The 144,179-nt window shown below is 40.1% G+C and overlaps 1 protein-coding gene across 1 annotated transcript; it reads left to right on the top strand.

Annotated features, from left to right (window-relative positions):
* Nucleotides 1-9,071: 9,071 nt before the first annotated feature.
* CASR (calcium sensing receptor) lies at nucleotides 9,072-118,449 on the top strand. Its single transcript, XM_028505254.2, has 7 exons — nucleotides 9,072-9,368; nucleotides 70,681-71,106; nucleotides 72,744-73,050; nucleotides 77,270-78,148; nucleotides 87,740-87,970; nucleotides 114,681-114,804; nucleotides 116,102-118,449. Exons 2-7 carry the CDS (start codon nucleotides 70,922-70,924, stop codon nucleotides 117,616-117,618), a joined length of 3,243 nt encoding a protein of 1,080 aa, XP_028361055.1. The 5' UTR covers nucleotides 9,072-9,368; nucleotides 70,681-70,921; the 3' UTR covers nucleotides 117,619-118,449.
* Nucleotides 118,450-144,179: the final 25,730 nt, after the last annotated feature.

The raw sequence follows: 144,179 nt of genomic DNA on the forward strand, positions 1-144,179 counted from the left end.
AAAGGCAAGGACCTACATCCCAGATTGCTCTCTCCAGCAAAGCTATCATTTAGAATGGGAGGACAGATAAAGTGCTTCTCAGAAAAGGTCAAGTTAAAGGAGTGCATCATCACCAAGCCCTTATTATATGAAATGTTAAAGGGACTTATCTAAGAAATAGAAGATGGTCAAAAGCATGAACAGTAAAATGGTAACAAACTCAACAACTACCAACAACCTAACCTAAAGAACAAAAACTAAGCAAACAACTAGAACAGGAACAGAATCGCAGAAATGGAGATCACATGGAGAGTTATCAGTGGGAAGGAGGAGAGAGAAAATGGGGGAAAAGGTACAGGGAATAAGAAGCATACATGGTAGGTACAAAATATACAGGAGGAAGTCAAGAATAATATAGGAAATGTAGAAGCCAAAGAACTTACATGTGCAATCCATGGACATGAACTAAGGGGTTGGGGAATGCTGGAGGGTGGGGAAGTGCAAGGAGGAGAGGGTATAAAGGGGAGAAAAATATTAGGAAAACTGTAATAGCATAATTAATAAAATATACTTAAAAAAGAGACTATCCAATTAGTAATTATATTAAAGGGGACTCAATTTCACTGATCATAAGAGAAATGCAAATTAAAACTGCAGTGAGATACCATTTTAACCTACAAGAGTAATAAATAATTTTTCAAAGATAATAACAAGTGTTGATAAGTAGATGAATAAATTAAAACTCTCATTGACTACTGGTAGAAATATAAATTGGTATGACCACTTTGGAAAATTCATGAGACTTCCAGTCAAGATGATAGTGTAGGCAGACACAGATTGTTTCTTCGCACAACCACACCAAAACTACAACTAAAATATAGAACAATCATCACTCAGAATCATCAGAAATTGAGTTGATTAGAAGTCTGACAACTACGGAATTAAAGAAACTACATCCATCTAGACAGATGGGGGGAGTACATGTGGGTCAGGCTGATCTCTCACCCTCATACGGTGGGAGGGATATCTCAGGAATGAGGAGTTGCAGCCCCACACCAGGGCCCCCAGCCCAGGGTTCCAGTGCCAGGAAGATAAATCCCTGGAATTTCTGGCTGCAAAAACCAGTAGGGATTGAGTTGGTGGGAGAAATTGCTGGAGCACCAAACAGTTCCTCTTAAAGAACCCACATATGGACTCACCTCTTCAGACTCACTCCCTCTGAGCTCTAGCACCAGGGTAGCATTTTGAAAGGCACCAGTGGCATAGAGGGAGAAACTGAAGTGTCTGATAGTGAGGCAAGCAGAAGACATTATCCCTTTTCTAAACCCTCCTCCCAAGAGTTGGCAAGCTAGTGCCATATCTGAGACTCTATCAACCTGGCTAACACTGTTTGGCCCACCTTGAAGATCCTCAGAGACTCTGCCCCACCCAATTTAAGGGCCCACCCAAGCTGCTTTTCCATATAAATGTCTGGTCTTGGTTCATACTGCACAACTTCCTAAATCCTCTCAAACAAGCAACAGCTGGCTTCAGTGCATGGCACCAGCAGCAGTCAGCCTAGATTCACAGCTTGGCTTTGCCTGGGAATCTCCAAGCCCATCACAAGTAGTTGCTATGTCAAATTGGTTTATTGCTCAAGCAGGGTGGCCCCAGGCAAAATATAGATGTGGGCTGACCTTGGCCTGCACCACCCTTGAAACCCCAGAGCCAGTGCACCTGGTGGACAGCTACAGACCACATCAGAGCACCATCACCCTACCCCTGCACAGGTGATCCTCCACAAAGGATGGAAGTCGATAGTAAGTAGTCACAACCAATCCTTGCAGCTGACTGGCCTGGGTAAATTCTTCCCATAGATCTGCCCATAGCAACCAAGGCTTAACTGGAAGAGGAAGGTGTTCTCAGCTCAAACGAAGGTACACCTGGAGGATCCAGCTTGGGTGAAGGAGGAGGCTGAGTCACTGGAGGCTACTCTATGAAGACAGGGAGTCATAGCAACTCTACTTGATACACAGGAACAAACACAAGGAGCTTTCCAAAATGAGGAGAAAAAGAAACATGGCCCAAATGAAAGAATAGATCAAAACTACAGAAAAAGAAATAAATGAAATGGAGATAAGCAATCGATCAGGTACAGAGTTGAAAACATTGTTTATAAGAATGCTCAAGGAACTTAGTGAGGAGCTCAACAGCATAGACAAGATCCAGTCAGAAATGAAGGATACATTAAGTGAAATAAAGAATAATTTACAGGGAAACAACAGTAGAGTGGATGAAGCCAACAATAAAATAAATGATTTGAAACATAAGGAAGCAAAAAAACAACCAATCAGAACACCAAGAAGAAAAAAGTAACAAAAAAAAAAAGGAAAGTATTAGCAACATTTGGGACAACTTCAAGAGGTTCAACATTCATATCATAAGGGTACAGAAGGAGAAGAGAAAGAGCAAGAAATTGGAAACCGATTTGAAAAAATAATGAAAGAAAACTTCCCTAATTTGGTGAAAAAAAATAGACATGCAAGTCCAGGAAGCGCAGAGAGTCCCAAACACAATGGATGCAAAGAGGCCCACTCCAAGACACATCATAATTAAAACACCAAAGATTAAAGATCAAGAGAGAATCTTTTAAAAAAACAAGAGAAAAGAAGTTAATTACCTACAGGGGAGTTCCCATAAGGCTGCCGGCTGATTTCTCAAAAGAAACTTTTTGGGCCAGAAGGGATTGGCATGAAACATTCAAAATCCTGAAAAGCAGGGACCTACAACCAAGACTGCCCTACCCAGCAACATTGTCATTTATAATTGAAGGGCAGATAAAGAGCTTCCCAGACATGAAAAAACTAAAAGAGTTCATCATTACCAAATCATTATTAGATGAAATATTAAAGGGACTTCTTTAAGAAAAAGAAGATCAAAACTATGAACAATAAAATGGCAATAAATACATATCTATTAACAATTGAATCTAAAAAACAAAGAAAACAAGAAGAACAGAGACAGAATCATGGATACAGAGAGCATTTTGATGGATGCCAATGGGAATGAGGTCTGGGAGACTGGGTGAAGAGGTGAGGGGATTAAGAAGCACAAATAGGTAGTTGCAGAGTAGCCATGGGATTTAAAATACAGTATAGGAAATGGACTCGCCAAAGAACTTACACACATGACTCATGGACATAGAAAATTGTGGGGTATTGCCTGAGGGAGTGGAGGCATGTTGGGTGGAGCTGGGAAAAGGGTTAGGGTTAGAAAAACTGTAATAGCATAATCGGTAAAATATAATTTAAAAAAAAAGAAAATTCCTTGGCAGTATTTTCTAGTGCTAATCATATGCATACCTTTTAACCTAGTAATTCTACTCTGTATATTACCCAACAGAAATGCAAGCACATGTACACCAAGAAACGCATAAAGAAACATTCATGGCCACATTATTCATAATAGCTCAAGACTGGAGGCAATGCGAATGCCAGTCAGCAGTAAAATGGATAAATAAACTGATTATTGTTACAAATGGAATGCTGTATAGCAGTGAAAAGGAATGAGCTGTTGCACAATAGGGTTGAACCTCACAAATTGTTGAATGAAAGAAGTTAGACATGAAAGTGTTTACTGAATGATTCCACTAATGTAAACATAAATAATCTGTGATGTTTAAGTCCGGATAGTGGTAACTCTGTGGGGTTTTTATAGAATGGAAATGGTATGAGTGGTGGTCAAACTGTACATATTTCTAAACATATATTATGCTTTAATAAAAGCAGTTAAATAAAAACAACCAAAGGTGATAGGCCCTATTTGAGTTTTTAGAGTGTCCTGAGAGGAGTTAGAATAAAAAAGATGACATGAGCCACAGGTCAGAGTGAGAGAGAACTCTACAGTAATAAAAAAGGAGACTGGGGACCCAGGCGGAAAGACAGCCAGTAAGAAATTCACAGTTGCTGAACTCCCTAAGTGTTTTAAAAATGGAGCATTTAATATTCATTTTATGTTGTTTTCTGTGCTGTGATTTGCTCTAAACTCTCTCTCATTAGCACCCCCACCCAATTTATTACTCCCAAACCATTAGTGAAGTTTATAACACCCTAAAATATGGTAAATCGAACTAAAGAAAGAGTGATGCAGTGGGTTGAAAAGGGGAATATGCTACTAGGGAATAGATATCCCTAAAGAATGCCTCTGTGAGGTATTCAAGTGAAGGTAACACTTGAATGGAGAGCAAAAAAAGTAAGTGAGAAGAGTGTTCCACATGGAAGAAAGTAAATGCAAAGACTCCTAGGCAGAATATGCTGGGCACATTTGAAGACCAGCAAGGAAACCAGTGTGTGTGGAACCAAGAAAGCTGGTAGGAGATGACATCAGAGAAAGAGCCAGGTACCCCAGCCTGGTAGCCCAGTTGGTTAGAGTGTCTTCTTGATATGCTGAGTTTGGAGGTTTGATTTCTGGTCAGGGCACATACAAGAATCAACCAATGAATGCATATATAAGTGGAACAACAGATTTCTCTCTCTCTCTCTCTCTCTCTCTCTCTCTCTCTCTCTCTCTCTCTCTCTCTCTCTCTCTCCTTCTCTCTGCCTCACACACACACACTAAATAAAAGTTTTTTAAAAAGTAATAGACAGGAACCAGATAATGCAGGCCATTAGGGCTAATGGATTTTACTCTAAGTGAAATAGAAAGTCATTACAGTCAGGGTTTTGAGGAGAGAAATTACACAATTCAAGTTGTTTGAAATGTATCCCTCCAGTTGCTGTGGAAAGAATATACTGTAGAAGGGCAGAAACAGGAAGTTTTCTAACAAAAAGATGGTGCTGGCTTAGATGAGGATGCTAGCAATAGTAGGGATGGGGAAAAGAGGTTAATTCTGTATGTATGTGGAAATTAGAGCCAGCAAGACTGGCAGGTGGGTTAGATGTGGAGTGTGAGAGAGAGGCATCAGAGATGCCTCAGGAAAGCCCTTTCTAACCCAAAGAGCTGTCTTATAATTCAATAAGCTTTCCCTAGATGCAATTATTCTAGTGGAGGTAGTTATCCTTCAGAAGGGTCTTCTCTCTCTAGTTTACCCACCAAATAAGCTCTAAAGAGCATAAGCTCTACCCTTAGAGACAATAGGCCCAGGTGAACTCTAAGATATCTCATGTACCAGAACAAGGCATAGTTCTATACTTCAGACATTTTTAGGCTAAATGGTTACAAAGTAAATTTCTTCCACCAAAGTAACTTTTTAACTGCTGGGTAGCTTTTCCACCACACATGCATTTTTATTCTGGTCAAAATGAGTTAACATGAACAGTAGAAGCAGCTGCTTTGGGGTAAGCAGTAACCACACAAAGAAACGTGGGAGTGGGAAATGCTGATGTGTGCAAAGAGGAGGGGGCAGCCTTATCCTCTTGGCCCTTGAGAATGGTTATGAATAGAAGTTACACTAGAAGGAGATGTAATTATAAAGCAAGTGATTGAATTGTAAGCAAACACCCTAACATTTTCAAATCCCCCCAAATATTGTCTCTTTCAAAGCAGTTACCTTGGGGATAATCTACTAGTGCTCCATAAACTATACAGTTGTCAGAGTGGTGCTGCCATTGCTCAAAACTCACTTGGAAATCTTCTTTGGGATTTTTCCTTGAAGGAAGTTAATGTAACCTACTCCAAAGCCCAGTCTCTCCAGTGGACAGGTCCCTGGGAAGTTCATCTGTCAAGAACCTCAGATTCTCCTGGCTGGCAAGAACTGTGAAGCTTCTAGCCTATCTGGTGTATGAACTCCCATGGCATCATTAGTGACAAGTTGGCATTGAACCTTTGAGTCAAACCCTGGAGTAAAGGCAATGTAATTAACACCCTCAAGGCAGCCTTTATACATCTTCCTAGACAGCTCTCATTGTCAGAAAGTTCTCATTCATTTCAAACTGAAACCCACCTCACTGTACCTTCCCTCCACTGGACATAATGGAGTGTGGGGCAAATGTCAGGCATCTGTGTGCCACCTCCACCATTTAGCCATTAAAAACAAGTTTCCTTTATTTTTTTTAGAAAGAGGGGAAGAGAGGGAGCTAGAGAGGGAGAGAAACATCGATGTGAGAGAGAAACATTGATAGGTTGCCACCTGGACCAGTACTGAATCTGCAAACTGAGCATGTACCCTGATGAGGAATTGAACCAGCCACATTTCACTTTGTGGGACAACGCCCAACCGAGCCACACCATTCAGGGCACCATTTTTATCATACTCAAATATCACTGGTGTTATTAGTCTCTAATATCAGTTTTTCAAATTACCCAATTTTCATAGATAAGTAATTTTACCTTAAATGGAATCTACATCACCTTGTAAGTGGAAAACCGGTGTCATTTGGAACCTACCAGCATAAGGAATAATAGCAAAAAGAAGAGAAAGTGATGATATTAAATTCTACCTAGGAAGTGTTGCCTAGCAAAGGGCTGCACCTGAGGCACCCTCTCTTTATTCTTTTGTTAAATATATTTTATTGATTATGCTACTACAGTTGTCCCATTTTTTCCTCCCCTTTACTCCCTTCAGCCCTGTACCCTCCTCCCACCATCATTCACCCACTTTAGTTCATGTCCATGAGTCATACATATAAGTTCGTTGGCTTCTATATTTCCCATACTATTCTTACCCTCCCATCTATTTTGTACCTACCATTTATTCCCTGTATCTTTTCCCCTATTCTTTCCCCTTCCACCCCCACCCCTGCTGATAACCCTCCCTGTAATCTCTATTTCTGTGAATCTATTCCTGTTCTAGTTGTTTACTTAGTTTGTTTTCGTTTTTGTTTGTGTTTTAGATTTGGTTGTTCATACTTGTGAATTTGTTGCTATTTTACTTTCATATTTTTAATTATCTTCTTTTTCTTCGATGAGTCCCTTTAACATTTCATATAATAAAGGCTTGGTGATGATGCACTCCTTGAACTTGACCTTATTTGGGAAGCACTTTTCTGCCTTCCCATTCTAAATGATAGCTTTGCTGGAGAGAGTAATCTTGGATGTAGATCCTTGGCTTTCATGACTTGGAATACTTCTTTTCAGCCCCTTCTTGCCTGCAAGGTCTCTTTTGAGAAATCAGCTGACAGTATGATGGGAACTCCTTTGTAGGTGACTATCTTCTTATCTCTTGCTGCTTCTAGGATTCTCTCCTTTATTTTTACCTCGGCTAATGTAATTATGATGTGCCTTGGTGTGTTCTTCCTTGGGTCCAACTTCTTTGGGACTCTCTGAGCTTCCTGGACTTCCTGGAAGTCTATTTCCTTTGCCAGATTGGGGAAGTTGTCCTTTATTATTTGTTCAAACAATTTTCCACTTATTGACCTTCCTCTTCCCCTTCTTCCACAGGTATTTTTAGTCAGAGATTTTGAGGCTTTATTTCCCCACACTGGAACCCTGGGTTGCATGGTCTGTCTCACTCCTCAATTGTTCCTCCTGGTTTATTCACACACAAATGTTCAACCACCTGGTCCGCCAGCTACCACCTTCCTGAGAATCCTCTCAGCCCTGGCTGCCCATCTCTGCCCCTCCTACCAGTTAAAGAAGAATGTTTCTTCTTTAACTCCTTGGTTGTCAGACTAAAATTGAACCAAAACAGTTCAATTTTCTGGCAATTCTGGTTATTTTTTGTTTTTAAATTTGTTGTTGTCCTTCTTTTGGTTGTACAAGGAGGCAAAGTGCCTCTACCTATGCCTCCATCTTGGCCAGAAGTTCAGCCTCTGTTTGTTAAAAAAGATTTAACAGATGTTGAGAGGTGTGGAGAAAAAGTACCACAAAATGATACTTCTTCCTTGACATAACCATAGGCTCAGGAGAACTGAGCATACCTTTTTCACCATGTGATGTTGTTTAACCTCACAGCCTGTGTACCACTCTAAATTAAAGCATCTCCTATTCCTCCAGTGGAAGGTGTAAACATTGAGAGCCACTAATGAAGTGGTCAAGCACCTTGGCTTATGGTCAAACTGATCAGATTGAGGTCATGGTTGTTCTGCCTCCCAGCTGCCCCATCCTATACACCTTAACCACTGTGAACTTTGGTTTCTTTACCTTTAAGATGGGAGTAATATTACTCTTCAATGTCATGCTTTCTTAAAGATATTTGAACGTTATGCCCAGGTTGTAAACTGAATATTAAAGAGTATAAGTTCAACCTAAGACTCCAGTAGCATTCAGCTTTGGGGCTGAATTAATTCAGCCTTTAGGCACTGATCACGCTGTGCTTGTAGCCAGCTAAAATCTCTAAGCTTTTTGACATGCACTGCTACTGAACCAAATCTCTCACAGTGAATTTGTGTTGCTGGGCATTTGGGTCTGAGGGAGGACTTGGCATTTATTCTTATTAACTAGATCCTCCCCTTCATCTTAATGTGGTGCTTGAACATTTTTCAACTCCTTCTCCCACCCACCGTTTGAGGGGAAGGAAATCAAGTGGGCAGGACTGGGCTATAATAAGGATGTATTTGAGACCCTGTCTATGAGTCTGCATTCCTTTGAAATAAGAAAATGGAACTTTTTTCTGAGTATCCTCTATGTTTCAGGGATGTTCCTTTAACATCTCATTTAATAATCCAAGAACTCCATAATATAGGTGTAATCCCCACTTTACAAAGAAGAAATCTGCATTTTTTATTTGAAGTTAAACATGGTAACTATGCAATTTTTTACTTTTTCAGCTTCATGTTATTTTGTAAATGTCTTATTCACTTTATTATATTGCTTCATGTTTTCTCTTTTTTCCTTTATAAATAAATGCTCACTCCTTATTCTAAAAATATTTGAGACACTCTTACCTTGATGTTTATCATTTTAATGGCTGTATAATGACCCTAAGTTATCCTACCTTAATTTATTCAACCAGTTACCTATTGTTTAGAGTTTGTTGTTTGCTTTTCTTTGTTTGTTTTTTTTAAATTATTATTTTCTGTAATAAATGATCCTGTTATGAACATCTGCACAAGAATTATTTGTTATGGAAAATTCCCCAAGAATGGAATTGCTCCATCAAAGGGGATTTGACTTTTTGTAGGGACTAGCAGATTGTTTACCCAAAGGAGTGTGTAGTATTTGAGGGTAAAAAGAAAAACCTGGTTTTCTACAAAAGAAACAAATTTTCCACTTATTCATAAAATATTTGAGCGCCTGATAGGCGACGGGCGCCATGCCAGGCTGGGGACGGAGATGAGCAAGGAAGTCGGGGCCCGTCTTCAAGCAGAGCAAGGTCGAGTTCGGTAAAGGCAACCACGCGCTCCAGGTGCCTGGCTCCGGCCAGTGAGGAAAGCGCACCCCTCCACGCAGAAGAGCGGAAAGAGGGAGCCGTTTGCGAATACAGAGAAGGTCTCACAGCATAGACAGCTTTCGCCCTGAGTCTTGCGGAATGAGTAAGAGTCTTGGCACGGATTTATATTTATTTTACTGTGACTTTCTGGCCTTCTATCATAAAATTTTTTTCTCACTCATGGCACAGAGAATGTTGGCGGAGTCGTAAGTCCCCAACGTCGTAAGCCTCTTTCCATCTCCCAGGAGGAGGAAGGAAGGGGTGACTTCTGCCGCCGGTGCAGGGTCAGGGGTCCGGGAACTCCTGGTGCTGCACGGCAGAGGACTGGAGAGGACCCAAGCGCGGGGCCAGCAGTCCCCAAGGACCAGACCCGACGCGTGGCCCTCGGGAGAGGGAAGTCCTGCTCTCGGCGCCAGGCTCGAGTGGAGCCAGCTCAGCTCGGACAGGACTGGGAAGACGGAGAGGGAAGCGGAGCTGCCCAAGGTGCAGGGTTAGAGAGGCTCCCGTGAGTGGGCTCCGAGGGGAGCTAGGCTCAGCAGGCGCGGACCCCGAGGGAGCAGGCGGGCGGGGAGCGAGAGAGGGGCGGAGCTCCGAGGCCAGGGCCGGGGCACACGCCCGGAGGGTCTGCGGGGGGGCTGTTGCGGCCGGGCTTTGACCTAGGAACCTGGAGCGAGGCCCGCGCACCGTCCTAGCTTAGCTGCGAGCCCATCCTCGTGGAGACCCACGGCTGACCGGCCGGCGCTACCCTTGGTGAGGGAGCTGGAGCCGGGGCGCCAGGTAGGACCGAGGGCCGCGAGGAGGGCGGGCAGAAAGCGTCCCAATGCGGCCGGGGCAGTGTCGGGTCTGGGGGCTGCGGGCTCTGGGCCAAACGAAGGGCGCAGGCGGAGCAGCTCAACCCTAGGAACACCGAAGGGCGCAGGCGGAGCAGCTCAGCCCTAGGAACACCGGGTGCCGGCCTTGAGGCGAGTCAAGTTGCAAGACCAAACGCTGCTCGGGCTCAGGACCGGACGGCTCAGTCGCCCTGAGAAGGAGCTGTGGGTCGCTCTCGCGGATGGACGCGAGTGCGCCCCAGGACTCGGGCTGTGGGTAGTGTCTTGTATCTGTGCCTTGTTTCTTCGGCCTGTATGTAGCACTGTCACAAAGAACACGCTCTCCATGTGTGTTAACGAGGGAACAGGCGGTTTCTGGCGTATACGGAACGGAGGGACGCGGCGTCCTTGCCCAAGCCTCCAGCTAGCTACTTTAGGGACCTTGCCTCGGTGGCACCATATTCCTTGGGGATTAAAAAAAAAAGTACCAGATTGATGGAGTATTTTATTATTCTCTAAATTATTTTAAAATTATACTTTCAATAAATAACACGTGCAACTTAGTTTTAAGTAGTCAAGCAATACAAAAGTTTGTCTTCTAGAGTAATGCCTATCTATACTAGCATTTGTTTATTTATACCTTCCTTGTTTTTCACCGTATTCTTTCTTACTTTTCTTGTTCTGTCCCCTCCTTTTAATTCTGTATCCCACCTCCTGCCCAGTGAAAGTACCAGGAGAAAATGACGTCACCCCCACTGCCTAGGGCATCCCTTAATCTCCGGTGCTCCCAGCTGCATCACCCCTGCTGTCTTCGCAGCCTTCCACTGCGGTGGCCCTTTGGGTAGGGAGCCCGCTACGGACAGGACATTTCGTTTATTTGCCTTCACTCTCCCAGCGATTCATAGAAAGCGGCATTGGAGAAGAGTCCGTCCTACCTATTCAGTTCTGTCTTACCTATTCTTTGCCTTAAACTGGACTTCGCAAGTACAGTTTAAGTAGAGCCTGGTAGTGAGGGGAATCAATAAAGGATATTTCCTAAAATGCTCTAAATTTCCAGAAATTAACACTTAACTAGTTCCAATTCCTGAAAGCAGTGCTCCCCCAGTCACACCTTTCCCCCATTGCCTCCCCCTTCCTCCAGGACCGAGCAGAATTGCATGGTTCTTTCCCTCTGTAAGAAGAACTCAGAGGCTGGAGGTTTTATACTTGTGAGGAGGGTGGGGAGGAGCCATAGAGGAAGTAGGAGCAGGCCAAGACCCCCGAGTGGAGAAGAATCCTGGAGCGCTGGGTCCCGTCATTCAGAAACAACCTCCAGACAATCTGGTAAGAGACCACATATGTGGCTTATTGCTTGCAAACAGCACAATCAGCTCTTTTCCAATGCTTTTTCTATGCAACGCCAAAACATATTGAAAAGTAGGAAAAAAATCAGCAAATAAATCCATTTTATCTACATGATAAAATAGAAATTCTTTAAATTATTTTTAGTGAATTAAAAGTTTTGTAGGAGTTGTGTAGACTGTCTAAAATACTCCAGTCACTACATTTTCCTTTATTTATTTATTTTTATTTTTTTCATGTTGCATAACCTTGACCTGGATCCGAAACATGTCAAAATATTCAGGCTGGCTAGAAGCTGCCACTTCTAGGAAGCCTTTGGATTGGGTGGTTGGAAGGGGAAAAGATTAGAAAATAAGGACTGATCCTTGTGGTAGGGTAGAGAAATAAGAAAAAGGAATGGATTGAGCATCAACTTGAGCCTGGTAAGAAATCAGGTATAATTAGGAGAACAGGGAAATGAGTAAGAGACAAAGGAATCACTCGCCATTCGTTCATTCAAAATGTTCATAGAGTGTCCGGCTATGTGCCAGTCGCTGGGCAGGAAATGGTGAATGGGACCAGGCAATGTCCCTAATCTCCTGAAGCTTACAGATGTTTGGGGACGCAACCCTTAGTAAAATAACTATTGAAAATACATCATCCCATACATCAAAAGGTTGCAGGTTTGTTCCCCAGTTGGAGCGCAAAGAGGAGGCACCGTTGGATGTTTCTCTTCTTTCTCTCTCCCCCTTTGTCTTCTCTAAAATCGATAAACATATCCTCGGGTAAGGATTAAAAAGAAAATGTAATTACAAACTAAAGTAATCTTTCTAAAGGAAAGAAATAAAATTCTTTGAGGGTGTACACAGACTGCACTACAAGACCAAGGAAGGCTTTCTCAAAGAGGATTCCCTTGAGCTGATATTCAAGGGTAAGTGAGAATATTGAGGATGTATATGGTTTTCAGATAGGATCAGAATGTATCAATTAGGAACTGCATTTGGCTGCTGAGAATCAAGAAGTCTGTTTTCTGTGTGGCATTTGCCATACTGCATGGGTACACACGTAAAGTTGGCATTTCTGGAATCTGGGAAAAGGATGCTTTATTATCACAGCATCATTTGTTCAGTCTTGAGTTGGTCCTGGTTTTTCATTACTGTTATTCTTGCTTTAAAATTAAATGTTTAAATTAGTTTTATTCTTATCAGTTTGTTATTGTGCACAACAAAATATGTGCATTGCAGTTCAAATGTGAATCATTCATATTCTCATTGCTAAGGAAGATATGTATGTAATTGCAATACCCAATTCAATTTGTACAGTGACAGTTTATTGTTGTCACTGAGTACTTTCCCAGGTGAAAACAGGTGTGGCAGGAAGACTACAATATCTTTTTTCCACCTCTAAAGCTTTACATACCTCTTCAGAGTTTCATATACAGTCCTTAAGCAAAGAAAAAAAAAAAAAAAAAAACCTAATTGCATTGATGCTGTAAGTAGAAGTAACCTAAAGTTTGCAATGGGGTGCTCTGGCAAGCAACATATTCTATGTGCAAATAAGTATTTTCATGTATTCAATATTATTTATAGTAAATCTTCTAATGCCCAGCACTGTGTTAGATGTTATGGATAAAATGGGTTAGTAAGACACAGTCCCAGCATTTAAGGAATTCATAGAAGGCTAAGAGAGGGGAGTCATACTTATCCATGTGAGGTAGGAGTGTTGTGGTGCTATAATTAGGATACACTGATGCACAGGTAAGGGAGTGGTTGATTCTACCAAGGAAAGGAGGGGATGAGGAAAGTTTCATGGAAGAGTTAACATTTAAGTTGAATCTTGAAATACAAGACATTCCACAAGATAAGTAAAGTGGAGAGGGCATTATAGAAGAGGGATTAGTGTGAAAAACCAAACAAAATAAACAGAAAAGCAGAGGCACAATGTCCAGGACCTTCAAGTAGCTCAAAGAGCTCAAGTATAAGGAACAAAGAGGGACTTGTTGAGAGATAAGGCTGAAGCAGTGGGCAGGCCAGGTCACAGAACCTGCACACCTCCATCTAGATACCCTGGTGGTTAAACTGTGTACTCAAAGATGTGATGGACCCAGGTTTGAGTCGTGGCTTGGCCATTTTCTAGTTGTGGAACCTTGGTCAAGTAACTTGGCCTCAACATGTAACGGTGATGAAGGTTGTACCTCCCTCATTGGGTTGCTGCAAGAATTGAGATAAGCCATGTAGTACCTGATATAGATTGTGCACCCAGTTATTGTTGGCTATTATATCCATTATTCATCCTAGGACAAAGGAAACCACTGGAAGGTTTTAAATGAAGGAGTGAGTTAGTGAGTGTTTTGTTTAGAGCACAATCATTCTGGCTGCCTGGGAATTCCTGGTTCCCAGTTTGCAGCAGAGAAACCTCTTAGAGAGAATATAACCATTCAAATGACAGTGAAGATGGCATGAACGATGGTGGCCATGACAGTGGCCATGGAGAAAAGGAGACAAATGCTTGAGATGTTTGTAAGGTAGACTCCACAGCACTCAGTTACTCATTAGATGTGGGGAGTGGGATTCTGTTCTGTCATCCTTTGGTCTATCATCCAGATGATCTCCAGGTAAACAAAAGGAAGCTGGGCACCAAGCAGGACTAGGGATCAGGTATCTAGGAAGTACTTGTCTCTCTCATCTCTGGGAGGCCTTTAGTTCAAGGTAAATGAACATGAAACTTCATCCATTTTCCATTGTCATAAAGCAGCACATATAACCCTCACTTGTGCCTAGGAGTTTTGGTTCAACTTTGCCATCAGTCTGATTGAAGTTGTTCTCCTTTTCTGAAGTGTCCTCTCACAATAAGCACTGGCTGAGGGGCCTTTATTAAAGTCAGTGATAATTAGAGAATTTAGGTGGGCCTATTTTATAATGCAGTGTAATCTTGGTAACCATATCATCCATTCATAAAACAGAAAATAACTCACACGTGTGTGATAATGTTTGCTGAAAAGCTGCCAGTAGCTTTATGCCTATTTCCCCCAAATGTGGATCCTGGGAAACACTGATTGATTGCAGTACAGCTTGAACAGCTGTATCATTACTCAAAGTCACAGAAATGAAAAGACATTATAATAAGGCAGGGCCAAGAAGTGAAGTGGCAAAAGTGAAGTGAGGAAAAATAAGATCTAGAGTTTGTATAAAAGTAGACTTTCCATGTCTGTGACCTTGGACAACATATCTAACCTCTCTGAGCCTCAGTTTTTACTGGTGGATTTTCTTTTGATATCTGTAAAACCAAGGTAATATCTCCTTCAAAAGGCAGTTGTTAGGGTTAAATGAGCTGTATATGGAAAGTGGTTAACACAATGCCTGGCATAGGGTACGTGCTTAACTGGCCGATATCCTTTGACTCAGCGGTCTCTGAGGTCTTTCCTTATTTTGACAAAGCAGGAAGAATGAAGATTTCTTGGGTTGTGTAACCTGAATTAATTGGCTTTTATGTGTTTCTCATCTATAATTGTCTTTTTTCCCTTGTAAACCAGGACAAAAACCTGTTTACCTCCACTCTCAGGGAATGCTTCTCAGTGATGATGGGGCAAAGGTAATATGATGCCTGCAGACAGGAAGCTAATTTTAGCTATTCTTCTTTCAACGAGTCTTTCACATACACACAAGCAAAATTACTAACGAATAGAAAAATGGAGCTATTTGACTTCTTTTTCCTGTGCTTTTTGTTGGTGGAGTTTCTAACAAGCATTTTTCTTATTTATTTGTTATGTTTCATGTAGAAAGAAAGAACCAGGCTCAAAGAGATTGTAACAGCTCCTCCAATAATTGTGAGCTGTTTGTCCTTAGGAAAAAAATGTGTTTTTTTTTCTCTTAATAGAAGTTGATGATTGAAAGAATTATTATATCCTCCATATAGTTTTTCTAAATATTCTAAATTTGACAAAAGCCTTCCATTTAGTTCAGCAAGCATCAGTTGAGCTCCAGTTGCATGTTAGGGGGTGAGTTGGCACCATGGACTCAGAGATGCCCGCGGAAGAGGGTGGGTAAGAAGAGGGGCTGAGTGCCAGCAGATCTCAGAGAGCCAGTGAGAAAGGACCCATCAGGTCAAAGTGCTCACTAGTTTCAGAACCCTAGTCCCTCAGATCATGAACTTGCACATGGGAGTCCTTTTGTGCTGTTTGTCAGTTGAAATATTAGGAGAAAAAGGTCGTGAGGAGGCCAAGTGGCCTATTTCCTGCACTCTTAAAAATAAAAATATTCGAAATAAGGGTTTGCTCTATGCAATTAGCCAATTTTCACCCATATCTTTTGATAGGCAGTGAAGTTAAAGTCTAGGCTCTGGAATTAGAGTGCCTGGCCCTGTATCCCAGCTCTACAGCTTACTAGTCATATGGCTTTGGGCAAGTTGTTTAACCCCTCTGTGCCCCAGTTTCCCTATCAAAATACTGAGGTTACTAATTTTACCTACTGCATTTGTTGTTAACTGATTTAAATGAGCTAATACAAATTGTTCAAGCTCATCAAGCACAGATGCTGTGTCTTCTTCAACACTGAAACCTCAGACTCCAGCATGGTGCCTGGTACAATGGAAAAGCTGAGTGAATTAACAAATCTCGATACATAGACTGATACAGCACTTGATTGACAAAGTACTTTTTATCATTAACTCGCGTCTTCCTCAGAACATCTCAGGAGATAAAGAGGGAGATGGGTGCGATAGGTACACTCATCTCCATTTTACAAATGAGGAACTAGGGCCCTGAGAGGTTGCATGACTTGACCAAGAAAGCACGACTGTAAATGACAGACCTGATTCTTGCTCTTAATTGCATTTATTCCTAGCCCGTGAGCTTCCCACTAACTGGCTGCCTCTCGATCTTATGCGGGTTTCGTGGGACTCAAAGTTTACCCACCACCAAAAATGAACACACATACCTTATTTAGTTTTCTGAAGAAATGAACTTACTGTAAATACACTCAGTCAAATTGTAACTTCAAGTTAAAAGTTGAACTTTGGGAAGTTTCTATTTTGGGGGGTGGGGAGAAAAGCAGAGGATATTATGGGAATGAAGAAGTTCTTTCTATGTGTGAGAGTAGCAGAGAATCACGAAGGAAAATATTAACTGACTTTGTTACATAAATATTTAAACTATTATGTATAAAAAGCCACAATTAACTTGAAAGGAAACTAAATTTTAAAAAGTTGTAGCAAATATGCCAAAGAGTTAAAAGTTTCAATATCTAACGAGCTCATAAAAATTAATAGGAAAAATGATAAGACCTTAGTTTCAAAAAGTGGGCAAAGGATTAACAGTTTTCAAATGAGGAAAAGCATGTGGTTGGTGCACATATAAAATATTTTAACTTTAATAAAAGAAATAAGGATTTTTAAAATGATATATCCATTTGCTTATCAAGAACAGTAAGATTTTAAAGATAATGCTGGTGGAGTGAGATAAAATGGTTACCCCAGATAACACAAATTATCTGGAAAATAATCCTCTTAAAATTGGTTGTTATCTTTGACCAAGGAATTCAATTTCTGGGATATATCCTACAGAAATCATCAGCGAGATCCAAGATCTCACTAATGAGTGGAAGCTACACTAACCTCCTCCCAGGACCTATCTGGAATTACAGGTACAAATAAATTGTAGAGAAATCATTAATAACTGAAGAAATCATTAGAAACATGGTTTAAGACTTATGCCTCCCCTCCAAAAAAAGAAAGAAGTTATCTAAAAAACTATAAAGAAAAAATACTCAGTGCTATTACATGTCTACAATAACTAAAGTGAAGAGGTGTAACACAAACCTAAAAAAATAAACAGTCATGAAGATGTTCTTCACAGTGTTTATTTAGGAAAGTGAAACACTAGAAACAGCCTGTGTCCAACAATAAGAAAGTGTTTAAATAAATTGTGGTGGTGGTGAAGTAGCTTAGACTAGCAGCTGAAAGCATGGAGTCTCGCCACCTGAGTTCGAATCCTGACTTTGCCGCATATTGGCCCTGCAACCTTGCAAACCTCTCTGTGCCTCAGTTTCTGCATTTATACAGTGGGGATGGCAAGAGTACCTACAGCATAGTTTATGTGGATTAAATGAATCAATATAGGTCCATAATTCCAAACTCCTCAAAGCTCTATAAACCTAAAGATTTTTGTGATTTTATTAGTAGCAAAACATGACTAAACTGACAGAAACTGACATAACTTTATCCCACTTTCTGTTGACTATATTCTGGGGCTGTAGTCAATCTTAATTCTTTTCCATAGTAGTTTTACTTTCCCTGCAGAATCTCTAAGGATCTCTTTATGAATTAATAACCCTCATGAACATGTGAAAAGATTAATTGAAGTCAGTGCTAATTGGAGTCAGGTATATCTACTGTAAGCTAATCTCTTGGTCAAGAAATATTCCAAATCCTCCCACCCAGAACTTTCAAACTTTAAGGTGAGAAATATTATTAACTGTAGATTGCTGAGCTCTGCCTCCAGAGATTCTCATTAAACAGGTCTTGGGTGGGGCAAATATCTGTAGTTCTCACAAATTCCCAGGTGATGCTGATCATGGACCACATTTAGGTACCCTCCTCTAACCACCCCCTCTTTATTTTTATCACCCCTTATATTGTACCTTTATTATGTGAACATTTTCTTTCTGAGACCTTCGACTTCTTTTTATATTATTCTCTTGTCTTCTCATTTCTATGCTTTGCTTTTATTTCCAGAAGTAGTCAGTCACCTAAAGAAATTATCGCTTTCTAGGCACTTATGTGCCAGTAACTTTGTTAGTGCTCTATTCTTTTTTTTTTCATTTTTTATCAGCTCTGAAAGAGCATATTATTATCCTCATTTTAGAAGTGAGAAAACAGAGGCCCTAGGACTCCCAGTAAGTGGGAAAAAAACCTTCTGGCCCCCAAGCCCAAGCTCATTCCTTTTTACTGTCCACCCCTTTCACCTGGCAGTACATGTCACCAGGTCTCCAGGCTACATGCTTTCTCAATCCTGCCTCAGCTGTGTGGCTCCTGCCGAGTCCCCAGTCTGGAGCCCCTGTCTCTACTCATCACCTATCTGGATCCCATTTGGAACTTCTAACCAGGAGGTTCACCCAGCTACGCCTGTTCACAACCCACAGTTTTGTTCTTACCTGGCCACTCATCATACTGGGCATGGCACAGGTCGGTTTACAGTGGCAAGTGCACTAACACAGAGTTTACTCTTGTATTATTATTAATTAATTATTGTATTGTTTTCCATATGAACAACTGTAAATTTACTTGTGCCCCACCCTGTTTGTATTTGCTTTTTCATACCATGGGATTTGTCCTCCTAACTCGACTTGGAACTCCTTGAAGGCAGGACCCATCTCTGGCATCTCTATGCCCCCTTTGGAACCTCTGTGCTAGGGGTTGAGTGCCTCCCTTACCCCCCTTCCTACTTTTCTCCTTTCCTATACTGCTGTCCCCACCACTTGTCCTGCCTTATATTGATGAAGTTGAGCCATATCAACAAGAAGGGGAAAAAAGAAAGCAAGCCATGTTTGACCCTCCTTCACCCTCTTCCCAGCAGTGCAGCTGTGGGTATCTTGCTGGTGTTTGGTTGTTCCACAGCATCATGAGAAGGAACTCCCCATGAGGATCTGCACTTACCACTTGGTTGTTATTGAGGGTTTCCAGACACCTCTCCCCTCCTTCCATATTTACTCAGATTCCATTTCTGTTATTTTACTTCCCAATTTCACTCTGCATCCTTTTCTCTATGCAAGTATATGCCAAGAATTCTCACCTGCCTGTTCCCAGCTTGTACATTTGTGGAGTCACTTCCCCTGAATAAGATCCATATTGGGGCCAATATGGTGGGAACCATTCATTTGGTCTATACACTGGCTATTTTCTCCCCTCTCCCACCATACTCCTCCCCTCCCCCTCCCTGCATTTCCCCCTTCCTCCTTCATGAGATCATTATGTCTGTTATTGTTTAGATGGTGTTATCAACCCACTATGACAGCTTTTACACATCTCAGGGCTTGTGATCTTTTGTAATTTTCTCAAAACTTGTCATTATCTCCCTGTGAGGGGTCTGCAGAGCAGCTGGGCCTCATAGCCAAAAGGTGAGATTTCCCACAGTGCTTTCATTTCCTCCCTGTCCGTTAGTGCAGAAGTGCTGGTGGTGTTTCGGTCACAGCCTCACCTAGCTGCACTGCTAAACTGACACCACCACCAGTACATAATTGTGGATTCAATTAGTCTTCTGGTTCAGAAGGCTTTTTTCTGACCCACATTTATATAAACCAGCTTTGTGACGGTTCTGATGCTTTCCTTCAGTGTCTCCTGTGATTAGAATTCCTTCTCTTTGGTGCCTCATTCCATGTGCTATTCTTGGAAACTTTCCCAGTGAAACTCTAAGGGGGAAAAACATCCTGAGAGTACCATTTACTATTTCTTTAGTGTTCCAGTGTATCAGTCACTGCGCTCAGCATTTTTATGCTTTATTTTTTAATCCCATTATTTAACTTTAGTTAGGTGCATCTCAGTACAATGGAGAAACTGAGTGTTAGTGAGGTTAAGTGACTTGCCTAAGGTTCCATGGTCTGTAAGAGGAACAGCCTACATTCAAACAGAGGCCACGTATTCCAAAGCTCATAGTCAGATTTTCATTTCTGGGAGCTTTCTCCTCTCCTTCAAAAAATATAATAGTTTAGTCTAAGGATCTCTCATAAACCACTATGACAGTGCAAATGGATGTACCCTTTCTGGAGGGCAAGTTGGCAATTCATATTAAAAGCTTTCTTATCCCCTGGCTGGCGTAGCTCAGTGGATTGAGTGTGGGCTGCAAACCAAAGTGTTGCAGGTTCGATTCCCAGTCAGAGCACATGCCTGGGTTGCAGGCCATGGCCCCCAGCAACTGCACATTGATGTTTCTCTCTCTCTCTCTCTATCCCCATCCCTTCCCTCTCTAAAAATAAATAAATAAAATCTTAAAAAAACTTTCTTATCCTTTAATTTAACAATACCCATGCCTGAATTTATGGTAAGGAAATATTAACATGTGCAAAGGCTTAGCAACTCTAAGGAAGAGCAGGACAGCAATATTCATAATTTGAAAAATTTGTAAAAAACGGAATTTTTCCAACAAAAGGGAGTCAGCTAAAGTGTGATACAAGGAGACAATGAAGTACCGAGTAGTCATAAATTCTGTGGAAAAAGAATATTTGGTGGCATAAAAATGTGTTCATGATGTACTAAGGAATACTATAGAATTTCAGATTAAATCCATTTGTGTAAAAACAGATACTACAAAATAGACTCAAAGAGAAATGACACAGAGCCAGAGACATAGATATGTATATATTTTTAAAAAATTAAAAAGTGAAGAATTGTGATACTGAGATAGAATTAAAACTAATTTTTACTCTTTTAACTCTTTTACTGTGTAATACTTTTTAAATTGACATGGAGGTTTATTTTAACTTTTTGTTTTTAGAATTTTGTTTTGTTTTTTTTAATTGGAAAGCATTTGCATGTTGTTTGAAGATGTAATCTTGGAACTCCATCCTGGTCATTCCCTCTGTTGGTGTTTTTATGCTATCAGCTTTGGGTTTGTTCTTTTTATGGAGCTGAGCTGGGGAGCTGATCATTTGTGCTGAAAATATTTGCATGAAACTGAGCTCTTCTCTGGCATTTTGTACCCTTGTGTGTTCCAGGTGGGCAATTCCTACCTTGTTTCATCCAAATCTAAAACTAACTAAACATCCTCTCCACCTCCCTCTGCTCTGGCAACTCTTATTTTTCCCTCTGGAGTACAAGCCATCTTTCCTCACCCTCACTGACCCTGTGAAGGAAATTTCAAACTTTTTTTTTCAAGTTACAAGATCTTTGACCAGTGCTCCCACTCTATAATTTGTCCCACAAACCAGTATTTTTACAGACACTGAGTTCTGTGTTCTCAGTTTCTTTAATAACCTTTTTTCTTAATTTTTTTCTCTTTGACTCAGGGTGCTTTGCTTTCCAGACCAGGTCACCTCCCAACTGCTGCGTGCTGTTGAATCATATTGATTTTACTATACTTGTGACATAGCCTCCCCTTTTCCGGCCTCCAGGTGCCTTTGAAACGTGCTTTCAAGCTTGCTTCAGCTCTGGTTCCTTTGATCATCTCTCCGTCAGCTTCCTTCATCTACCCCTTCGGAGTCCTCATTTCTGTTTCTAGAAAGTTGAAGTATCTGACCCTCATCTCTTTGTATTTTCCATTCGGCTGGTAATCCTTAATCTAATCATTTTAGTCTTCAATTAGACCTTTCCTGAAGCTTTTTAAAATGTTATTGATTGATTGATTGATTGATTTAATTATTTTTATATTTTTTTCATTACCATATATCCCCCCTGTATTCTCTTCCACCTCCACCCAGCCCCTCCCCACTACAATCACCACCACACTGTTGTCCATGTCCATGAGTGCTTTTTCCTTTTTGCTCGACCCCTCCACCCTTAACCCACCCCTACAGCTGTCAGCCTGCTCTCTATCTGAGTCTGTCTCTGTTTTGTTTGTTAGTTCAGGTTGTTCATTTAATTCCACATATGAGTAAAATCATATCTTTGTCTCTCCCTGATTGCCTTATTTCACTTAGAATAGTGTTTTCCAGATCTATTCATGCTGTTGCAAAGGGTAAAATTTTCTTCTTTTTTTACCACTGAGTAGCATTCCATTGTGTAAAAGAAATGTCCCATAGTTGTTTTATCTACTCATCTATACTGATGGACACTTGGGTTGCTTCCAAATCTTGACAATTGTAAATAATGCTTCAATGAACATAGGGGTGCTTATATTAGTGTTTTGAGTTTCTTTGGATAAATTCCCAGAAGTGGAAGCACTGGGTCATAAGGCAGTTCCATTTTTAATTTATTGAGATAACTCCATACCGCTTTCCACAGTGGCTGCACCAATGTGCATTCCCACTGACAGTGCAAAAGGAATCCCTTTTCTCCACATCCTGGCCAGCACTTGTTGTTGATTTATTGATGATAGCCATTCTGACAGGTGTAAGGTGATATCCCATTATGGCTTAATTTGCATTTCTCTAATGATTAGTGATGTTGAGCATCTTTTCATATGTCTGTTGGCTAGCTGTACGTCCTCTTTGGAGAAGTCTCTATTGAGGATCTTTGCCTATTTCTTAATCAGATTATTTGATTTTTGGTTTGTTTGTTTGTTTTTGGTGTTGAGTTTTACAAGGTCTTTAGAAGTCTGGAGATTAACTCCTTATCAGGTGTATCGACAAACATGTTCTCCCATTCTCAGTAGCTTGTCTTTTTATTTTGTTAATGATTTCCTTTGTTGTGCAAAAACTTTTTAGTTTAATATAGGCCCATTTGTTTATTTTATCTTTTATTTCCCTTGCCTGAGAAGATATATCAGAAAAAATATTGCTATAGGCAGTGTCCAAGATTTTACTGCCTATGTTTTCTTCTGGGATTTTTATGGCTTTGGGTCTAACATTTAAGTCTTTAACCCATTTTGAGTTTATTCTTGCATGTGGTATAAGAAGGTGGTCTAGTTTCATTTTCCTGCATGTATCTGTCCAATTTTCCCAACACCACTGATTGAATAAACTATCTTTAGTCAGGTGTATGTACTTGCTTCCTCTGTCAAATATTAATTGACTATAAAGGTGTGGGTTTATTTCTAGGTTCTCTATTCAGTTCCATCAATCTATGTGTCTGGGTTTTGGTTGCCTTTTTTTTTTTTGCCAGTACCATGCTGTTTTGATTACTATGGGCTTATAGTATAATTTGATATTAGGTAATGTGATTCCTCAATTTTGTTCTTCTTTCTCAAGATCATTGTTGCTATTTTGTGGTTGCAAATAAATTTTTTAAAATATTCTAGTTCAGTAAAATACATCATTGGTATCTTGATAGGAACTGCTTTGGATCTATACATTGCTTTGGGTAGTATGGACATTTTAATGGTGTTAATTATTCCTATCCCTGAACATGGTATGTACCTCCTTTTATTTGTATCTTCTTCAGTTTCTTTCTTTAGTGTCTTATAATTTTCCTAGTACAGATCTTTCACATTCTAGGTTAGGTTTATTCTTAGGTATTTTATTCTTTTTGAAACAATTGTGAATGGGACTTTCTTAACTTCCCTTTCTGATAGTTCATTATTAGCATAGAAAAATGCAACTGATTTCTAGACATTCATTTTGTATCCTGCTACATTTTTAATTCATTTATAAGCTGTAGTGATTTCTTGGTGGAATTGTTAGGGTTCTCTATATACAGTATCATGTCATCTGCAAATAAAGACAGTTTCACTTCTTCCTTTCCAATGTGGATGACTTTTATTTCTCCTTCATGTCTGAGTGCTATGGATAGGACTCCCAAACAATGTTGAACCAGACAGGAGAAAGCAGACATCCCTGCCTCGTTACCAATCTTAAAGGGAATGCTTGTAGGTTTTTCCTGTTGAGTATGATGCAGGCAGTAGTTTTGTCATACATGGTCTTTATTATGTATGTTCCCTCTGTTCCTACTTTGCTGAGAGATTTTATCATAAATGCTGGATTTTATCAAATGATTTTTCTGTGTCTATACATATGATCATGTGATTTTTATCCTTCATTTTGTTTATGATGTGAATCACATTTCTTGATTTGCAAATGTACTAACCTTGCAACCCTATAATAAATCCCACTGACCATGGATATTTCTCATGTATTGCTGTATTCTATTTGCTAATATTTTCTTGAGGATATTAGCATCTATTGTCATTGAGGATATTGGCCTAAATTTTCATTTTTATAGGGTCTTTATCTGGCTTTAGAATTAGAATAATGCTGGCCTCATAAAATAAGCTTGGGAGTCTTCCATCCTTTGAATTTTTGGGAAGGTTTGAGAATGGTTTGAGAAGGAGATGTGTCAGTTCTTCCTGGATGTTTGGTAACATTCACCTGTGAAGCATCTGGTCTAGGGCTTTTGTTTGTTAGGAGTTTTTGATTACTGCTTCAGTTTCAATAGATGTAATATCTGTCTATTTAGATTCTCTGATTCTTCCTGATTTAGTTTTTGAAGATTTTATGCTTCTAGGAATTTGTCCATTTCATCCAGGTTGTCCAATTTGTTGGCATATAGTTGTTTATAATATCTTCTCATAATCCTTGATTTCTTTGGTGTCAATTATTACTTCTTTTTCATTTTTAAATTTTATTATTTGGGTCCTCTCTCTTTTTTCTTGATGAGTCTGGTTAAAGGTTTGTCATCTTGTTTATCTTTTCAAAGAACAAACTCTTGGTTTCACTGATCTTTTGCATCATTTTAAAAGACTATTTTGTTTATTTCTTTCTGATCTTTATGATTTCCTTCCTTCTACTCACTTTGAGCTTTGTTTGTTGTTCTTTTTCTAGTTCCCTTAAGTATAAAGTTAGATTGTTTATTTGAGCTTTTTCTTGTTTCTTTTTTAAAAGATTTTAATTATTTATTTTTAGAGAGGGGATGGAAGGGAGAAAGAGAGGGAGAAAAGCATCCATGTGTGGTTGTCTCTTGAGCACCCCATACTGGGGACCTGGCCCATAACCCAGGCATGTGCCCTGACTGGGAATTGAACCAGCAAATGTTTGGCTCATAGGCTGGCACTCAATCCACCAGTCCACACCAGCCAGGGTGAGCTTTTCTTGTTTCTTGAATGCTATGAATGTCCCTCTTAGGATTGCTTTCTCTGTGTCCCACAGATTTTAGGTTGTTGCATTCTCATTTTCATTTGTTTCAAGGTACTTTTGCTTTCTTCCTTGATCTCATTGTGTCTTAACTCATTTTTAAAAACATGTTATTTAGCTTCCATGTTTTGTGTATTTTTCAGTTTTCTTCTTGTCATTGATTTCTAGTTTCATATCATTGTGGTCAGTGTTATGCTTGATAAGATTTCAATCTTCTTAAATTTATTGAGACTTGTTTTGCATCTTAACATGTGATCTATCCTAGAAGATGTGCACTTGAAAAGTTTGTATAATCTGCTTGTTTGGGCAAAAGGCTCTGAAGATGTCAATTAAATCCATCTGATCTAGTGAGTCATTGAAGGCTGCTGTCTACTTGTTGATTTTCTATCTGGAAGATCTACCTATTGCAGTCAATGGAGTGTTAAAATCCCCTACTCTGACTGCATTTCTGTTGATTCTCCTTTTATGTCCATCAAGTTTTACTTTCTATATTTAGGTGGTCCTAAGTTGGGTGCATAAATGAATACTACAATTATATCTTCTTGTTGGATTGTTCTCTTTATCATTATGTAGTGTCCTTCTTTGTCATACTATAGCCTTGGTTTTGAAGTCTATTTTTTCAAATATAAGTATTGCTACCCCAGCTTTTACTTTTCCATTTGTATGTAATGTCTTTTTCCATCCCTTTACTATTAGTCTATGTGTAACTTTCATTCTGAGGTTGGTGTTTCATAGACAGCATATATATATGGATCTTGTTTTCTTATGCATCAGCTACCCTAGGTCTTTTGATTAGAGCATTTAGGCCATTTACTTTTAAAGTGGTTATTGCTAGCTACAAATGAATTGCCAACTTTGTCTTTTTAACTATGTTCTCCTGTTTTATTTCACCTTCTTCTTAAAGAAGACCCTTTAACATTTCTTTTAACACTGGTTTGATGGTAATAAACTTCTTTAGCTTTTTCATGTCTGGGAAGGTCTCTATTCTCCTTCTATTTTAAGTGATAACGTTGGTGATTAAAGTAGTCTTGGTTGTAGGTCCTTTCTTTTCATCACTTTGAATACTTTATGCCTATCCCTTCTAGTCTGAAATGTTTCTTTTGAGAAATCATGACAGTTTTATGGGAACTCCCTTATAGGTAACTGTTTTTTTCTGGGTGCTTTTAAGATTCTCTCTTTGTCTTTAACCTATGTCATTGTAATTATGACGTATCTTGTTGTGAGATTATTTGAGTTTTTCTTGTTTGGCACTTTCTACACTTTCTGGACTTGTGTGTCTTTTGCCTTCCCCAGGTCGTGGAATTTTTCAGCCATTATTTCTTCAAGTAGGCTCTCAATCCCTTGCTCTTTCACTGTTCTCTTCCTGTTATTGCTATGATGCATATGTTTTTATGCCTCACATTGTCCCAAAGGTTCCCTAAGTTGTCCTCATTTTGTAAATTTTTTTTCTTTTTGCTGCTCTGCTTTGGTATTTTTCAACCTTGTCTTCCAAATCGCTGATTTGCTCCTCTGTTCAATTCAACCTACTGCTTATTTCTTCTACTGTATTTCAGATATTGTATTCTTCCTTTCTGACTACTCTTTTTCATAGTTTCTATGTTCTTTTTCTGGCTGTTATAGTTCTCACAAACTTTCCTAAGCACCCAACAATCATTTTTTTAACTCTATAGCTGGTAAATTGCTTATCTCCATTTCATTTAGCCATTTTTCTTGGGATTTCTGCTGTTCTTTCATTTGGGTATGTTTGATTGTCTCCCCATCTTGGCTATCTCTTTGTATGTGTTTCTATATCTTAGGTAGATCTGCCATGACTCCCAATTGTGGTAGGGTGGTTTTATGTAGTAGGGTCCTGTGGACGTCACTGGTGCAGTCTCCTTATCACTTGATTTGGGTGCTCCAGCAGTATCCCTAGTGTGGGTTTATGTGGGCCCTTCTATTGTATGTGAGTCTTGATACCTACTGGCCAATGGTGGGTGATTTTGACCCTCAGGCTGGCTGACTGTGAGGTTTGAACTCAACCACAGTATACAGGCTGCTGTGCAGGTGCTGACCACATTAAGCAGAGTTTTCCTCAGCAAGGTCAAGGGCCTTCTGAAATCTCACTTTGTATATGCCACCTGTGAAGCTAATTGGATCCTTCTCTAATGCTGTCTGAAGCTGGCCACTGGGTGTGTTGGTTCTGAGACCTCTTGGGAGGGACTCAGGTCAATTCAGTCATTGCCCTGTGCATGGCCCTGAGCAACCTCTTTGGAGCTACAAAGCAATCCACAGTTAGTGGCTGCATAGGTGTGCATGGAAAAGACCAAGCTGTGCACCAAGGACAGCTTCCAGCAGCACTGAGTTTGGGGGAAGGTCAACAAAAGGCCCAAGGCACCCTGAGATCCACTTCCATTTGCCCCTGCCTGCCTCCACCTGCTGACTGCCTGTTAGGCTCAGTCACTGAAATGGCCTCTGGCAGTACTCAAGTTGCATGAAGAAGGTTCTCAGTGAGTTACCAGGTAGGGGCTAGTGGTGTTCACCAGACTGATACAGGTCCAATCTCTGTATTAGTGTTGGGTCTGAGGCCACTCATCAAAAGTCCCAGCATATACCAAGTCTAGATGCTACCTGGTGGGTGCCTACAGATATTTGTGCTGGGGCATGGTCTCAGGAAGTCCTCAGGGTGAGGCTAGCAGAGCTTTTGAGGGCCAAACAGATCAATATTTGACCATGTGAAGGGAGGGCTCTGCCCTGGTCTACCCTGTAAGGGGGCAAGGGCCCCTGTCCTAGAGCCACACAACTCAGTCTTTCCCAGATTCTGCCCAGAGCCTGAGCTCAGCAGGGCAGAGATACACGAGTCAAGAGGGTGGGGCTAGTGGATCTCCCTTAAGGAGGAGTGCTGGTCAGGCTTGAGGGAAGAAGGGGAGATAGTCTCTGCTTCAGAGCCACACAACTCAGTCAGGATACCCCTTCAGTCTGCCTGGACTTCCACACCCCTGCCCAGGTAGCTGACTCCTCAGCAGGGTGTGAGTTCCACAGAGTGGGGTGACAGGGAGTCTAGAGGGTGGGGCTACTACATTCCCCCAGGCTGATGCCATAAGGAGGGGAGTGCTACACCCTAGAAAAATGGCATCTACAGGTGGTATGGGAGAGGGACTCACACAGGGAGCCTGGTGGCTGTCCCTTCAGCTTTCTCTCTAGAGCCACAAACCCCAGTCTCTCCTCACACAACTGTAGTCTGGCCCTTTCTCCCTCTGCCAGAGCCCAGGGTAAGGGGCTGAAAATGAGATTTTGTGTGTTGGCATTTTAAGAGTGTGCCTGTGTTTCTAGCAGACTCTCATCTCTCCCTGGTGGACAGAATCCCTGCTGATTTCCACAGCCAGATATTATGTGGGTGACTCTTCTTGGCTCTGGTGCTCTGGGCTAAGGAGCCCATTGTGGGGTTGACGCCCATGCTCCTCTGGTGGAACATTTGCAGCTACGATATCCCTCCAGAATCTCAGCCAGTTCCCGTGGGAGTAGGACCAGCCCTTATTCTCTCTCCACCCTTCTCACCAGTCTTGATGTGGTTTCTGTAAAGCTTTGGTTATAAGACTTCTGTTCAGCTTGTGTTCAGTTGGTTATTGAGGTTGATTGTTCTATATTTTAGTTGTAATTTCAGTTTAGTTCTGTGGGGGAGGTGATTGTAGCTTCTATCTACTCTACTGCCATCTTGGATTTTTCCTCTTTGGTTTTTCTTAAAAAGCCATTTTACCTTCTGTTTTATGCCTCTATCGATTTCCAGGATTTAGAATGTCATTTTTGACAGTTTTGTCCAATTTAACAGTGCTTCACCATTTCAGGAACTCTGCTTCCATCTCATTCTCTCAGGATGCCAAGCTACTGAGAACTTCCTCTAGGAAATTATTAGTATTTAGATCCTAAAAGTCTATGTGTATCAGAGATAATAAATATACCATAAAATACAGTTTATCTTGCAAAAGCATCTGCTTTTGCAGGTAGGGAGCAGGTCTTACTCATCTTTGTAGCACCCCTCAGGTAAAAAGACTTGCATAATGCATGGTACATAATAGGGTTCACACTATTTCTAAACTGTTTCTTTAATAAGATTATTTTCCTCCCCCCACAAACCTGCTTGCATTGGAGACATCTCACAAAGTTAAATACATGGAAAGCAATGAAATCATTATAATTGCTTCTAACAGAAAAGAAATAACTGGTTACACAAGGAGTTTTAAAAAACTTGAACAGAAGATTATTGGCATTATCTTTTCAACAAAAGAGGAATAGGAATGGCAGTATTGGACCTGATGATTGCTAAGACTCTCAGGACCTTGAGAAGGAAAGGAAAAGATGTAGTTAAAGTCAGTACACATTAGCCTGTTCAACTGTGGTAACCAGCCACCCTCAGAGACTTTCTTTGAATCCTTCTTGAGTTACCAACCCACTGGATTATCTAATGGAAGTGATGACCCCACTTGATTATCTAATAAAAACTGATACTTTTACATTTTTCCTATTGAGGAATGATGGTTGCTCTATCCTCTATCCAGGTAAGGTAAAGTACAGTTTCCACCTATTCCTAGTTATAGAGCATTGTTTTTAATCTGAAGGTGTATTGGATATTATTGAATGCTTTCTCTGCATCTATTGACCTTAGAGTAGAATTTTTTCTCTTTTATTCTGTAATGCAATAGACTATATTTACAAACTTTGTAGTGTTGGGCTATCATCATATTCCTGTAAATTCACTGCAAACTCTACTGGGTCATGATGTGTTGTATATTTTTTCACTGCTGGTCTAGGTTTGCTGATATTTTATTTAGGATTTGAGCATCTGTGCTTATAAATAAGATTGATCTATCATTGTATTTGCTTGCCCTATCCTTGTCTGGTTTTCTTGTCAAAATTTTATTAGCTTCATAAAATGAATTTGGTAGCTTTCCCTTTGGCTTCTATTTAGTCTGTGGGTGGTAAAATACCTCAGAATAACAGTGGCTTAAATAACACTGAAATCAGTTTCTCTCACATATTCATGTCAGGGGGATGAGGGAGGTGGTCCAAATTGAAATGGCACTCCATGGTCCTGGACCTAGTCTCTTTCTATCTTGTTGGTCTGCCATGGTTGATCTTGGCATCATAGGCCTTGGCAACTCATCCCTTTGATCATCTCCCTGTCAGCATTCTTCATCTGCCCCTTTGGAGTCCTCATTTCCGTTTCTAGAGAGTCGAAGTATCAGTCTCTCATCTCTTTATGTTCCCCATTCAGCTGTAATTCTTAATCTAATTATTTTAGCCTTTGATTTGGGCCTTTGCAAAAGCTTTTATTCTTAACTTTTAATTTTGAACTACTTTTCTTTCTTAATTATATTTTATTGAGTATATTATAACGGTTATCCCAATTTTTTACCATTTGCCTCCCTCCACCCTGCAACCCCACTCCCTCATGCAATCCGCCCACTATTGTTCATGTCCATGGATCATGTGTATAAGTTCTTTGGTTACTCCATTTCCTATATGGTACTTTACATTTCCAGGGCTATTTTGTAAATACCTACTTGTAAATCTGAATCACCTTACATCTTTGCCCATTCCCCCACACCAGTTTTCCTTCTGACAACTCTCAAAACCCTCTCCACATCCATGATGCTGTCTGTGTTCTTCTTGTTTGATTTATTTGTTTTTTAGATTCAATTGTTGATATATATGTATTTATTCCCATTTTATTTTTCTTAATTTTGATTTTTTTTCTTAAAGAAGTCACTTTAACATTTCATATGATAATGGTTTGGTGATGAACTCCTTTAGTTTTTTCTTCTCTGGGAAGCTCTTTATATGTCCTTTGATTCTAAATGATATCTTTGCTGGGTAAAGCAGTCTTGGCTGTAGGTCCCTGCTTTTCACAACTTTGAATATTTCTTGCCTGCAAAGTTTCTTTTGAGAAATTAGCTGACATATGAACTCCCCTGTAGGTAACCAACTGTTTTTCTTTTGCTGCTTTTAAGATTCTCTTTTTATCTTTCACCTTTGACATTTTAATTATGATGTGTCTTGGAGTGGGCCTCTTTGCATCCATCTTATTTAGGACACTCTGTGCTCCCTGGACTTGCATGTCTATTTCCTTCACCCAATTAGGGAAGTTTTCTTTTATTAGTTTTTCAGATATGTTTCCAGTTTCTTGCTCTTTCTCTTCTCCTCATGGCAACCCTATGATATGAATGTTGGAATGCTTGAAGTTGTCCCAGAGGCTGCTTATACTATCCTCAGTTTTTTTTGTGTGGGGGGAGGGGGGGTTCTTCTTATTGTTCCAATGGTTGTTTTTTCTTCCTTATGTTTCAAATCATTGATTTGATTCTCAGCTTCATCCACTCTACTATTGTTTCCTTGTATATTGTTTTTTATTTCAATTAGTGAATCCTTCATTTCTAACTGGATCTTTTTTATGCTGTTGAAGTCCTCACTAAGTTCCTTGAGCATCCTTGTAACCAATGTTTTGAACTCTGCATCTGATAGATCATTTATCTCCATTTTGTTTAGTTCTTATTTCTGGAGTTTTGATCTGTTCTTTCATTTGGGCCATGTTTCTTTTTCTCCTCATTTTGGAAGCCTCCCTGTATTTGTTCCTATGTATTAGATAAAGCTGCTATGACTCCCTGTCTAATGGCCTAATGGCCCAATGGTAGCATGGCCTAATATAATAGGTGTTCTATAGGTTCCAGTGGCTCAGCCTCCCCTTCACCCAAGCTGGATACTCCAAGTGTGCCCTTTGTGTGGGTTGAGTACACCATTCTCTTGTAGTTGAGCCTTGGTTGCTGTGAGCAGATCACTGGGAAGGATTTACCTCAGCCAGTCAGCTGCAGAAATTGGCTGTGACCACTGACCACCAACTTCTGCCCTCCATGAGGGGTCAGCTGTACATGGGCAGAGTCATGGCATTCCTACATGGTCTATAGCTGTCCACTGGGTGTTCAGGCTCTAGGGTTTCCTGGGTAGTACAGGCTAAGTTCCACCCCACCTGTGTTTTGTTTGAGGCCACCCTGCCTGGGGTATAAGGCCATGTGCAGATGGCTCCTACTTGTGCTGGGATTTGAGATTTCCAGGCAAAGCCAAGCTGTGAATCTAAATTGGCTTCTGCTAGTGCTTGGTCTGGTGCCATTTAGCAAGAAGTATGGGAACTGGGGGCTCACTGAGGCTGGCTGTTGCTTGTTTGAGAGGATTTAGAAAGTTGTGAAGCATGAGTCAAGACCAGCCACTGATATGGGAAACTTTCTGTTAACACCTTGGGTGAGCCCATAATTGGAATGAGGTGGAGTCTCTAGGGATTTACAAGGCAGGGTGAACAGTGTTACCCAGGTTGATAGAGTCTCAGATATGGCAACCACCTGTGGCCTCAGTGGCCCATTGTGGGAGGGTCCAGAAAAGGGACAATGGCTTCTGCCCACATTTTGTCTGGAAGAAAGCTTTACCCCAGCTCTTGCCTTGATGCCAAACACTTCAGTTCCTCCTTTATGCTACTGGTGGCTTTCAAGCTACACCCTGGCTGCTGGAACTTAGAGGGAGTGGCCTGAGTAAATCTACGTGTGGGTTCTTTAAGAGGAACTGCTTGGAACTCCAGATGTTCCTTCCACCAACTTAGCCCCCACTGGTTTTTGCAGCCAGAATTAATGGGGGCTTATCTTCCTGGCACTGGAACCCTGGGCTGGGGTTCCTGGTGTGTGATTGGTACTCTTCATTCCCAAGATATCCCTTCTGAATTTTTATCCACCACACTAGGTTGTGGGTCCAGTCAGTTCTGTGTCTCCACCCCTTCCACCAGTCTAAAGTAGTTTCTTTAATTCCATAGTTGTCAGACTTCCATTTGACTTGATTTATGGTGGTTCTGAGTAATGATTGTTCTATAATTTAGTTATCATTTTGATGCATCCCTGAAGATTTTTTAAATTTTAACAATACATTCCACTACTTGACCCTGATTCAGAATGCAGAGCTTTCTGACTCATGCCCTTTCATTAGGGCATTATCAATTGTAGAAGGAATAGTTTATCCTCAGAAAATAAAGTAGTAAAACGAAATATGAATTAGCATTCCCTCTAATACATATATTTTTTAAGTCAAATAATTTTTTGAAAGAGCTAAAAAAGTTTGTGACATAGCATATCCACCTCTGCAAATGAATCATAAGGAGATAATTGGACAAGTGTTAAAGAAGTATTTGAAAATAGACAAACAGAAATGTCATTTGTAATAGTATAAATAAATAAATAAATAAGAAATGTCTTAAATACCCAACAGTAGATGTAAATTTTGACTCATATATACCATGAACCACTATGAAGTCATTAAACATGCTTATCATGCACTTATAAATACATATTGTTGAATGAAAAGAGCAGGTGGCAGGCCACAATGTAGAATATCATCCCAATTCTGTAGAATTACATATGTATGCATATATATAGTCACCAAAAGAAGGCCTCTTGGTAATGGACTATTGGGTGATCTAAAATTTTTTGTTTCTTTTCATTTCTTCTTTATACTTTTCTACATTGCTTGTACACCTTATAGTAAGCCAATGTTGTTTTTAAACAAAATGATTCAAATTTTTTGTAAATTACACAACCAACTTTAATTTTTGATTGCTCATTTTGTATTTTCCTAACATTTCACTATCAAACACAGTTTGCTTTTTACTAGATAATATGTCATTCATATTAGAGATAATATGTAATGTATATGCATGGTCTGAAGAATCATCATAACATGGATAATAATAAATAATAATAATACCTATACCCATAAACCAGCTTAGGAAAATTAAGTCTTTAGGGAGTTCCAACCAAGATAGAAGTGTAGGCAGATACACATTGCTTCCTTGCACAACCAAAAGAAGGATAACAACCAGTTAAAAAAAAAAACAACAACCAGCACTGCCAGAAAATCAAACTGCATGGAAGTCTGACAACCAAGGAGTTAAAAAAGAAACATTCATCCAGACTGGCAGGAGGGGCAGCGACAGGAAGCCAGGGCAGAGAGGACCCATGGCAAGGTGGCAGCTGGAGGATCAGGATATCCCACATTCAAGTGCAGGTAAGCTGGGAGGAACAACTGGGGAGAGAGATAAACCATACAACTCAGGGTTCCAGTGCAGGGAAATAAAGCCTCAAAACCTCTAACTGTAAAAACCTGTGGGGGTTTTGGCAGTTGGAGAAACTCCCAGTCTCACAGGAGAGTCCATAGGAGAGGCCCATGGGGTCCTACAACCTAAACAAGCCCACCCAACTAGGAATCAACACCTGAAAGGGCATAATCCACTTGTGGGAAGCAAGGGAAGTGATGGAAAGTGGGGTGAGAGCCCAGCACTAGCAAGTAGCACTGTTCCCTCTTTAATCCCTCCTCAACAGACAGTGCTGCAATGCAGCAAAGTGGGTTGCCTGCCGCCCCCCCCCAGCAAATACCTAAGTCTCCACCCCTTACAACATAATAGGTGCACGAAGACAAAGAAATATGACCCAAATGAAAGAGCAGGTCAAAACACCAGAAAAATAACTAAGCAACAAGGAGATAGACAATCTATCAGATGAAGAGTTCAAAACACTGGTAATCAGGATGCTCACAGAACTGATTGAGTATGGTCACAAAATAGAGGGAAAAGTGAAGGCTATGCAAAGTGAAATAAAGGAAAGTGTATAGGGAACCAACAGCGAAGGGAATGAAACTGGGACCCAAATGAATGACTTGGAACAAAAGGAAGAAATAAATATCCAACTGGAACAGAATGAAGAAACAAGAATCCAAAAAGTGAGGAGAGGCTTAGGAACCTCTGGGACAACTTTAAATATTCCAACATCTGAATCATAGGGGTTCCAGAAGGAGAAGAGGAAGAGCAAGAAATTGGAAACTTACTTGAACAAATAATGAGGAAAACTTCCCCAATTGGTAAAGGAACTAGACATGCAAGTTCAGGACACTCAGAGAGTTCCAAAGAAGTTGTATCCAAGAAGAAACACACTAAGACACAGCATAATTAAGTTACCCAAGATTAAATATAAGAAGAGAATCTTTAAAGCTGTAAGAGAAAAGGAGACAGTTACCTACAAATGAGTTCCCATAAGACTGTCAGCTGATTTCTCTAAAGAAACCTTACAGGCAAGAAGGGGCTAGAAAGAAGTATTCCAAGTCATGAAAGGCAAGGACCTACATCCAAGATTACTCTATCAGGAAAGCTATCATTTAGAATGGAAGGGCAGATAAAGTGCTTCCCAGATAAGGTAAAGTTAAAGGAGTTCATCATTACCAAGCCCTTATTATATGAAATGTAATTTCATATAATAAGAAAGGGACTTATCTAAGAAAAAGAAGATCAAAACTATGTACAGTAAAATGACAACAAACTCACAACTATCAGCAAATGAACCTTAAAAACAAAAAAAAAAATAAGCAAACGACTAAAGAAGAGAATCACAGAATTAGAGATCACATGGAGAGTTATCAGAGGGGAAGGAATGGGGGGAAATGGGGGGGAAAGGAGCAGAGAATAAGAAGCATAATTGGTAGGCACAAAATAGACAGGGGGACGTTAAGAATAGTGTGGGAAATGCAGAAGCCAAACAACTTATATGCATGACCCATGGATATGAGCTAAGAAGGAGCAGGGCAGGGAATGCTGGAGGAAAGGGAGTGCAGAGCCAAGGAGGGTAAAGGGGAGCAAAAATTGGGACAACTTTAATAGCATAATCAATAAAATATACTTAAAAAGGAAAAAGAAAAGTCTTTGGAACACTTTTGTGCCTCTAATCCAGTCCATCCTGCCCGTTCTTCAAAGAGGTAACCACTCCCAAATTTCTTTCAACAGTCTCTTACTTGGTGGTTTTATGACATATTTGTGTTCAGTTCATTATGCCACAGTTTGGGTTACCACAATGCATATTAGTTCACATGCAGTCAGTAAATAAGAAAATTGTGTCGATACACACGGAAGTCACAATGTTTTTATGAGATTTATCCCTCATACATAAGTGTTCTTACCACTGAGAAGCAGCAGCTAACTGCCAAATACAGTAACACAGCTGAAGGCAATAGTTGTGAAATTTTGTCCACAAATCTCATCCATTTCAAGTTCTTTCTCTGGGCTCACTGTGACCCATACACTGGGAAATGCTTGCTGCACAGTTCTTCCTGATCTTTGGGCATTTTGTCCCAAGGCAGGTTTCCCAACCCTTCCTTAAATCCTAAGAAGCTATCTTCCTCTTTTCTGTAAGAAGAATTCTTATATTTGCAGCAGTATATATTTCTTAAAAATGTAATTAATCTTAATGTTTTATTAGGATTTTATTGGTTTTCTTAATATCTAGTTACGAAGTTATGTAGGATTTTTTCTTTTTTTGGTATTTTTTTCCATGGGAAAACAGTCCATGATCTCTGTTACTTTGAGTGCATGATTTTGTAATATATGTAAAAAATATGTGCATGATTTTGTAATATATGTAAAAAATACATATATTACATTATATCAGAAACACTTGTATCCCTAAACAATGCATTGTTTAATTTGCATTGTTTTTAATTTTATACAAATGGAGTCATGTTCTTTGCATTCTTTTGCAATGTGCATTTTTTTAAAATAGTGTATTTGGGAGAGTAACCCAGGTTAATGACTATAGCTATGGTTCATCCATTTCCACTGCTGTATAGAATTTCATTGTATGAGTGTACCAAATTTTTTTATTTATTCTCCTTTCAATCAGCAATTGGTATGTTCAATTTCCTACTGTTATAAACATTTTGTACATGACTTCTTGGCACACGTGCAAGAGTCCTAGGACATTCTACCAAGGGGATAAAGTGCTGGGCTTAGGGTATGCAATCTTAATGTTTACCAGACAAGGCAAAATGGATTTCCAAACTGACCGTACCTGTATAATTCCCACCATTAGTAAATATGAGTTCTCATTTATCCACATCTTTGCCAATAGCGGAATTACTGCCAGATTGTTGTGGTTTTGATTTGACTACCAATGTCTATTGTTTTTTTCCTTGTCTATTCATATTCTTTTTCTCTATGAAATGCCTGTTGATGTCTTTTGACCATTGTTTTTCTATTGGAAGGTTTTTATTTGTCTTTCAGTAGGAATGCCATATTTTCTGGATACTACTCCTTTTTCAGTTATGTCATTGTCAGAAACATTCAAACCTATAGAGAATTTTTGTGAGTTTATTTGAGCCAAACTGACAGTTGCCAGGAAGCAAAACCTCAACGAATTGAGATAGTGCTCTGGAGAATGGCGGTTTTTCACCTTATTTTACACATTACAATCAAAAGAGGAGGTGTAAGTGGGTTACATGAAATCCACTGGTGACAGATTAGGGAGGAAGGAGGGAACAGAGCGGGGAAACTTCTGGGATTGGATAAAAGTAAAATGATAGAAATATCTTTTACATAAATGGGTACAGGATAGTCACAGTCAACAATTAACTTGATAATCACAATGAGGGGATTTGCAGTCTGCCCCCCGCCCCTGGCCCCGTGCAGTGCTTGTGACTTGAGGGGTTCAGAGAAAGGAAACTTGACATTCCAAAGGTGTGTTACCCTAGATGTAAAAAGACAACAGACAGGCTCAGTTAAGGTAAAGGTAGACCTTTGTTAGGGAACATTCCAGTCTAGGACACGACTGCCCACCGTGACCTGCATTTTGTTAGAAAGTTTTTAATTTCAGACCATCCCATGTGGTTACTTTAGGTCCCTGAGTTTGTAAGCCCACCACTCAGGGCTCCCCTGAACTTGTCAGGTTTAGTATATGGCCCTTTTCTTCCACAGTTACATTGCTGCAATTATCCCCTTCGAGTTTGCAGCTATCTTTTCACTTTGTAGAACTTCTCCTGAATGGTACTTCTTAAGTTTAAAGTAGTCAAATTTATCATCTTTTCTTTTATTGCTTCTGCTTTTTCCTACTTGTTTAGGAAATATTTCTATACTTCAGGTTGTAGTAAAGACATTCTATATTTTCTTATAAATTTTTAAAAATGTTGTCTATCACATTTAAATCTTCAAGCCATTTGCAACTGAGTACAGGTCCAAATTTATTTTTTCCCGCATGGTTATCCAGTTTTCCAAATACTTTACTGAATAGTCTATCCTTTCCCCCACCAATACATAATGCCATCTGCTAGTCCTCAGGGTTCTGTGTATGCATGTGTCTCTGTTAGGCTGTGTTCTGTATACTGTTTGTCTTCTCTGCCATTATGACTGTCTCACTGAGTCCAGCATAATACTGCTTGTTTGGGCAGCTGATAAGTTGAGCCGTCCTCTGATGTTCTTCTTCAGGAGCGTTGACTTGTTCCACTCCTTTGCTCATGCATATAAATTTTAGAATCAATTTGTCAAGTTGCATGCATGCAAAACACACACACACACCTGTACACACTCAAATGCATGCACACATTCACATTCCTGTTGAGATTTTTATTAGAATTACAAGGAATGCAGAGATCAGTTTGGGAAGGACTGACATCATAATAATATTGAGTCTTCTTATTCATGAACACAGTAGAGCTCTTCATTATTTAGATTTTCTTTAATTTCTTTTAATAACATTTGAAATTTTCTCTATGAAGTCCTTGCAAATCTTTAGTTCATTCTATTCTTGAGAAAATTATTTTTTTCTACTACAAATTGTACCCATTTACAAAGTATATACTGTTATTGATGATTAATAGAAATACAGTTGACTTTTATATACCATATATCTGGCAAATTTGCTAAATTCTCTTATTCTCATTATTTGTACAGAGAGTCTAAGATTATCATATTGTCTGTAATTAATGGTAATTTTATTTTTATATTCTAAACCTTACACTTTTTATATCATTTTGTTATGTTACTAAACTGGATAAAACCTCTGGGAAAATGTTAGAGAGAAATGATGATGGGGTATCATTGTTTTGTCCTGTTTTGAAGAAAGGGCTTTTAACATTTGATCATTAAGTATAGGGTTTGGCACCCCTAGCCACCCACTTGCCATGTGTTCTGGAACAGGCTCTTCTCATACTTGATTGGGAGATGCTCAGCTCGAGTTTAGCCTTGGAGAAAGAGACAAGATTGCATGCTTGAAATCTAGAGTCCCTGGACTGAATAGTAGAGAGAAAAGTTCCTCTGTGTGGTCCACCTTCAGTCACTAGAGTTTGACATTCAGGTTTGGGGCTCAAGCCCCAGCTAGTATTCTCTGTATCTACATTTTCCTCTGAAACCTTGAGGGCAGGATTGAGTAGTTCTGAATCCCCAGCCAAAAACTACCTCCTAAGGCAGCAGGTGGGGATCACAATCACAGGTTGGGCCCCACCCCAGTTAATGAGTCAGCAGGTCTGGGGTGGAGCCTGATAATTTACATTTCTAAGAAGCTCCCAGGTGATGCTGCTGCTGCTGGTCCTGGAATTACACTGTTCTACTGCTGTCTCCTTAAAACATCCCAACAGTGGATAGTCCAAAGAGTAGGACACAAAATTATTAAAGTGCCTGAGAAGGAAGGAGGAATATTGCAAAGAGTGACAGCAGCTGCAATGAGTACCAGCCCTGGAGAGTGACAGATGGCTGCTCAAAACACAGGAGAATGGAAGGAGAAGGAAACACAGGAGAAAGTGGGAGATTTGGGACAGAACAATGGAATGAACTTATGGGAAAGTATGAAAGGAGGCCACAAATAAACAAATATATCAGGTGGGGCTGACCATTCAGTCTGTATCCCACAAGGAACATAGAGGGAAGGATGACAATGAGACCTGTATAGCTTTGGGGAGGACAAGTGACAGAATGGCCATTTAAGTGACAGTTCCTTGTGAAGATCTGTTCCACATAGAGATGGGCATCTGCCAAGTAAGACAGTAGGTACTGGATAAACCAGAAACCCAAGCCCTAGGAAGTAAGAGAATTAGTGCAAGCTTTCTATTAAGAAGATAAACTGGATTTATCTTAAAGGAGAAAAGAAAAGGTGAGGTACTACCAGCAGACACGGCTTAAAGTTGCATTCATTGTGGCAGGAGTTGCAGTTCCTTCCAGAGACTCTTTGAATTTGGCTCAGGGCCAGGGAGGTGGGACAGGGAGAGTCACACAAGAAAGGTGAGGTTGAGGCCATTGCCCTGCTGGATGGAGAGCAACAACAGCGGTGCCAGGGAGAGCCAACGGCTAACTCTGTACCTGAGGCTGGATTCAGATGATGCATTTGATACTGGGTTTTTCACTCATCAACAATGTGAAGAAGCAATGTAAAAAATAGGAAGGGAATTAAGTTCTCCATTCCAGTTCTATACCTTCTGCCAGCCACCTTCCTATCAAGGGCTAGCTGGCTCCCTGGGACATCATGTCTTAAAGCTGCCTTTGGCTTTGATAGTTCATGTACAACATATCAGACCTGGAAGAAATAGTGGAGAAGATCCTCACTGGTCCAGCTGGGCCCACTCAGCAGGAGTGACCTGCCAACTGTCAACTAGAGTAACTGTGTTCATTTACTTTATTTTATGCATTTACCATTAGGAGTGCTTGATTCAATTAATTGACTTATTAAAACATATCCATCAGTATCCCCATATTCACTCTATAAAATCTGAAATGCTTGCCTCAGATTTATATAGTATGTTGCCTCTGGGTAGACTAAACCAGCTTCATCTATATAAGTATATAAAAACCAATGAGAATTACATTCCTAGGAAGAAGGGTTTTGATCCCAAAATAACTACAAACAATTTTTAAGCAAGTTGCTTCATTGCTCTGTGATTCACTGACTCTTGTGAGATTAAAGGTAAAAGCACTTTAAGTTTCAAAAAATGTTGCAATATAAATTCAAGATAGTTCTTAAAATTGCAGATTCTTATACTGAAACATATAGATCTCATGTCCACCCTCAGCCAGGGCTGAATGCCCTCTCCACTTCCTCCACACCTGACCACCCAGCCTCTTTCTGAACACTTTTATACCCTCACTTTGGGGGTCATGTATTTCCATTGCTGCATAGTCCTAATCATTGTAATAGAAAATTTTTCTCATGCTATGTTGGAAACCTAGGGCATTGTACAGTTCTGATGGTTAGAAAAGTCTTCCCTACATCACACCAAAATCTGTTGCCCTGGAATTTCTGCCTGTCTGCCTGGTCATATTCTCCATAGCCACCTAGAAAAATAAATCTAAGACCTCTGTCAGTATCCTGAAGATCCCAGTCATGTCCCAATTAGGAGTCCTTTTCTCCAGGCAAAGTCTCAGGGTTAGTTCCCACAATTGTTTCTTCCTCATGGCTTCATTTCTAAACTTTCTTTGTACTGTTTGCCTTCTCTGGACATGAGCCAGCTTGTCTGGGTCCCTCAGTCTTAGCACTGAGATATACATATACTTGGACACCACCCACATATGAAGTCTAGGCCAATGGCTCTTAGTCTTCCTGGTCCTTGTTAACAACCACTGCTTTAGTGCCTGTAGGTACTATAGACACTTTTATCTTTTTATTTTCTTTTTTTTTTTTGGTACTATTTGGGTACAGTTGCTAGGTCATTGTCAAAAAAACATCTATATGAATCACTGTAATCAGCACCGATTTTTTTATCTGCCACTTGGACACCTATGGCAAAGAGAGGTCAAAGATAATCTAGGATGACTTGCTCCAGCTGGCTTCGGACTCTTTCAGCTGTTGTTTCTAAGAGGTACAAGCCCTCCACTTGAAGATATCTTTCACATTTCTTCCATGTGGTTATTCCTCCTGACCAGGATGTGCCTGTTGTCCTTAACCTCTACCCATGCATTGTATGCCCACATTTACCTCCTCAACATTTGATGCTGTGTCATCCCTTGTTGAAAACTCCAAGGTGACTTTTAGAAGGTGCCTGAGTTGTTGCTGCTTGTTGTTGTAAACTATTCTTTTATCCCTTTGTCCCTCTGATCTCTGTGCCAGATTCTGTCCTCTGCTCTTTTAGGTTTGTTGATTCTACTTTTTGACTCTTTCTTTCCTGCCTACAGTATCCACTTAAAGATTCTTTAATGGAGAATATCCACTTTACTCATTAAAGTCTTTGATTTGTGCTTACTTCTAAAAATAAATGCTTTCTTCAGAACTTCTTTAAAACTATGCCACAGTAGCTTAATGGTATCTTAAAGGGGGGTGTGCACCAGCAGTTTCAGAGCTGGGAGAGACTCTGACTCTGCAATCTCTCATTTGTATGGCTCAGACAAGAGGATAGAGACACAACATTACTGTTTGCTCTTAGTTCAGAATGTTCATAAGCCTTATGGGGCTAGGAGGGCTGGGTGGGACAGGGTGTAGTAGGCCACGAACTTCAGTATTATCTAATGCCACTAGCTGAACACATCTGAGTCCCAACTGTAGCCCAACAGAGAAAAGTGTACCACCATTCAGGTAAACTCAGTTATCATTCACTTTGTACTTGGACTGTATAGGAATGTTTTAAAATCTAGACTACAATAACTAGAATTTAGTCAAATATAATCTCTCTTGGCTGCTAAGGAGTAGTTGGAATGAAAGTGGCCAAGAAAAGACTGTGTTCCCTGACTGGACACGTGGCAACAGGGCAGTAAGGCTAATTCCTTGTTTGAAAGTGAGCATAGCACAATATTTTTCACCACCTGGACTAAGGGTCACACAAAAGTTCATGATAAATGACTTGCTTTTCTTCAGAGTCATTTATTAACCTCAGGAGTGTGGAATGCATCACCAAGAGACTAATCTGTGCCACTGAAAGGACATAAACAAGACTTTTCTGGACCACTAAGGGGGAGGGAGTGGGTTTATCCTTGCCTTTGCTACCATACTGAACATGGCTGCCCTACCTCCTTGAATGACAGATGAATAAAGAGCCTTTGCCTACAAGAATCTGAACAGACACTTCTCCAAGGAGGGCATACAGAGGTCCCATAAATATATGAAAGGATGCTCAGCACCACTAGCCATCAGAAAGAAGCAAATTAAAACCACAGTGAAATACCACTTCACACCAGTCACAATGGCCATGATAAACAAATCAACAACCAACAAGTGCTGGTGAAGATGTGGAGAAAAGGGAACCCTAGTGCACTGTTGGTGGGAATACAGACTGTGCAGCTACTGTAGAAAACAGTATGGAATTTCCTCAAAAAACTAAAATTGGAACTGCCTTTTGACCCAGTGCTTGCACTTCTGGGATTATACTCTAAGAATCCTGAAACACCAATTCAAAAGAACCTATGCACCCCAGTGTTCATAGCAGTGTTATTTACAATAGCCAAATGCTGGAAACAGCCTAAGTGCCCATCAGTAAATGAGTGGTTCAAAAAAACTGGTGTATTTACACAATGGACTATTACACAGCAGAAAGAAAGAACTCCTACCTTTTGTGACAGCTTGGATGGAACTGGAAAGTATTATGCTAAGTGAAATAAGTAAGATAGCAAAAGACAAATACCATATGATCTCACCTATGAATGGAACCTAATCAACAAAACAAGCAAGCAAAATAGAACCAGAGACATGGAAATAAAGAACAGACTGTGACCAGGGTGGGGAGAGAGGGAAATAATAGGGGAAAGAGGGGGAAGGGTCAAGAAACATGTGTAAAGAACCTGTGGACAAGGGCAATGGGAGGGGATGGGGTAGGATTGAATGTGGGAGAGGGAGGGTGGGCAGGGCAGGGGAGAGTAATGGAGGAGAAAAGGGACAACTGTAATTAAACATATATATATTTTTATGAGCCTTGGATGGTGTGGCTCAGTGTATCGAGTGCCAGCCTGCAAATGAAAGGGTTGCCGATTCGATTCCCAGTCAGGACACACGCCTGGGTTACAGTCCAGGCTCGTGAGAGGCAACTACACATCGATGTTTCTCTCCCTCTCTTTCTCCTTCTGTTCCCCTCTGTCTAAAAATAAATAAATAAAATCTTTAAAAAGAGTCTTTGCCTACACATATGAGACAACTGGGCTGTGCTGTGATTATAGCCCTCTGCCTCCACAAGTGGACCAGGGGCACAACTGGAGAGTTGGGCTATGAGTGAGACATAAAATAACTTACAGATTCATTTAAAACCAACACACTGGTGTGGGCACAGCCAAATGAGTGTGGCTTCCTTTTAACTAAAGCCCCTTGAAAAGCTTTCCACTTATTCCATGAGCTTTCTGTTGCTCAAATGATTGTTGGGAAGTTGGGTGAAGGGAAGAAAATACACACACACACACACACAAATGACAACCATCTATATCAACAACTCAGAATTAGCTACTGTTAACATTTTGGCATAACTTTCCCAAAATTTGTCTTTATTTGAGAAATCTCTATTGTTTCTCATTAAAACCAAATACAGCTTTTTATAGAGATTTAAATCCTGTAGAAAAGAACAAAAAGTAAAAAGATTTTTTAAAAAACATTTAAAAGTCCATTGTTATTTGGTGAACATTATTCCAGGCATTTCTCTTTATATCCCATTCTTTTGATTATCATTAGTTTTGGCAAAGTTTTTCCACCTTTGAGGAAGGATTTGATTTTTGGAAATAGGTCAGAGTTGCCAGGAGCCAGCTAAGTCTGGTAAGTAAACTAATGATTAAGCTAAGTAATAAGAATTTGGCACCAAGTCAGGTGTAATTGGTTTTCTTGGACAGCTCAAAAATTGGCTCCAAGACAGGCACCCATGTCAGCAGTGTTCTGAGCACCAGCGAGAACTGCCCCCCGAGGGGCTCTCTCTGAAGGATGTGTGTATGGGGCGGGCAGAAGCCTTAGGAACCGTAACTCTGGAGCTAGGCCAGGGATGCGCCTCTTGAGGCCTCTGGGCCTCTGTCAGGTCCATTTCCCCAGGAGCCTCTGTTTGCTCATATTTAATGGGACGTTCATAATGTCCACTTTTTGAGAACTGTTATGAGAATCAAATTAGGTCATGGATGTGAAAGCTCTTTTGCAAATTGCCAAGCCCTATACAAATGTAAGACACTATTATTTATGTTTTTCAAATTAATTGTGTTTCGTGATGGGCACACCTCCTACAGACACAGCCTCTCTATAGATGGCCACATCATCAAAACACAAGTAGGTAGGACTATTCTCTCCCTTACCATTCTCCTCAGGCTTCAGTTTATCCCTCCACATCTGCCTTACCTTGTGGTCATTTTCCTTGATTTTTCCAATGCCCAAGGCTGGGCGAGGGAAATCAGACAAAGCTGATGAGACACAGTTTGAATCCCTATTGCTGGCATTTCTAGCATTCAGCAGCTTGGGGATGTGAGGAGGCAGTGGTGGTGGTGATGAATGATTTCAGTCTTGGATGTCTATTTTGGAACTGATCAATCTACAGTTTACCTGAAAGTTATTTTGACATTCAAAATGTACCAACTCCTCTTTCACAGAACAGGGTACTCTAAGATCTAGAAGGTTTCTTAAGAATTTCCATGGTGAATACCTCATCTATAAAAATGGGGGTAATGGCTGTACCATCCTAATATGTGGTTGGAAAGAATAAATTTCAGGCACTAGTACAACGTGACACATAAAAAGTGCTCAATAAATGTTAGCTATTATTTTGAAAAGAAGCAGCATCTGTTTTTGTTTGTTTGTTTTTTGCTGGGAATACTTATTTACTTGGTCTATTAACACCAAGATCTGCAAAAAAAAAAAAAAAACAACAAACAACTTCTAAACACAGGATAAGAAAACTTGAACATTAGCATTCTTCTTCAATTTTGTGAAGCTGTGCAGTACAGAAAAATATACACACTTCAAACAGCTGCAAAAAAAAGTGTCTTTTGGGAGAAAATAGAGTTTCCACACTGATACAAGAAAAATATGCATTTTTCTAATCCAATTCAGTCCCAGGCAGGTGGAGGGTGTAGAGTCACCACTTGCCACGTGCAGCCAGCCCTTCCCTTTCCCCCACTGCCCACGTGAGGCTGGGCAGCTGGGCTACCACTTAAGACACCTTAAGGTGAAAGTAACATGAAATGCCTCTTGGGAAAACACTAGTTTCCCCACTCTGCCAATATAAATATTAGTATTTATAAATTCTGTAAGTTAGATGTCAGTGTATATGCCATCTGTGAGTGACTTTTGACACATGAAAAAGTGCTTCTTCGATAATAAGCTGTTACTCATACATAATTTGTAGATATAATGTCATCATTTGGAATGTCTTCTTTTTTATTCATATTCATTCAGCATATATTTATTATTTACTACATATAAGGCATTGTGCCATCCACTGGAATAATAGCAGTGAATCAAACAGACATAGCCCTCATCCCCATGGAGCTTACTGCCTAAAGTAGAAGATAATTTGTTAAACAAATTAAATATAGAAATGAATATTTGATTATAACTTGTTTTAAGTAAAACCTGAGAAAGTATAACTCTATGAAGTCATGTAACTGAGTGGACCCAATCTTGTGTAGATGGATGGGGAGTGGGCAGGGAGGGTTCTGGGAAATTTTCCTTAAGTAAATGACATGTGAACCAAGATCCAGAGAAAGAGCAGGACTAATGTAGCAAAGAGTGAAGAGAAGCAGACTCCCGGTGGAAGGAACAACAGAAGCAAAGGCCTTGAGGAACAAAGGCCTTGTTGCTACAAGACATAGTCACAGCTGGAGTAGTGAGAGGGATGGGTTGTGGAGCAGAAAATGAGGTTGGAGGCTGAAGGGCTACACCAGACAGGGCCTTGCAGATCAGGATAAAAACTATGGGCCGTGACCCTCACAGCAAAGGGAAGCCATTGAGGTGATGTAAGCAAGGACATAAAATGAACAGATTTATGATTCAAAAATCACTCTCAGTGCAAGAAGAATGTATTGGAGGGGAATGAATGTAGGGATACAATTAGGATGCTGTCATAGCAAGTCATGTGGAGGTTGATAAAAGCTTGACCTAGGGTGGTAGTGATGGAACTGGAAACAAGTAGAAAGGATAAAGAGTATTTAAGAAGAAAAATCTACAGGATCTCATGAGGAAAATTGGAGGGAGGAGGTAGAATAGGGGAGGTATAATGATCTGTTCATTCAGCAAGTATTTATTGGTCCTTAATTAATTCTAGATGCTCTGATCAGTACTGCAGATTCAGCTCTGAACAAGACAGACAGGCCCCTGCCTACCTGTAGCAAATCTTTACCTAAATGGTCCACAGTGGGGCAGAGTGAGGATCTACAAATGTTTAAGGGAAACTCGTGAATTCATTACTCTTTCATTCAACAAATATGAAGAATGAGCCTGTTGGAATGGAAAAGGATCTATCTCTACAGTTTTACTAAGCTACCTTGAGAATTGAACCCTGAACTCAATCCATCTTTTACCAAATATGCAGAATCTTGAGAGAAGTCTTGTAGCTAGAAAGGTAGTAACAATATAACAACAATAACAACAATCTCCTTATGGCCCTGGCCAGTGTGACTCAGAGGTTGGAGTATTGTCCCATAAACTGAAAAGTCAAGGATTTGATTCCCAGTTAGGGCACATGCCTAGGTTATGGGTTCAGGCTGTGATTGAGGCACATATGAGGGGCAACCGATTGATGTTTCTCTCCCTCTCTTTCTTTCTCCCTTCCACTCTCTCTAAAATCAATAAGCATGTTCTTGGGTGAAAATAAAATTTAAAAATTCCAGTATACCAGTGAAGTCCTCTGGGAACAAACCAACCTAGGTTTAAATTCTTTCTCCATCACATAGGTAGTGGGACTTGGGCCAAGGTACTTTACCTCCTTGAGTCTCATGCTGTGAGTAAGGATACATCGTGGAAATTGTTAAGAGGGTTTAAGGAAATGCTATGGCAAACATAAAATATCTCTTAACCTTTTACTCACCTCTCTTATTTGTCCATTAACTCCCATCTTCTTCCACTTCCATCTAGATCTATTAAGCTAGCAAATTCCCCACCCAGACATCTGAATCCACATCAATTCAAAACTTCTCCTTCCTGGTCCAGGCACAGTAACTGAGAATGTAACAGGAAGAGAGAACTGGCTGGCTGCTTTCCTCCTAGGATTGAGAGGGGATTGGCCTTTTTCTGGGACAGCCTCTAAAAGGACAACAGCATTATTTCAGGGTAGATTCTACGAAGTGAGATAACGGGGAAAAGAAGAGGCCCTTGGGAGGATCCATTCCTAGCTGGGGAACAACTCACTTGTCTTGACCCTTGGTTTCTCAGTTTGCTAAGTAATTCCCTCAATCCCTACCAGCTCTGATAGCCTAGGTACACAGGGTATGTGCATAAAGTGCACTGAAGCTTGCCCACACCACTTGCCTGTGAGAGATTCAGGAAGCAGGGAGGATATCTATTGAGCACATTACTGCATCATTTCTTAAAGAAAAAACATTTTTTCCTAAGGGCATCTAAATGACTCTGTGGCCACATCATATGGCTACTTCAAAGCAATATGTCCTTCCTGAAATTCATATACCTATGATGGACACTAGTAGTCTGAGGAGGGAGTAGATTGGAATGGTCAGTGAAGACATTGAATCAGGAATCTGAAATCTGGTTCTTCTGAGGTTTTGCCATCACTGATGTTGGGCAAGTCACTTGATCTCCTGAATCTCAGGTAATTTTGTTGTTGCTGTTGTTGTTTTCAGCATCATGGGATCAATGCTAGAAATCTCTTCCTTGTCTAGTGCACATGGATGTATAACAATGCTTCATCTTTCTTTCTATGTCTATTCATATTTTTAAACAAATTGATTTCATGGTACATGCTGTTTCTATAATTTATTTTTATTTATTTAACAGCATATCATGAGCATTGCCCCGTGTCTTTAGGTAGTTTAATTACATTTTTAAGGACTGCACAGTCTTCCATTATAAGACTGTCCGATCTTTGCATGCTCCTTCTCATTTATGGACATGGAGTTTCATTATTTGCTGCTAGAAATAGTGTTGCCAGGTGCAGAGAAAAGAAAAAACCTGAGCTCCTCAAACGGAGATCACATCCTAGTTTTCTGTTTACATAGACCCATCGGTCTCTGGCTGGAATCAAGACCCTGAAAACAGGAGGGGTCAAAGGACTGGTCACTTAGAACAGAGGAAAGGGCTGAGTAGAGCAGGGCAGGAGCTGGTGTCTTTAGTGGGGACCAATGTGCCAGGCAGTTTTCACATGTATTAGAACATCAGCCCTATAAGGTAAGTTATCCACTTGCTGAAGTGGATCTGTGCTCACAGCTACCAGGTTGAGAAGGGAAACTGGCTAAGAAGGGACCAGAACCACCAACGGTTCCACCCCTCCGGTCCCTTCACCTACTCTACTCTCTACCCCAAGGTGTCCTCCCCTCCCTCCCCCTGGCCTGTCCACACCTTCCATCCCTCAGTGCCCACTCATCTCAAATATATCCCTCAGATACCCACTGACTTATCTTTCTATAATTTTCAGTCACATATTTAGCATTTTATTAAATGAATCTAACTCTCAGACTCTTTAGAGTTACCACAGTTAATTTACAAAGCCTTGCCTGTGTGCAATAAAGTCCCTACAAGGTAGAAAAACTCCTGTTTTTCTGAATTGTTGTTATATTTAATTATCCCACAATGCCATGAAGATACTCTATGCTAAGAGTCCATTTTGTTGTAAAGTCTTAAGTTTAAAATCCACATTTTTAAGTCTCCTAAACACTTTGCTAGCCTCTCTATTTTTCTTGTCCACCTTCACCCCACCCTCAAAATCAGACACACACTAGAAACCAAATTTCCTGCTTTCCTAGTGGAGTGAGCATATGGGGTTTATTTGCACATTTACTAAGGTGGGTTTCTGTGTTTATTTAATAACAGCTGTGACAGTGAGCAGGGCTCCGGGGAAGCTATATTTTTCTCTGCCAATAAGCATTGGTAACTGAAACGAGGGAGTGAGTTAGACAACTTCTAATATCTTTTCTGATTTAGAGTCCTGTGTCATTTGCACATTAATATTTCAATGTTCCAGTGGATGGATCTTTCCTTTGTGGTTTACTTTCATTTGTAAAAAGTCTGCACACTAAAAATTTAAAATAAGCTTTTCATTCCTTATCTAAGTAAGCTCTGTGTAGTGAGAGAATGAACGAGTATTCACATCCTACTGCTAGCACTGTTCAAGCCTGGTCATAGGACTTTGGCAAGCCTTTCCCCTCTTAGAGCCTCAATTTACCCAATTATCAATGCTAGACTTCAAACTAGTTCTGAGATGTCTTCTAGCCCAGGTATTATTGGATTCTAATTATGTATTCATTCTGCTCAGAGTGTATCTCTGGTCTTCAGTTATCAATAACCCCTTGAATGGGACGGGATCCTCCAATCCCAGCCTAGGCCCCTCAGGGGCCACGGTTTGAAGGAGAGGCCCGCATGGAACAAGAAAAGTGCAAAAGGCCGAGTCCCGTCACCTAGCCAGGGCTAGAGAGGGTCCATCCTTAGTTCCATGCATTACAAGTTGAAACACCCTCTGGTCTCACCGGGCCGTGCTGACGCCACGGATGGTCTGGGGCTGAAAATCTACCTGCAATCTTTCTGCTCCAGCGGCAGATGCAGGTGCGTGGACGCGCGGGCGGAACAGCGGAGAGCTGTGCAGGAGCCCTGGCCAGGGATGCTGACCTCTGAGAAAGGAATGTACTCCCTGAGGGCATCCTCTCTGCCTGTCCTCTGCGCCACAGGGGCTAGGAGAGTGGAGTGAGACCCTCTTAGCTGAACAAGGCAAGGGGAAGGGACAGGGAGAGTGGCCACTTCTAAGCCCATCCTTCTACTGAGGCTCCCCCTGCATGGAAGGGACTTCAAAAGACCCATCAACCCTGTTGCTCAACTTGGCCATCTTATGGGTGAAGAAATCAAAGTTCAGGGAGAGGCTGCAGCTGGACCAGAGGGGAAGTGGCCGAGTGGAGACAAGGGCCATGGTCTCCTGACCCCTTCTAGTCCCTTCCGTCTCTTCTACCTGTTTCTTCATCCAAAGGGCTTTCTCTTGGTTGCTTCACAAAAATGTTTCCAAATGGTCCTATTGACCTATCAGATTGCTACATAAAGGGTGGGGAAACCTGTACATTTGAAACCCAAAACTCATCTCTCCCTGTTGAAGTCGACAGCAGACCTTCCTTGCTGGTTCTGCCTGCCATCAGACTACGTGCAGCTTTCTCAATGCCTCAATTCTGGGGAGAATCATCTGGCTGGTGGTCACCTGAGAGTCATCAGAAAGTGTGCTGATCATGACCCCATGTAGAAGTGTGGCTTACAGCTAATTTCATCCACCTTTTGGGCAGGGTGCTTACTGCATGTCAGAGAGCACCGTTTCTGTAATCTAGCTGTTGGGTGGCCTGCCTGGCTTCTGCCGGAGTCCTGTCTCATCATCATACACTTGCTATTTGAAGGTAGCCATGCTGTGAATGAGCTAAACCAGGTGCATTCTGGGACCAGAGGAGATAGCAAGTGACTGTTCTGCTAAATTCAAGAAGAGGGGGTGGGCATCACTACCATCATATTAAGAACTAATTTTTTTGAGCATTTGCTATGTTCTAGGTTCTATGCTAAGTTCCTACAAGTGTTATTTTAATATAATGCTTACAGCAACCCTGTTATTGTTATTCTTGTGCTACAGATGAGGAAACAGAGGCACAGAAATTGAACAACTTGCCCCAAGTCACCAACTAGTACTTGTCAAGGCAGAGAGTTGAACTCCAATTTCATCCAGAGCCTATGCCTTCAACTGCTTATTACTCCCTGTTGCCCCTTGTGATGGATAAACATTTTGGTGCTAGGAAGCCGGGACTAGATGAGGAATGAGGAAACTTGGCTTCCATTTGTACTCTACCTCTCTAGGCAGATTGCATAGCCTTGCTTTTCAGGTCCATGACACATCTGAAACAAATAGAAATATGGGATGAGGTGTAGTTTTCTGGGAAGAGCAGCCATAGTTTTCATCAGAATCTCAGAGACATCCACATGCTTTCTCTCCCCCACCCAAAAATACATAAACTCTCTGAACTATCTCATCTTTACAGCCTTTTTCATGCCAAACAATCTAGTTTACATTCTCTTCTACCATTTTAAATAATGATGCAATAGCAGCTTCAGGCTCCCAGACCCCTCCCTGGTTCAGGGTGTAAAGGGCTCCTGGCTGCATGCTGGCCTTTCAAGCACACCCGCATGTCCAGATAGCGATCACAGGAAAGACGATGTTGGGATGGGATCATCAAATTCATCCCCCACCTAGTTGCAACACTTCAGCATTTTTCCTTTAGCCCTATTGTATTCTTTTACTTTCAGTCAGACCCTACATTTATTTAGGTGCCCAAAGTGCAGATTTCAGAACACTTTTTTTGATGTGCTATAAAAAGAATTCTAGTGGTAGAGCTTCCACCAGCCTTGTAGTAAAGCATGCATTCGTTACTGAGCATCGGCTGTGTCCAGAGCTCACAGCAGCAAGTGCAATAGACCAGATCCCCGACTCTGGGGAGACTCAGAGGGACTCTGGCCAGGAAGTGCTAGGAAGATGCACAGAGTGCCTGAAGAACGAGGTCTAGTGTGTCCTTGAGAGGTGGTAGGATTTGAGCTAATCCCTGAAGGATGGGTAGGAATGAGGTAAGAGTCAGAGGGGGGAAGAGAATCCCAAGCAGAGGAAACAGCTGTGGGAAGGGCCCAAAACAATAAAGAACCTGGCCCATTAGAGGACCTAAAGGGATGGACAGGCTGGAGCACAGACAGAGGGACTGTGGTATCGGCTGCCCCTACACCTACAGATGAGGCTGCTGAAGGAGGTAGGGCCAGTGTATGCAGGGCTCCCAGAGTCAAGACACATGGGTCCCAATACCAGCTGTGACATTAACTGTCTGTATGATGTTGGCAAGCTCTGATGTTCACAGCTCTGATCTGCCATTTCTTTAGCTTAAACATTAGAGGTTTGAACTATATGGTTTCTAAAGTCCTTTCTGGCTTCACTATCCTGTGACTTCAAAGAAAAAGAAATAGTGGGTGAAAAAGAGAAAATTGGCCCCTGAGATCTGGGAGCTGAGCAGCACCTTTAGCAAGGCCCTGGTGTTTTCCTGTTGAACATAAGGAATTTCATAGAATATCAGCATCAAACAAGGTCTCTTTTTTTGTGACTGTGCTGGATGAAGACAAAAATAAGGCCACTCCATAATCGTGTTTGAACACAAACAAAAAAAATCCACATTGTTCAAACCACAAAAAGGACCAAACATCCCCCTATCTGGCTCAGATAACTGCTGCTTCTTTACTATTTACAGCTCAGCCTCACTCTAGTCTTCCTTTCTTCTAGACAACATTTCCTAAGATCCCAAATCATAGAACAACCCCTGCTTTTTAGACCTGCTCCCAAATCACCTCCCAGAAGCCCCAACACTCTAAGTCCTTTCTAACACCTTCTCTGAGACAGCTCACAGGTCTAGTTCTCTGCCATGAGTAACAACCACAGGGTGTTCCTGGAGCAGGGCTGGACGCGGGCCCTGAAATGCGGGCAGGACCAGCCATAACAAGCAGGGCCTCACATTTGGCATCTTAGGTGCCTCTCTGTCCTCACCCTCGTTCCCAGCCTGCCGTGGTGGTTCATGGCTGGGGGGCACTGACATCAGCCCCCTCCTCCAGTGGTGCTTCCCCTATCTCACCAGAGACCCTGCTCTGGTGTTGGGAGTGGAGCCATGAAGTGGAGGAAGACAAGAGAATGAGGAAGGAAAGGCAAGGGGCGACTTCACAAGGAAATTTGCTCCCGTCCAATGATGAGAAAGCAGAATTAAAACTATCTCCAGAGCGAATATTTGTTCCCTCATGTAAAGTACCAGGCTTTCTCCTTTCAGGTTTTCTCTTTTACACCCAACATGCACTGCTTGGGAGGTAGTGGTGTTTCAGTTTCCCAGCCAAACCACACCAATCATATCCTCCCTTAAAGCCATCTTCACAGGAAGGTAACTGGCTCCCAGAGAACTGACTCATTTGGCAGCATCAGAGGGGCCAAAAATTGTTGCTGCTAGTGATTCAGCTTCTCAGCTTGGACTTCCCATCCTTAGCTAAAGTTCTTTTACTAGGGGAGAGGGTATCCCCACCACACAACCCACTCGATGATGTTCATGTGAGCAAATGGTAAACAAACATGCCTCCTGATGCCTCCTGAGTCAGATGGCAACCCAGGGGAAGAAGTTAACTGCTTCTCTGGCTGCAAAACAGACTCTTAGGCTCATTCCTGTAATGGAGAGAGCTAGGGGAGTCAGCCAGGCACATATTATTTCCAAAACTGTCAGTGTACAGTCATAGCAAAAGTAAGAGTTTTCTCTTGTGTTCAATTTAATGCAGGGGTTAACACACTTTCTCTGTAAAGGACCAAGTAGCAAATATTTTAGACTTTGTGGGCCAATGTCTGTTGTAAGGACTCATATCTGCCCTTGTAAACCAAAATTAACTGTAGATAATATGCAAGTGAATAGGCATGCCAGTGTATCAATAAAGCTTTCTTTACAAAAACAGGTAGGTGTGCCATAGTTTACCAACCAACCCCTGGGCTAATATAATCAATGATTGGGCATAGCTGAATAAGAACAGGAATTATAACCTTTCCCATAACTTTTTTTTATCCTCACTGGAGAATATATTTATTGAAGGACGAGAGAGAGAGAAACATTAGTCAGTTGCCTCCCTCACAGCCCTGACCAGGGACCAAACCCACAACCTAAGTATGTGCCCTGACTGGAAATCAAACCCATTATATATTTTTTTTTTTTTTTTGGTTCATGGGACAATGCTCCAACCAACTGAGCCACCTGACCATGGCAACTTTCCCATAACTTTTAAAATAGCTTATTTCTCAACAAAGAGATTAGGAGAAGACTTAAAGATCAGTTTGGAAACTTAGGGAGAGTGAGAGTATAAAGAGGTCTTTGTAAAACCTCTGGTAGCCTCCTTTTACCCTGACCAGCTCTTCCGGAGCCACTCACTGGCTCAGGTGCAGGCAGGGGGCCACTGAGAACTCACTGCAGAGAATCACAGATTGCAGAATGTTCAGAACCATTCCAGTTCTCAAAGAAGAAGGCTTTCTGAGTCCCTAGAAGGATTCCCAGAGAGAGAGCAGACAAGACAGGGCGTGCTGGACAGAGGGGTTTGTGAAGGTGATTTCCAATGGTCACGTGTAACTAGGATCCTGGACCTTCCCATCTGGGGTGAATGCACTAGTTGTGAAGAATATGTATTCACTTTGTAAATTTGGAAAAGGAATTTAATAGTTAAAGATTTAAATTTAAAAATAGAACTCTCAAGATTCTGCCAAAGAATGGTAGTGGAGAATGATAACCTGATATGTAAATCCTGTCCATTTGGCTGGGAGAGAAGGCAAGAAGTAGCTGATCTATGGTTCATGGCCATTTTCTCTAGTTCACAGATCATGCATAATGATTACAGATCCAGAAAGTTAACCTAGCTATAGAACAATGATTTCTGAACTGTGTTTTCTGAAATACTGGTGTCATAAAATGTTAGCAATCACTGCATGGAAGACTTCAGGGAAACTGAAGAATGAATTGACATTGACAGGAAACCCTTGTGTGTCTAATTCAATGCACTTTTTGCTTTGCTGGGTTATGCTTGGTTTAAAAAAGGCGTTATAGTGTTGGAAGAAAATAACCATTTTGAAATTATTCTTAGGAAACAGATTTTTCAGAGCTAAGAACAGACTACCAAACAGAGCCAATGCAGACAAAAGAGTTGTTCAGATAGTCTAACAGTGGTTCTCCAAACTTGAATATACATTAGGTTAACCCACAGGATTTGTTAAAACCCAGGTTGCTGGGCCCCACCCCCAGAGTATCTAATTCAGTAGGTCAGGGTTGGCCCCAAGAATTTGCATTTCTAACAAGTTACCAAGAGATGCTGCTGCTGCTGCTACTGCTGCTGATGATGATGAAAATAATGATTGGGGGCCTCACTTGGAGACACGCTGCCCTACACTCAGCCCAGTGCCTGATAGATATGAGACTCTTTATACAGTAACATAACATTTCTTCTTGAGGATTACCACATTATAGGAAATCTACTGGATGGGTTTCCACCATGTGTGAGGGGGTGGTTGGGTAATCCAGCTTCAAAGTCAGGCTTATGGAAACAACACAGCCTTTCGTGAGGGAAAGGTCATTTTTGACACAGACAGTCTTCCTCCAGAGCAGCTGCCAGTGTCATTAGCAACAGAACACTCTCATGGGAGCAACTGCATGTAGCGTTGCAGGATTTATTTTATTTTTTTAAATGATGGTTTAAAGCTGGGTGAAGCTGGTGAGGCCAGTTAATAAATGAGTAAATATTTCCTGACAGGGAGACAGTAACCAGAGTGGGAGGAGGGGGATAATGGTGGAAGGAAGGCGAAGGGACTAGTCAAAGAACATGCATGAGTGACGCATGGACATGGACAACAGGATGGGAATTGACTTGGGGGGGATGGGCAGAGGTGGGCAAAAGGGGTAAAATTGGGACAACTGTAATAAATAACAATAAAAAATGATTAAAAAACTGGGAACAAAATTCAAAATGAACTTAATGGGGGGCCATAGTTCTTCAAAAAAATTAGCTTGACAATTGCAATGTGACCTTATTTGGGGATTAAAAAAACAAACACAGGCTCTGAAAGGACTGCTCCCATATGTATATTAGAAAAACAAGGATAATCTAGATGACTCAGAATTTGATGTGAGTTAACCAAATGATGATGTTTTGGGCAAAAGCTAAATTTGCCCTGAAGATCTGTCCAGTAAGGGCTCGGACACGTGCCTCCAACCTCACGACCATCTTAGCAGGGTACTACAATTTTGTTACGCATATTCTTAAAATTTAGCAGGTTAGAAAAATGATGGATCTTAACATATAGTCTACGTAAACACGATAGTGTACAAAGATAGAAAAAAAAGAAGAGGTTTTGAAAGAAATTTGAGTTGTTACCTCCTGGGAAATGAAGACATCCTGTTCTACCTTTAATGAACGAGATGTTCTCCTCTGGTCTTCTATTGCCGTGGTAAACTAAGCAAGAGAAAGATAATTTTAAAAATAAATATGATTTTAATTACTGTGAAGAAGATCTTCTTTAAAACAAGATGACATACTGGGAGTATTCTGTCCTTTTTCCCTGTAAATTGATGCAAGCTCATAGGTATCCTCTTTTAAATGCCTTACTCCGTCGAGTGGGGCTACTTCTGGCCAAGATGGAGCTGAGGGCGCCCCACGGTTGCTTCCTCAACCCCCAATAAGGACACAACAATTTAGAAACAAGGTAACAACCAGAACTGACAGAAAATTGAACCGTATGGAAGTCCGACAACCAAGGAGTTAAATAGACACATCCCTCCAGACCGATAGAAAGGGAGTCGGGCGCAGCTGAGCAGAGAGGGGTCGCAGCACAAAAAGTGGTGGCACCAGGCGTGCAGGACGGCAGCACAAGGACCCTGGCACGCAGGTGGCAGCTGGCAGACCCAGCGAGGTGGGTGATTGGTGAAGTGAGGCACTGTTTCACCAGGTGGCTGGCATGACTGGGGCAGTCCCACATTCGCATGCAGATAAACTGGCAAAGCTAGGGAGTGAGACAGGCACACGCAACCCAGGGTCCCAGCTCAGGGGAAATGAATCCTCAAACACCAATTGAAAAATACCTGTGGGGGGTTTGAGGTGCAGAGAGAGACTCCTAGCCTCACAGGAGAGTCCTGTTGGAGAGACCCACAGGGTCCTAGAATGTACACAAGCCCACCCACATGGGAATCAGCACCAGAAAGGCCCAGCTTGCTTGGGGGGAAGCAACAGAAGGGACTAAAAATCCAACCGAGATCAGAGCAAGCACCATTGTTCCCTCTTAGACCCCACCCCCACATACAGCATCAACAACCCAGCAACTGGTTGCCCTCGCCCTTATGAACACCTAGCTCTGCCCCTCATATTAACAGGCACGACAAGGCAAAAAAAAATGGCCCAAACCAAAGAACAGATCAAAGCTCCACAGCAAATACAACTAAGTGACTAAGAGACAGCCAACCTATCAGATGCACAATTCAAAGCACTGGTGATCAGATGCTTACAGAATTGTTGAATTTGTCACAAATTAGATGAAAAAATGAGGCTACACTAGGTGAAATGAAAAAATGCATAGGGAACCAATAGTGATGGGAAGAAAACTAGGACTCCACATCAATGGAGTGGACCAGAAAGAAGAAAGATACAACCAAACAGAAAAGAATGAAGAAATAAGAATTCAAAAAATGAGGAGAAGCTTAGGAACCTCCAGGACATCTTTAAATGTTCCAACATCCGAATTTTAGGGGTGCCAGAAGGGGAAGAGGAAGAGCAACAATTGGAAAAGTTATTTGAACAAATAATAAAGGACAACTTCCCCAATCTGGCAAAGGAAAATAGACTTCCAGGAAGTCCAAGAAGCTCAGAGAGTCCAAAGAAGTTGGACCCAAGGAGGAACACGCCAAGGGCACATCATAAGTACGTTAGCCAGATTAAAATGAAGGAGAGAATCCTAGAAGCAGCAAGAGATAAGGAGACAGTCACCTACAAAGGAGTTCAGACTGTCAGCCGATTTCTCAAAAGAGATCTTGTAGGCAAGAAGGGGCTGGAAAAAAGTATTCCAAGTCATGAAAGGCAAGGACCTACATTGAAGATTGCTCTCTCCAGCAAAGCTTTCATTTAGAATGGAGGGCAGATAAACTGCTTCTCAGATAAGGTCAAGTTAAAGGAGTTCATCATCACTAAGCCCTTATTTTATGAAATGTTAAGAAAGGGACTTATCTAGAAAGGAAGATAAAAAACATGTATAGTAAGTACAGCAAACTCACAATTATTAACAACTACATCTAAAACAAAAACAAAAGAAAACTAAGCAAACAACTAGAACAGGAACAGAACCACAGAAATGGAGATCACATGGAGGGCTAGCCAGGGGGGTGGAGAACAGGGGGAAAAAGGTACAGAGACTAAGTAGCATAGATGGTAGATATAAAATAGACAAGGGGAGAGCAGAATAATATGGGAAATGTAGAAGCTAAAGAACTTATGACACATGGATATGAACTAAAGGTAGGGAATGTGGGTGGGAGAGGGTGTGCAGGGTGGAGGGGAATGAAGGGGGGAAAGTGGGACAACTGCAATAGCATAATCAATGAAATATATTTAAAAGAAACAACTCCATAGAGCTCTTTCATGATTCCTGCAGCCCTGGAACAAACTCGAAGGGAAGAATGGCCATATTAGTGAAACAGCTCAAATGCCCTTCAATGGGCAAGTGAACAAGTTGTGATATATTCACACAGTGGAATACAGTGATCAAAATGATGAACCATGGTAACATGTAACACTATAGATGAACCTTATTAATATAATCTTATGTGAAAAGAGTAAATCTCAGAAGATTACATACAGTATGGTACCCTTTTATAAAGTTTAGAACAACTAAAAATTTTAAATATTGTTTAGGAATGCAGGTAGATTCAATATAACCATCTAAAAGGAAAACAAGAGATGGCTACAGTGCAAACAACTGACAGCACCGAGGGTGGGCAAGGGTGTGGACCGGTGGGAATTCACACATACTTCCCATGGAGGACAAACCAGTTACAACCATTTGAAAAATGCTTTGGCAGTATCTACTGAAGCTACACAGACACAAACTCTATGACCCAGCAATTCCACTTCTAGGTATAAACTCAAAATATGGTCCCCAAAAGACCTATTCAGAAATGTTCATTGCAGCACTATTCATTAAAACCCCAAACAGTTCATCAACAGAGGAATGGATAGATAATGTGTGAGATGATTATATAACACACCAAACAGTGAGATAAACAAACTGAGGTTACACACTACAGTTTAGAGAATCTAGCAAACGTAATGTTAGGCAAAATAAGCCAGACACAAAAGAGTATATATTACAGAACTTCATTTATAGAAAGTTCAAAACCCTGGAGAGCTGACTTGTGATGGCAGAAGTCAGGCCACCGGCTGCCTGGGGTGGGGTGATGATGAGGGGAGGCATGAGCTGGGTCTCTGGTGCTCTGTTCTGTTTTTTATCTGAATGCTGGTGACACGGATGTGTTTCTTTTGGGAAAATTTACTTATGATTGCACATGTCCGATATCTTAAACTTTAATTATTAAGAGTTTATTTGTTTCAAGGGACAAAGAAAGAAGTGAGATAGAAAAGGGATGGTGAAAATATGAAAAACAAAAACAAAAAGAATGAAAGACATGAAGGATTTTCCACCATAATTTTCAAAATAAATTTCAAAGTATATATAGCATGACTAGACAATAAAATTTTTTTGCAATGTTTTTCTTTTGTGTTTAATGTTTACATCTATTTATATAACCGTCTTTTGAAATAACATTTTACAATAACATTTTCTGATTTAAAAAGTAATACATGTTCATTTTTTATTTAAAGAAACAAGGAAGAAATTCATTATTCTATCACTGAGCTCTAATCACTCTTAATATTTTGATGTATATCCTCTTAGTCTTGATTATGATTTTAAAAAAGATTTTATTTAGTTATTTTTTAGAGAGATGGGAAGGGAGGGAGAAATAGAGAGAGAGATACATCAATGTGTGAGAGAAACAGTGATCAGTTGCCTGTCTTATGCTCCCAGACCAGGGACCAAATCTGCAGCCCAGGAGTGTGCCCCGACCAGGAACAGAATGAGCAACCTTCTGCTTTGTGGGATGATGCCGAACACACTGAGCCACACCAGTAGGGCAGTCTTGATTATAATTAAAAAAAAAAAAAAAAAAAAAACTAAAGGCAGGGGTGATGGGCCGTGAAGGAAAGCAGAGAAGGGATGAACGTGTAGTTTAGGATGATGGTTTTGGTGGGAAGGTAGGAGAACAGGACGCAAGAGGGGAGCATACAGGCAGGGTACTACTGATGGTCTTTGTTTTGGATGGTAGATTCTAAGGTATGCATTCATTATTAAAAATAACTCATTTTTATGCCCTGGCTGGTATGGCTCAGTGGATTGAGAGCCAGCCTGCCAACCAAAGGGTCACCCGTTTGATTCCCAGTCTAGGGCATATGTCTGGTTTGCAGGCTGGGTCCCCAGTGGGGAGCATGCAAGAGGCAACTACACATTGATGTTTCTCTCCCTTCCTTCCCCTCTCTAAAAATAAATGAATAAAATCTTTGAAAAAAATTTTGTATAAAAATAACTCAATTTTATATCAATTTTTAAAAGAAACAATATCTCTAACATACTAGAGAATCAATGAACAATAAAAATAACTTCAGTAACAAAGAACTCAGTGGGGTATCAGGGGGACCCCAAAAATGAATTTTATTTATTTTTTAAAAATGTGTATTTATTCTTACAGGTTTAAAGTTCAGTCACCATCAAAATACTCTCCAATACACCCATTGAGACATTTTCTCCACTGCTCAAAACGGTTTTTGAACTCATCGATTCTGATGCCTTATAGTGCTTCTGCTGTTTTTTGTTTCACCCCTTCCACATCGGCAAAACATTTCCCTTTGAGGAGTTTTTTCATCTGGGGAAACAAAAAATATATTGTGTGGGGCGAGACTGAGTGAATAGGGAGGGTGGGGCACAGGGGTCAGGCCAGTTTTGGTCAAAATCTGCTGACAGCTCAACATGTGCTTGTAAATCACCCATCATGAAATTCACAAACACTTTAAAAGAGTCTTCGCCCGGCTGGTGTAGCTCAGTGGATTGAGCGCGGGCTGCGAACCAGGCATCGCAGGTTCGATTCCCAGTCAGGGCACATGCCTGGGTTGCAGGCCACGGCCCCCAGCAACCGCACATTGATGTTTCTCTCTCTCTCTCTCTCTCTCTCTCTTTCCCCCTTCCATCTCTAAAAAATAAATAAATAAAATCTTTAAAAAAAAAAAAAAGAGTCTTCAAGAAAAATTCACTGAAGCTGAATACAGTCTCTCACAACAACACCAGCTGGTACACTGATAGAGGTGGGTTCCTAGAACACTCACCTAGCAGGGGAAGCCTGTTCTACAAGGGGCCCACCCTCCAGAAGATAATTCTGGTTTTTGGGGGGAGTCCCCCTTGTATAATTAACGTGCAATACAAAATCAGTATTAGCAATAAACTTAACAAAAATGTGCAAAATCTTGAAGAGCAAATACTGCTGAAAGCTACAAAATTATTATTGAACAAAAGGAAAGACACCCTGTTTTCGGATAGGACAACTCAACATCATAAAGATGTCAATGTAACAAAATCCCAATGAAAATATCTCTAAGCTTCTTTTTATGGAGCTAGTCAAGTTGATGCTAAAATTCATAAAGAAAAACAAACATGCAGGAATAGCCAGGCACACACTAAGAAATAAAAACTACAAATGTGACCGAGCCCTCTATTAGACCCATGCTGTATTAAACCATGCTGTAAGTCTCCATAATTAAAACAGGGTGCTACTCTGCCACAAGAGTAGACATACAGACCAGTAGCATAGAATAGAAAGTTACAAGCTAGATCTAAATAAATTTGGATATTATAAAAATGGTGTCTCTGAGGCAAAGATGTGCTTTTTAATATATGTTGCTGGCACAACAAGACAGTCATTTGGAAAAAAGATAAAATTAGATCCATATCTCACACCACACACAAAAGTAAATTCTGCAGGGATCAGGGAACTAAGTGTAAAAAAAAATTAGATAGAAAAAATTTAATAAATAAGCTAGAAAAAAATATGATGAATTCCTCTATAAATTCAGTACAGGGTAAAGCTTTCTAACACTGACTCAAATCCAAGGGCAATAAAAGAAATGACTCATTAATTTGGCTACATAGTATTATTTTTAAATTGCATAGTAAAGACAAAGAACCGCCAAACTAGAAAACATTTGCAGCATATATCACAGATACAGGTCTAATATTTACAATATATGAAGAACACTTAAAATTTGAGGAGAAAAGAACCAAAACTTTGATTTTCAAAAAATGGGAAAGGAACAAGAACAGGAAAAAGAAGTAAATAAAATAACAATAAAGAAATAAAAGTGGACCAGGCATGGATCAATGATAGTGATGTCACCAACCAAGGATTATGATTAATTCAGTCTGTGCACCTGAGGTCCAATTAAAAGTTCAAGAATTTCCAGAATACATTTTATGCTGTAATTGAAAGTAAGCTTAGTCTTCTGGAGACCTAAAATGATGTAATTAAGTCACAGTAGGAAGCACTGACAAATCAGAAAAAATAAAATGACTTCCTTTTCATTGCCAAACTTCACTCAGTTTTTTCAATAAGTTCTGAGTTCCAACGCCTACACATAGTAAGTTTGACCGCCATGAGGCAAAAGTCGTTGTGTCAGAAGGTTTCAGTGTGAACCAGATAAACTTCCCAGTTCCCTTCTTCCTCTAAAGTTCTGTGTTTCAGATAAACGACCTGATGTCCCAAAATAGTCTGCTCAAATCTACTTACTCAGTTAAGGAGGCAAGGGATAGCTTTTCCAGACACCTTCCTTTGATTACACAGGAAGTTTTCCCTGGGGGCCCTTCTTATTGTCCTCCGTAAAACTCCAGATTTGTGTACTTGTTTGTTTTTGTATGTATACCCTGTCATTATTTATGAGAATGGAAGATTTAATAAGGTGAGGAAATTGGGGTAAAATAAGAGCAGGAAGAAAAAAAAGTAATTCTATGAATAATATCAAATAATTTGGGCCAGTTTTTCCAAGAAAGACCAGTATCTCCACTTGCTTAGAGATACATCCCAGGGTATGCTAGAGCGAGCAGGCTTCCACCAGTGGACAAGAGACAATGGTTAAATGTCAGGGAATTTTACAAATTGGTTGTTAAACCATGGTACCTGGAAATCTGCCATGGTGGGAGCATTTAGGAAACAGTACAAATCAAGGCGCTTTTTCCTTTGGCTTTGTTTGTTTGTTTGTGTATCACTGCATGTTCCACTGGTCCTTGTAGGGGGGTGCTCTATAGGGCCAGAGTTGCTGCAAGTAAGAGGGAGAAAGGCTGGGTTTACAAGTTTGTTAAGAAGAAAGTGGGGATAAATGCCTGAGACCAGAGAATGACTGGAGTATGTATGCATCAGCGTTCACCTACCCCACCTCAGTCCTCCCTTCTTTCTAATACCACCCTTTGGAATTTCCTATCTAAGGCAGATATAGCTCCCCATTCAAAAATACATCCAAAGAAGCCAGAAGGGGCTCAGGTGAAGGATTATATGCTTTCCACTAGGTCAGCATTCCCCAAGCCTGTGTTTCACATCATTGGAACAAGTGCCCTTTGTGGGGTGGGAGGGGAGGGAGTTCTAGTGTTCAACACCAAAATAAATCTGGGAATGAGCAGGTTGGAGTTACGCAGGACTTTACTCAGGACTCCTCAGAGCCTTTCGGAAGTGAATGTGCCCTTGTGGCACAGAGCGTGCATCAATCCCCAGATTTACTTTACCCCCAGAACACTTTGCAGTGGCACATTTTGGCACATCTGACTGAAAATACACCACCCTGGGTAGTTGGGGCTCCTTGGTGATTTTGAAAGGCAACACTGGAACATTATTCCACAGAAATATTTCTTTCCCGTAGGACTTGAAGCTCTGGCATTTTTCTTGATGACATCATGACTTGCATGTCTTTGCTTTTCATGTGAACCATTTCAATAAGCCTATGGGTATCCACACATCCATCAGCAGAGCAAATTTAAGGGAAATGTTTCAGGAAAACAAATTTCTTAACTCGTGGCCCAAGTCCCCAGGAGCTCACTCAGGTCTGTCGGGGAGCACAGGCCTTGGCCGTATCCAAGCCTGAAGCCAGCATACAGCTCAGCTCACAAGATTCTGGAGCATTTCTCATCATTTTTAACCTTGAACTTTTACCCCCCACCTCTAAAATTCCATTCTATATCTTTTTTCTTTTCCTGTCTCTTTCTTCTTGAGATAGCCTCATAGACTCCTGAGATGGTTTATCCTGTGTTCACACTCCACACATGCATTCATTCATTCAATCATTTAGGGAGCCCCTCTGCATTGCAGGCCACAAATGAGACAGCCCAGGCTCTGTCCTCTAGGAGCTCATAGTACATCATAAGTGTTTGTTTCCTCTCCTATTTATCTTCTTTATTTGCTTTGCCGTGGCTGTTTCTCCCCACTTTGCTAGGTGCCCCATGCTGCTCTTCTCCATCCTAGTTCATCTTTTCTCCTCCCTTCCCTGACAGCTTTTTCCAAAGACTAGCAGGAACCCAGCTCAGCTGGTTTTTATCACGCTCCTGTCCTTGCATTTTTCCAACTCAATTAAGCCATTACCAGGGCTAAATGAGGCATGGACTCTCCAAAAGTCACACCTGTTGTCAGGGAGATGGAGGGTACACCTGTGCAGCTGGCTGGCGGAAGGCAAGCTGGCCTGGAGGGAGGCAGTCAAGTGTGACCAGAAGTTTGTGTCTGCCTTCCCCCCTCTGGGGTGCTGAAAGAGAACCCTCATTTTAAGCAAGATGTCCCTAATTCCTTGGCAAATGTGCACCAGGTGTGCATAAAAACCCACAGTGTGGATGTGCCCAGCAAGAGGTAAAAAAAAATTAAAAGTTGTGACCGGAGCTAGGTAGCCAGGTACACAGATTTTGGGTTGAGCTTTCTTAGGGCTTTCCCTGTCTACCTTAATTAAAACATACACTTGTCACCTTTCTACAACAGGCTTCACACCTTACTGTTTGTATTCTTTGTGATGAAGTGACAAGGGAAGACAAAGATACAGCACAATCAGCCAGGCACAAATAAGTATACTCCCCCTAAGAAGGTAAATAATCTCTATTGAAAGTAAATTTTGGTTTCATAATCACCTTTTTTCTAGGCAACCTAGAGTTTTTATTTCTGCTGTCTAAGAAGTGAAAACTTACAGTTTTTGAGCTTGCCATGCCTCTAATTGACTGAGTGGTTTTATGTTCCAAAGGTCTATGCCTTGATTTTTCTCTAGTTGAAATATGGACAAAATCATTCTGCCCTAGAGTTACACAATTGCCAGAAATTTTCAAGCCCAGGGTGGCTTTCATTTTGATAGAAACTGACATGTTGCAGTGTTGACTCTAACCTTGCCTTGTATCCTCTGCTAATTTGTCCTCAGCTCTGGAACTTGGATGATACAAGTTAAACAGGTATTTTTTGAGCATCCATTCAGTACCAGGTTCCTTGTTCAATTATGGAGGTGCAACTGGGATCATGATGAAGCCCCTGCCTTTGGTAACCTTCAGTCTTGTGGGGTGACCCCTTCCCTATTCTGAGAATTGCTCAACTGGCTCCTAGTTTATTCTGATCATGCTTCATTCATTCACCCATTCATCTAGCATCTGTCAAGTTCCAGGTACAATGCTTGTTTTCAGACTACAAAGATAAGGAAAAGAGATCGGCCCTACTCTCAGGAAGGTTCCAGTCCCTATTTGAATTAATTCTCACTCCTGGCAGCCACCAGAAAGAACATCGCTCTTGTCTCCATGCTCCCCTGACACTTAGTGCCTCACTGTGCACTTTTAGCATTTGCATCACTGTGATTATAATACATCTTTCTGTCTCCTTTTAAGTCATGAGCACCTTGAAGGTAACAATCTCAACTTTTTCCCCAAATGCCTTACACTCCGTGGTGTCTAGCACACAAAGAAGCTCAATAAATGTTTTTGAATGAATAAATAATTGTATGAATTTACAGATTCACTAACCTGTGGAACCATAGAGCGGTCTACCCTGGCCCTTCCTCTCAGGTCTCTTGGATGAGGAACTCAATGCTAAATCACTCATCTGTCAGTACGGAAACACTCCACGATTTCAAGGACCTTCTAAACATGAAACCAGCTGGTCCACGGGTCATTTCTTCTTCTAAATGTACCTGCCACTGAGATGAAGGACAAATAAAGCTTTAGTTTGTGTTTACAATACTCTTTTTTGCAGGAAGGCAAATATGATTATATATGATTTAAATGAAATAAACTTATAATAAGGAGAAAAAATGAGTTTATTTGTGACTCTTGGATAGATACAGTTAATGTAGTTTCAGTAAGAAAAAATACAATCACAATGGCTTAAACCAGCTAGAAGATTTTCTCCTCTGTGGTGTAAAAGTCCAGCAACAGCTGGACTTTTGGTCCTATGGACATTCTGCTCCATGAAATCCTCCCCTCACGGCACCATTGTGCCCTAAGATATAGTTCATGGTGCAGGATGGGCTCCGAGGGTCACGTTCATCTCCGTGCAGCAGACTGGAGGGAAGGGGGATGAAGGGACTACAACAAACACCAGCTCTCTCTTAAACAAAGTTTCTTGGAAACTGCCTACAGGGCACTGTAACTGACATCCCATTGGCCAAAACTTAGTCCTATGACCACACATAATTATAAAAGAAGTTGTAAAGGACAGAAAACTGTATTTGAACAACGATTAAAATAAAATTTTTTTAAAAGTTGAGGAAAGTAGTCTTTTCATTTTGAACAACCACTTATCCCACTAAAAACTACTTTACTGTGGCACAAAAGGAGTATAGATATGAGGGATACAATTAGTATTGTATCATATATTATCATATATAGTATCACAGATACTATTACTGAAGTGTTAGTGATTATTCAAGAATTTTTGTATTCTAACTATTGCAGGCTGAGGTGACAATGATGAACTCCAACTGTTAATCCACTGTGTTACAACCACACTTGGTACTACTCCGGTTGTCCATATCTAGGAGATGAGGGGAGTGAAGAAAACTTTTGCAACAAGGAAGTTGGGGTTGAGGTGATGCAATGACAAAAGGAATGGATGGGGGAAGGCAGAGTGGGAAGAGATGATAGAATCGACAAGACAAAGGGATTGGATATTGGAGGAAAGAGAGAGGGAGGATCTGGAATGATTCTCAGCTTTGAAAGCAAATGGTAACCTAGTAATCGGACTAAAAAGTATGCATCAGAGACTACATTAGACTGGTGGAGTTAACTACTGCAAATTGACCTGAAATCTCTCTTTCAATCTATTACTTCTTGCCATGAATTTTCTCTTGAAAAGACTAATGAAGTTAATAAACTTCTCTGAGTAGTTAATCTTTCATAGGAAAAAATTAACATGTCTTTGTGACTTACCCTAGCCAGTTATAATGTTCCCTCTCCTAACTGAGTACACTGCACAAGACTCCTTAAAATGCTGAGTTCTTGAGGCATTCTTAATTCAAATACCAAAACTTCTCACTTGAGTAAGCTATTTGGAGAATCTATTGCCCTAACTAGAAAGTAGAGTTGGTATTGCCCTCTCTAAAATTCTGGAGTTTCAAATACATTGCAAGTTTAAAGGACCTGATTTCATGACTGGTCAATAAATGTTCATGTCTGTCTCTTTCCAAAGTACTTTTTAAAAATGTACTCATACAAACATTCAGCAGTTACTATTTCACATACTGTGCTAAATGCTGGGAGAAAAGTTGGATTTAGTCATTGAAAACAAAGTTGTAATATTTTTTGCCACTTCTGCTGTTGAGATAAATTGCGATCCTCTACACCAGTGTGCCCGCCCCTGGACTGAGGGTTCCTGAGGGTAGGGCACTCACATGTATTTGTTACCTTAGATTCCCAGGCCTTAGCTCAGGTACTTATTAAATGTATGACTGAATAGATGACAAAGGCTCAAGGAATGAAGCCAAAAAACCTAAGAGCAGGACTGGAGTTAGAGAACTAGGCTGGTCATGGGTGTTCAGTCACTACTGGAGGCAATTCTATGAATGCTGAGTATCTGCTGGGTGCTCCTTCCATATGGGGCTCAGTACCCTGATCTAGAATGGCTGTTGGAGGGGCTGGGGATCTTAAGAAGCAAGGGGAAGCCTATGACAATGATTAAGAGCATGGGCTCTGGAATCAGACCTTTATGCACATAATTATAATAAATGTAATGAATCTTTCAAGAAGGGAACTCCACGACCCAAGATGTAAAAGATTATAACAGGTAGACCCACCTGCTCTGAGGGTTCAGGAAAGGCTTCCTTGAAGAGTGCTATAAGTTGCTTACTGCACATCTGAGGTGTTGGCACAGGTGGGATCCAGTCTGTGTTCCACTCCCCAGGCAGTAGGTTCACTTTGGCCCAAAACTGTGTCCACCTCAGAGTTCTGTCTCCATTTATTCAAAGACCCCACAATTCACCATGCCTTCCCCACCTGCCACCCCTCAGCCATGCCTCCAAAGTTATGGGCATCTGAAAGCTCAAAGATAAGCAGTTATTTTCCAAAGTTTAGGCCAGAGGAACCAAGAGGGGGATCAGCATGTATGAGGCCTGTGGGGATTTAAAAGAAGCCTGGTATATTTGAAAATCTGAAGAAAGTTCACTATGGCTGGAATGTGGAGTTCAAAGGCAAGACTAGCAAGAGTGAGGCTGGAAAAGTACTCATACAGTTGTCATTTTCTGAAAGTTTACTCTTTAAGCTGTGCTAATGGATCTCTGTGCATTATTTTATCAAGATCCCAGAGGTTAAGTGAGTTGCCCAAGATCATATGTTAGAAAATAGTGGAACTGTGATTCAAAGCCAGGCTTAACTCCAGAGACTATGCTTCAAACCATGGCATCCAAAGATTTGCAACAGTGGATTGCCAAGGGAAAAACTATAGAAAGGGAGGCCAGTTAAGGAATACTTACAGAAATCCATGCAAGAAATGTGGTGGACTTCAGATGGCCTTGGAAATGGGAAGGAGTGGCTGGATTGCAGAGAGGTTGAGGAAGTAGAATCTATGATACCTGGTGCTTGTTTGAATATGAAGGACAATGATGAGAAGAGAGAGGAGGCAAGGATGACTTCTTATTTTGTGTCTTTGTGGATGGCATATCATTTGCTGAGAGAAAATGGTGAGGGAGGGACAAGTTTGGGAGGAAGGTGAGTTTAGAGATTTTAGGTTGGAAGCTCCTGTGGGACATTCAAGTGGAAATGTCTTGCTGATGGTTGGAGGCTTGGGCCAGAAACTCAGGAGAGGCAGTTCAGTTAGGGGACATCAATGTGCAACATGCATCCACAGAGGGGATGATATGGCAGGAAAAGCAGCAAGTTCCTACTAGGATGGCCGTGCCAAAGCAGGACTTTCCCTGGATCCAGCTGGTGAGCTCTGTAGAACATAACCAGACCCTTAATTTAAATGAGTCCTTTTCAAAAACTATTCTTTAAAGGTTTATGGAGTATAATATGACAAATTGTAATCAGGGATCTGTGATGAGGAGGCACAAAAAAGGGAGGGGGCCTACCATAATAAGTAAAGAATATGTGGCCTTTTCTGTCATTTTTGTTCAATTTAAAGTCAGATTTAAACTTAAATATGACTCATTCTATATTTTCTATAAGAACGTATTACTGAATAAAGTATAATTAATATTATTATTCTACAAGGAATGCCAATTCTATACATTATTTACATGGAAGAATAAATGAATAAAAATCCAGTGGCAACTTCGGGGAGGCCTTAGCTTACCAGTGGTCTCTTTAAAACGTGGCCCTTACAGCTGAACACAGTCCTTCTCCCACATGAGCAATTAAAGCTTTCTATATCTTATATGAAGTGCCATAAAAATGAGACACAGAGCCAAGCCTTCCCCACCTGCTACCCTTCAGCCTCTCTAAATAGAAATCCTGAGCTCCCTGTTGCAGTCATCATAACAAGATGGGATTTAGGCTTAGTTGAATTCACTTTGTTTCTCTCTTCTTTTAGAAAGCATCACAGACAGTCTCTACATGATGTGGCATCTAAAGACTAAAGAGCCATCCACCTCACTAGTCCACAGTGAAGAAGGCAAAACTGGGAATTCATACGCCATGACTTCCATTCTGTTATTAATTGCTCTGTAGACATGTGCCCCCACCACAGGGAGTGAACTGCACCAAGGGGGAACGTTCCTGGGGTCCCCAAACCTCGAGCACTTCTTGTCTCTCTCTCTGGAGAGAAAACAACTATGGGGCTTTATAGCGGCTGTTTGATCCTCTTGGCATTTACCTGGCACACTTCTGCCTACGGGCCCGACCAGCGAGCCCAGAAGAAAGGGGACATTATCCTTGGGGGACTCTTTCCTATTCATTTTGGAGTAGCAGCCAAAGATCAAGATCTAAAGTCAAGGCCAGAGTCTGTGGAATGTATCAGGTAAGGAAAGGAGCCAAGTTGAAGAGTCTCTTCTCTTCTGGTGGATGGAGTCAAGCCATACCAAACCCAAAAACAAATTTTTCAGACTTCGTTCTCTCTTTTCAAAAGTGGTGATTTGAAATCATGCTGAAACTTATTATTTCCTCACCCCCAACTTTTTAAAAGAATTTCTTCCAAAAGTAAAATGTCAGTGATGCTGAGTAGAAAAATCCATAAACTAGGTACAATTCCCTCCAATAGGATTTGCAGAGCCCAGTGGGCTGTATGCCACCTTTCTTAATCTGGACATCAGGGTCCATTACTGCACCCCAAGTCTTGACCCATCTTCTAACAGAGAATAACACTTTCTTTATGAGGTCTGCAACTTCCAAAGTGATGCGGCACTGTCCTGGTCTTCCTAGAAGCTGGAAAATGAAAATTAAAACTAGGATCATTCCAACAAAACTAGATTTCTGTTTCAGTTCTAATGAGAGCTCACAAATTAAATACACATTTTTCTTATGAATGCAGAAAAACTAACTGTAGAATTTCACTGATCCTGATGGTATCCTTCACAGAGCCCATGTGACAAATGCCCTGTATGTTGTTCCCTGCCGGGCAGTTGTGCATGTGCCACATAAGATTAAGAAAGAAGCTTGGCCTTAAATAATATATGTTTTTAATTATATTAAACAAAGATAACAAAATTAATTTAGCAGTAAAGATGTTTTATGTAATAAAAATTCTCTATCTCTTAGTAACTTTGTAGGTTTTAAATATATGATTAAATACTAGAAATATAAAGAAAAGGACTAAGAGAAAAGATCGCATTAAAAGTTAGATCAGGGCCATTAGGACCCTAAATGATACAGTGGGTAGAACAGATTGTGTTTCTCACTGCCTGTCATTGAGTTCAAGCAGGACAACCCACGATGCAAAGAGAGAACCTGGTACACTGATTCAGCACATTTATCAAGCCCTCACTCTGAGCCAAGTCCTCGGGGAGTAAAACTATGTCACAGATCCTATTTCTCTGTGTTAATTTGCTTGATTTTTGTTTAAAATCACGTTCTTTAGAAAGCAATCCATGCTCAGTTTTTAAAATAGAAAATATAAATAAGTCAAAAGCACACAATTTAAAAACTCAGATTCCAACACCGAGAAACAACCAGTTTTTGAACAGTCTTCCTGTACATACTATTTGTTTGTTTGTTTAGAAAGATGAGATTACTTGTTTTCCTTTCCCCTTTGACCTCCACAACTGTCATGCTCTAAATTTATGACCTTGCAAATCGAAGGTTATTCTTGGTCTCTCACATGTTAAAATCCTAATCTATTTTTATTTTCCCTAGTCCTCCTTCTTTTTAAATCTCTGAATTTACTAAAGTATCTCACATCAGCTAATTCAAATTCTTTGCTGCATGAGGCTAATAACAGTCTCCATTCTCATTGCTCCCTAACTCTGTGAAGCACCATGCAGAAAATTTTGTATAATTACCTCCTGTTTGCAGCCACTCTATGAAGGTGTCATCCCCATTTACAGAGAGGACCTTGAGTCTCAGAGAACACACTCTTGTGAAACCAGAAATTAACAGAGCCAGGGTTCCAACCCAACTTCGCCCAGTCCTTACTTTTCTTCCACTTCTTCTTTCTTCCAGGTATAATTTCCGGGGGTTTCGCTGGTTACAAGCCATGATATTTGCCATAGAGGAGATAAACAGCAGCCCGGTCCTTCTCCCCAACATGACACTGGGATACAGGATATTCGACACTTGCAATACCGTTTCCAAAGCCTTGGAGGCCACCCTGAGTTTTGTGGCCCAGAACAAAATTGATTCTTTGAACCTTGATGAGTTCTGCAACTGCTCACAGCACATCCCCTCTACCATTGCTGTGGTGGGGGCCACTGGCTCCGGCATCTCCACGGCAGTGGCGAACCTGCTGGGGCTCTTCTACATTCCGCAGGTACCCAGGCCTTCTGAGATTAGGGCACCATGGGCTGGGGCCGGGAGAACCAGGCTCGGAGGACTGCCGTGCCCCCCCCCGCCGCCCCGTCCAAACAGTTTGCTCTTTTCCTCTCTCTGGCTTTACATGGGCACAAACGACCTTTAAATGAGCTGGGACACTGGGTCATGACCATTTGGGATTTCTAAGACCCCCAATGTCAACATCAACTAGACCTTCACAACTCTTCAAAAATTCATTTAAATATACTTTATATAAAACTTTGTGTATACCTTTTACTTATTTATTTTATACCTTGCATAAAACTTTTTTCCCAAAGTGTTCAGTACTTTATTTCCCACTCTATTCCTTTAACAAATGACCATTTTTCTGCCTTTACTAAAAGAAATGAGACCATATGATGTAAATCCATTATTTCAAACCCCAAATATGTCCCTAATCCCATTCCCTTAAACAGCTCCAACTATCAACCATCTGGTTGAAAATTTAGCTCAGAGGGAAGCAAAGCATATTTTCTCACAAAACAGGAATTTAGTTACTATGTTGCACATTCTAGAACTAGAAAATATTCTATTTCATTCAACAACTATTTATAGAGTGCACATGAAGAAGCAGACTCTACCTTGCAGGAACTCAACCTAGGTGGGGAGACCTCTGCATTTTCAGTGAATTGCACATTCACTGAAGCAAGTGCTTTTATAAACATTTGTTCAAAGTTGCATATTTTTTCACCAAAACACCCCCAGCAAACTCTAAATGCCATTTTATAACCTGATTTTCCCCCTTAACACTATAAAGCAAAGCTTTTTTCATGTTAGTATTTATAGGTCTATGACCTCACTTTATAACAGCGAAAAATTGGAAACAACCTAAATGTCCACGGATGGGAGAGTCAGCTCAATTGTGATACATTCCTTATATCAGTTTTTAAATTAAATTATAAATCACATTTAACCAATCAAATTTAAATTTATTTTTTTGATGTCCAATACTTAAAATTTATGAAACCCCCTTGATAAATTCACATTTCTATGTTGTGAGGTCTTTGTTTGCTTGGTGATAGCCATTATCCTTTTATATACACGTGACAACTGAGAAAGTCTTGTCATCATTTCCCGAATCCTTACTTCAGGGAATTAAAGGTGTTTCCCACGGGGAAGCCCTGGCTCTATAACTTTTGGGCTAAAAATGATCTAACAAAGCCCACAACAGTGAATGTGTGGGGCAAAATGCAAATGTGCATTTTGTACATTTGGAATATTGTGCAGTATTATTTTCAATGCACAGTTATCCCATGACTAACAGGTATAAGATGTTATTATCATCAAGAGAGAACATGAAGGGGAAGATTTTAATTTTTTGTTTGAATGAAAGATAACGTTGAACTGAATTTAAATTTTAAAAGTGCTAAGAAGACTAGAATGGTTATCAGTGACAGAAACAGTCACAATAGAACGTAATGAGAACTTAAGTGGAATTCTAACACTCATTTTATAGTTTAGTCTAGTTTTGTATTTTTTTAATTATACCTAAGAGGGAAATCATAATCTTTTCATTTTACAGAACTTCTGAAGATAAAAGTCTGGCCTTGCATCTTACAGAGTCATTCATGTCTTACATATGTACCTTGATATTTCTTTCTTGTTTTGTTTTATTTTGTTTTTATTTAAGTGTAGTTGCTATACAATACTATATTAGTTTCAGGTATACAATATAGTGGTTCTACATTTATATACCTTACAATGTGATCACTACACTAAGCCTAGTAACCATCTGTCACTGCATGGGTATCATCAGCGTGTCCCCAGCAATGGCTCTCTGCTGTGTCTGCACGTTGGAATCAGTTGGGGAGTTTTAAAAATACTGACGCCTGGGTCTTATTCCCCAGATATCCTGGTTTCATTGATATGAGATGAAGCTTGGGAACTGGGAATTTTGAAAGCTCCCAAAGCCATTCTTTTTTTTTTTTTTTTTTTTTTTTTTTTTTTTTTTTTTTAATAAATGCTTTTTATTTAGTTGTCCAGGGCAGTTCAAACGGGTGGCAGAGCTGGGAAAGGCTGCTCTGCTGGGCGGGGTCAGTGGCATTCCTAGGCCACTCGCGCCACCAAGTGGATGAAACAAGCAGACGAGCTAGACGATTCTAACTGTCGTAATTGTGGTTAGGACAGTTTTCTGAATCACCCATGAAACTCTCCCCTTTTACAATAAAAAAAATGTTGTGTGTTTTTAAGGGTTTTTTAGGGGGAGAGGGTACAAGGTGGTGTCTACCGCCAAACTGGACAAATGTGAATGCATTCTTTAAGAGAAACAAACACATAGGGGGATATTTTTTGTTTTTTATTTTTATCCCTTTAAAAACTATTTTTGGCCCACTTTTCAAACAACCAGGAAGTAAGTAATAATGGATGGATTTACAAAATGCCCAACTAGGTTTTTCATTTGCAAAACCCTGATTCGGGAGCCTACTTACTGGTTGGGTCTATAAGTAGAGCTTTCTTAAAAACAATAAAATCTCAACAAATTATTTTATCTAACTACCTCATTAACTCCCAGAGTAGAGCAAGAAGGGGCTTATTCTGATCAAAGAAAAAAAATTGTCAAGTTCATATTGTAACTTCCAAATTCAAAATTCTTAAAAAAAAACAAACACCAACAATTAAAAAAATGCCTGTCCCTTAGCAAGGTTGGCCCAGTTCTTTCATGGATCAATGAATTTTATGTCTCTGGTATAAAAATTGTTCATAATAAGAAGGAACATATTGGAAAAATTCATTTTAAAACACTGAATGTAGAAATTGTTTCAATTGGTGATAAATATTGAAAAAGGCATTCCCTCAAATATCTTTAATTTTGTGTTCTTAAGAAGTTTTAAAATCTGTCTAGATAACTGGAGAACAAGTGATATTAAACATCCCTCATTACTGAGAAGAAATTCCATGGAGTATAAAAATGCTTTGCTCTTCAAAAGAAATGATCCAGTAACTCAGAACTTCCTAACTGGTGCTTTGGACACACAGGAGTGCTACAGATGGGCCACAGCCTGCTAAGATACTGATTCCCTCAAAGTTTGGGATGGCTGGGCAGGGCTGAGGATGGTCAGAGTATCCCCTCCCAGGGCGGGTCAGTCTCTTCCATTGACTCCAACTTCTATGTTTGCCACAATGGGGGACAGAAAAGTTGAGCTCTGTATGAAGAAATGCTTTACACGATATTCAGATACTTCTTCAGGAAATGATCTTATATTGTCAAGGGTGAAGTTTTCTTCCCTTGGTGGCCCACACCCATGCTCAAATGTAGAGCTGGCAATGTCTAAGAAAGTGGAAACACAGCAAGGCAGCTCCTCCGAGGTTCCTCTTCAGCCTCTCTAGGTTTTAGAGACTCACATCAAAAGCCCATCGCTTGAACCCACTGAGAAACCAGGAAAGGAAAGGATGCTTTTCTGGCTACATTTAATGATGTATGCCATTGTTACTGCGGTGCAAGAGAATTGAGCCTCATAAACCTAATGGCTAATTGAGCCTAAAAGATAAACAGTTCTTAGAAATGACTGCAATTGAGGGTACTTTTATCTAAAGTAGTGTGGGGAAACCAGAGGGGGGATGTGGGAGAGAAGAGAGTGAAGAGCTGGAAACTGGAAACAGATGGGAAGAGAGAAACTAGGCAGACTAGGAAAGGGGAACCCCTTGGGGCTCTTCTAAAGAGATTTAGGTTCACAACCCAAAGGGAACCTATACCTTCCAGAAGTGAGTCATGGACAGAGCATTCATCACAGTAAAGGGGAAGCTGAAATGTTCAGACTAGAACCAGGACCCAACAGTCAGAAGATGCGTACATGGGTATATTATAACCCATGAGGCAGTACAGAGAAGGTTAGGAGAAACTAGGGAACAGTGCAAATACACTCTCCTTGAAAGAATAAATAGATCCTACTCTTGTTGGATTGACTTTATGGCCAGACCCGTATTTGAGGGTAGAATTGTGAAGGCCCACCCACTGGGCATTAGAATGCTCCCTGATAGACAGGTGCTTGGATATTCACACTGGGAAGGAACAGAGTCTAGCTGTCTCCACACTTTTATTGTGTCTGCATGATACCTTTGACACCTTTGACACCTTTGATAAATTATGTTCATCAATGCTCCACAAACCACCTCCACGTAGCCTTGAGGCTCACCTAGCACCTCCCTCATTCATTCATTATGTTCTATATTCTTTCCAGGTCAGTTATGCCTCCTCCAGCAGACTCCTCAGCAATAAAAATCAATTCAAGTCCTTCCTCCGTACCATTCCCAACGATGAACACCAGGCCACTGCCATGGCAGATATTATCGAGTACTTCCGCTGGAACTGGGTGGGCACCATTGCTGCTGATGATGACTATGGCCGGCCAGGGATCGAGAAGTTCCGAGAAGAAGCTGAGGAGAGGGACATCTGCATTGACTTCAGCGAGCTCATCTCCCAGTACTCTGATGAAGAAGAGATCCAGCACGTAGTAGAGGTAATCCAGAATTCCACAGCCAAAGTCATCGTCGTTTTCTCCAGTGGCCCAGACCTTGAACCTCTCATCAAGGAGATTGTTCAGCGCAATATCACAGGCAGGATCTGGCTGGCCAGTGAGGCCTGGGCCAGCTCTTCTTTGATCGCCATGCCGGAGTACTTCCATGTGGTTGGAGGCACCATCGGATTTGCTCTGAAGGCTGGGCAGATCCCAGGTTTCCGGGAATTCTTGCAGAAAGTCCATCCCAGGAAGTCTGTCCACAATGGTTTTGCCAAGGAATTTTGGGAAGAAACATTTAACTGCCACCTCCAAGAAGGTGCTAAAGGACCTTCACCCATGGACACCTTTCTGAGAGGTCAAGGTGGTGGCCAGACAAGCAACAGCTCTACTTCCTTCCGACCGCTCTGTACAGGGGATGAGAACATCAGCAGTGTTGAGACCCCTTACATGGATTATACACACTTACGGATATCCTACAATGTCTACTTAGCAGTCTACTCCATTGCTCATGCCCTGCAAGATATATATACCTGCTTACCTGGGAGAGGGCTCTTCACCAATGGTTCCTGTGCTGACATCAAGAAGGTTGAGGCTTGGCAGGTACATCCTTCACCTAGATAGCAGTTCTCCTTGTAATAAAGCAGACTTGGACTGACTCAGGCAAGACAGATAAAGTGGTAACCTAAAAAAGACAAGCTCTAAATAAGGTCACTAAATGTAGCTTTGGATTCAAATTGCCCTTTCAAACATCTGACCAACTGACTTCTGAACAACTGATAGTAATTTAATTTTATTATCTGTTTAAAGCCTTAGGTCCACTGTTCTTTACCCTAGTGGTTCAGAACATCACTAGAGTATGTCCTCTAAAAGATTTTTAATATCCTGAGACAGAGTTAGTACTGAGTGGAGGATGTTTTTCTAATGCTTTAAGTTAAAGACACTGTTTCATTGTGAATAACAATTATTTGTTGAGTATCTATTATGTTCCGTATGCCATCAGACATAAAGCTAGTGTTACCATGTACAGTCACCACTGTTACCATTATAATACTCAAAAGATAATGTGCTGGACCACCCAACAGGCCAGCTAAGCTTAGGACACAAGCAAATCAAAGACACAGAAACAACTTGCCTGAAAATGATTTGATATTGGATATTTCAAAAATAAGCATTAAAATAGTTACAATAGAAAATAATCAGAACTTAAATGGAATTCCAACACTCATTTTTTAGTTTAGTCTAGTGTTTGTATTTTTTTAGTAACACATAAGAGAGAGATCCTAATCTTTTCATTTTATAGAACTGAAGATAAAAGTCTGGCCTCACATCTTACATAGCCATTCATATCTTACATATATATCTTGATTTTTATCTTTTGTTTTGTTTTATTTTTATTTCAGTATAGTTGTACACAATATCATATTAGTTTCAGGTATATAATATAGTGGTTCTACCTTACAATGTGATCACCACACTAGTAATCATCTATATTCCCCTTCACCTCTCACCCATCCCTCCACTTCCCCGACCTGTGGCAACCATAAATTTGATCTCTGTGTCTGTGAGTCGATTTTTGTTTGTCTGTTTTTCTTTTAATATTCCACATATAAGTGAAACCATACTATATTTGTCTTTTTCTGTCTGACTCAGTTCACTTAGCATAATGTTCTCTGGGACTGTCCATGTTATCGCGGATGTCAGGATTTCATTCTTTTTTTATTGCTGAGTAATATTTCATTGTATATAATTATCTAGCACATCTTCTTTATTTGAAGAAAACAAAACACCAATTCAAAAATATATATATGCACTTTTGTGTTCATTGTGGCATTATTTACAATAGCCAAGATATGGAAGCAACCTAGGTGTCTGTTGATAGATAAATGTACCCTGATTTTTTAATCAGATCATGTTTTACACTCCTCTTGTATTTTTCTTAGTTCCGGGCTGACCAGGGGAGAGACTGAATGATAGGAGGGGGAGGAGGGAATCCCCCAATTTAATTGAATGACCCAACATGTAGCTTTCAGCTCTAGCTCCCGAATTTTCTAACTGCATCTACTTAGGCAAGCTGCTGCTCTAAGGCAGTCTCTTTTTCTGTAAAATTACCCTAAGCTCTAGACAACTTTCCACTCTAGGTTCTTCTGAAGATGAAATGAGATGATATATGTAAACCCAATCGGTACATTTTTAAGCTCTAAACAGATGGAGATTATTCTAGTCGGATTTCAATATGCCTCTAATCAATTAATCAGTTAGGCAAAAACAACTAAAATAGCTTTGTATACAGAACCCAACCACCAGAGACCCTTAGGGAAAGAGACCAAGAAACCGAGAATGTACAACCTGTGTCAGTTATTTTAGAGATTCTCAGGGGATAAGGAGTGACTATCCAGACTTGGCAGAATGAGTCAGGACCTACAAGTATTTAGTTGTTCTGGTGTGGGAAAAATCTCACTCAGGCATCATTGTTGGCTAAAGTTTCTAATCTCTATGAGGTCCTTAAAGTTTCCTTCCTTGCACTGCACTCACCCCACCCACACCCTCAATCCTGTCAAAGAAAGAGGAACTGTAATGAAGGTCAAAGACCAAAAAGACTTCAGCAGCCAGGAGGCTAAGTTGTGAAGTTTTAAGAAGTAATGAAGGGACAGTCTTTGAGTAAATACTATTGTCTTTTCTCTCTTCCTTTACATTTCCTCTGGAAAGAGGAACCCAGTCTTTGAAAGCCTATCGAACCAGGGTGGGGTTGAAGGGAAAAGAGGCTTCCAGTGGGTAACTTGACAGTTCTGTTCTTTGGTGGATCTTCTCCCACACAAGGAAATAAGATGCAGATGGTCAAGATCAAAGCCTGGACATAGAAAAAAAGCAAGAATCAGGCTATCATCAAATAGGGACTTTTAGTTGCATACTATAGAAAACTCAAACCAACCTGCTTAAACAGAAGAAGGAACATTATTAGTAGCTCATAACACTGAAAATCTCAGAAGCATTCCAAGTACAATAGATGTTTTCATCTCCAACTCTCTGTTACTTATTCCTCAGGATTAACAGTTTTCAACCTTTGCAGAAGCTTTAGGTTCATAAACTCCTTACTTCCCAGGATCTCCTGTAAAAATCCCACACTTCACATCAATTGACCAGTCCAGGGCCACAGATTCATCCCTGAAGCTAGGAGTGGAGTCCTCCCAAACTCCATAGAGTGAGAGTGAGGCAGGGAATGGATCCCCCAAGTTAAATTCAGGATGCTATTACCAAAAGGAGGAGAAAAGAGACGCAAAGCAGCCAAAATAAAGTGCCTACTACACAGACACCTCAGCTGACCCTCATACAGGTAAAGCTGTGATCTCCTGACTGACACACAGTCTGGCACAATTCATCCAGAAGAGGAAACAGGAAAACAAGGTCAGAGTTCTGAGGAGGAATAACATGCAGGCATTAGCCAAAATGTGATGAGTACTTGCTGTAAGTCTCCTTTGATCCTTAGGACTCCAGGCAGTTGGGTGGGCCTTCCAGAATTTAAGTTCTTGGCCATGTCTCAGAATATAAACCAGCAATTCTTATTAACCAATTCTTATCAACACTCATTATTAAGACCTGCATGGAAATCTGTCACCCCTACAATCTATACAATATAATCCAAGAATCTCAGTCTGGAATTCCACCCTGACTTCTCTCCCTTATAAGCCAATCTTTCTAGCATCTCCACACAAAACACCAATTACTTTTGGCATAGAATTTTTGCTAAGACACTATCCCACACCCAAAGAGCCATCAATTTTTGTCTCCTCTGTCATTGTCCACCACAAACTTTTAACTCTTCCAAAATTCACTTTCTCCTGAAAAAGCCTTTTCAAATCATATACCCACACACACACTTTCTGACCATTCTTTCTTCCTTGTTTTTGCCATTTATATACCCAGCTTAAGCTTCCACAGCTCGTCATTTGGCTGAAATAGTAAGGTCAATTATAATTTTCTTTTGTTGACCTAACCCCCCTAAAATTAATCAACAAGCCAACTCATATGCCTTAAAAGTAACACTAACAGGTAATTTATGAGCATACAAGATGCAATTTCCTCTTGACCCCCACAGCGATCCCCAAGCCCTCCTCATGCTGCTTGTCAGCTTCCTCTTCACACTGAGTTCTCTGTTGTACTACTCTAAACTTCATGAGAGCAGGAACCATGTTTGTATTGTTCAGCACTGTGTCCAGAACACCTGACACCTGAATATGTGTAGAATAAGTGAGTGGATAAGTAGCAGTCTAGTTGATTTGACCTGACAACACTACCTAGAGTTTTTTTCAGAGAATTGTTCAACCTTGAAACAAACATTGCAACTGGATATTCTGGGCTCTGATTGGAAGATCTTGGGTCACACGCCCAACAATCAAATTGAATGGGACATCATGTAAGTCAGTATAGAACTGTCTCTTCCTTCTATCAGGATGACTGTGCACCAGACATACTTCCTACTTTCCTCTACCTTACACAGACCATTCAGTAGACAAAAAACAGGTATGCATGGTGACAGAACCATGGCAAAAATAGAAGCCAAACAAAATTGATCTTGCCAGAAATTGCTTATACTGTTGGGGGCTGGGAGAGGGGAGGTGAACTGGGGTGAGAACCAAAGGAGATAGAGAAGATGGAGCCAGAAAATAGGGCTGAGGTTAGAGAAGGGAATTGATCTAGGATTTTCCCTACACTCAGCACAGGAAGTGGGCAAGAAGCAATAGGCTCCTTATCTGTGTGAACTCTTCCTCATTATCTGTGTGAATGGGGTGCTTTGTGCCTCCCACACCACTTGCCCTCTGTGCTAAGAACTGATTCCATGTGTAAGAGGTGGAAATTGTAGACAAGAGTGGAGTGGGAAAGGTTTGTAGTCCCTAGTCTTTGGTTTAATTCAATTGACCCATGCCAAGGTGGATTCCCATTTATGCTTATACTAAGCAATAGTTTGACTTTAAAATCCTTTAGAAGAAATATCCTAAAAGGCCACAAGATGGAAATTTTACCACATAAAAGATAATAAAATATGTGACCATCTAAGTGTGTGCATATTATACAATTTTGTAACTCTTTTCTTAATTTTTTTTTTTATTCATTGACACACTTATGCATTCACTGGTTGATTCTCATATGTACCCTGACCAGGGATGGAACCTACAACCTTGGTATATTGGGACAATGTTCTAACCAACTGAGCTACCTAGCCAGGGCTATACCTCTTTTATTATATGTCTTCCTCAATGTTTAGTGTTCTTTGTGAACCTGTCAGTCTTTTTGTGTTTGTATATTATCCTCTATGTTTAAGTTATTTTATTAGCTTTTTTCTTTTCTTTCCTCCTTCATTCATTCTTTTTCCTCATATTCTTCCTCAAATAAAATAATTTAGAAGCATATTATACTGATTTATAATCTCAGTATAATTTCTTATACTTTCTTTTTTAAGGAAGCTATTAGTTTCTTCTTCAAAAACTCTGAAAAAAAGAACAATGTTCTCTTTGGGGGAAATATCTCCATTTTTTGTAACTTATGTTGCTTTTCTATGTGTCAGTAACTCTCAATTTAAAGATTCTTTACCGTTGCTTTTAAGGGTGAAATTGTTTCCCACTCCACCTTACCTTTTATGCTAGATTACAATGCTGGAAATTAGGTGCTCAGATGCAAAACTTGCCAAGTAAACATGGCAAAAGAAATATGAAAGATGTCTAATGAGATAACTTAGACATGTGACTTAGTAAACAAATAACTGATTATTAATGGACAAGGTGAAATTTTTGACTCAAAAAATTCATACTCATGCGATTTTATCTACCTACCTGCTGTGAAGATGAAACACTATAGTACTGTTCAGGTTAGGATTTGAAGTAAGGAAGAAAATTAAAAATGTCATTCAGGATGAGCCTTGAAGGCTAGATAGGATTTGTGGAAAGGATCTGTTCCTTGGAGGAAAAAATATCCAGACTGAAAAGAAATACGAGTTCATACTGTATGGTTCCATTTATGATATTCTACTTCTAATGAAAGAAGACAGATCAGTGGTGGCCTAGGCTTGCAAGTGGGGGTGGGACTGACTTGGAAGGGGGGACTCAGGGTACCTTTTGGGATGATGATAGTGGCAGTTACACAGGCATATGCATTTGCCAAAACTCAGAACTACAACCTTAAAATGTGTGTGTGTTTTATTCTATGTAAACTATACCTCAATAAAGTTGATTTAAAATACAAAACAATGGAAAGTCCCTGGGGTGGGAAAGTACAGGCCTTTCATGGAGATTTGGATGTCATTTAGTTTCGACCACTTTTCTCATTATGGCCTCTTGGATTGCCATGAGCCTTTTACATGTGTCTACCTTTCCATTTTTTAAATATATCCATTTTCTCAACCTCAGTTTTACACAGGTCAACCTGTTGTAACTAGAGATGGACAACTTAATAGACAGGCTATCTAATTTGACTTCTATACCTGAATAGGTAGTATATAGTATAATGGTTGAGAGTCTGGACTCTAGAACTAGACTGACTGGATTTAAATCCCAGTTGCTACCTAATAACTTTATAACCTTGGGAAGTCACTAAATGTGCCTCAATTTCTTCACCTGAAAAATGGCAACAATGGAACTTACAAATTTATTATGAAGATAACATTGGTTAACATATATAAGGTGTTTAGCATACTACCTATGTATACTAAGTGTTCAGTAAGTATTGGTCTTGAGTATTATTGTTCTGTAGGTGAGGAAAGACTCAGAGAGGCCAAAATTATTTTCCCAAAGTCATATAGCTAGCTGGTAAGAAAGGCAACTTCTGCCTCAGGTGGTCTATTCCCTGATGAGGCCAAAGTAACAGTTAAAAGAACTATGCCCACTTGTCCCTCTGGGTACATGCTCTCTAGCTCCTGAGAGGTGAGCCAGATCAGATAATGGTGAAGACTAAGCCCTGGGCATTCACCAGAGGAAACCAAGTGTCCTGAACTCTGGTTCACACACAAACACAAAAAGAAGTACAGTCTGTGCAAATAAGTGAGAGTGGACACAACTAACCACATCAGAGTATTTGAACATCTACCTGTCCATCTTGAATACTACTATATATCTTATCCCTAAAAAAAGTGCCTGCTTGGCCCATATTGATTACTCAATAAATACTTGTTGAATGAACAAATAGCTAAAGGAAGAGAATGGAACAAAGGTAAATGCTGAACAGACTGAGGTTAAGTGAATGACAAGGACAGTACATGGACATGGACCTAGAAAAGGGAGAAGGTAAGTGGTCTTAGAGAAGCTGGCAGAAAATTTTCATACAATGAAACTGCAATAATTTTGACTTCATAAATTTGGGCTGAAATTGGCTTCTTCATTATCAATGAGTTAAATGACTAAGGGAAAACACCACTTTGGTAAAAGTTTACAAGTATAAACGGAATTATTGAGACAAAGATCAAGAAACAACTAAATTTTAAATTCTTATTTTTAAAAATTGACACAGGCTTCCTAAGAACCTTTATCAGGACCAATGTATTAGCATAATTCGTACCAGTAGGTATGCCTAAAAGAAGAAAATAAACTTTTGTAAACCTATTTTGGCTTTTTTTATTAAAAGAAGAAGGAGGAAGAAGAGGAGGGGGAGGAGGAGAAAAGCCAGTCCTTCATTCACTTAGTCTGAATTAACTTATTATAGCTAATTGCATAATTACGGGTTCTCTCTGTATTAAGAGACTTCCAGTCCTTCACTTCAGCCTTTTGTTGCTCCCTTCATCTTCTGGCATACTGCCGTCATCATTCTTACATGGAAGAGTTGTTTTTTGGACGTACCCTTCTCTTTAGGCAGTTCTCAGCTGTTACTAAAACATCATTGTGCCGTGGTGACTCCAACTTCCCTTCACCTCACCAAGGCAGTAGAAGGTTTATAATCAATTTATTCCACATTTTAAATGTTGCAGGTATGTCCAACCTTTTGGCGTCTCTGGGCCACACTGGAAGAAGAGTTGTCTTGTGCCACACATTAAATACATTGGGACACGTAATCACACAAAAAATCTCATATGTTAAGTAAATTTATGAATTTGTGTAAGGCTGCATTCATAGCCATCCTGAGCCATATGCGGCCCATGGGCCACAGGTTGGACATCCCAGAACCAGAAATCAAATGTATGCTCTTAATCAAAACATGATATACAAAATATAATATTTAGCTGCAGCTTTCTTAAAAGATCACAAAGTAAAAGATAGAAAGTAAAAGATAGTAAAATTGTTGTTTTACTGCAACAACAATTAAAATAAAATTTTAAAAAAGATCACAAAATATTTTCCCAGAAAAATTAAGATCCCTCTTTTTCCTTAATGAAGAGAAAGTTAACATTTTATCCAATGAAAACCATAATTCTTCTGATATGTCTACTATACCATATGTCTTCTAATATGTCTTAAGTAAATTATTTAGCACATTTTAAAACAAATTTTGCTAACAGTTCTGTTTGCCTGCTTGTTTTCTTTTTGTTTTAATCTGGAAGCTTTATTTTTCTTTTTAAATCAAAACATAAGAACATAGATTATAGTTATAGCTCAAAGGGAAAAATTGTGTTGACCCCTCAACCCATACTATAGTTTTTAGTAATTTGCTTTTCAATATATAGGTTTAAGTTCCAACAGATTACATAAAAGCCTTAAATTTTTATGATCCTTGATGGTAAGTTTTTCAAAAAATGAATCTGTTGTCTTTTCACTTGATTTGAAAGTTCTTTTGTTTGTTTGTTTGCTGATTTGTTTTTATTTGAGTATAGAACTTGGACCCCTATGTTTTCAGTGTGAATCAGCCCGACTCAGTCGAATTGCTCTGGGTAGAACCTCCAGCACAATGTTGCACAGCCAGAGTGAAAACAGACATTCTTGTCTTATTCCTGATCTTAGGAGGAAAGCAGTCTTTCACAATTAAGTATGATGTTATTAATGTAGGGTTTTCATAGATGTCCTTTCTAGGGTTGAGGAATTTCCCTTTTATTCCTAGATTGCTGAGAGTTTTAAACCAGAATGGAGGTTGGGCATTTTAAACGCTTTTTCCATATCTACATAGGTGAACATGTGGTTTCTCTCGTACACCATGTTAGTGTAATCAAATGTTAAACTAACTTTGTGTTCCTGGGATAAAAGTTACTTGGTCACAGTGTATTTTCCTTTTCATAGTTGGCTAGATTTGATTTGAGGTGCAGTGGAAGTGAGTACCCCTGCACTTGCAGGCTGGATTGTGTCTCACTCTTTCTAGGTGCCTGGCACTGGGCAGATCGTGCATGAAAGATAAGCTGCTGATTGCCCGCTGCCTCCTCTTGACCCATGTCGGGGGCATGCAGGAAGCAGAGCCAGGAGCCTGATGATGCTGCTGTAGAGCATTAGCCAACAGAGCACAGGCTTTGCACCCCCTGTGAGCTGTGTCACCCTGGAAAAGATACTTTCGTTTTATATGCCTCAGTTTCCCATCAATAAAATGGGATAATAGCACTACTTGTTGTGAAGATTGGATTAGATGGTGAATGTAAAGTATTTAGCATTGTTCCTTAAAGGGAGTACAATGACTAGGAAGGTTTAGTAATTATTATTTTACTTTTTTTGTATGAGGGCTTTGTGACCCACAATAGTTAATGATTGGCCGTAACTATTACAACAGGATCCCATTCACAGCCTCATTTATTTCTTCCTCCCACTCCCCTTGCTGTGATTTTTGGTAGCAAGACACTTCTGCAGAAGCTGCGGCATAGAGAAGATGGTGCAGTTCGTAAGGGCTCTTAGTGCCTCCACCCCTTCTCCAAAGCCCATCTCAGAAAATGCTAAGAATGGGCTCTGGCTTACAAACCCACTCCTCCTGGGGCACCACTGAGTGACAGTGTATCTGCACTAGCCTTGTCTTGGTCTTTGGTGAGATGTATCCCTTTTCCCTTCCTAATTTCAAAAAAGTGTTTCCTACCCCAGGCACAATGTGAGTACCACGTAAAGCCCCTAGCTTACCAGGGCTGCCACTAGCACATGCAAGTACCCTAGTGTAAATTAGAAAAAGGTATCTCTTCCTCAAGTCATGTTCCTTCCACTTTGTTAGAAGATAGTTTTACTGTCCTTGCACAGTGCAGAACCTCCACAACCATATGTGGCAACCCTGTGGCTTATACTCAGAATATTCATCTCTGTTCCTCTTTAGGTCCTGAAGCACCTGCGTCACCTAAACTTTACCAACAATATGGGTGAACAGGTGACTTTTGATGAATGTGGTGACTTGATGGGGAACTATTCCATCATCAACTGGCACCTCTCCCCAGAGGATGGCTCCATTGTGTTTAAGGAAGTTGGATATTACAACGTTTATGCCAAGAAAGGAGAAAGGCTCTTCATCAATGAGGAGAAAATCCTGTGGAGTGGGTTCTCCAGAGAGGTATGTGCTTTGCATCAAAACACCAGATGCCTCCCTCATAGCAGGAAACTGCTGGGTTTCAGAGGGCCTTGGACTTGTTACTACAGGACTTCTAGAATAATGAGGCCACTTGCCTCAACACACTCACTCTGCATCACCAGGGCTCCCTGTGAAATCCATGAGTGTTTAGTGTACAGAGGAGAATCCTTGGAACCTGCACCCCGTGCTTATTATGTTGAAACAATTTTATTCTTTAAAATCTGACTCCCTGGTTGGTCAGTTTCCTTGACTAATACTGTCCCCAACCAGAGCAAAATATTTAAGCAAACCATAAACATTGCTCAAGGCAGAGCTAGTGATCCAAACAACTCAGGGCTACTGACCTGTCAACCAAAATGACATTTTGTTTTTCTCTTTGGGAGATCTATAACAAATAGGAAATGTGTGTGACCATGATCAGGATCCCCTCCCCTGAAGACCCCTGCATCTAAATGCCTGATTAATAACCAGAAGCCCATCACCCAGTGAACATGCGCTCAGGAGAAAACACATGATATGTTGTAATGATGACCATTCTATGGTGGTTGTGTCCCAAAATGTTGGGACAACCCAGGCTGCTGACAACCCTGGTCTTCTATAGAAACAACGCTGGATGGGGCATCCTCTTTAACTCTCCCAAGAGGCCTGGATAAGACCCACTATGTTACTCTTAGTGTTTACCTTTCTAGTATCACCTTTGAGAGTTTTAAACTACTTTTTATAACATGACCAAAGATTCAACTTCATCTTTTTACCAAATGCTCTTTAGGTTGGTGGGTTTCTGATCGGATGCTACAATTTCATTGTTTCCCAATATGTATGATAGTTACCAATGCAAAGGTCCCCTATAGATAGTGAATCTTATCCACATTGTGTGAGACATTGCGAGCTTCTACCTTAGAGGGTGGGTTCTCAATAGTGAATATGTTATGACCTTTTTCAGACAGAGATTTTGGGGCTCCAGGGTCTATATAACTGTCCACTAATTATACCCTTGTCTAAATTACCACAAGTTTCAACTGACTGGAATCAAAATTGATCAGCTATACTATCACTAATTTCCTGCTGTTGAATCAACTAGGTTATCTTCTACCTCCATTAATGCACATAATTGTCTCTAACTGGTGTATATCTCATCTCCCTTTCTGCATGGAAACTATTTCCTGTATAAGTTTCTATAACCCTAATGTCCTCTACCAGCCTGTGCACACCATGGGCTTGAGCACTGGTAAGTGAATACCAGGGAATTGTCATGAATTTAGTAATTTATGTTTCTGGGATAGTTGACAGAGTTATAAACTAAATCTAATTTTTCTGTAGAAACATACCTCAAACCTAGCATACATAAGTACTCAACAAATATTAGAATCTAGTCCACTCTTTTTATCCCATGTTTTTTGTAGAAATGACCATAAAATGCCATATATATTTAACTACGAATAATGCATTAATAACTTCTCAACATAGCTCACAGTTGTTAATGAGATCAAGGAAGCAAAAACATACTATAAACTGAGTTATACTATATAAATGCAAACTGTTATTAATATTGCATTATAATATCTTAATCAGTGTCGATTTACTTTCTTTTTTTTTGCAATTTATTTTTCAATTTACTTTCTAATGAGGCACTTTAGAGTTAGAGGGTCTTTAAATATCTTTGTATCCAACACCCCAATTTAAAGTTGATGACACCAAGGTTTAGAGAGGCAAATGTTTCTTGCAAGACCAGACAGATGGTCAGTGCAAGAGCTGTGACTAGGATCCAAGTACCCTGACTCTGATTCCAGGGTTCCATCCCCTACACCAGTGATTTTCAACTTTTTTCATCTCATGGCAGACATAAGCTAATTACTAAAATTCTGTGACACACCAAAAAATATATAAGAATTTTGGCCCATCTGACAAAACAAAAATAGGTATAATTTTGATTCATTCACACCAAGCAGTTTTTGGTGTTGGCTGTTTCACACACACACACACACACACACACACACACACACTGTAAGGGAAAAGAGATCAATGCCCCTGACTAAATAGTCAAGTATTGTGTGTTTTAAAAATTCTTGTGGCACACCAGCGTGCCCTAGCACACAGGTTGAAAATCTCTGCTCTACACTATACTCTCCATAATTATTTCATTTTTTATTACAACAAATGAGAAGGAAAAGAGACATCTTCATTGGGGACTTCCGATACAGATGGGCTTCCTTGGGCAAAATTGGATAGGCATCTTTGATGAAACTCTTAGGGAGACTTGAAGATACTTGGTGGCTATTTGCAAAATGAATCTTTCTGGTCACTGCCTCAGCCCACTCCTTTGGTGGTGAGATTTCTCTTTAGCTGAGGGATGCAGAATGGTGCAGTAAGAGAGCTCAGAGGGTGGAATTCTACTAATCACTGACTACTATAAAGCAGGATTTGGTATAGTGAAAAGTGCAGACTTTGGAAAACTAAACTGGTTGTGGATGCCAGCTCTCCAGTAAGTCACCATATGACCTTGAGCCTATTTTTTAACCATTATGAAGAGCAGAAAAAGATGCATGGCAGAGACTATTAGAGGACCCCAATATTTGTTCTCCCCCTTTTTCTTTAACAAGAAGAATCAATTTTGGCTGGGCACGTGACCACCCAGAATAAAAATATTTCCCAGCCTCTCTTTCAGCTAAGTGTGGCCATATGACTAAATCCTTGAAATGGAATGCAAGTGGCGGTGTTATGTGATGGAGTTTAAGAACCTTCTTTTAAGAAAGTGTTCACAAGGATCATTTGCTCTCTTCATCATCCCTTCCTCAATCTTGCTTCCGGGAACCAGATACTACCATTAAGAACTATGATGCCAAGACCAAACATGGCAGACCAACAAGGCAGAAAGAGTCTAGGTCTCTAGTACTGTGGAGTACCATCTCAATTTGGACCACCACCCCAGACATGAATATCTGAGAAACTGATTTTAGTGTTATACAGTCAATTTTGATGTATTTTACCACCCACAGACTAAATAGAAGCCAAAGGGAAAGCTACTAAACTCATTTTATGAAGCTAATAAAATTTTTACAATATCAGACAAGGATAAAGCAAGAAAGTGCAATTGTAGATCAATCTTTTTTTATAAGCACAGATGCTCAAATCCTAAATAAAATATTAGCAAACCTAGACCAGCAGTGAAAAAATATACAACACATCATGACCCAGTAGAGTTTGCAGTGAATTTACAGGAATATGATGATAGCCCAACACTACAAAGTTTATGAATGTGGCCTACTGCATTAACAGAATAAAAGAGCAAACATCCACTATAAGGTCAATAGATGCAAACAAAGCATTCGATGATGTCCAAAACACTTTCAGAGTAAAAACAATGCTCTATAACTAGGGATAGAAGGAAACTGTACTTTACCTTAACTGGGTAGAGGATAGAGCAACCATCATTTCTCAATAGGAAAAATTTTAAAGTATCAAAATTTTTTGGATAATCAATTGGGTTCATCACTATCATTAGATAATCCAGTGGGTTGGTAACTCAAAAGGATTCAAAGAAATTTTCTGAGAGTAGCTGGTTACCACAGTCGAACGGGCTAATGTGTACTGACTTTAACTACATCTTTTCCTTTCCTTCTCAAGGTCTTAAGAGTCTTAGGAATCATCAGGTCCAACTGCCATTTCTATTCCTCTTTTGTTGAAAGATAATGCCAATCATCTTCTGTTCATGTTTTTTAAAACTCCTTGTGTAACCAGTTATTTCTTTTCTGTTAGAAGCAATTATAATGATTTCATTGCTTTCCATGTGTTTAACTTTGTGACATGTCTCCAATGCAAGCAGGTTTGTGGGGGGAGGAAAATAATCTTATTAAAGAAACAGTTTAGAAATAGTGTGAACCCTATTATGTACCATGCATTATGCAAGTCTTTTTACCTGAGGGGTGCTACAAAGATGAGTAAGACCTGCTCCCTACCTGCAAAAGCAGATGCTTTTGCAAGATAAACTGTATTTTATGGTATATTTATTATCTCTGATACACATAGACTTTTAGGATCTAAATACTAATAATTTCCTAGAGGAAGTTCTCAGTAGCTTGGCATCCTGAGAGAATGAGATGGAAGCAGAGTTCCTGAAATGGTGAAGCACTGTTAAATTGGACAAAACTGTCAAAAATGACATTCTAAATCCTGGAAATCGATAGAGGCATAAAACAGAAGGTAAAATGGCTTTTTAAGAAAAACCAAAGAGGAAAAATCCAAGATGGCAGTAGAGTAGATAGAAGCTACAATCACCTCCCCCACAGAACTAAACTGAAATTACAACTAAAATATAGAACAATCAACCTCAATAACCAACTGAAGACAAGCTAAACAGAAGTCTTATAACCAAAGCTTTACAGAAACCACATCAAGACTGGTGAGAAGGGTGGAGAGAGAATAAGGGCTGGTCCTACTCCCATGGGAACTGGCTGAGATTCTGGAGGGATATCGTAGCTGCAAATGTTCCACCAGAGGAGCATGGGCGTCAACCCCACAATGGGCTCCTTAGCCCAGAGCACCAGAGCCAAGAAGAGTCACCCACATAATATCTGGCTGTGGAAATCAGCAGGGATTCTGTCCACCAGGGAGAGATGAGAGTCTGCTAGAAACACAGGCACACTCTTAAAATGCCAACACACAAAATCTCATTTTCAGCCCCTTACCCTGGGCTCTGGCAGAGGGAGAAAGGGCCAGACTACAGTTGTGTGAGGAGAGACCGGGGTTTGTGGCTCTAGAGAGAAAGCTGAAGGGACAGCCACCAGGCTCCCTGTGTGAGTCCCTCTCCCATACCACCTGTAGATGCCATTTTTCTAGGGTGTAGCACTCCCCTCCTTATGGCATCAGCCTGGGGGAATGTAGTAGCCCCACCCTCTAGACTCCCTGTCACCCCACCCTGTAGAACTCATACCCTGCTGAGGAGTCAGCTACCTGGGCAGGGGTGTGGAAGTCCAGGCAGACTGAGGGGGTATCCTGACTGAGTTGTGTGGCTCTGAAGCAGAGACTATCTCCCCTTCTTCCCTCAAGCCTGACCAGCACTCCTCCTTAAGGGAGATCCACTAGCCCCACCCTCTTGACTCGTGTATCTCTGCCCTGCTGAGCTTAGGCTCTGGGCAGAATCTGGGAAAGACTGAGTTGTGTGGCTCTAGGACAGGGGCCCTTGTCCCCTTACAGGGTAGACCAGGGCAGAGCCCTCCCTTCACATGGTCAAATATTGGTCTGTTTGGCCCTCAAAAGCTCTGCTAGCCTCACCCTGAGGACTTCCTGAGACCATGCCCCAGCACAAATATCTGTAGGCACCCACCAGGTAGCATCTAGACTTGGTATATGCTGGGACTTTTGATGAGTGGCCTCAGACCCAACACTAACACAGAGATTGGACCTGTATCAGTCTGGTGAACACCACTAGCCCCTACCTGGTAACTCACTGAGAACCTTCTTCATGCAACTTGAGTACTGCCAGAGGCCATTTCAGTGACTGAGCCTAACAGGCAGTCAGCAGGTGGAAGCAGGCAGGGGCAAATGGAAGTGGATCTCAGGGTGCCTTGGGCCTGTTGTTGACCTCCCAAACTCAGTGCTGGTGGAAGCTGGCCTTGGTGCACAGCTTGGTCCTTTCTATGCACACCTATGCAGCCACTAACTGTGGATTGCTTTGTAGCTCCAAAAAGGTTGCTCAGGGCCATGCACAGGGCAATGTCTGAATTGACCTGCACCAGACTCCCTCCCAAGAGGTCTCAGAACCAACACACCCAGTGGCCAGCTTCAGACAGCATTAGAGAAGGATCCAATTAGCTTCACAGGTGGCATATCCAAAGTGAGATCTCAGCAGGCCCTAGACCTTGCTGAGGCAAATTCTGCTTAATGTGGTCAGCACCTGCACAGTGGCTCATAAATTGTGTTCAAGGTCAATTCTCACAGTTAGCCAGCCTGAGGGTCAAAATCACCCACAAATGGGCCAATAACAGTCAAGACTCAAATACAGCAGGAGGGCCCACATAACCCACACAAAAGACACTGCTGGAGCACCCAGATCAGGTGATCAAGGAGACTGCATCACTGGGTCACACAGGACAACTACAACATGAGGCCACCCTACCAAGAGTGGGAGTCATAGCAAATCTATCTAAGATATAGAGCCAAACACAGAGACACAGCCAAAATGGGGAGACAAACAAACATACCCTATAGGAAATAATAAGAGAAAACTCCAGAAAATTAGCTAAATGAAATGGAGATAAGCAATTTACCAGCTACAGAAGTTAAAAAAAAAAATGGTTATAAGGATGCTCAAGAAACTTAATGAAAATTACAACAGCATGAAAAAAATATAAATAATGATAAATAACTAGTCAGCTACAATATCTAAAATGAAGAATACACTAGAAGATAAACAGTAAGTTGAATGAAGCCGAGGAGCAAATCGGTTCCTATAAGGGAGCTCCCATAAGATTCTCAGCTGATTCCTCAGAAGAAACATTTCAGGCCAGAAGGGATTGGCATAAAGTTTTCAAAGTGATAAAAAGGAAGGACCTACAGCCAAAACTACTTTACTCACCAATGCCATCATTTAAAATTGAAAGAGCAATAAAGAGCTTCCCAGAAAAGAAAAAGCTAAAGGAGTTTATTATCACCAAACCAGTATTACAAGAAATTATAAAAGGGTTTTCTTTAAGAAAAAGAAGAAAGAGTAACATAGTGATAAAGAATAAAATGGTGACAAATTTGTTCCTAGCAATACTCACTTTAAATGTAAATGGCTTAAATGCTGTAATCAAAAGCCCTAGGGTAACTGAATGGATGAGAAAACAAGATCCATATATATGCTGTCTACAAGACACGCACCTCAGAACAAAAGATACACATAGATTAAAGTAAAGGGATGGAAAAAGATATTTCATGCAAATGGAAATGAAAAAAAAAAAAGAAGCTAGGGGGAGCTTTTAAGATCTTGCTCCCTAGCATGTTGTCAGTTTGGCTTACCAAATCTCATAAAAATTCAAGAAAAAACACTTCCAGCCAAGATGGAGGCATAGGTAGATACACTGTGCCCCCTCACACAACCAAAAGAAGAACAACGACAAATTTAAAAACAACAAAATTCCAGAACTGACAGAAAATTGGACAGTATGGAAGTCTGACAACTAAGAGCTAAAAAAGAAACATTCATTCAGACTGGTAGGAGGGGCAGAGATGGGCAGCAGGTTGAGAGGAATCTCGGCAAGGCAGCAGCTGAAGGATTGGGGTGGGCAAGGCAGTGGCTGGCAGACTGGGTGAGGTGGCTGCTGGCAGAGTGGGCAGTCCCACATTTGTGTGTGGATAAACCAGGAGGAACACCTGGGGAGCAAAGCAGACTATGCAAACCAGACTTCCAGCACAGGGAAATAAAGCCTGAAAATCTCTGATTGAAAAAACCTGTGGTGGTTGAGGCAGTGGGAGAAACTCAGAGCCTCATAGGAGAGTTCATGGGAGAGAACCACAGGGTCCTAAAATGTACACAAGCCCACCCACCCAGGAATCAGCACCAGAAGGGCCCAATTTGCTTATGGGTAGCAGGGGAAGTGACTGAAAGCTGTCCCAGAGCTGAGCAATGAGCATTGTTCCCTCTCAGAGCCCTCCACCATGAACAGTGCAACAAAGCAGTGATGTGGGTTGCCCCGCCCTGGTGAATACCTAAGAATCCACCCCTTACTACATAACACACATGCCATGATAGAAAAAAAATGGCCTAAATGAAAGAACAGATCAAAACTCCAGAAAAATACAACTAAGCAATGAAGAGATAACCAACCTATCAGATGCACAGTTCAAAACACTGGTAATCGGGATGCTCATGGAAATGGTTGAGTATGATCACAAAATAGAGGAAAAACTGAAGGCTATGAAGAGTAAAATAAAGGAAAATGCACAGGGAATCAATAGTGAAGGGAAGGTAACTGGGACTCGAATCAATGGTTTGAAGCAGAAGGAAAAAGTAAACATTTAACCAGAGCCGACTGAAGAAACAAGAATTCAAAAAAAAGTGAGGAGATGCTTAAGAACCTCCAGGACAACTTTAAAAATTCCAACATGCAAATCATAGGGGTGTCCCAAGAAGTGGAAAACCAAGAAATTGAAAATTTATTTAAACAAATAATGAAGGAGAACTTCCCAATCTGGCAAAGGAAATAGACTTCCAGGAAGTCCAGGAAGCTCAGAGAGTTCCAAAGTTGGACCCAAGGAAGTACACACCAAGGCATATTATAATTACATTACCCAAGAATAAAGATAAGGAGAGAGTCTTAAAAGCAGCAAGAGAAAAGGAGACAGTTACCTACAAAGGAGTTCCCATCAGACTGTCAGCTGATTTCTCAAGGGAAACTTTGCAGGCAAGAAGGCACTAGAAAGAAGTATTTGAAGTCATGAAAGGCAAGGACCTACATCTAAGATTAGCCTATCCCACAAAGCTATCATTTAGAATGGGAAGGCAGATAAAGTGCTTCTCACACAAGGTCAAGTTAAAGGAGTTCATTATCACCAATTTCTTATTCTATGAAACGTTAAAGGGACTTACCTAAGAAAAAGAAGATAAAAATATGAACAGTAAAATGACAACAAACTCACAATTATCAACAAAAGAACCTAAAAACAAAAACAAGCTAAGCAAACAACTAGAACAGGAACAGAACCACAGAAATGGAGATCACATGGAGGGTTATCAGTGGGGATGAGGAAGGGAAAATGAGGGGAAAGGTACAGAGAATAAGTGGCATACATGTTAGGTAGAAAATCAACAGGGGGAGGGTAAGAATAGTATAGGAAATGTAGAAGTCAAAGAACTTATATTTATGACCCATGGACATGAACTAAGGAGTGGGGGTTGTGGGTGGAAAGGAAATTTGGGGTGGAGTGGAATAAAAGGGGGTAATAGAACAACTGTAATAGCATCAGCAATAAAATATATTTTCAAAATTCAAAAAAAATTTCAAGAAGAAAGCTCAGGTGGCAAACCTTATAACTGAACAAACAGACTTAAGACAAAGGCTATAAAAAGAGACAAATAAGGACACTACATACAAATAAAAGAGTCAACAAACAAGCAAAATGTAACCAGAGACATTGAAATTAAAAACAAATTGATAGTAACCAGAGGGAAGGTGGGAGGCGATAATGGGGGGAAAAGGGGGGGAGGGTTGTTAAGGAACATGTATAAAAGACACATGGACAAAGCCAAAGAGGGGTAGAATGGAGGGTGGGAGGTGGGGGTGGCTGAGGTACGGTGAGTGGTGGGGGCAAAATGGAGACAACTGTACTTGAACCTCAATAATAAAAATGACTCAAAAAAAGAGAGAGTCAATCCAACAAGAGGATGTAATTCTTCTCTGATATTTTTTATTGTTGCTCAATTACAGTTGTCACCATTTTTCCACATTATTCTCCCCTGCCCTGCCCACATCCCTCTCCCACATTGAATTCTACCCCCTGTTGTTCTGGTCCATGGGTTCTTTACATTTGTCCCAAGTTCCTTGACTTGACCCTTCACCTTCTTTCACTTTGTATCCCCCTTCCCTCACCCCTTGGGTCACTATTGATTTGTCTTTATTTCCATGTCTATAGTTCTCTTTTGCTTGCTTGTTTGTTCTGTTGGTTAGATTCCACTTATAGATGAAATCATATTGTATTTGTCTTTCATCGACTGGCTTATTTCACTTAGCATAGTGCTTTCCAGTTCCATCCATGCCATTGTGAACATTAGGAGCTCCTTCTTTCTCTCTGCTGTGTACTATTTCATTGTGTATATGTACCATAGGCTTTTGAGCCACTCCTTTACTGATGGGCACTTAGGAGACTTCCAGCACTTACCAACTGTAAATTGTGCTGCTATGAACTTTGGGGTGCATAGGTTCTTTTGGATTGGTATTTAGGGGTTCTTAGGATATAATCCTAGCAGTGGAATTGCTGGATCAAAAGGCAGATCCACTTTTAGTTTTCTGAGAAAATTCCACAGTTTTCCATAGTGGTTGCACCAGTCTGCAATCCCATCAACAGTGCACTATGGTTCCCATTTCTCCACAACCTCTCCAACACTTGTTTGTTGCTTTGTTTATGATGGCCATTCTCACCAGTATGAATTGGTATCTCATTGTGGTTTTAATTTCATCTCTCTGATGGCTAGTGATGCTGAGCATCTTTTCACATGTCTCTGGGTCCTCTGTATGTCCTCCTTGGAGAAGTATCTGTTAAGGTCCTTTGCCCATTTTTTAATTGTATTGTCTTCCTGGAGTGGAATCATGTGGGTTCCTTATATATTTTGGAGGTCAAACCCTTGTCTGAGGTATCATTGGCAAATATATTTTCCCGTATAATTGGTTCTCTTTTCATTTGGCTGGTGTTCTCTTTAGCCATGTAGAAGCTTTTTATTTCGATGAGATTTTACTTGTTTATTCCTTCTTTTATGTCCATTGCTTTAGGGGACATATCAGTGAAAATATTGGTGCATGGGATATCTAAAATTTTCCTGCCTATGTTCTCTTCTAGGTTTTTTATAGTGCTGTGATATACTTAAGTCTTTTATCCATCAAGAGTTTATTTTTGTGTATGGTGTAAGACGATAGTCAAATTTCATTTTTTTAATGCACCTGCCCAGATATCCCACCTTTTGCTAAAGAGGCTGTTTTTAATCCATTTTATGGTCCTACCCCCTTTGTCAAATATTAATTGACCATAGAGTCTTAGGTTTATCTCTGGGCTCTCTATTCTGTTCCATTGATCTGTGTGTCTGTTCTTATGCCAGTACCAGACTGTTGGATTATAGGGGCCTCGTAATATAGTTTGATATCAGGTATTCTGATCCTTCCTACTTTTTTCTTCTTTTTGAAAATAACTGAGGCTATTTGTGGTCATTTATGGTTCCATACAAATTTCTGAAATATATGTTCTGTGAAATATGTCACTGGTATGTTAATAAGGATTGCACTTTATTTTATTTTATTTTTTATTGTTGTTCAAGTACAGTTTTCTGCCTTTCCCCCACCCTTCCCTACCACCCCAACCCTCCTCACCTCCTTCCCCTATTTCCATCCCCTCTTGTTATTGTCCATGTGTCCTTTATAATTGTTCCTCTAAACTCTTCACCCTTTTCCCCCATTATCCCTTCCTCTCTCCCCACTGATCACTGCCAGCCTGTTCTCAATTTCAATGTCTTTGTTATATTTTGCTTGCTTATTCATTTTGTTGATTAGGTTCCGGTTAAAGGTGAGATCATATGGTATTTGTCTTTCACACCTGGCTTATTTCACTTAGCATAATGCTCTTCAGTTCCATCCATGCTGTCCCAAAAAGTAGGAGCTCCTTCTTTCTTTCTGCTGCATAGAATTCCATTGTGTAAACGCACCTTAGTTTTTTGATCCATTCATTTACTGATGGGCACTTAGGAGGCTTCCAGCACTTGCCTATTGTAAATTGTGCTGCTATGAACTTTGGGGTGCATAGGTTCTTTTGGATTGGTATTTAGGGGTTCTTAGGATATAATCCTAGCAGTGGATCAAAAGGCAGATCCACTTTTAGTTTTCTGAGGAAAATCCACAATTTTCCATAGTGGTTGCACCAGTCTGCAAGCCCACCAACAGTGCACTATGGTTCCCATTTCTCCACAACCTCTCCAACACTTGTTTGTTGCTTTGTTTATGATGGCCATTCTCACCAGCATGAATTGGTATCTCATTGTGGTTTTAATTTGCATCTCCCTGATGGCTAGTGATACTGAGCATCTTTTCATATGTCTCTGAGCCCTCTGTATGTCCTCCTTGAAGAAGTGTCTGTTCAAGTCTTTTGCCCATTTTTTAAAATTGGGTTCCTTGTCTTCTTAGAGTGGAGTCATGTGAGTTCTTTATATATTTTGGAGATCAAACATGTGTCTGAGGTATCACTGGCAAATACATTTTCCCATAGAGGTGGTTCTCTTTTCATATTAATGTTGTTTTCTAATAATAGGGATTGCATTGAGTCTATAAATAGCTTTGGGTAATATGGACATTTTGATGATGGTAATTCTTCCAATCTATGAAAACAGTGTATGCTTACATTTATTTGTGTCTTCCTTAATTTCTTTCTTCAGCATTCTGTAGTTTTCTGAGTACAGGTCTTTTACCTCCTTGGTTAGGTTTATTCCTAGGTACTTTAGTTTTCTTGTTGCTATATCAAATGGGATTTTCTCCTAATTTCCGTTTCTGATATTTCATTGTTCATGTACAAACATGCCTCTAATTTCTGAATATTGACTTTGTATCCTGCTGTTTTGCCAAATTCATTTATTAGGTCGAGTAGTTTTCTGGTGGAGTCTATAGGGTTTTCTATGTACACTATCATGTCACCAGCAAACAATGACAGATTTACTTCTTCCTTTCCAATTTGAATGTCTTATTTCTCTTTCTTGTCTGATCATTGTGGCTACAACTTCCAGTACTATGCTGAATAGAAGTTGTCAAATTGGACACCCTTCTCTTGTTCCTGATATTAGGGAGAAAGCTTTTAGTTTTTTCCTGTTGAGTATGATATTGGGTGTAGCTTTCTTGTATATGTCCTTTACTATGTTGAGGTGTACTCCCTCTACTCCCACTTTACTGAGTGTTTTTATCATTAATGGGTACTGTGTCTTGTCAGAAACTTCTTCCCCATCTATTGATAGGATCATGTGAAATTTGTCTTTTGTGTGTGTGATGTATTATGTTTATTTATTTGCAAATATTGTACCATCATTGCATCCCTGGGATGAATCCCACTTGATTATGGTGAGTGATCTTTCTAATATATTGGTGGATGCAGTTTGCCAATATTTTGTTGAGGGTTTTAGCATCTATATTCATTGGCAATATTGGCCTGTAGTTTGTTTGTTTGTTTGTTTGTTTGTTTTTATGTTTTTGTGTATTTACCTGGCTTTTGGAGTAGGATTATGCTGGCCTCATAAAAGAGTTCAGGAGTCTTCTGTCTTCTTGGATTTTTTGGAATAATTTGAGAGGGAAAGGGGTTAGCTCTGCCTTAAATGTTTTGTAAAATTCTACTGTGAAACTATCTAGTCCAGGGCTTTTGTGTGCTTGGAGTTTTTTAATTACTGCTTCAATTTCACTAGCTGTTATTCATCTGTTTAGGTTTTCTACTTCTTCTTCATTCAGTTTTGGAAGATTATAGGTTTGTGGAATTTGTTTATTTCACCCAGATTTCAAAATTTCTTAGCATATAGTCCTTCATAGTAATTTTTTAAGTCCTTTGTGTTTCTCTGGTATCAGCTGTAATCTCTCCTCTTTCATTTCTGATTTTGTTTATTTGGGTCCTCTTTTTTCCTTGATGAGTCTGCTTAAAGGCTTGTCAATTTTGTTTATCTTTTCAAAGAACAAGCTCCTGGATTTTTTAATCCTTTGAATTGTTCTTTTAGTCTCTGTGTCATTTAATTCTGCTCTGCTCTTGGTTATTTCCTTCCTTCTACTCACTCTGGGCTTTGTTTATTGTTATTTCTCTAGTTCTTGTAGATGTGGATGTAGGGTTAGATTGTTCAATTGAAAATTTTCCACCTTTGTTAGGTCAGCCTGTATTGCTATAAACTTCCACCTCAGGGCTGCCTTAATACTGTGTCCTTGTAAGTGTTGGACTGCTGGGAGTTCATTTTCATTGTTTCCAGAAACTTTTTGATTTCTTCCTTGATATCATTCTTACCCATTCATTACTTAATAACATTTTATTCTGTCTCCAAGAATTTGACTGTTTTTGAGTTTTTTCCTTGAGATTGATTTCTAGTTTCTGGCCCTGGTAGTTTGAGAAAATGCTTGATACAATTTCAATTTTCTTGTTTTGTATCCTGTCATGTGGTCTGTGTTTTAAAATGTTCCATATGCATTTGAAAAGAATGTGTATTTTGCTTCTTTGGTTGAACTGTTCTGTATATATCAATTAATCCATTTGATCTAGAGCATCATTCAGTGCCACAATATCCTTGTTGATTCTTTGTTTGGAAGATCTATCCATTGTTGCCAGTGGGGTGTCAAAATCCTCTAGTAAAAGTGTGCTGCTGTCTGTATCTTTCTTGATATCCTCCAATATTTTTCTTATATATTTGGCTGCTCCTATGGTGGGCGCATATATATTTACAATGTTTATGTCTTATTGATGGATTTCTCCCTTGAGCATTATGAAGTGTCCTCCTGTGTCTCTTTTCATGGCCTTTGTTTTGAAATCTATTTTGTCTAATATAAGTATTGCTACCCTGGCTTTTTTTTTCCTGTCCATTTGGTTGGAATTTTTTTTCCTACCCTTCACTTTCAGTCTATGTAGGTCTTTGTTCTGAGGCAGCTGTCTTGTAGGCAGCATATATGCAGGTCATGTTTTCTTATCCATTCAGCTACCCTATGTCTCTTGATTGGAGCATTTAATCCATTTACATTTAAATTTATTAATTGCCATTGCCATTAGTTGGCATTCATTGCCATCTTCCACTTTGTAACTGTGTTCCCTTCTCTCCCTCCCTCCCTCTTTTTCTTTATGTTCTTAAAGCAGTCCTTTTAGCATGTCTTGCAATGTTGGTTTGGTTGAGGTGTATTCTTTGGCCTTGTTTTGTCTGGAAAACTACTTATTTTGCCTTCCATTTTAAATGAGAGCCATGCTGGATAGAGTAGTCTTGGTTGCAGGCCTTTGCTTTTCATTACTCGGAATATTTCTCGCCAATCCCTTCTAGCATGTAGTGTTTCTATTGAGAAATCAACTGCTAGTCTTATTGGAGCTCCCTTGTATGTTACTTCCTGTTTCTTCCTTGCTGCCTTTAAGATTCTCTCTTTGTCTTGGAATTTTGCCGTTTTAATTATGATGTATCTTGGAGTGGGCCTTTTTGGTTTCTTCTTGACTGGGACACTATGTGCTTCCTGGACTTCTGTGACTTCTTCTCTCATCCAATAAGGAAGTTTTCTGTCATTAGTTTTTCAAACAGGTTTTCTATCCCTTGCTTCTTTTCTTCTCCTTCTGGTATCCCTATTATATGGATATTATTATGTTTCATGTTGTCCGACAATTCACTTAACCTCTATGTATTCTTTTTTAGTTTTTTTCCCTTTCCTTGCTCTTTCTGAGAGTATTTTTCTACCTTGTCCTCCAGCTCACTGATTCAAACATCTGCTTTTTTAGCCTGCTTTTGATTTCTTCTACTGTGTTCTTCAATTCAGAAACTGAATTCTTTTTCATGCCAATGTAGTTTGCAGTAAGTTTCTTTCAGCTTCCCTGTAGTTTTTGTAATTCTCATTGATCTTCCTTATAACCATTGTTTTAACTCAGTATCTGATAGTTTACTTGCCTCTATTTCTTTTAGCACTCTTTATAGAGATGCCTCCTTTCCTTTCAATTGGAAGTTGTTTCTTTGTTTCCCCACTTTAGAGGAGACTCTTCTTGTTTATTTCTGCATCTTAAATTGATCTGCTTTGACTCCTTATCATTGTTATGTGAACTTCTACAGAAGGAGAACTGTGGGATTCAGTGGTGTAGTCCCCTTGATCTCCTGAACTTGATGTTCCTGGGATGCACTTTCTGCCATTTATTTTGGCTCTCTGATTGTAATTGGGTTTTGATTGTTGTTTGGTTTTTCTTTTATGGGTCCTTCCCTCCAGCTGATTGACTGAGTGTCATTCACCCACCAGGTTTTATATGCTGTTGTGCAGGTGCCGCCAGAACAAAACCACACAGCACAAGAAACATACCCACTCCTGCAAAAATAACTCCCACCCACAATCCCACTATCAACAGTAAGTGAACCAGTATTAATAAGGGTGTAAAGAGAATAAGACTATTATAAGAATGGAGAAGTGAATATGAGATGATTAACTGAAAGAGAAATGATTTTGAGAGGGTAGAGGGGGAAGCACTAATAAGAGTAGGAAATCAGAGCACTGCAAAGAGAGAGAGTAAAATTTCCATTGTAAATAAAAAATGGAATAAAGAAGGAAGAATGGAGTAAGAGAAAAGAAGCATATAGTATTGGGACTGAATAGAAATTTTAAAAAATAAAGTGAGAGAAAGAAAGAAAAAGAATAATTAATTAATTAATTAAAAATAGGAACCAAATTGGAGAGAAAGATCTATCACAGCACTATCAACAACAAATGAGCTAAGATTAATATAGAAGGGATGGGAATAAGAGGGGGAAAAGAAAGAAAAACTTAAGAGATATCTAGAGGAAAGGGAAGTGATTTTGAGATGATAGAGAGGAAATACTAAGAATGAAGAATGAAACCAAGCTAACACAGGGGATAATTAAAATTTTAGATAAAAATAGAAGGGATAAATGAAGATGGAATGGAGTAGGAGAGGGGAACGGTAAAATTTTGAGCTTTGAAATACAAAAATACTGAAGATCTAGAGATAAAATTGAAAAAGTGCAATAATAACTACCTTATCCACAACCAATTAGCAAAGAATGATAAACGTGAAGAGAGAATATGGATATTTTACAAACAGGAAAAAGAATGTGAGATGATGAATGACAAGAAAATTGGTTTTGAGAAGCTAGATGGGGGGGAAATAGTAAGAGTGTATAAATGAAACAAGTTCTAGCAAAAGAGAAAACAAAATTTAAAATGAAAATAATAAGAGGAAAGAAGGAGGTAAAATGGGATAAGAGAAAGGAGGAGCAAAATATGAGAATGTAAATAAACTATAATATAAAATCTAGTGACTTAATATACACAAACTTGAAGGACAATAAATGAATGTTAAGAAACTATGCAGGCAAGAAAATATTGAAAATCATGGAGAAAACCACGGTAGATTTCATCCCAGTAGCATCTAGTATTTGCCACTGCTTTTTCTTTCTAGATCTGCCTCTTGTAATGTCAGATGGTGTCCCAGTCTGGCCTTAAGCAGCCTGTTCAAGACTTCCAGGGATCGGCCCTGGCTGGTGTGGCTCAGTGGATTGAGTGCAGGCCTGTGAACCAGAGGGTTGTTAGTTCAATTCCCAGTCTAGGGCACATGCCTGGGTTGCGGGCCAGGTCCCTGTTCAGGGGCGTGTGAGAGATGACCACACACTGATGTTTCTCTCCCTCTCTTTCTCCTTCCCTTCCCTTCTCTCTAAAAATAAATAAATAAAATCTTTTTTAAAAAAAGACTTCCAGGGATCTACTATCTGTGGCTAACTCCTTCAGTTGTTAATCTAGTCAATCTGTAATCAGTAGTCAGACTTAAGCACCACAGGATGGGGCAGAGTAACTCCTGGGGCAGGGCTACTGCTTCCCCTGAGGCTGATGCCACTCAAAGGGGAGTGGTCTGACTGATCAAGATGGGTCCTGAAGTATGGGGGATGACTGAAGTATGAAGTATGAAGCACTGGGATCCTAGAGGCTTCTCTCTCAGTTCTCTCCCCAAAGTCACTGTTCTGAGTCTCCAGTCTCTCCTCAAATGTCTTTAGTCCACTCCATCCTCCCCCACTTTGCCAGAGTCCAGGGTAATTGGCTGCATATGACAACTTATGCATTGGCCCTTTAAATGGCTCTCTGAGTCACCAGGCATCCACCTCTGGCAGAGAGAAGCCCTGCCACTTTACACAGTTGGATGTTATCTGAGCTCTTTTTGGGCTCTGGTGCTATAGGCTGGGGAGCACAGCTTAGGGTTTAGACCCCACACTTCTCAGGGGAATCTCTGTAGCTGCTGAAATATCCCTCAGACACTTCATCTGCCACCTGTGGGATCCCAGCCTGCCCTCTCACATCTCCTCTGCACTCCCTGCCAGCCTCATCATGCTGAAGTTGTTTCTTCTCTCTGTCCATGGTTATAAATCTTCTCTCCCACTATTGTTCAGTTGTGTATTCCAGATGATTTTGCCACAATTTAGTTGTAATTCCAAGCTGGTCCTGGGAAGAGGTTAGTATAACTTCCAGTAATTCTTCCACCATCTTGTATCAGGTATAACTCTTATAAATAGTGATGCAGCCAATGTAGGATCACCTAAATATATTAAGCAAATCTTGATGGACATAAAAGGAGAGATCAACAGTAATACAGGAATGGTAGGGAATTTTAACACCTCAATGACATAAATGGATAAATCTTCCAGACAGAAAATCAACAAGGAAATGGCAGCCTTAAATGACATGCCAAAGCCAATGGATTTAATGGATATCTTCAGAGCATTTCATCCCAAAACAGCAGAATATAAATTCTTTTCAAGTGCACAGTTTCTGGGAGAGATCTCATTAGAACACAAAACAAGTCTCAAATTTAAGAAGATTGAAATAATATCAGACTTCTGGCCAAGATGGAGATGTAGGTAGACACATTCTGCCTCCTTGCACAACCAAAAGAAGGACAACAACAATTTAAAAACAAAAAAACAACCAGAACTGACAGAAAACCAAACTCTATGGAAGTCCAACAACCAAGGAGTTAAAGAAGAAACATCCATCCAGACTGGTAGGAAGGACAGAGATGGGTAGCCAGGTGGAGAGGACTCATGGCAAAGCAGTGGTAGGGGACCAGGGTGAGCAAGGCGGTGGCTGGCAGGGTGGCAGCTGGCGGACTGGCAAGGCAGCGGCTGGTAAAGAGGGTGGTCCCACATTCACGTGCAGGTAAACCAGGAGGAACACCTGGGGAGTGAGACAGACCTCAGAACCTGGGGTCCCAGTGCAGGGAAATAAACCTCAAACCACCAACTGAAAACACCTGTGGGAGTTGAGGCGGCAGTGGGAGAAACTCCCAGCCTCACAGGAAAGTTCATTGAAGAGACCCACAGGGTCCTAGAATGTACACAAGCCAACCCACCCAGGAATCAGCACCTGAGGGCCCATTTTGCTTGTGGGTAGAGGGGGAAGTGACTGAAATCCAGCAGAGAGTGGAGTGGAGCAAGTGCCATTGTTCCCTTTCTACCCCTTCCCCATGTACAGTATCACAAAGCAGCGACATGGGTTGCCCTGCCCCGGTGAACACCTAAGGCTCTGCCCCTTATATGTAGCAGGCATGCCGAGAAAAAAAACATGGCCCAAATTAAAGAACACATCAAAACTCCAGAAAATATACAACTAAGCAATGAAGAGATAGCCAGCTTATCAGATGCACAGTCCAAAACACTGCTAATCAGGATGTTCACAGGATTGATTGAATTTGGTCACAAATTAGATGAAAAAAATGAAGGCAATGCTAAGTGAAATAAAGGAAAACGTACACAGAACCAATAGTGATGGGAAGGAAACTGGGACTCTAATTAACAGTGTGGACCAGAAGGAAGAAGGAAATATCCAACCAGAACAGAATGAAGAAACAAGAATTCAAAAAAATGAGGAGAGGCTTAGGAACCTCCAGGATATCTTTAAACATTCTAACACCCAAATTATAGGGGTGCCAGAAGGATAAGAGGAAGAGTAACAAATGGAAAACTTATTTGAAAACATAATGAAGGAGAACTTCCCCAAGTTGGCAAATGAAATAGACTTCCAGGAAGCCCAGGAAGCTCAGAGAGTCCCAAAGTTGGACCCAAGGAGGAACATGCCAAGCCATATCGTAATTACATTACCCAAGATTAAAAATAAGGGGAGAATTTTAGAAGCAGCAAGAGAAAAGAAGACAGTTCCCTACAAAGGATTTCCCATCAGACTGTCAGCTGATTTCTCAAAAGAGACCTTGCAGGCAAGAAGGGGCTGGAAAGAAGTATTTGAAGTTATGAAAGGCAAGGACCTACATCCAAGATTACTCTATTCAGCAAAGCTTTCATTTAGAATGGAAGAGCAGATAAAGTGCTTCCCAGATAAGGTCAAGTTCAAGGAGTTCATCATCACCAAGCCCTTATTATATGAAATGTTAAAGGAACTTATCTAAGAAAAAGAAGATTAAAATATGTACAGTAAAATGACAGCAAACTCACAGTTATTAACAACCACACCTAAAACAAAACAAAACAAAAAAACTAAGCAAACAACTACAACAGGAACAGGACCACAGAAATGAAGATCACATGGAGATCAACAGGGGAGTGGGGGGGAGAAGGGGGGGAAGGTACAGAGAATAAATAGCATAAATGGTAGGTAGAAAATAGGGTGAGGGTAAGAATAGTATAGGAAATGTAGAAGCCAAAGAACTTATAAGTATGACACATGGACATGAACTAAAGAGGGGGAACGTGGATGGGAGAGGGTGTGCAGGGTGGAGGGGAATAAAGGGAGGGAATGGGACAACTGTAATATCATAATCAATAAAATATATTTTTTAAATTATATGCAATTTAAATACAATAAAAAAGAAATCATATCAAGCATCATCTTTGACTATAATGATATGAAACTAGAAATCAATCACAAGAAAAAAACTGAAAAACATAGAGACATTGTTGTTAAGTAGCATGTTACTAAGAAATGAATGGGTTAACAATCAGATCAAGGAAGAAATCAAAAGATACCTTGAGACAAATGAAAATGAGAACGCAACATCCCAAAATGTTTGGGACACAGTCAAAGTCGTCCTAAAAAGGAAATTCATAGCATTACAGGCCTACCTCCAGAAAGAAGAAAAATCTCAAATAAACAAACTAACTTCATATTTAAAGGAACTTGAAAAAGAACAACAAAGCCCAAAGTGAATAAAAGAAAGAATATAATAAAGATCAGAGCAGAAATAAATGAAATAGATTCTAAAAACAATACAAAAGATCAGTGAAACCAAGAGCTGGTTCTTTGAAAATATAAACAAGATTGACAACTTTTAACCAGACTTATCAAGAAAAAAAGAGAGAGGATCCAAATAATAAAATCAAAAATGAAAGAGAAGTAACAGCTGGCACTAAAGAAATCAAAGGATTATGACAAAATGTTATGAAAATACATGCCAACAAATTGGACAATCTGGATGAAATGAATAAATTTGTAGAAACATATAATCTTTCAAACCTGAATCAGGAAGAATCAGACTATCTGAATAGACCTATTGCAACTAATGAAATTGAAAGAATAATAAAAAAAAACTCCCAATAAACAAAAGTCCTGAATCAGATGGCTTCACCAGTGAGTTTTATCAAACATTCACAGAAGAACTAACACCTACCCTTCTCAATGTATTTCAGAAAATTCAAGACGAAGGAAGACTCACAAGCTCAATTTACAAGGCCAGCATTATTCTAATTCCAAAACCAATAAAGACACTACAAAGAAAGAAAATTATAGGTCAATATCCCTGATGAACATAGATGCTAAAATTTTCAACAAAATATTAGTAAACCAAATCCAGCAATACATTTAAAACATCATACACCATGGTCAAGTGGGATTTATTCTGGGGGTGCAAGGTTGCTAAAATATCTGCAAATTAATAAATGTGATACATCACATAAACAAAGTGAAGGATAAAAACCACATGATCATGTCCACAGATGCAGAAAAAGCATTTGATAAATCCAGCACTCACTTATGATAAAAACTCTCAGCAAATTGACAATAGAGGAAACATGCCTAACCATAATAAAGGCCATATATGACAAACCCACAGCCAATATCATACTCAGAGAAAAAAACTAAAGGTGTTTCCCTTAAGATCAGGAACAAGACAAGGATGTCTGCTTTCACCCCTGTTATTCAACATAGTACTGGAAGGCCAAGCCACAGAAATCAGACAAGAAGAAAAAAATAAAAGGCATCCAAATTGGATAAGAGGAACAAAAACTGTCTTTATTTTCAGATGATATAATACTGTATATAGGGAACCCTAAAGATTCCACCAGTAAACTACTAGGACTGATAAATAAACTCAGTGAAGTTGCAGAATACAAAATAAATATCTAGAACTCAGTTGCATTTTTATAAACCAATAATTGTGGAGGATACTGGCCAGCAGTATCCATCCCTGCTGCGGATGCTTGTTGAAACACAAGAAAAACATACACAGGGACAACTGAGTCCTGTGGGGAAATAAGGACAAAACGGCCACTCTCTCTAACGGAGAGCACCCTGAGCCCCCATTTCAGTAGGTTTTTGTTAAGAATACAGACACAGTTTGTGGATTCCAGTCTGGCAGGGAAGATCAAACAAGTAGGTAATTTTCAAATGTGGTGGCAGAACTCCTGCTGGGATTCTGGGCAGAGTTTGGGGTTTTATCACTACAGGACCTAAAAGGCTAGTCTCGTTTCCTGCCTGTGCCTTCATATTCTAATTCAATAGCATCCTCCAGCAAGCAAATCTCACAGGATCTTGCATATTCTATGTCCCAGGACTGATTACCCTGGGGGTCCGCCATTTCTGGTCTGGGCTGCACTGCCCTTGTTATTTCCGCAGGCCTGAGTCAACAGAGGAGACAAAGGCATCCAGGAGACTTGGATTTCTTACAACTAAGAACAAGGACTCAGGCTTTGACAAAGCTGAGGGGGCAGGGGTTGATGTCGATCACCCCTTCATTTCCACAGCCCCCCAAGTCCTTCCCTGGGGCTTCCACGTGATCATGCCTGTCTGAGGTGATTCCCCCCATGGGAAGTCTTACCCCTCATTGGCTAACTGATCAAGCATAGGAGGCCAGGCACAGAACAGGCAGCATTCATGCCAGGGAAATAAGTTTTGTCTCCTTAGTGGCTCCTGGTTCAGAGGTCTCTCACTCAGCCTAAGTCACAGGGGGTTACAGCTTCCTGAGACCAGGCAGGGCAGGCCCCAACAAATAATGAACTATTTGAAAGGGAAACTGAGAACACAATCCCATTACAATTGCATCCAAAACATAACTAGGAATAAATTTAACCAAGGATATAAAAAGGACCCATGCTCAGAAAATTGTAAGACACTGAAAAAATAAACTGAAGAAGATACAAATAACTGGAATCACATACCATGTTCATGGACAGGAAGAATTAACATCATCAGAATATCCATACTAGCCAAAGCAATCTATAGACTCAATGCATTTTCTATCAAGATACCAATGGCATATTTCACAGAACTAGAATAACCCCAAAAGTTATATGGAACCACAAAAGAACACGAATAGCAACAGTGATCTTAAGAAAGGAGAACGAAGTTAGAGGAATCACACTACCTGATATCAATCTATATTACAAGGCCTTCATAATAATCAAGGCCTAAGAACAGACATATAGGCCAATAGAACAGAACAGAGGACCCAGAAGTAAACCCATGCCTGTATGGTCAATTAATATTTGACAAAGATGGCAAGAACATACTGTAGGGACAGTCTGTTCAATAAATAGTGTTGGGAAAATTGCACTGATACATGCAAAAAATAAAACTACACTACCTTCTTACACCAAATACAAAAATAAACTCAAAATGAGTTAAAGACTTACATGTTAGACTCAAAACCATAAAAAAGTAGAAGAAAACATTGGCAGTAAAGTCTTGGGTATTCCTTGTAGTCATATTTTTTCAGACGAATTGCCTTGGGCAAGGGGAACAAAAGAAAAAATAAACAAATGGGACTACATCAAACTAAAAAGGTTTTGCACAGCAAAAGAAACCACCAACAAAATGAAAACACGACACAATGAATGAGAGAACATATTTGCCAATGATTCATATGATAAGGGGTTAGTTTCCTAAATATATAAAGAATTTATACAACTCAACACCCCCCAAAAAATCCAATTTAAAATATGGGCAAAGGACCTGAAAAGACACTTACCCAAAAAGGATATATATACGGCCCATAGACATATGGAAAGATGCTCTAGTCATCAGAGAAATGCAAATTAAAACCACAATGGGATATCACTTCACACCAGTCAGAATGGCTATCATCAACAAATCAACAAGCAACAAGTGTTCTCGAGAAAGTGGAAAAAGGGAACCCTCCTGTACTGTTGGTGGGAATGCAGATTGGTGAAACCACTGCAGAAAACAGTATGGAGTTTCCTCAAAAAGTTAAAAATAAAACTGTCTTATGACCTAGTGATTGCACTTCTGGAATATATTGGAATAAACCTGAAACAGGAATTCAAAACAATATGTGCTCCCCTATGTTCATTGCAGTGTCATTTATATACAATTATGTACAATTTATATACAATTTTATATAATAGCCAAGATTTGGAAGCAGCCCAAGTGTCCATCAGTAGATGAGTGGATAAAAAAACTGTGGCACATTTACATAATGGAATTCTACTCAGCCATAAAGAAAAAAAAAGGAAATCTTACCTTTTGTGACCAGCATGGATGGACCTGGAGACTATTATGTTAAGTGAAATAAGCCAGTCTGAGAAAGACAAATATTGTATGATTTTATTTGTATGTGGAATATAATGAACAAAATAAATGAGCAAAATAGAAACAGACTCATAGATAAAGAAAACTGACAGCTGTCAGAGAGGAGGGGGGTTGGGAGGCTGGGTGAACAAGATAAAGGGATTAAGTAAAAAAAATAATTCATAGACACAGGCAACAATATGGTGATTAGAAGAGAGAAAAGAGTGTGGTGGGAGTGAGAAGATCAAAGGGGAATAAATGATGGTAGAAGGAGACTTTAGGTAGTGAACACACTACAATGTACAGATGATGTATTACAGAATTGTGCATTTGAAACCTATATACTATTATTAGCCAATGTCACCTCAATAGATTCAATAAAATTTTTTTTAAATAATGAAACTTGGGTTTCATTTTTAAGAACAGTGATGGTCTGCGATATTTTAGCCTGGGGCAACTCTCCAATTATTTCAACTAATTTGATTATTGATTCTTGGATTTTCTACATGGACAATCTCATCATCTGCAAATAATAATAGTTTTATTTAGTCCTTTCCAATATTTATGCCCTTATTTTGTTTTGTCTTATTCCACTTACTAGCTAAGAACTCCAATGCAGTGCTTAATAACAGTTTTGATAGTAGACATTCTTGTTTTAAAGGAAACGCTATTACTATAGTCTCATATAGAAAGGTTATTTTTGTTACTGTTTTTTTCAGGTTTAAGATATTTATTCCTGCCCCTTTTCACTAAGTTTTTTTATCACTAGTTTTTGTCAAATTTCGTCAAATGTTTTGTCTTCATCTACTGATGATCATTTTTTTCTGTATTAATTTATTACTGCAATGAATGACACAGATTTTCTAATATTAAATTTGTTCACATTCCTGGCATAAACCTAAGTGATCAGGGTGTGTTTGTTTTTTTATGTCCTTTTGAGTTTGTTTGTTCATTATCTTAGTTTTTTGGTTTTTGCTTTTTTGTTTTTTTCATCTATTTTCAAGAAGTAGAAAACAGTTGTGTGCTTCCCAGGTCCTTTCACATTCCTTATAGTATGTAGGCACCTCCAGGACTTATGTATGTTTTTGCTTCCAATAACCAGAACTTGCTGCTCTTTCTCAGAAGACTGTCTGCAGACTAATGGAACCCACTTTGCCCACAGTCTCAGAGAGGCAGAAGAGCCTGGAATTTGCATTTCCCTTTGATGACCCTTAACAGATGAGTGGGGTGGAAGTCTGAAAGCCCTAGCTACTTCTTCTTGGGTCAGGGCTGTTCTGAGGCATACCTTACAGTCCAGAGTTCCCCTGGGAACAGGCAGAAGCTACCTTCTGAGGGACTTTGGTCACACCCTTGCTTCTCCCCCTCCCTTCTCTGTTCTACTTCCTCAATTCTCTTCCTGTTTCCATTGGAGGAACTTTCTTTATAAATCACTTGGACACAAATCCCTGACTTAGGTCTGCTTCTGTAAACAACTTAATAAATGATATGGGCCTGTGATTTTTTTTCTTTTTCATACTGTTCTTGTCTGGTTTGGGAATCAGGATTATAGTGAGTTGGAGGGTGTTCCCTTCTTTGTATTTTTTTTCTAATCACTGGTAGTTTGTATAAGATTAGATTGATCTCTTCATTGAAAATTGAGTATTACTTACCTGTAATGAACCTAGGATATGAATATGTGGTAGGGGCAGAGTAAGGGGCAGAGGGAATCATATAGTTGGGTGTAGGGGTTTTGTCCCAGTCTTAGCTTTTGTTTTGGGTAGTTGTTATTAAAAATGATGAATTAAAAGTGATTTAAACATGAACAAGTAATGATGAAAAGGGAAAAGATTATGATTAATCAAATTCTGAAGTCCACTAAGGAAATAAACAAACTATAATCTATGTTATCTGAAATTAATGTAGCCACTGAAGCTTTCTTTTGGCTAAGAATTTCCTGATACATCTTTCCAATCCATTCACCTTCAACCCTTCTACACCTGCCCTGCCTGCCTCCCTGAGGATCTCAGAAATAGCCTGGTAAAGTCTAGAAATGCAAGAAATGCAATTTTTAGAGTCTCATTTTCAAACAAATTCCCCCTCATTTCCACACCTCTCTCCTTGTGACTCTCTCTGTATAGGTCCATGTCTCGGTATCATTTAGTTTGTCTGAAACTTTTCCTTCCATGGACAGTAAACAGATGTCTTATTTGGGGACCCAGGAGTGGAAGGGAGATTAGTTAAGCAGGATTTTGGTCATGGTGTAGAGCCCCAACAATTAATCTTCCCAAAGTCCCATAGGGGTGTGTGTGTGTGCGTGCAGGGTGCACATTTGCATGTTCACTTGTGAATAGACACCTCCTCCCTTCATAGACACCAGGAGGTAGGACGTCTGGACCTTTCTCTGCCTGGAACTGGTCCAGAGACTGCCTCACTGGTCCTTGTGCCCAACTCTCCCCCTTGCATGAGTCAAAGAAGCTGGAAGACTGATTCCACAGCAGCACCTCCTCACTTTTGTGCTCTCCATCTTCCAGGTGCCTTTCTCCAACTGCAGCCGAGACTGCCTGGCAGGGACCAGGAAAGGAATCATTGAGGGGGAGCCCACCTGCTGCTTTGAGTGTGTGGAGTGTCCTGATGGGGAGTACAGCGATGAGACAGGTAAAGGAATAGCCCTCTGTGGATACCATGAGGGGCTTGGTCCACTTTGGGGCCCTAGGGTCGTGAAGGCCCTGGAAGGGATAGGCTGAGATGGAGCTTAGCACCCTTCCTCATTTAACCAGGTATGCCTGAGCATCAGTGCTGGGCTGAGCCCTGAGGAGAGTAGAAAAGGAATGTTGGATGTCTTTTAATACCATAAGAGCTTACAAACACACCTGTTGCACATCTTTTACTTTGATACTGCTTTCCAATATTGTTTTTCTTTTCTTATAGCTCAGTGGCCCTGAATAGATAAACTTCTGTCTGTTCCAGGCTCCAGGGTTAATAGGCCATGGTAGATTGCCTGCTGGGTGCCTGGCACTGTACTTGCTGTCTTACTCATGTTTTTCCTGTGCCTCAGTTTCTCCATCTCTAAAGTGTGCATTAGATGAGTTAATATTAGCAAAGCACATGGTAAGTTCTAGATAAATGTCTGTTCAATAAAAAATTTGATTGGCATGTTGGAAGCACTCTATAAATATTAACTGTAATTGTTATTACCTCATTTCATCCTCCCTACAATAATGGGGTTATTATAGCTTCTAGTGCATACATGAGAAACCCGAGGTTCAGACAGGTTAAGGAGCTTGATGAAGGTCATACAGCCAGTAAATGGCAGGGCCAGGATTTCCATCCAGATCGCTGACTGCAAAGCCCATGTTCCTTTTACTTTCTCAAACCACATGCTGTGAGGGACACAGCAGAGAGTTAGTAAACGTTGCTGACTGAATGAGTCTGTAGCCTCCCTTATTGGCAGGAAAGTCATGGGTGTGGACTGAGAGTGACACAGGTCATATGTGTGAGCTACTCTACCTTGATCTAAGAGGAAGTCTATGCTGGCTTGTCTACAAAGCCCATCCATATATCCAAAATTAGTCAGGCTGAGCTTAAATCATTCTGTAAAATGTTGGTAGACTATGTCATACCTCTGGGTAGCCACTGTCCAGCAAGATTGATCATTCTCTGCTGCAAACCATCAGCAGATAGTATTTAAGAAAACATGTACACCCCCACCATGTAAAAAGGGGAAAAAATCATAGAATCATCAGATACATGAAATTAACTAAATATGTTTATGTTTAATAAGTCAGGGTTCAATATCCTATTTGATAATGTAAAAAATAATCACACTTTTTATCAGTAAACACAATGTAACTTGACCACACCCAGTAAACTGTGTAACTTCACTACCAAATTCACGCTCACAAATTTTAGTCTATGCCACTCATTCACTACTCTTCACTGGGACATTTTACAGATGCAAGTGCCTGTGACAAGTGCCCCGATGACTTCTGGTCCAATGAGAACCACACTTCCTGTATTGCTAAGGAGATTGAGTTTCTGTCATGGACGGAGCCCTTTGGGATCGCACTCACCCTCTTCGCTGTGCTTGGCATTTTCCTGACAGCCTTTGTGCTGGGTGTCTTCATCAAGTTCCGCAACACGCCCATCGTCAAGGCCACCAACCGAGAGCTCTCCTACCTCCTGCTCTTCTCCCTGCTCTGCTGTTTTTCCAGCTCCTTGTTCTTCATTGGTGAGCCCCAGGACTGGACGTGTTGCCTGCGCCAGCCAGCCTTCGGCATCAGCTTCGTGCTCTGCATCTCCTGCATCCTGGTAAAAACCAACCGCGTTCTCCTGGTGTTTGAAGCCAAGATCCCCACCAGCTTCCACCGCAAGTGGTGGGGGCTCAACCTGCAGTTCCTTCTGGTCTTCCTCTGCACCTTCATGCAGATTGTCATCTGTGTGATCTGGCTCTACACCGCGCCCCCATCAAGCTACCGCAACCATGAGCTGGAGGATGAGATCATCTTCATCACTTGCCACGAGGGCTCACTCATGGCTCTAGGATTCCTCATCGGTTACACCTGCCTGCTGGCTGCCATCTGCTTCTTCTTTGCCTTCAAGTCCCGGAAGCTGCCAGAGAACTTTAATGAAGCCAAATTCATCACCTTCAGCATGCTCATCTTCTTCATCGTCTGGATCTCCTTCATACCAGCTTATGCCAGCACCTACGGCAAGTTCGTCTCTGCGGTGGAGGTGATCGCCATCCTGGCAGCCAGCTTTGGCTTGCTGGCCTGCATCTTCTTCAACAAGGTCTACATCATCCTCTTCAAGCCATCCCGTAACACCATTGAGGAGGTGCGCTGCAGCACCGCTGCTCATGCTTTCAAGGTGGCAGCCCGGGCCACGCTGCGCCGCAGCAACGTCTCCCGCAAGCGCTCTAGCAGCCTAGGGGGCTCCACAGGATCCACCCCATCCTCCTCCATCAGCAGCAAGAGCAACAGCGAAGACCCCTTCCCACAGCCTGAGAGGCAGAAGCAGCAGCCACTGGCCTTGACCCAGCAAGAGCAACCGCCACAGCCTCAGCCCTCCTTGAGCCTTCAGCAGCAGCAACAATTGCAACAGCAGCCCAGATGCAAGCAGGTCATCTTCGGCAGTGGCACGGTCACCTTCTCACTGAGCTTTGACGAGCCTCAGAAGAGTGCCACGAGTGCCACGGCTCACAGGAATTCCATGCACCAGAACTCCCTGGAGGCCCACAAAAGCAACGATACCCTAACCAGACAACAGGCATTACTCCCACTGCAGTGTGGGGAGACAGACTCAGAAATGACCTCCCAGGAGACAGGCCTGCAAGGGACTGTTGTTGGGGACCACCAGCCAGAGATAGAAGACCCTGAAGAGATGTCCCCCGCACTTGTGGTGTCCAATTCACGGAGCTTTGTCATCAGCGGTGGAGGCAGCACTGCCACAGAAAACATACTACATTCGTAAATGGAAGAAGGCCAGTCCAGGCAGGATCCAGAGAGGTTTCCTGGGATCACATTCTCTGACAGGGACAACAGACTGTTCCTAGCTCCTTTCCTCTGAGGAAGGAGGAATAATAGGCAAGCCAAACACCTCAAACTTACTTGCACTGTTTTAAATGACAGTGAATTGACGAATGTTCCCTTTAAAATTTAAAAAAAGATAAAAAGTAAAGCCATGTGCTCCTGTGGTAGGACTTATTAGAGTATTAAGATCACCAGAGTCAGGTTGGCTTTCATGTCTCTTCTTCTGTTCCCATCCTCTGTTCTAACCCACCCAATAGCCCAGAGATGGAACCAGGCTTTAAGCTACTCACCTACCGGCTCCTTTTTTTTTTATATATATTGAAATGGCTGCCCTGAACAGTGAGCACAACCTGGCCCAGAGACAGGGTGCAGAGTGACTGGGCATAAGCTTGACTGCCACTGGAGTTAAGAGTCTGAAAGACAGAATGTCACCAGCTCTGTCCAACACCTTGACAACAAGAAGAACTTTAAATGAACTTCAAAACCATAGGTGAAAGTGTTCCCTCCTATTTATGAAAAACATAAGATATTTGGATTTCTACTTGCTGCTGCTATTATGGAAGGTTAGGGTCCATCCTGTACCAATACAACTGGTTTTGTCTAGAATGTGATAGTGATGCCATGTTTAGTTCCAGAATGATAAAGAATCACCTCGAATTGTTGGGAAGAGACTGCATGACTTCAATGAGCTGTATCTGTAATTAATATTGCTATATGTAGCTTTCTCCTTAAGAAAATGTTTTTGTTGTAACATTCCATGAATAATATAAACGGAAGAAAAGTCATAGTTTGGTTTATATAAGGCAGTATTATTGAGCTCCATTTTTCTTTCCCACCCCACCACTCTCACCCCATGAACTAAGCCCTATGTGAGCCCTTTCAGGGACCCAGGGGTCCAGGATCTACGCACCCCCATCCTTGCTCCAAAGGCTTCCTGAATCCAGATTTATCCTTGTCCCTGTGGAGAACAAGCTCTCAGTCATTGGTCCCCTACCAGTTTGGGGGGGTAAGAAAGTGTGGTTCCAAGAGAGCTCTCACAGGCTATTAGCCTGGTACTGCATCCCTCAAATGTCTGCCATATTATCTCCATCAGCAGAATTCTGCCCACTGGTAGGTAAAGGGGTTGAATGGCATACTGCTGAGAATTTAGTCTGTAGAGCCAGAGACACTTGGGTTCAAGACCTGGGTTGGCCATTTATAAGTTGGGTGACCATAGGCAGGGAATCCTAACCTTGCTAAGCCTCAGCTTCTTTGTCTCTAAAATGGGGCAACAATCATTCTTTTCCTTCAGAATTCTTACGTGGATTAAATGAGATAATGTATGTAAAGTACTTTAGCATGGTGCCTAGCACATAGTAAGCACACAATAAATATTAGTTAATGTTATTACTGATATTATAACTATTTTTTACTTGTTTAAAATGCAACACAAAGTTTGTTTTAATGGAAAGCCCACTGATCACAACTTTCTCCATAGTAAGCCCAAGAACTCAGGGCCCAGTGCAAGGTGTCAGCACTAGTTGTATTGCTCAGGCTGAAGAAGCCAGGTCAGTCACTCTCAGAGGGCTCCATGCTCTGCCTCTGTGGTGTCAGCATGCAGATCTCCAGCACCAAGGGAAGACTGTCCCAGCTGGGCAATAGTTTCTCTGATCACTATAGATGCTGCTCTTTAGCCAAGGCCAAATATATCAGTTATATCTGTGTGAAGCCTCAATCTTTATAATTCCCAATAACTTCTTCCTCTGACCTTTTTCTTCCAAAAGGCTGCCTTTCCATGATTTTAAAGTAACCTATTGATATGATAGTTGTTAATTTGGATAAAAAGACAATGGAGGGCACCATGTGGGAGCATGTCTGAGACTAAGAGAAGACTTCACACAGGAAAACCCTGGTGAGGCATCTGCTTCCCCAGCCAGGCCAAGCTTGCTGCTTCCCCTGGGGTCACACCTCTGAGCGAGCCTCAGAGCTGAGTGAAGATTTATATGTAATATTTTACTCAGTCTTTTTCTAAAAAGCAGAAAGTTCAATGGCTTGGGTTTTATGTGTCAATATAGTCATGTGAAAATAGCCATTAGCTATGCAAAATGTCACATACTCTCTAGATTGACTTCACTGTGCAGCTCACCCACAAAGCTGATCTAGAGGAGGGGCTCATCATGGAAAACATGCACTGCTTACACTGAGCTTCATTTCACCAAGAGCTGGCAAATAAAGCAGTCTCTCCCATTATCCTCATCAGAAAGGGAGACTTGACATCATTGTCTTCATTTACATGTAGCTGGGAGAACTCTCAGCATAAAACCAGGGTTGTAAAATATGAACTTGAATTAGTAACAACCTAGTTTCTATCTCAAATTCCCATTCAGACTAGTAACAGAAACTTTATCTTAGTCAAAATGGGATTTTTCTCAGTAATTTCAAAGTTTTATTGAACAATTTAAATTTCTGACTGTCACTTCAGAGGTTTCTCCCTTCCCCCTTCCAAGGGGTGTTTTGTAGTATAAAGGGGATAGGGTTCCTAAAACATGGGCAGCTGCTGTTGACCTCTCTGAAAACATTCTCATCTGGTCCCCCAGTAACTGATATGCCTCTATGCCAGCATCCTCCGAGGTATCACATCCCAAGACGGTCCCCAGTCCTGGGATAGACAGTGACTTCCTCAGCTGCATCACTTTGTGCCAATCACCAGACCCCTCCCAGGCCTGCCTCATTTTTATGAGAGAGGGCACTGGGGCCTGGGAACTACTGGCCAGCTCTCAGGCCCCTCCCTCCTGGCACCCTACCCTGCCATGACTATTTGCTGCCTCCCATGCCAATGTGAAGAATTCATGGGGACTAACAAGCTTCCAAGGCACTAGAAGAAAAACAGGGCACATATCTCTAAATCTGTGTAGGCATTTGTGGAAGGTTGAATTAGGGCCCCCCAAAGATGCCCACATCCTAATGTCTAGAATCTATGATGATGTTATGTTACATGACGAGAGTAAATTAAGGCTGCAGACCACTCTAGTTAGTTTAAGCAGCAAGAGATTTGTTACAGAGTATTAAAATGCTTCTAAACTAAACTCAGATGCTTACACAATCAAGAACAATGCAGCCAGGAGAAATATCTAATCCCTCCATGGGTTTGTTCTGACAGAAACCTCACTACCTCACCTGCCTTCTACTTAGCACCCATGACACAGGAAACCAGACACTAGAACATACGTTGCAGCCAGAAAAACCAGACTCCTCTGCCACAGTGCCTGGTCCCATTTACATCAATTTTCCAAGACTCCCACTGACCATCTGCAGAATCTTAGCAGCAAGGGAGCCTGGAAGTATAGCTTTTGCTTCGAGCCTTGATAGTATAGGAAGATATGCTAGAAGAAAGTCAAAGTAGGTAATGAATGAGACAATCTAGAATATCCACTGCCCACAAAGAAAGTATTTTTAAGATCAAATACAAAATGAAAAACACTCCAGAGGGGGGAAATAAAACTAGCATATTATGATTCCCTGTCATCATAACAGCTATGGTAAATCAGAAAGATATTGTGCTTAAAACAAAGCTAAAGAGAGGCAAGATGGTGGAGGAGTGAATGGAAGTCACACTAATGCCCTCCCAGGATCAATCTGGAATTACAACTAAATTGTGGAAAAATCACCCAGAACAAACAACTGAATGATAGCAAGAGAAAAGTCTTATAACTATGAACAGACAAAGATACAGTTTCAGCACTAACTGACTGCGCCTGCACAACAGCATACAAGGCCTTGTGGGTGGAGTGATGCTCAGTCAACCAGCTGGAGGGAAGGACCCACCAAAGAAAAACCCAACAACAATCAAAACTCAATTACATTCAGAGAGCCAACGCAAATGTCATAAAGAGCATCCCAAGAGCATCAAGATCAAGAGATCAAGGAGAATACACCACTGAATCTCACAAATCTCCTACCATAGAAGTTCAGATCACAAACTGGGGGAGTCAAAACAGAACCATTAGGAAGCAGAAGGAAAAAAGAGTCTCACAAATTATGGGAAGACAAAGAAATGACCCCCAAATGAAAGGAAAGGAGGAAGCCTTATAAAGAATGCTAAATGAAATAGATGCAAGTTAACTATCAGATATGGAGTTCAAAACAATGGTCATAAGGAAGCTCAATGAGCTCACTGACAATTACCAGAAACTACAGGGAAAGTACAAGGAACTGCTTCAAACTATATCAACATTGAAAAGGACATCAACAAGATGACATAGAAACTATCAACAAGAGCCAAGAGGAAATGAAGAATACAATTTTTGAATTGAAGAACACTGTAGAAGGAATCAAAAGCATGCCAAATAAAGCAGAAGATTGAATCAGTGAATTGGAGGACAAGGTAAAAAAAATCACAGAAAGAGCAAGAAAAGTAAAAAAACTAAAAATGAGTGAAGAGGGGTTAAGGGAACTGCAGGACAACATGAAACCTAATAATATCCATACAATAGGGTTACCAGAAAGGTATGGAAAACTTGTTTGAAAAAGTAATGTTGGCAAACTTGCCCAGTTTGATGAGAGAAAAAGTCACACAAATCCAGGAAGCAAAGAGGTTCCCAATCTGGAGGAATCCAAAGAAGCCCACTCCAGGATACAACATAATTAACATGGCAAAATTCCAAGACGAAGAGATAATCTTAAAGGCAGCAAAGGAGAAACAGGAAGTAACACACAAGGGAGCCCTGATAAGGTTAGCAGCTGACTTCTGAAAGGAAACACTACAAGCCAGGAAGGAATGGCAAAAAATATTCCCAGTGATGAAAAGGAAAGGCCTGCAACCAAGACTACTCTATCCAGAAAGGCTCTCAGATAAAATGGAAGATGAAATAAAAAGTTTCACAGACAAAAGGAGTCTAAAAGAATACACCTCAAACAAACCAGCTCTGCAAGATATGATAAAGGGATTGATTTAAGAAAAGGAAGAAAGAGAGTGAGAGAGAGGAACACCGATACAAAGGCAGTAAAATGGCAATGAATAAGTACCTGTCAGTAATAACCTTAAATGTAAATGGATTAAATGCTCCAATCAAAATACATAGAGTAGCCGAATGAATAAGAAAATATGACCCTCACATATGTGGCCTACAAGAGAGTCACCTCAGGAAAAAAGACCAACGCAGACTGCAAGTGAAGGGTTGGAAAAAAAATATTCGAAGCAAATAGACAGGGAAAATGAACCAGGATAGTAATACTTACAACAGACAAAACAGATTTCAAAACAAAGCCCATAAAAAGAGAGAGAAGGACACTTATTAATACTCAAAGGAAGAATCCATGAAGAAGACATAAACATTGTAAATATACATGCACCCAACATAGGAGCACCAAAATAAAAAGAAAATCTTGGAACACTCAAGAAAGATATAGACAGTAACACACTTACGTTCAGGGATTTTAACACCCCACTGTCAAAAAGGATAAATCTTCCAAATAAAATATCAACAAATATATTAGAACACTGAACAATGCTCTGCATCAAATGGACTTAATTGATACATATAGAACCTTTCATCCCAAAGAAGCAACGTACACATTTTTTTCAAATGCAAATAGAACATATTCAAAGATACATCACATGACAGGACACAAAACAAACCTCAGCAAATTCAAGAAAATTGAAATCATATCAAGGATTTTCTCTGACCACAAGGGACTGAAACTAGAAATGAACCTCAAGGAGAAAACTCAAACACACTCAAATTTATGGAGATTGAATAGCATGCTATAAAACAATGAGATTAAGGAAGAAATCAATCAAAAAGTTTCTGGAAACAAATGAAAATGAACTCACAACAAACCAAAACTTATGGGACACAGAGAAGGCAGCCCTGAGAGGAAAGTTCATACTGACACAGGCCTACCTAAAAAAGACAGAAACATTTCAAATAAACAACCTAACCCTACACCAACAAGAACTTGAGGAACAACAACAAAGACAGCCCAGAAAAAGTAGAAGGAAGGAAATAAACAAGATCAGAGCAGAATTAAGTGACATAGAGGCTAAAAGCACAATTCTAAGGGTCAATGAATCCAGGAGCTGGTTCTTCACAAAGATAAACAAAATCAACAAGCCTTTAAGCAGACTCAGCAAGAAAAAAAGATAGAAGACCCTAATAAACACAATCAGAAATGAAAGAGGAGACATTACAACTGATACCACAGAAATACAAAGGATCGTAAGAAATTACTACAAAGAACTATATGCCAAGAAATTTGAAAACCTAGGTGAAATCGACAAATTTCTAGAAAAATATAATCTTCCAAAAGTGAATGAAGAAGGAGCAGAAAGCCTGAACAGACCAATAACAGGTGATGAAACTGGAGCAATAATCAAAAAACTCCTGTCAGAGAAAAGCCCTGGACTGGACAGTTTAACAGAAAAATTTTACAAAACATTTAAGGAAGAGCTCATCCCTATACTTCACAGACTATTTCAAAAAATCCAAGAGGACAGAAGATTCTCAAACTACTTAGACAAAGCCAGCATCATCCTAATCCCAAAACCAGATAAAGACACAACAAAGAAGGAAAATTTCAGGCCAATATCACTGATGAACATAGACACTAAAATCCTCAACAAAATATTGGCAAACTGCATCCAGCAATACTTGAAAAGATCATACACAGTGATCAAGTGGGATTCATCCCAGGGATGCAAAGATGGTACGATATTGCAAATCAATAAACATAATACATCACATAAACAAAAGGAGAGACAAAAATAATATGCTTACCTCCATAGATGCAGAAAAAGCATTTGATAAGGTACAGCACCCATTTATGATAAAAATACTCAGCAGAGTGGTAGTATAGGGAGCATGCCTCAACATAATAAAGGCCATACATGAGAAACCCACAACCAACACCATACTCAATGGGCAAAAACTAAAAGCTTTCCCCTAAGATCAGGAACAAGACAAAGATGTCTGCTTTCACCACTTCTATTCAACACAGTATTGGAAGTGGTAGCCACAGCAATCAGACAAAGAAAAGAAATAAAAGGTATCTTAATTGGGTAGGAAGTTAAACTCATTGTTTGCAGATAACATGGTAGTGTACATAGAAAATCCTATAGACTCCACCAAAAAACTACTAGATCTAATAAGTGAATTTGGCAAACCAGTGGAATACAAAGTCAATATTCAGAAATCAAAGGCATTTTGTACATCGACAATGAAATATCAGAAACAGAAATTAGGAAAAAAGTCCCATTTGATATAGCAACAAGAAAAATAAAGTACCTAGGAATAAACCTAACCAAGGAGGTAAAAAAACCTATACTCAAAAAACTACACAACACTGAAGAAAGAAATTAAGGAAGACACAAACAAATGGAAGCGTGTACTGTGTTCATGGACTGGAAGAATTAACATCATCAAAATGTCCATACTACTCACAGCAATTTATAGACTCAACGCAATCCCTAGTATAATACCAATGATTGCAGACTGGTGCAGCCACTATGGAAAACAGTATGGAATTTCCTCAGAAAACTAAAAATAGAACTTCCTTTTGACCCAACAATTCCACTGCTAGGATTATATCCTAAGAACCCTGAAACACCAATCCAAAAGAAGAGATGCACCCCAATGTTTATAGCAGCACAATTTACAATAGCCAAGTGCTGGAAGCAACCCAAGTGCCCATTGGAAAATGAATGGATCAAAAAAGTATGGTACATTTACACAATGGAATTCTACACAGCAGAAAGAAACAAGGAGCTCCTACCCTTGATGGCAGCATGTATGGAACTGGAGATCATTATACTAAGTGAAATAAGCCAGGTGTGAAAGACAAATACCATATGATCTCCCCTTTAAGTGGAACCTAATCAACAAAACAAACAAGAAAGCAAAATATAACCAGAGACATTGAAATTAAGAAAAAACAGACAGTAACCAGAGGGGAGATGGAAGGGGATAATGAGGGTAAGAGGGTGAAGGGTTTTCAGGAACAATCATAACAGACACACAGACAAAACCAAGGGAATCAGGAAAGGGAGATGGGGATGGCTGGGGTAGTGGGGAGAGGTGTGGGGAAAAGGCAGAAAACTGTACTTGAACAACAATAAAATTTTTTAAAAATAGAAAAAATTAAATAAAATGTATACATATATCAAAAATAAAGTTCTCACAACTCTAAAAAAAATACCACTAACATATTTCACAGATATAGAACAAACATTTCAAAAATTTATATGAAACCCTAAACAACCCCAAATAGCTGCAGCAATCTTGAGAAAGGACAAAGTAGGAAGGATCACAATACCTGATATCAAACTATGTTACAAGGCCACAGTAATGAAAACAGTCTGGTACTTGCATAAAATTAGACACACAGATTAATGGAACAGAATAGAGAGCCAAGATAAACCCAAGTCTCTATGGTCAATTAATATTTGACAAAGGGGAAAAAACACAAAATGGAGTAAAAATAGCATCTTAAACAAATGATCTTGGGAGATCTGGACAGCTACGAGAGAGAGAGAGAAGAAGAAGAGGAGGAGGAGGAGGAGAAGAAGGAGAAGGAGAAGGAGAAGAAGAAGAAGAAGAAGAAGAAGAAGAAGAAGAAGAAGAAGAAGAAGAAGAAGAAGAAGAAGGAGAAGGAGAAGGAGAAGGAGAAGGAGAAGGAGAAGGAAGAAGGAGAAGAAGGAGGAGGAGGAGGAGGGGGAGGGGAGAAGGAGGGAGGGAGGGAGGAGGGAGGGAGGAAGGAAGGAAGGAAGGAAGGAAGGAAGGAAGGAAGGAAGGAAGGAAGGAAGGAAGGAAGGGAAAGGGGAACAGAAGGGGGAAAGGGAGAAAGGAAGAAAGATATTCAACCAGCAACTTATACCACAGACAGAAATAAACTCAAGAAGGATAAAGGCTTAAATATAAGTCGCCACACCGTAAAAGTCCTAGAGAAGAACATAGAGAGGAAAGAGACCTCTGGCCAAGATGGAGCTATAGGTTGATACACTTTGCCTCCTCCCACAACCAAAAGGACAACAACAAATTTAAAAACAAAACAAAAAAAAATGACCAGAACTATTAGAAAATCAAACTGTATGGAAGTCCAAAAACCAAGGATTTAAAGAAGAAACATTCATCCAGACTGGTAAGAGAGGAAGAGACAGGCAGCTGGGGTAGAGAGGACTCACAGCAAGGCAGCAGCTGAAGGACCTAGGAGGGCAAGGCAGTGGCTGGAAAACCAGGCCAGACAGTGGCTGGTGGAGCAGGTGGTCCCACATTTGCATGCAGATAAACAGGGAGGAATAATTGGGGAGCAAGACAGACCATGTAACCCAGGGTTCCAGTACAAGGGAAATAAAACCTCAAATCCTCTGACTGAAAAGACTGTGCGGGTGGAGGTGGCAGGAGAAACTCCCAGTCTCAGAGGAAAGTTTTTTTGAAGAGACCAACAGGGTCTTAGAACATACACAAAACCACCCACCCGGGAATCATCACCAGAAGGGCCCAATTTGCTTTTGGGTAGCAAAGGAAGTCACTGAAAGCCAAGAGCTGAGCAAGCAGTATTGTTCCCTCTCAGACCCCTCCCCCACACACACCACCACAATGCAGCAATGTGGGTTGCCCCGCGCTGGCAAAAACCTAAGACTCTGCGCCTTACATGAAACAGGTATGCCGAGACAAAATAAAATAAAATAAATAAAATAAAATAAAATAAAATAAAAATATATATTTGGGATATATATATCCCAAATGAAAGAACAGATCAGAGCTCTAGAAAAAATTCAACTAAGTGATGAAGAGATAGCCAACCTATCAGATGCAAAGTTCAAAACACTGCTAATCAGGATGCTCACAGAAATGGTTGAGTATGATCACAAAATAGAGGAAAAAGTGAAAGCTGTGAAAAGTGAAAAGCTGAAAAATAAACATGGAACCAACAGTGAAGAGAAGGAAACTGGGATTCAAATCAACAGTTTGAAACAGAAGGAAGAAATAAACACTCAACCAGAACAGAATGAAGAAACAAGAATTCAAAAACATGAGGAGAGGCTTAGGAACCTCCGGGACAACTTTAAACATTCCAACACCCAAATCATAGAGGTGCCATGAGGAGAAGAGGAAGACCAAGAAATTGAAAATTTTGAACAAATAATGAAGGAGAACTTCCCCATTCAGGCAAAGGAAATAGACTTCCAAGAAGTCCAGGAAGCTCAGAGAGTCCCAAAGAAGGTGGACCCAAGGAAGCACACACCAAGGCACATTATAATTACTTTAGCCAAGATTAAAGATAAGGAGAGAATCTTAAAAGCAGCAAGAGAAAAGGAGACAGTTACCTACAAAGGAGTTCCCATAAGACTCTCAGCTGATTTCTCAAAAGAAACCTTACAGGCAAGAAGGGGCTTGGAAGAAGTATTCAAATTCATGAAAGGCAAGGACCTACCTCCAAGATTATTCTATCCAACAAACCTCTCATTTAGAATGGAAGGGCAAATAAAATGCTTCCCAGGTAAGGTCAAGTTAAAGGAGTTCATCATCACCAAGCCATTATTTTATGAAATGTCAAAGGGACTTATGTAAGAAAAAGAAGATAAAAAATACAAAGAGTAAAATGACAACAAACTCACAACTCTCAATAGCCAAAACAAAAAAACAAAAACAAAAAGGAACTAAGCAACTAGAACTGGAATAGATTCACAGAAATGGAGATTACATGGAGGGTTATCAGAAGGGAGTGGGAGAGGGAAGAATGTGGGGAAAGGTACAGGGAATAAGAAGCATAACTGGTAGGTACAAAAGAGGCAGGGGGAAGTTAAGAATAGCATGGGAAATGGAGAAGCCAAAGAACTTATATGTATGACCCAGGGACATGAACAAAGGTGGGAAAATGATGGTGGGAGGGGGGTACAGGTCAGAGGGGATTAAAAGGGAGAAAAAACAGGACAACTTTAATAGCATGATCAATAAAATATTTTTTAAAGAAAATAGGGAGGAAAATCTCAGATATTCCATCAAGCAATATTTTCACGGATATGTCCCCTAGAGCAAGGGATATAAAGGAAAAAATAAAGAGAGGGACTTTATCAAAATAAAAAGCTCTGCACAGCTAAAGAAAACATCAGCAAAATGAACAGGGAACCAACTGTATAGGAAAATATATTTGCAAATGATACCTCGGGCAAGGGTTTGATCTTCAAAATGTATAAAGAACTCACATGACTCCATTCCAGGAAGACAAACAACCCAATTAAAAAATTAGCAAAGGACCTGAACAGACACTTCTCCAAGGAGAACATACAGAGGGTCCAGAGACATATGAAAGGATGCTCAGCATCACTATCCATTAGGGGGATGCAAATTAAAACCACAATGAAATACCATTTCACACGAGTCAGAGAGGCCATCATAAACAAACAAGTGCTGGTGAGGATGTGGAGAAAAGGGAACCCTAGTGTACTGTTGATGGGAATGTAGATTTATGCAGCCAATGTGGAAAACAGTATGGAATTTCCTCAAAAAACTAAAAATGGAACTGCCTTTTGACCCAGCAATACCACTGTTGGGATTATACCCTAAGAATCCTGAAACACCAATTCAAAAGAACCTATGCACCCCAAAGTTCACAGCAGCACAATTTACAATAGCCAAGTGTTAGAAGCAGCCTAGGTGCCCATCAGTAAATGAGTGGATCAAACAACTATGGTACATTTACAGAATGGAATAGTATGCAGCAGAGAGAAAGAAGGAGCTCCTACCTTTTGGGACAGCATGGATGGAATTGGAGAGCATTATGCTAAGTGAGATAAACCAGGCAGAGAAAGAAAGGTAACATATGATCTCACCTTTAAGTGGAACCTAATCAACAAAACAAACAGGGAAGCAAAATATAACCAAAGACATTGAAATTAAGAACTGACAGTAACCACCAGAGGGGTGGTGGGACAGGATAACAGGGAAAAAAGGGGAAGGGTCGTCAAGGAATATGTATAAAGGACATATGGACAAAGCCAAAGGGGGTAGGATCAAGGGTGGGGGTGGGGATGGCTGGGGTAGGGGAAAATGAAGACAACTGTATTTGAACAACAATAGAGAGAGAGCTACAGTTGTCACTTTTCCTCTCAGTCTCTCAGTTGTCACTGAGAGAGAGCCTGTTTTCAGATAAAAGAGAACATACAGGGGCCAGCACTTCAGGGAATGAGTCTGGAGGAGATGGGAAGGTGGGAATCAGTATATTTGATCATAAGCCCATCAGTACTGTTTGACTTTTTAAATAATATGCATATATTAGTTTGTGTGTGTGTCTGTCTGTGTATATGTGTGTCTCTTCAGTAGCCTAGAGAAAAATACATAATCATTTAATAGTGATTAAGTCTTGGTGTTAGAATTATGAGTAAGTTTTATTTTCATGTTAATATTTTGGGGGTTTTAGATGGGTGCGGGGCTGGAATGGGAAAAAATATACATATATATTTGGGGGATTTTAATTTTGGGGGTACTGTTGAAGCTGGGTGATTGGTATATGGGGCTTTGTTATTTTTAATTTCTATATTTAAAAAATGATGTTAAAATTAGCCAAAGGATAAAAAAATCATCAGTCAAAAACATCACACAGCTGAGGCCAGTGTGGCTCAGTCGGTTGGGCATCGTCCCACAGTCCAAAGATTGGCGGTTCAGTTCCCAGTCAGGGCACGTGCCTGGGTTGCAGGTTTGGTCCCCGGTAGGGGCACATACAAGAGGCAACCAATCAACGTTTCTCCCCCTCTTTTTTCTCCTCCCTTCCCCTCTCTCTATAAAATCAAAAATAAAATTTAAAAAGTAACACAAAAAAATCTCAGTAATTTGACTGGTTCCATTTGTTGCAAAAGAAGTCAGTCCATCAAACACCCAAACAAAAAGAAAGTCTTCCAAGCAGCAAACATTTTATTTGAAAATAAAAAAAATAAATTAATAAAATTAAGATCTTCACAACAAGGTTCAAAAAGTAATTCTTTGAGGCTCCAACTGCAAGCTAAGGAGAGAGGCTCCACCAGAAACCAACCCTGCTGGCACTTTGATTAGGCTTCCAGCCTAAATAACTCTGAGAAAATAAATTTCTATTGTTTAAGGAAAAATAGTAATTCTTTGAAGCATATCAGAAAGGCCTTCTAAAAAAAACAAGTTTCCCTGAATTTTCTGACATGATCTATTGTGATCCTATCCTGAGATGAACCCACTGCATGGGCCGGTTCAAGTTTTCTGGATTGTTCTCTGGCAGATTTAAAAGTCTTTAACAAATCCTCTGTAGTCTTTGCACCAGTAATTTCTCTTTTATATATACTCCCAAGGAAATAATGCAACAGGCAACAAAATTAATTAGCACCAATGTGTTCTGGCTAAATAAAACAATGCCTGCACCACAGGCCAGGAGGCCTACACCCAGGGGAGACACCAGACATGCTACTGAAGTCCTGTGATACAAACAAAAAAGAATCCAGCGGCCCAACCCCAGGTGATGGCTAAGGAAATGAAATTACACTGTAATCCCATTGTGAGAGAGCTACAAACATCAGATATGACAAGTGTATGCACTACGTCAAAACACATAATCATGTTTAGAAGTAAGGTCAAAGGTAGAGCAGGACACAGAATATATGTCCACACAGAACACCATGAACGAAGTTTCACTGAAAAGGAAGAAGAGGTGATACAGGGGAGGAAAACCGTTTATTGTTTGTTCACTTCTTTCTTTTGTAAAGTTAGACAACTTCACTGAAATGAGGAAAGGAGGGAGCAGGGAAGAGGAAAAACTCAGCCTTACCTGAGATGTTTTAGCTACAGTTTAAGGACCAATAATGGCAAGATCAGGGTGGACAGTAGATTAGAAGAACTCACTGGTGGGCTCTTGATTGGAAGGTCTATGAGGAGTGTTAGTCCATTGCCCCACAACCCTGGCCAATGTTAAGTGACTTTAGATAAGGTGGGAGGTCAAACATTCAAAGAATCACTTTAAAAATCACTTTTTGATTATACAAATGTGGTTAAGTAAACTTTAAGACAAATGTAAGACCAAAAAAATGGTATTAGCATTCCCAAATCTTGCCCTTTTTTTTTTGGTCTCTTGACCCTCCCCTCCTCCTCCAGGATGGTAATTCAGGCACCAGATATGTCTGTCCTAGCCTTTCACATTTGTAACAGTCATATTGAACTAACAAGATTCATGGGATATAATCCTAAAGTAACTTTTTATTTCCCATCATTCATCTAAAATCTGCTCCAGAAGGCTACTTCTCCTGCCTCTAAATGCAAAATTTGGTTATGACTTGGGAACTCTTATGTGACTCAAGATCCTAATCAGTAATTAAAATGTCCAATTGCATGTTGTAGTCAAACTCTGAACAACATAGTTCCATTTAGGCCTCCTCCCTTTCCCCTGGCTCAGGCTTCCTGCAGAAAGAGAAGCCAGTAGCCAGCTATTTTCCTGTCTACCCCCTGTATGCTATGACCTTTCCTCCCTACATGTATGGTTAACCCCTCTAAGGTCGGGGCATAGGGAGGAAGAAAAATTCAGTTGGGCAGAAAACTCCCATACTGACTGGTACCCAGCAGATGTTTAAAGCTGACTCCTGTTTATGGGGCCCTCACATGTTCTTTAGAGACCCCCTCCATTTCTGGAGACACCTCTCCAGGAGGTTCCTTAGTGGTGATAAAGGTTAATGCACTCTCCTCACTTAACTCCTAAGCATCCTGCAGTATCTCTAGTTTCTCCATTTGCTCTTGGTCAGGATCTAAGAACACACAGAAGAATAAACTCTAAATTCTCATGGCCTGGGGTTCTTTCCCACTGGGTAGAATAAATGATGTAATGCAGATACACAAAAACACTCTGATTTACTTCCCCTGACACAACAACTTTGGTGGGACATTCAACATAGTTAAGTTCCCAAGATATTCTTTAAAAAAAATTATTGATTGATTTTTAGCAGTGGGGGGAGAAGGGAGGGAGAGAGAGAAAGATGGATGTATTATTGTTCCACTTATTGATGCATCCATTGGTTGATTCTTGTATGCACCCTGACCTGAAATCAAACCTGCAACCTTGGCATAGCAAGATGACACTCTAATCAACTGAGTTACCCCACCAGGTCTCCCAAGATATTCTTGATCTCCCTGTGATTTGCAGCCCAAGGCAATGCCCTCAGGATCACTTCCCTGGTCCACTGCACAAGCCCCTCCCAAACTCTTTCTAGACCTTCTCCCAAGGTGGAGGTTGTGGCTCTTCCCATTGTTATAGCATTAATTTAAAGAGTAGGCCTCATAGTCAGGGCACACAAGAATAAAGATTTTAGACTTGAACTGAACTCTCAGATACATATAGTTCAACTCTGGCTTTTTTTTATTTCAATTTCCTGTTGCATACTCATGATTCTACAGTTTCTTCCTCCTTATTTTGTCTGACTCCCCGCAATGAACCGCCTAAATCCACTCACTTAAAACATTTCACTTCTACTAATGAAAACCTTTCCCAATAAACTAGGTTTCCCTACCTGATTAGTAATACTTAATTTTCATTTGCCACTTCAGAAAAACCCCATAGACAATAGTGGGACAGATTTTACTGCATTTAACAAGACATCAGGGAGTCTGGTTTTTCTTCAATCTAAGAAAAAATATTTATTTAGCCATAAACAAAAACTGCTATTGCATAAGCAGTTACAGAAATTATCACAATAAGAGATCAGTACCCAGAAAGCACTTTGAACGTTGAGTGGGCTTGAGACCACTGCAGAACCTCACTTTTCAGTGAAGTATTAAGTCCTGATGCCACACCTGAGCAGGTGTCAAAAGGTAATCTGATTTGAACAGATAACCCAAGGAGGAGGTGGGTGAACCCACCTACATTTTTGGACCTTATTCTTCTTTGAAGAGATGGAAGGACAACTAGAATGTTGGGTTGAACTGAATTAGAAGATTAAGCCATTTGGATTCTGTAATTATAGTCACAGAAAACAATTAATTCCTTATCAAAAGTCAAACAAAACTTACAACTGAAATCATCTGACTTCAGATATATCAGTTATACAAATCAGCAGTATCCTTGAGAACCACCTGGTTATGAGAATGTAATTTTGTAATAAAATCCTTCTAATGCCTCTTTTATCCAAGTCTCCTGAATAGGGTCAAACACAGGATCATCTTTTACTGAATTCCCATGCAAGACAAACATATAAGGTTGCAGCGTATTGGAAGGATTTTTGTCAGTAACTTACAAATCTTTGTCAGGTCACTTCCTGTCCTAGCCAAAATAATGGCCCTCAATGATGTCTACAACCTAATGCCTCAAACCTGTGAATATGTTATGTTACATGGCAAGGGAAAATCTGGTTCTGTATGCAATTAAGATAGCTAATTAGCTGGCCTTGAGGTAAAGAGAGTATCCTGGACTATTCAGGTGGGCCCAGTGTAATCACAAGAGTCATAGTAAGTGGAAGAGGGAAGCAAGAAAGTCAAGGTCAGAGTCAGAAAAAGATCTGAAGATTCTACACTGCTGTCTTTGAAGGCAGATGAAAGGACAACAAAGCAAGGAATGCAGGTGGCCTCTAGAAGCTGGGAAAAGCAAGGAACAAGTTTCCCTTCAAGTCTCCAGAGAGGAACACAGCCCTGCCAACACCTTGATTTTATTTTGGACCTAGACATATTTTGGACTGCTGACTTTTATGTTGTTTTAAGCCACTATTTTTGGAGTAATTTGTTACAGCAGCAATAGGAAAGTAGTACACTCACCCTTTTCTAATAGTGTCAGTGGCAGGGTTGGAGGGGGCGTTCCTGCTCGAGCATTCTATGGCTACAAATCTTCCTTGAAAAAAATCAGTCAGACCAAAATATTTTGTGGCTTCAAACCACTGCAACTCTTGAAAACTTTCTAATAGGAATTAGTTATCCTAAAGTTAATTTGACAATATGCTCTTAGAATTAAATGATACTACAAAAAGTCAGGCAACAGCCCTGGTATCTTCAAAAAATGAGTATGACTTTTTTTAAAGAGCTTTCTAGATTAAAAAATTCTAAATAGCAACCAATAGTAATGCATGAAACTTGAATTTGAGGGAAATTTGAAAAATGTGAATATGGACTAGTTATTAGATGAAATTAAGAAGGCGTTGTTAATATTCTTAGGGGTGATAATGTACTTATATAGAAGAATGTCCTTAAGTTAGGGGATGCTGACTGAACAGTTTAGGGGTAAATGTTACAATATCTGCAATTTACTTTTAAATGTTTCACCAAAATATATAGATAAATATTAAAATACAAGGCAAATATTAATAATTGTTTAATCTTAGTGGTGGCATAGGGGTGTTTATTGCTCAGAAACTTTACATTTTGGTTTTAAATGTTCTCTGTGTATAGAACTTTTCTAAATCATTTGTAACAACTTAGATTTGTGGCTAGGATGTGACAAGATAAGCAACGATCATATGCAAAATAGTTTAAATGAGTTTCCAGTTACAAAACTGATGGGGAAAAAGGTGATGTCATTCTATGAATCAGTGGAAAGTTGCTGTCCTGTAAGTAAAGAAAGAAACCTAGTGGGATGGGGATTTTTTGGTCTCAGCAGATCACATATTTTCATTTCTTGATTTTGTCAAGAGAAGGGATAAAAGTGAAACTTTGAAAATAAAAAATGGAAACTTAAGGTCAAGTAAAAGAAGAAAAACACAAAATTATTCCCTAAACCCCAACATCCTAGAACCATTAGCAGAAGGAAACTGCAAGAAAATTGTTACCCAGTTTCCTATTGACATATTACTACAAGAGAAGATCAGGGGTAATTAAGTAATAACATTCTAGTCAGTCCAGAGATAAGAACAGGATTAGCTAGTGATAGAGCACAATATTTTTGTGTAGCTTGTCTTTTGGACTTTTTAGTTCATACACACACACACACGATTGGTGAATGCTGATTTCTGTCTCTATTAAAGCAACACTAATAATGTAAAGTTTTTGTTAAAATAGTGTTGTTCATTTTTATTTGAAAAATATTGTTAAAATCTACAATGGAATGTAAGCAGAAAACTATATTTTGATCTTCTAGATGGTATAGCCAAGATATCTGGTACCACCTGGTGGAGCATAAGTAAATTACAGAGAAAAAAATGCCTGAGGCAAACAGAAAGAGAACTAATTAAAAAATAAAAATTCTGGTTCTTTGAAAAACTAACAAAACCCCCCAAAATAATAAATGACAATAGAAAAATAACCACTGAAACAAAAATATTTTAAAAGTCATAAACAACTACTTTGTACATCACTAGGAAAATACATTTGAAAATTTAGATAAAATGGATTTCCTACTAACATTACAGTCAATAAAAATGGACTCCAATAGAGATAAAAATTTAAACAAACTGATGTCCATTTAAAAAATTAAGAAAGTTTTCAAAGAACTACCCACAAAAAGGATCAGGCTCAGTTTCAAAGGGGAGTTATATAACATCTCCTAAGACTGGGTAGTCCCAATGCAACATAAATTATTCCAGAGAAGAGGAAATATCCAAATTCTTTTCATGAGTTAAGCATAACATTGATTGCTAGTCTTTACAAAAATGGCACAAAGAAACTGACAGATCAATATTACTTATGTAAATTGATGCAAAAATCCTAAAATAAAATATTAGTGAACAGAATTCAATGCCATTTAAGAAAATGAGCCCTGGCTGGCGTAGCTCAGTGGACTGAGTGCAGGCTGTGAGCCAAAGTGTCTCAGGTTCGATTCCCAGTTAGGGTACATGCCTGGGTTGCAGGCCATGACCCCCCACAACCGCACACTGATGTTTCTCTCTCTCTCTCTTTCTCCCTCCCTTCCCTCTCTCTAAAAAATAAATAAATAAAATTTTTTTAAAAAAAGAAAGTGATACACAATGTCTAATGGATTTTTCCCAGGAACACAAGGGTGGCTCACTATTAGAAGATAAATTACTATAATTCACCACATGAAGAGATCTAAGTTAAAAATAAAATATGATAAACTCCAGAAAGACTGAAAAAAATATTTGACAAAACTTAGCACCTATCCCTCGTGTTTAGAAGTGCACTCAAGAATATAGAAAATAATGGATATTTTCTTTCTTTCCCCTATATATTTTTATTTACTTATTTTTAAAATTATTTTGTTGTTGTTCAGTTACAGTTGCCTGCATTTACCCCCTACCCCAAACAAACCCACCTCCCTCCCTTGCTTCTGCCCCCCACATTTGGTTTTGTCCATGTATCCTTTATAGTTGTTCTTGAAAACCCTTCCCCCCTTTATTCCCTACCAGCTCCCCTCTGGTTACTGTCAGATTAGTCTTAATTTCAATGCCTTTGTTATATTTTGCTTGCTTTTTTCTTTTGTTGATTATATTCCAGTTAAAGGTGAGATCATATGATATTTGTCCCTCACGACTGGGCTTATTTCACTTAGCATAATGCTCTCCAGTTCCATCCATGCTGTCCCAAAAGGTAGGAGCTCCTTCTTTACCTCTGCTGCATACTATTCCATTGTGTAAACACACCTTAGTTTTGGGGGGTTTTTTGAGCCACTCATTTACTGATGGGCACTTAGGTTGCTTCCAGCACTTGCCTATTGTAATTGTGCTGCTATGAACACTGGGGTGCATAGTTTCTTTTGGATTGGTGTTTCAGGATTCTTAGGATATAATCCCAGCAGTGGAATTGCCAGGTCAAAAGGTAGTTCCATTTTTAGTTTTCTGAGGAAATTCCAGACTGTTTTCCACAGTGGCTGTACCAGTCTGCATTCCCACCAACAGTACACTAGGGTTCCCTGTTCTTCATAACCTCTCCAACACTTTTTGTTGATTTGTTTATGATGGACATTCTCACCAGTGTGAAGTGGTATCTCATTGTGGTTTTAATTTGCATCTTCCTGATGGCTAGTGAAGCTGGGCATCTTTTCATATGTGTCTGAGCCTTCCGTATGTCCTCCTTGGAGAAGTGTCTGTTCAGGTCCTTTGCTAATTTTTTAATTGGGTTGTTTGTCTTCCTGGAGTGGAGTCATGTGAGTTCTTTATATATTTGGGGGATCAAACCTTTGTCTGAGGTGTCATTGACAAATATGTTTTCCCATATAGTTGGTTCTCTTTTCATTTGAATGCTGTTTTCTTTACCCATGCAAAAGCTTTTTAATTTGATGAGGTCCCATTTATTTATTCTTTCTTTTATGTCCCTTGCTTTAGGGCACATATCAGTGAAGATATTGCTGGGTGGCATGTCTGAGATTTTCCTGCCTACATTTTCCTCTAGGACTTTTATGGTGTTGTGACTTATATTTAAGTCTTTTATCCACCTTGAATTTGTTTTTATGTATGGTATAAGTTGGTGATCAAGTATCATTTTTTTCATGTAGCTGTCCAGCTCTCCCAACACCATTTGTTGAAGAGGCTGTTTTTGCTCCATTGTATGTTTCTTCCCCCTTTGTCAAATATTAATTGACCATAGAAACCTGGGTTTATTTCTGGGCTCTCTGTTCTGTTCCATTGGTCTATCTGTCTGTTCTTATGCCAGTACCAGGTTGTTTTGATTACAGTTGCCTTGTATACAGTTTGATATCAAGTATTGTGACCCTTTCTACTTCATTCTTCTTTATCAAAATTACTGCAGCTATTTGGGGTCACTTATGTTTCCAAATAAATTTCTGAAATGTTTGTTCTATATCTGTAAAATATGTCATTGGTACTTGCATAGGGATTGCTTTGGGTAGTATGGACATTTTGATTATGTTAATTCTCCCAATCCATGAGCATGGTACATGCTTCCATTTGTTTGTGTCTTCCTTAGTTTCTTTCTTCGGTGTTGTGTAATATTCTGAGTACAGGTATTTTACTGTGGGGGGTGGGGAGGGCTCTACCCACAGAGCCCCCTGTCCACCATGGATGAAAATAAGTCTACCAAGACATGATCTGCTTGGGGAGGAAAAGTGGCCAATCTCTCACAGGAGAAGGACCAAGAGCCCTTTCCTCAATGGCTTTTATTGGGCTCGTTTACACAGGAATTCAGGTAAAGTTCATTAATCATTGCCAGGAAGTAAGGATCAAACAATAGATAACAAGGAACTCTGAGGGCCTATTTTGAGTCAGGATCAGATAGCTAACGAGCTGTAAAAAACTTTAAGGAACAAACTTACTTCTTCCTTGGACCCTTATCATTTCATTGAGAGCATTCTAAACAAAGCAGGTTTCACAGGATTTTACATATTCTTTCTTAGGCCTGATTGCCCAGGGAACCGCCCTTTCCAGCACAGGGCTGCACCACCCTCTGTCATTGTTTCAGGCTTAGGTGGAGCAAGGGAAGTAAGGCAGCCAAAAGATTAGGAAATTTTTCTCACAGACAATGAGGACTCAGGCTATGTCAAAGTCAAGGGGTGAGGGTTCATCACCCTCTTTTGCTATAGCCCCCAAAGTCCTTCCTTGGGGGCCTCCCATGTGATTGTGCCTGTCTTAGGTTGTTCCCCCCTTGGGGAACCTTACCCGTCATTGGCTAACCGACCAAGCACTGGGGGCCAAGCAGGGTGAAGGAAAAGGAGCAGAAGTGGTGCTCCTGCCAGAGAGATAAGCTTTTGTCTCCTTGGTGGCTTATGGTCCAACGTCATTCCCTCAGCCTTAGCCTTGGTGGGGGTTACAGCTTCTGATACCAGGCAAGGTGGTTCCCAATATTTTACATCCTTGGTTAGGTTTACTCCTAGGTATTTTATTTTTCTTGGTGCTATATCAAATGGGATTTTTTTTCCTGAATTCTGTTTCTGATATTTCATTGTAGATGTACAAAATGCCTTTGATTTCTGAATATTGACTTTGTATCCCACTGTTTTGCTAAATTCACTTATTAGATCTAGTAGTTTTTTTATGGAATCTATAGGATTTTCTATGTACACTATCATGTCATCTGCAAACAATGACAGTTTTGTTTCCTCCTTTCCAATTTGGATGCCTTTTATTTCTTTTTCTTGTCTGATTGCTGTGGCTAGGACTTCCAATACTGTGTTGAATAGGAGTGGTGAAAACAGGCATCCTTGTCTTGTTCCTGATCTTAGTGGGAAAGTTTTTAGTTTTTGCCCATTGAGTATGATGTTGGCTATAGGTCTCTCATATATGGCCTTTGTTATGTTGAGGAATGCTCCCTCTATTCCCACTTTGCTAAGTGTTTTCATCATAAATGGGTGCTATACCTTATAAAATGCTTTTTCCGCATCTATGGAGGTAAGCATATTAATTTTGTCTCTCCTTTTGTTTATGTGATGTATTACATTTATTGATTTGCAAATATGATACCATCCTTGCATCCCTGGGATGAATCCCACCTGATCATTGTGTATGATTTTTTAAGTATTGCTGGATGCAATTTGCCAATATTTTGTTGAGGATTTTAGTGTCTATGTTTATCAGCGATATTGGCCTGAAGTTTTCTTTCTTTGTTGTGTCCTTATCTAGTTTTGGGATTAGGATGATGCTGGCTTCATCTAAGTAGTTTGAGAATCTTCTGCCCTCTTGGATTTTTTGAAATAGTCTGTGAAGCATAGGGATGAGCTCTTCCTTAAATGTTTTGTAAAATTTTTCTGTTAAAGTGTCCAGTCCAGGGCTTTTCTCTGACAGGAGTTTTTTTGATTATTGCTCCAGTTTCATCAGCTGTTATTGGTCTGTTCAGGCTTTCTGCTCCTTCTTCATTCACTTTTGGAAGATTATATTTTTCTAGAAATTTGTCGATTTCACCTAGGTTTTCAAATTTCTTGGCATATAGTTCTTTGTAGTAATTTCTTACGATCCTTTGTATTTCTGTGGTATCAGTTGTAATGTCTCCTCTTTCATTTCTGATTGTGTTTATTAGCGCCCTCTCTCTTTTTTTCTTGATGAGTCTGCTTAAGGGCTTGTTGATTTTGTTTATCTTTTCAAAGACCCAGCTCCTGGATTTATTGATCCTTAGAATTGTGTTTTTAATCTCTATGTCATTTAATTCTGCTCTGATCTTGGTTATTCACTTTCTTCTGCTTGTCCTAGGCTGTCTATGTTGTTTTTCCTTGAGTTCTTGTAGGCATAGGGTTATGCTGTTTATTTGAAATGTTTCTATCTATTTTAGGTAGACTTGTGTCACTATGAACTTCCCTCTCAGGACTGCCTTCTCTGTGTCCCATAAGTTTTGGTTTGTTGTGAGTTCATTTTCATTTGTTTCCAGAAACTTTATGATTTCTTCCTTGATCTCATTCTTGACCCATTCATTTTTTAATAGCATGCTATTCAATCTCCACGAGTTTGAGTCTTTTTTCCTTGGGGTTGGTTTCTAGTTTCAGTCCCTTGTGGTTGGAGAAAATGGTTGATATGATTTCAATTTTCTGAAATTTGTTGAGGCTTGTTTTGTGTCCTACCATGTGGTCTATCTTTGAAAATCTTCCATGCGCATTTGAAAAGAATGTGTATTTTGCTTCTTTGGGATGAAAGGCTCTACATATATCAGTTAAGTTCATTTGATCTAGGACATTGTCCAGTGCTGCAGTATCTTGGTTGATATTTTGTTTGGAAGATCTACCCAGAAAATAATGGATATTTTCTTAATATAATAAAATATATATACAACTCAGTCCTAAAGCCAGCATCTTACAGTTGACATAATAGTATATCCATAAAATCTTATAAAAGTCATGGTAAAACTAACCAAGAAATGTAAAAATTCTAAAATTATCAGTATGTAAAGCTTACATATAGAAATTAAAAGCTGTTAGGCACACTAACAATAACCAGTTGGTATAATAGAGAAAAGAGCCTTATTTACAACAACAACAAAATAAGATAAATTGTAAGGAATACACTTATCAATAATGTGCAAAATCAATATAAGGAAAACTTAAAACAACACTCCTAAAGCACCCAAAAATAGATTGAACAAATGGAAAGACATTTCATGTTCTTGAATACCATCACACACATTAAAAAGATGTCTGTTTTTCCCAAGCTAATTTATAAATTAGGTAACATTCTCCATTAATATACAAATAATTTTCTTCTGGAACTAGAGAGCTAATAGTACAGTTTATCAGGAAAATATATATATGAATGGCTATTTTTACAATACAATCAGATAAAAAGATATAATTGATTAAAATTGATATAACTAAAAAAAAAACCTGAAAAAGAAAAGCTAAAAGGAAAAATAACTCAATCAGGTATTAAAACATATTATACAACCACTATAATTAAAGTTGGGTACTGACCCATGAGCACACAGACAGGTCTATGTAATAGATACCAAGTCCATAATTAAACCTACATATATGTGGAAATTTAAAATGTGATAAAGGTCACATCTAAAAATCACTGTGGTAAATATACAAGGAGGTCTTTCCAGAAAAAGTCCAACCACTGTTAATATACTCAGAACAGCTTGCACCACATCAATGTAACCTGGCAGCCAAGCAGAGTAGAATGGAATGCACATGCATGAACAATGATGACTTCACTGTATTAGTCAGTGGGGGCAGTAGACACAGTTGAGTGAGCTGTGTGGTCATCACATTCAAAATGAATGAGCAAGTAGAACAACAAATCTACATCAAATTTTTCATTAAGCTTGAACATCCCTCCATGGAAACTATTGGGATTATTCAAAAGGCTGCAGCTATGGGCAACTGATAATTGGCATCTTCATCACAACAACACACCCATTCATGCATCACATCTGGTGCAGAGTTTTTTTGCAAAACATCAAATCACCCAGGTGACTCAGCCCTCCTACAGCCCAGATTTGGTGCCCTGCAATGGGTGGCTTTTCCCAAAACTAAAATCACCTTTGAAAGGGAAGAGATTTCAGACTATCAATGAGATTCAGGAAAATACAATGAGGCAGCCGATGGCAATTAGGAGAACTGTGTGAGATCCCAAGGTGCCTACTTTGAAGGGCACTGAGGCATCATTGTCCTGTGTACAATGTTTCTTGTATCTTCTCCAATAAATGTCTCTATTTTTCATACTACATGGCTGGATACCTTCTAGACAGACCTCATATGGTGTGAGGTCAACTAGATAACCATTTTGAAAAAAATAATGTTGGATCCATACCTCATACCTTATAAAAGAATAAATTCTAAATGGATCAGAAATTCCAAATGCAAAAAAATAAAATCATATATAAATACTAGAAGAAATCAGTAGTGAATGTCTTTATTTTTTTAATATATTTTATTGATTATGCTATTACAGTTGTCCCATTTTCCCCCTTCACTCCCCTCCACCCTGCACACCCCCTCCCACCCACATTCCCTCACTTTAGTTCATGTCCATGTCTCATACTTATAAGTTCTTTGGCTTCTATATTTTCTACACTATTCCTACCCTCCCCCTGTCTATTTTCTATCTACCATCTATGCTACTTAGTCTCTGTACCTTTTTCCCCTCTCTCCTCCTCCCACTCCCCTGTTGCTAACCCTCCATGTGACCTCCATTTCTGTGGGTCTGTTCCTGTTCTAGTTGTTTGCTTAGTTCCCTTTGTTTTTGTTTTAGATGTGGTTGTTAATAATTGTGAGTTTGCTGTCCTTTTACTATACATGTTTTTTATCTTCCTTTTCTTAGATAAGTCCCTTTAACATTTCATAAAATAAGGGCTTAGTGATAATGAACTCCTTTAACTTGACCTTATCTTAGAAGCAGTTTATCTGCCCTTCCATTCTAAATGAAAGCTTGGCTGGATAGAGTAATCTTCAATGTAGCTCCTTGCCTTTCATGACTTGGAATACTTCTTTTCAGCCCCTTCTTGCCTACAAGATCTCTTTTGAGAAATCAGCTGACAGTCTTATGGGAACTCCTTTGTAGGTGACTGTCTTCTTATCTCTTGCTGCTTCTAGGATTCTCTCCTCCATTTTAATCTTGGCTAATGTAATTATGATGTTCCTTGGTGTGTTCCTCCTTAGATCCAACTTCTTTGGGACTCTCTGAGCTTCTTGGACTTCCTGGAAGTCTATTTCCTCTGCCAGATTGGGGAAGTTGTCCTTTATTATTTGTTCAAATAACTTTTCCAACTGTTGCTCTTCCTCTTCCCCTTCCCCTTCTGGTACCCCTATAATTCGGATGTTGGAACGTTTAAAGATGTCCTGGAGGTTCCTAAGCTTCTCATTTTTTTGAATTCTTATTTCTCCGTTCTTTCCTGTTTGGTTGTTTCTTTCTTCCTTCTGGTCCACTCTCTTGTTTTGAGTCCCAGTTTCCTTCCCATCACTATTGGTTCTCCGTGCATCTTCCTTCATCTCTTTTATGGTAACCTGCATTTTCTCACCTGATTTGTGCCCCAAATCAACCAATTCTGTGAGCTTCCTGATCACCAGTGTTTTGAACTGTGCATCTGATAGATTGGCTATTTCTTGGTTGCTCAAAAGGATGAGTCCTGGGACATTGATCTGTTCTTCTGTTTGAGACACGTCTCTCTCTCTCTCTCTCTTTTTTTTTTTTTTGGTCTGGTCGCACCTGTTACGGTGAGGGGCTGAGCCTTAGGTGTTAACCTGGGCTGGGCACCCCAGTCGCTAGAA

This window comes from Phyllostomus discolor, chromosome 2, assembly GCF_004126475.2.
Source record: "Phyllostomus discolor isolate MPI-MPIP mPhyDis1 chromosome 2, mPhyDis1.pri.v3, whole genome shotgun sequence".
In the NCBI taxonomy this organism is placed as follows: domain Eukaryota; kingdom Metazoa; phylum Chordata; class Mammalia; order Chiroptera; family Phyllostomidae; genus Phyllostomus; species Phyllostomus discolor.

Coding starts and splice junctions, on each gene's coding strand:
- CASR (XM_028505254.2), top strand. CDS start 70,922: ATGGGGCTTTATAGCGGCTGTTTGATCCTCTTGGCATTTACCTGGCAC. Junction 71,107..72,743: donor GAGTCTGTGGAATGTATCAG/GTAAGGAAAGGA, acceptor TCTTTCTTCCAG/GTATAATTTCCGGGGGTTTC. Junction 114,805..116,101: donor GGAGTACAGCGATGAGACAG/GTAAAGGAATAG, acceptor GACATTTTACAG/ATGCAAGTGCCTGTGACAAG.